The following is a 125933-nucleotide window of genomic DNA, read 5'->3' as shown; positions in this document are numbered from 1 at the left end:
AATCCCCTTGCTCCCCTTCAGGTGAATGAAGCAATGTTTGCCCTTATTCTTTAATGAAGAATAGGCCAAACTGCTGGGAGGGGTCTGGCAAGAGCTCTGATCCATGCTCTCTTGCATGAGCAGTCACCGCAGCTTGCAATCTGCCTAGCAGTTGTCTGCATGAAGCTTACATTGGGCATTCACAGCCCTGGAGCAGTGGGCAATCATGTTAAGGCAACAGGCATGACTTCCAGGCTCTTTGGGCCTGAAGGTCACCAAGAGGAAATCAGCAATTATTTCATTGTACTGGGAGGGAAATAAGATGGCATGTGCTTGCACAATGCTGTCACCAGCTGTGGCCAGCGTAGAGCCCTGTGCAATACACAGCTGTGCTATATTAGGGAATATGTCCTGCCTTGAAGTTTCTTGGCTCGACTAGGTTGAAGCCGGTGCAGAGACTCAGCATAAACATCACAGTCTGGGAGCTCATTCAGTGTAATGGAAAGGTGACTGGCAGGTCCTGAAAGAAAGACATTTCTGTTTGTTGGGCTCCTGAGTAGCAGTTTGCATTTTCACTTGCTTGTTACCATTCTAGCTCATGTGTTTTTGAGGCCCCCTGTGTGCTGAGTTGTCTCTGAAGTCAGTGCTGGGAATAGGGTGAGGACAGTATTAAATCTGAGCCAGCGCAGGGAGGTTATTTTGCTCTTCATGCTGGAATAACACAGATCTGTGATTGTGCTTGTATTTCTACCTAGCCAATTTATGGTTTGCTTTCAAAGAACATATTCCTGTTAATTGCTATTAAAATATTTTGTCATATATTTACAATTACTGTGTGTTCCTCTGATTTTCCACCTTGATGAAAGCTGAAAGAAGAAAAAATTTTAAATTCTCTCATGGGGTGAAACATAAAGGGGAGTGGGATTTGCATGCATGTGCTTTGTACCAGGAGGGATTAAATGTGGCTGTCCTTGAAGAAAGCTCTTTTTAACAAGACAATGAAAAACTCAACAAATTTTAGCAGTAAACCATAGTCAAATGGAGATCAAAGGCATTATGTGAATTATAGAGATGAAAAAGGAGTAAGAATGGTACTGCTTTTGAAATGAAGAGTTTTTGTGGGGAGATGGTGCTTTGCACAGCACATACTTTGCTATGATTCTGATTCAAGTAACGTGGTAATGCTCATAAATGTGGTAGGTAAGTTACTTTGCTTATCTGTCTTCTCTTAGCCTGTCCTAGCATGTCTTCAGGAAGACCACAGGGTTCATCATCAGGCATTCCATGATCTAAAGGTTCAACCTCAGGATCAAAAGAGATAGGGGACCCTGAGAAGACCCTTGTATGTAAGGCTGTGGAAAATCTGAAGTCCTGAGCAAGGTTATCTTCAGTAGTTTCTGAGAGCTATTTTTTTTCTTTAAAAAAAAAAAAAAAAAAGCAAGGTCAAAGATCTTTGTAATATTCCCTTTGTAATATGTCTCTCTTCTGAGTCTGGTGGTGGAAAACTCCCAAGAGTTCACTTCAGATTCTTTCAGTATTATTTCAGTTGTGTAAAGGTTGAAAAAATGCTGAGGGTCTTGTTTTGAGGTAGAAGAAACAAAATGATAATTTTTGTGCTGTACCCTTTCACAGTGTAAGAGTAGCCCATATTCCAGTAATTTGTATATGTGTGTAGATGTCAGGGAAATGAAACTGGTCAGATAGTTTCAGATATCTACTTCTGTTTGCTAAAAAAAATTATAAATTTCTGCTTCTTTAAAATTTATAGATGACTTCTGGTTGAATTAGGTGAAAAACATACCTGGAAATAATTCAGAGAAAAAAAATTGAGATATCAAAACATTTTCCCTAGTACTTTGGAAACCAGAATTTTTATATTTAAAATAAAACCAAATAACTTCTTTTGTTTTTTTGGTTTTTTTTTTTTTTGTTTTTTTTGTTTTTTTTTTCGGTTGAATGAATCATTACTTTTGATTTAAGTTTTCTTAGGGACAGTTTTCATTTTTTCAGAAAAAGGAAATTTTTTTGGTCTGACACCAAATTATTAAAAATGTGCAAGAGGAAAAAAAAAAGGATGCAGTCAGAATAAAAAAAAAAACAACTTTTTTTGCACACTTGGTAAGGTCACAGATATTTTCACATTTGGATCTGAAGGCAGCCCCTGGTGGGAGCTGGGTGGAGTATTACATTTTAGCCCAGGATGTTTTCACTTGTGAACAATTTTCATTTAAAAAAGGATAAAAATTTGCCCAATAATGGCTTGTAGAAAATACTTCAATTAATTCATATCTTCATCTATAAGCAAGGAAATTTTCAAATCTTCTCAGAGGCCAGAACACTCTGAAAAACTCCGATTTTATACTCTATCTTTGTAGAAATAGGAAATTTTTTAAGACAGACCGATGAAGTGATTGTCTAGTAGTTTTCAGAGGCTGAAAGATAACAAATCATTTTGGGGAAGACAGCACTGAATAGCTGACTTCTTCAAGTGGGCCTTCTAGCTGATGAGTCATTTTCTTGCACTGATATGGCTTTGCTAACTAAAGATCATAGTCTTGACTTGACCTCCATTTCCCAAGTGCCTTCCTCATTTTTGAAAAAGAGATTTGGCTTGCAAGTCATCCTCCCAAGACATCCACTTATCTGATTGTCATCGAATAACATAAAAGCACCCTGTAGGTGGAGAAAAGTTGTTGCATCAGGGAACTTCTCCTGACTGCTGTACAGTCTTCCCTGCGCTTCTGGGAAGGAAGAGAGGAGGAAGAGCAGAAATAGTTCTGGGTTTTTATTATTATCTCCTCAGCTTTCCTCATGGGGAAGAGCGCTTGAGCTTTTGGAGATGAGAGATGGTACTGAGGACCATGTAGGAAGGAAAGGGGTGGAGGTATTGGCTTGGACATTTGGAAAGGGGGTGGGGGAAATATGGGTGCACAGTCTGGAGCTTGGGGGAAGGGAAGGAGTGTACCTTAGTCTGGAGAGGTGGAGAGAGGGATGTGCCTGGCTGGGTAGGAAGTGATGAAGGTGCAAATAAATCAGATGTCAAAGCATGTCTGGTTTGGGGAGGCAGAGTGGGGAAGAAAACTTTGGGATTCTCAGTTCTAGCACATGAGGTGTCAGCCTAACAGTCAGCTCTTTATATTTGAAATCCTTGATCGTGACTGTACTCCACAGACTAAATGCTACTGTCTGGTGCAGTCTTGGTTCCTGCAGACACAGTCATCTGCCCTCTGTGCACAGAAACCCAGCATGCTGCTTCAAACTTGCTCTCTGTAGTGTGCCATTCTTCCTTTGATCCTCATCTCCCAGCCAGGGGGAACCACATCAGTCCTGCAAATCATTGGCCCTCTAGCAAAGGAACTGAGGCAGGATTTAGCTGCACATGTAGGCTGAGATTAAAACACTTCTTGGGATAAAATGGCAGATTTGCTGTTCTGTGTTCTTCAAGCTGTACAGTGGTAAGAGTAAACAAACTCAGGATTTGAAAAAACGTCTTCTTACAACTTGCTTTTTATATATATTGTGTAACAGTGCATTATGTATATATATATATATATAAAAAAGCAGCAGCAATTGCATAGTCACTATTAGATTAGCAAAATTAACATTCCTTTTGAACCTTCGCACAAACAACCTCAGCCAGCCAAACAAGAAGAAATTCACAACAACAGCAAAACTTAAAATCCCCCAATGCAGGAACAAATCAGAAAGAAAAACACCCCCAGGAAAAGTAAACTAATAAAATAACCTTCATAAACCCCCCTGCCCTCAGCAATGTTTTAATCCAAAAAAGGGGGCAGAAAAAAACACGGATTCCCTTAAGTCATGAGAGGCTTTGCTATTGCCAGTGATTTTATGGGGAGAGCGCTTGGACGCTGCGCTGGCGGGCAGGAATATAAAGTGGCAAGACAGATCTACAGCTGCAAACAGAGCATTTCAACTAATTTACAAATGCACCTTGGCTTTGTTTCCCTTAAACTACAAGCTGTTCATGAGCCACCTTCGAAAATTTCAGTCTGCATCTGCACGCTCCCTTTCTCTGCAGCATAAATGGCTTGTCTTGTATGAACGGGCTGGAAAATGTTTTTTGGGGGGGACGTGGGGGGTGGAAATCCTCTGAGTGCAGCGCCTAGGCTAGGATTGCAGAGGAAGCTGAGGCCTCCAGCCCTGCACAGGAAGCAATCTTAGAGCAGGCCTTAAATGCCAGATTCCAGGCAGAGTTTAACTAACCACTGACAGCTCTGTAAACAAAGCAGGGACAAAAAGAGAACAGCTTTCCCTGTTCTGGTAGTCATTTTTGGTTTGGGGGCTGCAGGGGAATTCTGTAATACTCCGCTTGATGGGATATAAACCAAGGCTGGAAAGGCTTTGTATATGAAGAACTGTAAAGGGGAAAATATTTCATGGACTAAATCATAAAGAAGAAGGTAGGGCACGGGGAAAACGTGTGGATTAAACTACAAAAAAAATATTGCTACTTCTGGTTCTTTGAGCAGGATTTATACATAGTTTGGCTCCTCCTGGGTGGTATTTAAAAGCTGCAGCTTATTTTCCTTCTCCTCTTTTTTCCTTTTTTCTTTCTTTCATTTTTCATTTTCTCTGCTCTTTTTTCCCTTTCTTTTCCCTTTTTTTTTTTGGAAGGGGGGGTGGGAACGAACAGACGGGGACTACTTTTGCAAAACTTTTAATTATCCGTGCAACTAAAGAAAATAAGAAATCTCTTGTGCAGGCTTTTTACTGCTTCCAGTAAAAATTGGAAGCTTAAAGTTAAAATTCTGAGGAATTGTTGCTTTTGTTTGTAGGAAAGACCTGTGATGTTACAAATAGCTAGTCTGCAGCTAGCAGATGTATACAGTCCTTATTTAAATCATGTTGATTTAATTTTAACTAGGAAACTAAATGCAGGCATGGACTATGTTTATCCTACACAGCATTTAATTAATCTTGTTTATCTCAACAATACTGAAGAAGTTATTTTTTTTGATAGAAAAAGAAAATAGTTACAGTAAAGTTAAGAAAGCAAAACAAAACTAAATGGGCTCAGTTGGTTAAACGCATCCATTGTGTTTTCTCTCTTATCTAAGTGTTAATCTCCCTTTTAGATTTGGACCTTTCCAGAGCTCTGAACACTTGAACACCCACCATGGATGACTTTGAACGCCGCAGAGAACTCAGGAGGCAAAAGCGTGAGGAAATGCGCCTTGAAGCAGAGAGGTGAGGTATTACGTATGGAAAATGGTGCCGGTGGCTTGCCTTTGATTAGCAGTGGCTTTGACAATTTCTGTCTTAAATGCCAAAGTATGCTATAGCTAACCAAAGAATCCTTGCTAACAATATGTGCTGTAAAATAGATTTAGTTAATATTGTGGGGGAGGCTGCAAGTCAGAGTTGTCTAGCATCTCTTAGGCTGTTGTAAATCCCCTGGCTTCCAGTTATTTTGTTATATGGATAAATGTAAACAGTGAAGGTGGACTATGGCCACATGAAATTTTTGATAGGAAAACTCACACTCAGATGCCATGTGAGTGAATGTTGTGCAGAAGGGATTGTGTGTCTTTTCAGTCACAGAGCTAAAATTATATCAATTGAAAGCTGAGATACACTTGGTGCATGTAGTATAGCATACCTGTGAATTGTCTGCATTACCGTGCAATTGCTGTTGTGTCTATACTGCCTGTCACTTTTTATTAATTTACAGCCACCTTATGTGGGTGACAAGGGCAGCATTTGCTATCAGTTATTACAGATTTACTTTGGTGAAAATGAACAGAACTTGATGTGGCTACAATGATGTCAATTTGTGAAAGAAGCAGCATGAAAATACAGGGAATGACATTTCATTAACAAACCCCATTTTACACCTGTACAGTTCCGTTTGCTTTAACGGAATTTCCCATGATTTACACTGGAGTAAGTAGGGAGAAAGGAAGGCTCTGTTTATTTTTGTAATGTTTTCTCCAATATAAAGATTTGATTTAGTTTATTAACACAATAGCGATTAAAAAAAAAAAAAAGGAGGAATTTAGGTTTAAGCACATTTTGTTCTCCTTTTGCATTTAATTTTTAATATGGACTTCATTTTCATGTCAGGTCTTCCCCATGTACTGACAAAACCATGGTGTTTTGGGTTCTGAATGCTGTAGGAGAAAATACATTTTCAGAGCAGTTTTAAAATCTAGTCAGCAGAATGCAATACCAAATATCTTTTGTATCCTTGCTTTGAGCTTTTTAATAAGGCCATGCAACATAAGCAGGGCTCTCTGATGGAGGTTTTGATACTTGGGGGGGAAATCCCAGGTAGATGAGATGCAATAGCCGCCTTTCTTTCCGAAGGAAGCGTTACCATGCAGAGCTGAGTATGTGGGCTCTCATCAGGCTGTAAGCTGAACCTGTGAGCTCTGGAAAGCAGCAGCATTGCCTGCAGATAAATAAACTCATGTGAAGCGTGGTGGCCAAAGGGAAATGAGGCAGCAGCCTCCCTTTGCAAAATGCAGCCATCACCTGGTTGGTGACCTCCCCAAAAGGCAGAGGAGCAAATGTGCCATGGCACTAAACTGCTTTTTCATTCTAGAAGGTTTTCCCCCAGACCTGGAGCAGTATGTTTTTGTTGGGCAGCATGGGAGGGATTGCAGAGCCCATGTTAATGTATGGTATAGCACATGGTATTTATACGTTTCTAGTGTACTTCTGTTTTAAGAAAATCTTTTTAAGGAAAGGCCTGAGTCTTTAGGTTTTGTTGCTAATATAGGCCCTTTGTTGGCCTGTGGAGGATGCTAGGGGGTGTAGTCTGGGAGGTGTTTTCTACTCTGGAAAAATGTCAGTTGAACTTCCAAGCTCTTGCATGAGTGTGCAGAGACTGTGGGGTGGTCTGGGCATCAGTGGTGTGGTGTGGCCGGCTTGGGGGGAAGTGACAGCTGCAGGGGGTAGGGGAAAAAGGGCTCTGCCCTCCTCACCAAGGAATCCAAATCCAGGAATTCAGGTGCACCCATAAGTCACCATGCGGCCTGCAATTTTACGCATGGGCCCGATTCCAGTTCCCTGAGCACGCATGAGGAAACTGGAGCCCTGGGGGAGGCAAAAGCGGCAGCCAGCGTCTCACCAGTGTCTCTCAAAGAATCCCTCCCTGGGGAGCCCTGCAGGCCCATGGTGATACCTGCCCCTACCCCTGCGTGACGGGGAAGCCAAGCGTTGAGCCAGGGAGTGATGGCCACTGACATGAGAAACAGCCTCCTCCCACCCCACCCACGGATGCTTTTGGGAAGCGTTTCTCCCACATCTGGGGTGGCTTTTCTGGGATTGTATGCGGTAACCTTTGTGGAGGAGGTGAGCTCGGTGGCAGCCTGGCTGGAGGAGAAGGGCTTGGGCCTGTGTCCCTGTTTTCTGCCAAATCGCTACAGAAGAGCTCTGTGCCCTTTCCCACACATTTGAAGGCTTTTAGCAATAAAATGCTGTACGCTAAATACTCCCTCTGCTGCTGCTGCAGCTTCAAGCATTCAAGTATCATGAGTCAGACCCCTTAAAAGTCACAAGACTGCTTTAAAAATCTTGAGATCTTAAAAATAATTTAGTCTGGACTTTTTATTTTTGGTTTGCCTTAACAATAACAGAGCCTGGTTCTCAAGTTCAAATGTGACTCTGGGAGCTAGGACCTCCCGAAACCTGCCCCAGCAGGGGCAACGCCAGGGAGGAGCTGAGCATCCACCCCTGTTGCATTGCACTGCTTGTGTAGAGCTAAGGATAGCAGCATTCGGGCAGTTATTAACAAACGGATATGTCACGGTGGATTGTTTTGGTGAATTCATATTTTTAGGGATTTGGGGATCATCTTCACCTTCAAAAATATGTCAACAACGTGTTTGTGTACACATCTTAAGCCACAGCAATCTGCTTGTCAGACTTTTCTCTGTCTGAATGCTTTCAGGTGTTTTATAAAGTGCATGGTGCAGTCCTAAAGAGCAGCATGGAGGCTGAAAATGTGCTATCAGCTCTGAGCACTGCTACCTGCTGTTCAGGCACTCCCTGCACCCTCCCATCAATGGGCTGTAGCCTTGCTATGGGGAAACCACTGCTGATTGTAAGCATTTCTGCTGGGAGATGGACAGATGGATGATGATGTGTAGGCTGTAACACCTTTGCTAGGTCTCCCAGACACTGTTTAGGCTTCTTTGAGTTGAAGAGTAAACCCAGAAGTGCAAGCAGCCGTATCAAACAGCAGTATTTGTAACTCACCCAGCTACAGTGATGCATTTTGCTATTTCCTGGGATAAAAGCACACAGAAAGCCTGTCTTTCCAGCCTGATGCCCATGCTCACAAGAGATCAAGGGGTGAAAATGCCTTGTAGCAGCATGGACTCTTGTACCACATGCCCAAGAGGGAATGGCTTGACCTTATTTTGTCTCCCCAGGATCCAGAGGTCGTGTGAGGTCTGGTCAGGATATGTGCCGTCAGCTTCTCAAGTGTCTGCCATGCTGGATGGCACTGATGTCCAGCCGCATATGTCTGATCTTTGGAGATGCTTAATGCAAGTTTGATTCTTGAGGGCTGATGTTAGGCTTTGCTTTTTTTTTTTTTTTTTTTTTTTTCCCCATTAGAAAGCTGTTGGAAATGATGCTTTGTTGTGCTGTGTAGCCCTGTCAATCTGGGTTGATATGCTTCAGATTGATCGTGAGTATAGTTTGGCTTTGGCTTTTAAAGACCAACAGTGCAGTTTGCCCCTGGCATGCACTTTGGCTAGTAGTTCATACTGTGGCAACTCAGATCTAGTTTTCTACCAACTCAGAAAGCTAGTATTTTTTTTGACATTTTAAGCTCTTATCATTTGAGAGTATCCCACACATCCTGGATTCCCCACACGGGCTCTCTGCACCTACCCATAAATTTTGTCCAGCCAGAATTTTTTGACTATTTGTATTTGGGATCTCTTGAGGCCTATCAGTGTGTGTGGAGTAGGAGTGCAGACCTGTCTAGGAGGCATATGGCCAACAGCAGGCATATGGTGCTTTGTCCAGCTTTATCCCAGGCTGTCAGATTTATTGCACGCACTCAGGCTGGCGGGGACCCAGCAGCTCTTGTACCTCATGGGGGAACAAGGCTTTCCAGACATAGGCTGGGAAACCTGGGGTAAAGTATGGTAGTGTTAACTTTGCCAGTCTGGTAGCATTTTGCAGGTGGTTTGTACTGCTCAGGTGCAAGGTCAGGGAAAAGAGAGCCCTACCAGCCATTGGGATGATGAGATATGCTATGTCTCTAGCTGCTCTTGCAGCAAAGACAAGGCTTTATCCTGCTCCTCAGAGGCAGAGGGAGTCCTGCACCTGGATCGGTGGTTGTATAAAGCCCTGAGGTCCCAGTCCAGAGCTGGCTGAAGTCAGTGGGAAGCTTTCCACCAATTTCAATGGGCTTTGGATTAAGCCCTACCTGAGTTATTCCAGCCAGATGATTTATGACAGTCTCAGTGGCAGCCTTGAAGGAGCTGGACAAAGGCTTTGCCTTCCCAGCCACAGGGTACATTCTGTGCTAGAGTGTCGGGGCTGTTGCAGAAATGGGTTGCACTTAACTGACGGGAAAAAATCCTGTATGTAATTGAAGCACAGGGGATTGACTTCTTTCAATGAGGGGAAAAAAACAAATGCCACCTGCTGCTTTGTGCCTCTTCCTAGGCAGTAAAAGATGTTCTCTTGAACAAAACCATCGGGTTTTGTCATTTTGATGTTGTAATTGACACTGGAAGAATTTAGCCTGGAGCTGGGTAGAGTGTGTGTGTGTATGTGTGTCTGGAGGGGTAGTGCTTTGTGAATATCTTGCTGATGCACTTTGGTCTGTCACAGCTGCATGCAGCTGCAGTGAAAAATTGATGTGAAATACTTCTTGAAGTGACAATAGACCTACTTTTTTGACTTCAGCATAATTGAGAGCAAAAATTGGCCCCTTGAACTCTCTAAAGAATAGCTCTCAGGTTAATCAGTTTAGCACTTAAGCCACAATTTTACAACTGGCTGACTTGCCATTGCCCCAGCAATGTATTTTCACCTCTCCCTGGTGTTGGGGCTCCTAAAAACCATGCTAGGAAGCTGATCCACTTTACTTCATTGCCATACTACCACTACTGCAGACTTCAGGAAGGTCTTTAGGGTCACTGTCAGACTATTCTCTATGTAGCTGAAGCTTAACTTTGAATCTGAACCACAACTGTGCCTTGCATAATGCTTTTTCCTAAGGGATTGCAGGTCATTTCATGGAGAAGGAGAGGTGTTGGTCATCTTGCAAAAATACAACAAAGATAAGTGGCTATCTAGCATCAAATCACAAGTCACTAAAAAGACTCTCTACAACCACCATACTACTTTGTGGTCTGTATAGGATCTCCTGACAGGGGTCACAGCTGCCCTGGCTAAAGGGCTCATCTTCTTGCAGACCAATCAGGTATTACTAAACATACTTTAATGAGGTATGTGGGTAGGGCATACAGAAAAATACTGACATTAAGCTTTATGGTTCCCAATAGCATTAATTACTAAAGGCAGTAAGTAAAGATTCTTTTTCTTGAAAAAACATCCAACAGTTCCAGTTCCATCACAAACTCTCTCCAGCTTCTCATTTAAAGTTTTATAAGGCAGTGTGGTTCACGCTTATGGACATAGGTTGGGGAGTGCTCATAGGAATAACCCAGTCTGCAGTTTGGGGATGGCAGCAGCCTGCAGTGGGCTGAAAGTCTCCTGGTTGGTAACTTGCTCAATGCAATTTCAGTTAAAAGAGGGCACATGGTTAACCCCCAAATTTATCTTGGTACAACTGAAAAAGAAGTCAAGTGAATTTCAGTCTAGACTTGTGAAGATAAGTAGAGAACCAGCAAGGCATTTAACATGTCTTTTACTGTTCTAGTGCTCCTGCTGGGGCTGGTGTAGCTCAGGTAAACATAAAAAGGGCTGATTTGCCAAGTTAGGAAGGTAAAACCAGCAGGATCAGACAGGGTGCATCTTTGCAGGACTTAATGAGAAGCACATTGATTATCTTCTGGACAAGTAAGACAGGACATGTTTGTTGCCACAGCATCTTAATGCTTCTGGAGAGCAAGGAAAGGTCATCCCTGTCAGCCACAGAAAGTGGGACAATTTTAATTCTCCTGTCCAGGATAGTGAGGATAAGTGAGTGTTCGTGTTAGATCATTATGATTTGACATGAATGAGCACAAATAGCTTTTGGAGTTGCTTTTTGTTCCTGCAGTGGAGTTACTTATGGTATAGAGTGTACATTAGTGACAAATGTTAAACAATGTTGAGTGAGAGTTTAGGAAAGAATATAGATGGTTCATTTTTAATTATTCCCTACTTCCTGAAACACTAGGACTTGCCCATGTTTTGTTCTCAAATGTCTGGTTACATTTTTATTAAGTTTTCAGAGACCATGCTTCAGTTTAGGCTTGTGTAACAGAATGAAGAATATGATCTTAATACAGGTTTTCAGTGATTGCATGTTTAAACATAGGAGAGTCTGGCTGCATATGCCTAATGTAATTTCTCAGTGTCCATGATTTATTTCAGGACAGTACTTCCAAAAATGTTCGGCCTCTGTCTTCTTGAGGAGGGCTGAGCCCTTGTCCGGTCCAAGCCTCTTTTGCTACTAGAATATGAGCTACAGTGGTTTTATCTCTTCATGATCTTCATATATCCTGCAGTTCCAAATACTTTGAAGGTTTCTACTTGTCATTCTGTAAAATACCTTCTGGTAGAGCTCAGACATGACATCTTCTACCCAGGAGTTAAATATTATGACAATGAATAAACAAGATTAGAAGTGCGTGAGGGTTGAGAACACATTGAGGCAAAGTGCTCCAGCTGTTAACCTGCCTTCACAGCTACCTTGAATTCCAGGACTGACAGGACATATTTGGATTGTTGAGGTGAGTCTGGCCCTTCACATTACATTGATTGCTGTTCCTGCAGTTCTTGAAGCTCATCCTTAACCCAGACAGAAAAGCATGACCCAGTGGCATGCTCTACTGCTGTCACTCTCAAGTGAGGGTGGATCCTAGACAAATCTTTGCCATTGAAGCATCTCAGATGCTCTGGAGGAAATAATCAAACATATGCAAAGCTGAGTAGAACCTCCCACTTAGTTTTACAGCCATTGTGAGTTTTGCAGATTATATTTTCTTTTAAATCCTGATGGAGAAATGCTTTATAAAAGAAGCTTTGTTCTTCCAAATAGCTAGACATACAGAATTCAAACTTTACTGAGCTAACTCCACTGCAATTCCTAAGCAGACAACAAAATCAGCTCCTTAGTACTTCAGTTACTAATCCTATATGTATGTTAAGATAATTCTGTAATCTCTGTACTACATCTACTATACCAGCCAAGCTTTTAGGAGGACAGCACAAATCCAGCACCCAGACAGCTGGCAAAATGCCACGTCTTTCACCTCTTTCAACAGAGCGGCAGGTTTGCTTTGGAAGCACCAAGGAGTTTAGAAAATTCTTGGGTGAAAAGTGCTCCCTCCAAGCCTATAACCAGATAAGCCACCTACCACCAAAGGAAAGTCTGTCCTTCTGTTCCCTAGTATATTTTTATTTGTTTTAACTAGACCTAAGTTCTTGATGAACTGGATCTTATTTAAATGCCCAATAAATATGGGCATCGAGGCACAGCTTTTGGTGCTTGTTATTGACAATTTTATCATGCGTATTTAAAAGGGCACCATATCAAGAGTAATACAACATGGTATTTTATCATGATTTTCAGAATTAGACTGAAGCATGGGCACTGCACAAAGAAAATCATGAGACTGAAGGAATGTAGCTGGTATAGTACAAGTAAGTGTCAGTGGCTGTCCTGTCACATGTATGTTGAAAAATAAGATCTCTTTAATATCTTATGTGCAAATTGGCATAATATGGTCAATTAAGGTAGGGTAGCCTGCAGTGCTCTTGCAGCTCTGTGCATGTGTCATTGTACCTTCAAATGGTGTAAATAATACCTGCCATCAGAATTTTCTCATACAAGAGACTTCAGAAACTTGAAATGCAAAAAGCTGCATTAACTGAATATTGGCCTAAGGTTTGTGAAGGCATAGAGCCTTCATACTTTCTGTACCAGCCACAGAGGAGCAGTGTGGTGCCTGTGACTGTAGGTATTTATGACCCCTGGAGGCAGACATGGCACCTTAGTTTCCCCAGCAGCATTTTCTGTCCCTTGGCAAGGAGTACATCAACCCTTTGTGTAGGTTACCTTCAGTTAACTCTGTATAGCAGAGACCAAAGACACTGTCCTAAACCAAACCAGAATAAAGGAGGCTTAGTTCTTAGTCCCTGGGTCTACTTTTGTCAGACTCTTAGGCAGGGCAATCCATCTTCAGTCAGTGTCAGTTGTCAGAAAAACCTTCATGAACCATTGCTAAGTCTTATTAGATTCCTAATCCAGTCTCTCTTTATAAATAAAACCAGTTGATCTGTATTTCTTTCTAGATAGTAAATATGATTGAGCTCTCAGCTGCTTAGCCACTTTCCATGTGTCTGAGATCCGCAACTAGCACAAGAGGCAGGGTTAATTTAGTCCATTGCATAAAGCCTTCTCAGGCTGTAAGTTTGTGCATACCTCATCACTCAAGTGTATATGCTTGCAAATGAGTTGGCTGGAAAATTCTACATTAACCCTTCTCTTGATTAAAGAAAGACCTTATTATTAATAGTAATGTTCTGCAATAAATTTCATGTAGTTTAAAGAAAAGCCAAAGAAATACTGCGTTGCTCCCATACAAAAGAAGGTCATGGTTTAATATCCCTGTATCTTAAAAAAAGTTTTTAAAAAAATGTTTTCAGGCAAATACGGGTAAATATACAAATGCACAGTGTAATAATATATTCTAGCCTGCATGTGCTTGTTGCAAGTGGCTGATGGCATACATCCTGGTGGTCCAGCCTGCCCACTGAGATGGGTCATATGGGTTCTTGATGCATTTTTGAGCTGAGGGTCAAGTGTTGCTCAGACAGCTGGTAACTTCTTGCAGGCCCTGCCACACCCATTGATTGCTAGTGCAGCCCTCATTGCTGTTGCCAAAGAGGGAAGGAAGGGGCAAAGTGAGCAGGGCTGCCCTCCGCCCATACCCTGGCTCCGGAGGCTGAGCAGCTACTTGTGGGTGGTGTGTCTGGGGCTGGATTTTGGCTGGGGGTCCTGAGCCCAGATGCAGAGTTGTCAGCTGCCCCACACAGGTGGTGACACAACACTCTGTCTGGAGAAGTTGTTGTTGTGGTTTGAGCTCAGAGGGCAACTGAGCACCACGCAGCCACTCACTCCTCCCTTCTCTCTCAGCGATGAGAAGGGACAAATAAGCCAGGTTTGGGCTTTGAGATAGGACAAGGAGGGGCAAATCACCCATTATGGTCATGGGCAAAAGGCAGACTTGTTAGGGGAAGAAAAAACCCACAGACTTATTACAGATGCTAAAACCAACACTGAACAGAGGAGGACAGTGAGAAGCATTACCACATCTTGAGAACACCTTCCCCCCACCCCTCCCTTCTTCCTGGGCTCAGCTCTGCTCCTGATATCTCTACCTCCTCTCCCCAGCAGTGCAGGGGCAGGGAATGGGGGGTGCAGTCAGTGCTGCCACTTCTTCCATCTTCAGTGGGGGGCTTTTGGAACTTGTTCCTCTTGCTCCAGTGTGGTCCCCCTCTCACAGAAGACAATCCTCCACAAACTTTCTCTGACATGAGTCCCTCCCACGAGCTGCAGCATTTCCTTACACTGCTCCTGTGTGGGTCGCCAACCTCCTCCAACTGGAGTCCCTCCCATGGCTGCAGCCCTTCCCGAGCTGCTCCGGCTTGGGACACCCCACATGCTGCAATCCTCCTGGCGCTGAATTACAACAGCGGGGCTACCTTTTCCCATGAGACCCCGGCCTTCTTCGGGCACAGCACCTTGGTCATCCAGGCAAAAATCACAGGCCATAAATCAGTGTCTGCTCCACCGTAGATCTTCATGGGTGGCAGGGAGGGCCACCCTGCCATCTCACCACAGGATACAGGGGGGGGTCTCTGCTCCAGCACACCTCCCCCCTCCTTTTTCTTCCGTTCCTCCACTGACCTTGGTGTTCACGCAGCTGCAGCAACTCTTCCTCACCACGTCCCTTCTTAAATACTTTATCACAGAGGCGCAGCTGATTGGCTCAGGTTTGGTGCAGAGGTGGAGCTGACTTGGAGCTGGGGCAGCTTCAAGAAGCTTCTCACTGAGGGCCACCCCTATAGCCCCCTCCCCTGCCACCAAAAAAACCCCACAACTCACTCAAACTCAGGACAGGTGTTGAGTACAGGCTGCTTCAGAAAGAGAGCATTGGTGGTGTTTAATTTGCTCATTTGCTCTAAAGAGAGGAAAGTAACTAAAAACTGCCTCTAAAATCTCAAGTTTGCAGACTTGGACGTGTATGTTCTCTTAGCTTTTACACTGCAGTGCCTTCTTTTTAGTGAATAGGAACATTGTTGAACTCGTTGCTTAATTGTGTCACTATTCTTCAGGGTATTCTGGGCTCAGAATGGTAGAAGTTATTTGACATGATAGAAACTGCAGTTACTACCCCACTGTGAGGCTCTTTAAAGGAGTGACATGAAAATGCATTTAGCCAGTGAGTTTCTCGGAGCATCTGTTTCTCAGTGTGAGTTTGCATTTTAACATCTTTATCATCTTATATCTGAAATTAAACTAGATAATCAGAAGATTAGATTTCCCTTTAAAAAGCTGATGCCAATTTGTTTGCAGTGAGAGTAGATTAAATGAAGTCAAATGCTAACAAGTTTTACACACAAATAAGCATAGTATGTAAACACTACCAAATTGCTGGCAGGCTGGGCAAAGTTACCCTCTCACAGCTTAGTTCAAAGAACTATAGAAGGAAAATGTGATTTGCAAATGAAACTCCAAACTGATTTCAACTTGCAGAAGCATCTCATTTGGTCAATTAGCTCCTGCATTTTTGGCTTTGTGCCTTTAAACAAAGTTTTAATTACTGAAGATAAATGTTTATAAGCAGCTTTATTTCTCTCATCATAACCTACTTATTAGCTCGTGCTAAACAGAAAATTCCCCTTGCCACCAGATTGTGCTTGTGTGATCAAGGTCTTCCATAGAATGAAGGGAGGCATTAGGTGGCTGTGCTTCCTGAACAACTTAATTCATCAGCACACAACTCAAGAAATATTCCTGGCCAGAAATAAGGTCAGTGGGCAACTGCTCCTTAGAAAAGAAGTCTAGTGATGGCACAGTCCCCAGGGGTGCTGGCATGCAGCCTGATCAGAGGATTGGGTTAATAGAAGTGATACAGCTACAGATTACAAGAAGTACCAGTTGGCCAGCCTTGCAGCTGAGCCTTTCTCTTCCTGGGGATCACTGAGGGTGATGGTAAGTGGCAAAGTAAGCAGGATGCTTTTCTTTTCGTTTATTGGAAAGAATAAACCAGTGGGTAGTGTATTTGACAGTTACAGGTTAGCCTCATCTTGGTTGACATTAAGAAATGTAAATACATGTTGTTTTTCTCCCCTTTATGTCAAAACTTGGTTGAACTAAATAAACTTGCTTATTAATAGTCCTTGCTGGATAGTCTGTTGAAAAAGGCCAGCAAGTTTGTCATGCTGACATAGAAAATCAAGGGAAGACTATAACTCAACATCTAGTTGTGAATCTTTTTTTTTTTTTTTTTTTAAATAAAATATATACAGGCTTTTTTCCTCCTCTGACTTTCACTGATAACATGCCTCTGTTTCCTTTAAGGTAGCTTGTGACCCATTTTCAATGAGGACATTATTTAAGCCAACAACAAGGACTGCTCTATCAAGAGGTTATCTTCTAGGCAGACTGTGTTCTTCTTGTGCTGAGGCCATAAGAGACGTGCTGAAAACTAGTACTCAAAAGCAGAGCTTCTTCAAAGATTTTGTTAAGTTACTTCTCTATACTAGTACTTCCCTCTTCTGCCAGCACAAGAAAAACATCTTGTGTACTGGTGTTTAAACAGATTCATTTCAACAAGTGCTCCCTTCTTTGTAAGCCCTCTTTGTATGATTTAAACCTGATGTATATCATGGTAAATTTTTAAGTCAATTAAATGCACACAGTGGAAAGTAACCAAATTACTATGACTCGATTTACTGTTTGTCAGCGGAGCCTCTTGCAAGGGAGGTGTCTTACTGTGAAACAGCACGGGATGTTAAATCCCTTTATGTTTGGACTGGGAGGTTTGCATAGATTTAATACACTTGGTTTCAAACCAGGTTTGAGGTAAAGTTCTGAAACTTCTGTGTACAGCCAAGGACTTTGTGACTGTGGTGAGGTGCACTGGTGCTGGAGTCCCTGGTGAGGAATCTTTGTTAATCTTCACTTTCTATGCAAATCCTGCCCTTCTTACAGCTGCTTGTTTCTGCTCTTAATGTGGCTCTGAGGAGAGATGGGAGGCACAGGTGATAACAGACAGGGAAAGCTCAGACACTGACCTACCTCCAACCCCTTCATGTTACATGTTGTATGAGGTCGGGTACAGATCAGGGGAAGGCTGGTATGAGATGAGTGAATCAGATGTTATGCACATCCACCAACTGCTGCTGACCACATGTCAAGAAATGAAGAGCTTAGGGACTCACTGCAAGCCACTGTGGAGTCAGCAAATGGCTACAGCTGTTTCTGGGCCTGGCAGCTGGATTCCTGCAATAGCTTGGACTTTTAAATTTAGCTGTTTCAAAGGAGTATCCTGCAAAGATGAATAGAGATAGGCTAGAAAGAAACATCTGAGTAACATCACTTTTAAAGTGAGAAAAGCGCTGCAGAACTGGCTGAGAACATACACAGTTACTTGTTCACAAGACATACAGCTTACCACAAGAGGGGTTCTTGTGTGTCATAGCATAATTCTCAGAAATATATCTTTATGAGTTGGGGCAGGGGAGAGGTTTTTGTTGAATAAAATTCCAACAAGTAGACAGTGCTTACAAGAGAAAACTGGTTTCATTTATAGAATTGCCATCCTCCTAGTGATAAGGAGAAAATCAGATACTCTCTGTATCAATCCTGGGTATTTCTGAAAGGCGTCATTGTAATACAGTGGTGAGAAAGATACAGGAGTGAAGTTGGCCCCACAGCAGAATCCTTCCTTAATATAAAGAATAAAACTTTTCTATCAATATTTTTGAGCAGAGAAAAATAAGGTGGTTTTATAAATGACTTTTAGTGAAATTGACCTTTCGGTGAAAAAAAAAAACAGATCCAAACCTCACATTTGTTTGTGGCTTTCGTGTGAATTTGGAAACTTTTCAGCAAACACCTAGCAATCACATTTTCACAAACACGTTTACAGCTGGAAAGTCAACAACCACAAAAGACTGTCTATACACCTCCCACTTAGAGCTTATCATCTTGTGAGAGGACTAGAGCACAGTGGAAACTGGAGAGGAAAGCCCTTCTGATGATCCATATACAGATGATTTTTTGTCCTTATGCCCCCTCATGAGATGATTACACCATTGCATTCATATGCCATATCATGCCATCCCTTGAGATGAAATTCTCAACATCCAGTCTGTTTTCTCCCTTTTTCACATGCAGAAAAGGTTTATGACTGGATTGAAAGGAAAAAAATCATATGTATTTCCACAGGAATAACATGACTGTAGTTTCTTTAAAATAGGTTTCTTTTACTAGCCTGCAACTTCTAAGCTGAACAATCCTCACAGCTTTTTCAAGTTCATCTTCAGCCCATACAAAATAACGAGCTTTTTCTGGGTGCTGTTGCTCAGAACATTCCCAAGATTCTCCAGCGGCTACCACTTCGGTGTCTTAATAAGGCAGCACCATAGCTGGGAAAGACATGGAGATGGCTTTTCTAAACACTGGCTACACATGGATTCCTTTTATGGTCCAGCTTGCACAGTGGGGTATTCCTCTGAAGGTCAGAGACACAGATAACAAAGTGCTTCCCACTGCAGCTTACTTTTTGAGCACAGGCACAATGTGTCTCATGCCACATGTTCAGCCTCCTCCGAGAAGGAGAAAGAAATAGTTGAGAACGGAAATGAAGAAAGAGGGAGTAAAAGCAGAGCGTCAAATGCTGTGTATTTTGTATTGATGCTATTGCTGTGCTCACTGTGGCTGCAGGATGTAGTTATGAATACCATGTAGAAAATATGAGTGCATGTGCTGGGCTGATATTCATAAAAAATGCCCCTAAGAAACTCCTCAGTAGGGTTTCAGGGTTCAGGTCATCCCACAGTAATACCAAGGTCAAATTTTCATGTCATGCCTATGAATTTGGCTTTTCATTCTCCCACAAAATGGGATAGAGTGCTAATGACCTTTTCAAACCAATGAGTTATGATGGCTGGAGGGGTTGTCTGTGCTGGAATGACACAAGATTAATTTGTTTAAGGAAAAGGTTTAATTCATCTCCCCTTCCCACCCCTTTCTCTCTTATACAAGCTAGTGAGTCTTTTCTCTTATTAGCATGTAATTGTCATCTTATACTGGAGGGTTGCATTAGTTCTTTCAGGGCTATTGTCTTATTTCTCACCAAAATTTTTGATGGAATGGATGAGTCATTTCAATATTCTAAAGAGAAGGAATATATTTGTGATTAATTTAATATGAGAAAACCCCCTACTAAGTAATGAAAATCTCATCATGTTTTGTCAGGCCTGAATATATGTACAGGATATACATAAACCGAATTAAGAAAATATATCTTTAAGTCAAACCAGAAATGTTTAGGTATATTCAATGGGTCTGTAATCTAATATTTCATTTACTGATTAATGTCAGATGGACTAATACAGTACCTAGTAAACCGTGAAGACAGTGAAAGACTGTGTCACCAGCTCTGACACCGAGAAGAGAGAAGTGCTTGAAGGTGTTGTTTCGGTGGCTTACATCTTTAAAGTCTAACTTTCTCTGATGCACTGACTTTGATATAACTATAGGTCTTGCATGCTTGTGATATGCTGGCTTTGAAGGGAATGTGACTTCTCAATCTGTTGGTTGCACGGTTTTGCTGGATATAATACCTTGCTTTGAGGATACAAGGGCATAAATACACAAAAGTGAAGCAAAGATCACAAAACATGCAGTTTGGCCGATGGAAGCTTTTAAACCTCCTGTCAGTTCCTGCTGATAACAGAAGAATTCTGAAATAGAAACAATTATCAATTAATATGTTTTAAAGCAGGATAGATCTAGCAGGAAATGGTTGGCCCCCAGTTAAACTCAGAGGACCAATTTAACAGGCTGTGACATATCTTCTTAGCTGTTCCATGTTATGTTGCATTTAGTGTTTTAAGGCTTGCTTTCACTTATTTCAGTCTGAACTCTGTTTTCAGTGATTGTGCACGTTTAGCAATTACTCTGGATTTAAGGGATTGGTATAACTGAGAGCAGAGATCATCTGTCCTGTCCTCATTATACTGCTGGAAGAAAGTATTGGTAAGATATCATGGTGACTAGGAATGACTTTTCCGTCACCAACCCATCTTCCTTTATTTATTGGTTGTTCTTCCCTCAACTCGGGCTGTACCCTGTCATCAGTTTTTAAGCCAAATTCTTTATGGGAGTCAATAGGGAGTCCTGCGCAAAGGGAAATGACATAATGTTGCCCTTTAGTTCTACCTACAGAGAAGCAGACTTGGGAAACATGCACATTTTCCTAATTACCAAGCACTGAATTTACAGCATGTGTTCATTTTCTATCGACATCCGGCAGCTACCCAACATACTGTAAATTAGGCCATTTGTATACAAGACAATTGTTTTTAATAAAATATTCTGAACGGTGTCTTTATTTGGATAACATATGGTAAATTTTGGGTCTTCACTGCTTTGAGATAAAGAATATGCCATTTTTATGGGCAAAGTTGAGCGTTCTTAGCTAAAATGTCTCCTTGTCCCACTGGAGTGCATGATTTTGTAGGCTGCCCACCTTTTACTCAAGCAGTAACAGCATTTTGCTAGAGATGTGTGTGTCTCTAGTTTGTAAAACACTTTTGATATGAAAGACGCTTCTGTAAATGTATGCTATTATCATGTAAACTGTCAGCTTTTACAGTGGACAGGTTGAAGGTTCATGGACCACTTCTGTAGTGCTTTCAAGTTGTTCTGCAGGGCAGGATAAGCAGAGTCGCAGAAAGGGTTTAAAATTAAGACTTTTTAAATAGGATAATCTCTTTGCTAGTTAGAATTCAGACTCTTTAAACCTTAAATACTTTATTAGATGAAGTAAGGATGTAAGCATAACAGCATAAACATAAAGAAATTTTGCCAAATGAGATTGCTGGAAAGGTAGCTGAAACTGGTTCCTTCTGTTTGGAATAGTAATGCCATTTTAACTATTTTCACTCCCTCCTTTAGCATGGTAGTGCCTCTCTACAGGCTCCTTTGTACATCACCATAACTAGAGCATCTGAGATCTTGTCAATTATTTGCTAAATGTATATATCCCTGCATCATCCTTGTGACGTGGTAGTGTTGTTCCTTTAGCTTTGCTAATAGGTAGTGAAGACACACTCAGTGGCACAGCCAAAAACCTATCAGAGGGGATGTATGAATCCTTTTGCTTGCCTATTTGTTTATTAGATCTTTTCCAAGATGCAGCTGCAGAATTTAGAGAATGATGTAGAAATCACCCAGGCCCACAGTTTTTAGCACCATCACTGGTGCTAAATGGTACAGGCCGTTTTTAGGAGAAGCCATGAAAAGCAGCTTTGGTGATAGGCCTCAGGAATTCTCCTCCATAAATTTTAAGGTCTTTATATTGGAGGTTGGCTCACCTCTGTTGATTACATTTAATAAGAACTCCACATATATTTTATTGCATGGAAAACTGGATGTGGAGCCTTTGTTTGCCTCTGCCACTCATTCACTGCTGACTCTTGGATGTTGATATGGAGATACTGCAATTCGTGTGCTGATGATTTCCCCAGCAAGGGAGGATGATTAGGTTGACAGCCTGATAATGCTGGACTTGTTAGCTGCTGGGGGTGGCTGGCACTGAGGTGGCATGAGCTGATTTGCATAGCCTATAGGGTTTTGGCGGAGCAGCTCTGTTCTTAATTCAATAAACACTTCCAGAAACTGGAGAGGAGTAACAGCACCTCCTTATAGCCCTTTTTCCACTAGTTTTTGTGGGATTTTACCTGGTATGGCTTTTGTTTAAGAGTAGGCTGAAGTGTCTTTCAAATGCCTGTGAAAGCTTTGGAGTCACATCTTGAATGGTCAGTGGATAGGGCACTTTAATGCGCTGTGTGAGAGAAGGACGTGGAAGACATCTGGAGACTTGTTCTGGCCAAAACTAACAAACATGATGCTGATTTTTTTGAGAAAGCAATCAGAAAATAGGGCAGGAGCAATACCAGACCCTTTGACTGAAGGTACTTTTCTGCCATTTGTGAACTGGATTCACCATCTGGGATAGTAGCTATGGCCATATCAGATTATTATTTTTTCCCTGGTTTTGCCTTGCTTTTTTTTTTTTTATTTTTTTTTTTTTTTTCCTTAAACCAGAACCATGTTCCTGTTTCTTGTAAATGTGCCTTTGTCATCACGGGTTTAGGCTGTCATAACACATTTTACCTCAAGCTCCATCTTTAATCACTTAGTGGCAGACCTGGGAATAGAAGCCATGTCTCTGCCACAGGACTTCATCATCTCTAAGGCAGAGAACAGCTGGGAGCTCTCCTACAGAGCTGCTTGCTCTGCAGTTTGCTTTCAAGCTGTATTTTGGGCATCTCATAAAGTAGGGCAAATGCAACTTCACCTTTTAATAAAGAGCGGTATGAGTTTCAAAAGAGACAGAACTGCCTGCAACCTTGTTTGTGCAAGGGAGGGAATGTGGCAGTTGAGCCTGTATATTTAGTGAACACTGTGAACAGATAATAAATTAGGACTTCTGGGAAAAAAAAGAAAATGTTGCTTATGTAACTCAACTCCATTTGCTAGACTTCCTCATCCCTAGCCCCACTCCCCATTATTTATCAATTAAATATGCTAGGAGTAGTGAGCTGCTGACCACAGAATTGGGAAGGGGGTGGGATAATAGTTATTATCCTGTTCCAAAAGCCGTAATACTGGATACCAGAAAGAATGAGAGTCAGATGCTGTTGAGTTGCCATTGGTAGAACAGAATGTACTGTACTCTCCAGCTATGGTTGTTGCTGTGTCTAAAACCATATACTATGACTGAAATGTGGATGTCAGTCTGTAGCACTTGTGTGGTTTATAGACTCCTCATTACGTCGCTGAACTGTGTGCAATAGATTAAACTACCATTAAAATTCCATGTCTCAAAATGGCTTATTTTGCTGCACTAACTTTCCTTTGTTTCTATGGAGAGTTGCATGCAAGTGAAGAGAGTTTTATAATTCAGGCAGTCAAAGGTTCCTGTTATTCCTTCTGTGGGCAAAATTCTTATTGATTTCATCCTTACAAAAAATGGATGAAATGCTTGTATGCTTGCTTTTTGTAAAAAGCTGTGTTGGTAGAAGCTTTCAGTGACAGGGAGCTAGAAAAGAGTGCTGAAAACCAGGAAAGTTTATCCCAAATCCTTTTTTACAAATGGAATTTGGGAGGAGGGAAAGTTCTACATTTCCTGCAAGGCGACAATGAGCAGCTCTGGTTTTCTCCAGATGGAGAACACTCTCTGAATTGGTAAATTGTTCCATTAAGAAATAAGGATAGAGGCCTTGCATCCTAGTGCTGAGCTGTGAACCATGTGTCCTGAGAGGGCTGGGGAGCAGGGCAAAATGCTCTCTGTGGTGGAGGGTGATGTTATCACTGTAAAACATGTGCTGTGGCAACGTGAATTGCTTTGCTGCTTGGCTTCTCTCCTCTGCATGAGCTAAATGGTGCCTAGCAACTCCTCTTTTGCTGCTAGGTGTACTTCAAATTAGCGGTGCTTCTGTACTATCTGGAGTCGCAAGTTAGAAACCAGCACCAAAGATTTAAACCGAATATGAGCTTGAAACTAGTTTAAGCTGTTTTTCTTTTCTTGAACTGCAACTCAGTCCAAATCACTACTTTAAAAAGTGTCTTTTTAATTGAAATCTTAACTTGAACCGAAGGAGCCAAATTGAAGCCAAACCAAAGCTGAGCTGAAAAATATACATTAGTTGAACTTTATGATCAGAACTGTACTGCAGAGTCCCTTGCACATAAGCAGTGCAGTGAAGACAAAGGCCTCTGCTCTGAAATTTTTGCAGTCTTAATTAACATAGAGTGTGCACGGCTGATTGACAAAGAAGTGGCAGAACATAGAGTCAGGCAATTACACATAACACAAACTGTGGTCACAGTGCAGCTTATTAACTGTGGAGTCATTAGCAAATGTGACCCAGGCACAGTGATTGCGCTGAAAGACAAGCTTTATAGGGAGATCTGAAACGGGACAAAGCAGGCTCTCTCACCTGCCTTTGCACCCCAAGAGACAACTGCTTACCTGAGACCACAAGATGAAACGAAAGCATATAGTTCCTGGGAGCAAGTTAAAGTGGACTCTTGGTCACCCTGTTAGACTCATCTAATTGGACACATGCACTTTATCATGTACAGGTGGTAGAGGTACAGGCCCCTTCCCCCTTTCATATCACAGATGTACCCTGTCCTAGAAAAACATACCAGCAGTACCTGCAATCTGATATCATGAGTCATTTTAGCAAAGCCTTCCATGGATTTCAAAAGTATATTCACAAACAAATTGCATTAAATTTTATTTTATTTTTTGCCTAGTTCAAAGCTGAAGGCAACCAAAACAGTAAGAATGTATGCTGGTGAGTACTGGGAGTGATGAGCCCACTCTTTCTTTCAAGATCTACATGTGATCCTTGTCCTCCCCTTCCTCTCTGTTCCCAATCTGTTTTGAACATCAAAAACACTCGGAACTTGCAGGACTGGGGTCAAAGCCCTCCATGTGAGCTGGTCACTGCTTACTTTTACATGGTCGTCTTCGCTTTTCTGAAGATGTATGGTATTTTGGGTTTTGTTTTCTTCTAAATTAAACATGTTCCACATATTTTCAGCCCTACCCCCAAAGACCAGCACTAGTGAAAAGATTTAAAAGTGGAAGAACAGACTAGGAAAAATAATGAATTTGTAAACATCTCCCACGAGATGGGTTGCTGGCAAACAGTGCCACATGACTCTGCCCCACGTGGTTTCCCAGTGGCACAGGATCATACCGATGGTGCCTGGCTTGTGTGGGGACCCCGGTACAGTCCCTCCCTGGATTGTCCCATGCAATCCTGGCTCTGGGTTCTTGCTGTGTGGGAGCCCCTGGGCACCCATGGAGGTGCTGAGCAACTTGCACGCTCATTTAGGTGCTCAGGTGTTGGCCTTTATGACGATGGGTATTTGGCTTGTGGTAAAGGTACCAGGGGTTTTTTTCCTTCCCTCCCTTTAGTACTTAATGCTTGATTGTCAGCGTCCAGGAAAGCTGTGTTTAGACTGCATTGGAACAGGTACCAATATGGCTAGCTGACGCAAGAGTGGTTTATTTTCCATTTTAACAGTTCTTTCAACAGGTCCTGCATTCGTGTACAGCTCCTTTGTTGGAATAAAAATCTTTGTCGTAGGCTACCAGACAGCTATAAATAGCTGTTGTGAGTATTTATGCCGAGGATAATATCAGGAGAAGGTATTTTTAACTTTGCACATTGTTTAGAATAGGAAATTCTTTTAATGCCCACATTTTCCATTCCTGGTGCCATTAGCTTTTCTCCAACCCCTCTTATGATGTGTGCCTTGCTCTTTCTTTCTCCCTCTCATTTCCTTTAAGGTTCAAGGTTACAGCCAATCTGCTCCGGAGGCAGACTTGAGTTTATTATTTTTTTTAAAGGAAAATGCTAACTCCGGCCTTTTGCGACTGTGTGGGAATGCAGTTCATTTCATGAGGCTCTCAGAATGTAAACGAGATATCTCACTAGGCTGTCACCGCAAATTGGGTAATGAATGAGCACTTTATTTCTCTTGCACAGGGAACTAATGTGCTTGTTAGAATAACAGTGGCCAATCTATTTTATACTCCCACAGAAAGTATTCTACTTTTTTTGGCAAGTTGGTGAGAGCTGCTACTTGTACCAATACTCAAGTTAATGCTGGACAAAAAAAAAAAAAGAGTAAAAAAAAGTATTATGCTGAACCATACTCGTAAGTTAAAATTATGATCCCCAGCAAAGTCTGTTCTCACACAAGTCAATAAATAATTGCATTCTACAACATCATCAAATATTCTGTTAACTTGAGAGAAAGTGCTGTGCATACTGTGGGCTGAATTCAAAGCCAGGTATAAGCTGATGCAATTTAAAGCGCTGCCTTTGAGAGAAGTTCACAGTTGACCCGTGAACAGATGTGCAATCTCGCTGCCTTTGAGAGAAGTTCACAGTTGACCCGTGAACAGATGTGCAATCTAGTCAGGCCTTTTTTTCTTTTCTTTTTTTTTTTTTTTTTTTTTTTTTTTTAAGATTGCTTTAAATCTTAAAAGAGGCTGACACATGCAAAGCCTTACAATTAATGGGAATTAGGTAACTTCTAGACAGAGAAAGCCTAGATCATCAGTAAGAAGATTTAGCTAATTATTTGACAGCTAAAATTAGGTGAGATATGTCATGTACAGAGAGTAAAATTTTGAAAGGTATATCAATACCCTGTGAGATTGTCTTGAAATCTCTGCTGATCTCTGATGGGCTCTGCAGAAGCCAATCTGTGCGTGCTTTTGGAAATGTCACCCAAGCTCCCTGACACTACCAGCAGCCCCAGAGCATCCTTTTAGCCCCTGTGAGAGGGGATGGTGTTTTTGGAGGGGAAAGATGAATGTTTCAAGCCTCCCTTTCTCCACAGTTGGTAAGGATAGGATTTGTGGCCTGTAAACCACACACTCCATTTATAAAACAGTGCCGTTGTCTTCATGCGAATTGTGTTTGTTTTTTTGACAGCTTGTGTTACTGTTAATTTGGCTATTATATTAATGTTTGACACATAAATATGTAGGTAAATGTGTACGCATACCTTGCAGTTTTGAAATGCTGCTCTGTTTGAGGCAAGGGCTGGCGGCCACAGAGCCCACTTGCTGTGCTAAAGATTAGAGAGAAGAAATTGGGAGGACAGTAAAACGCACACAAACACTTTTTGGTGCAGATTGCAGCTTGATTTGACCTGCCGAGTGAGCAATGTAATGTTCACAAAGATCAGAGCTTAATTTCCCATCTATAATGTTTGTCATGAAGATCACAGGTTAGTAAACCTCACTATTAAACAGAAGATTTGACCTTCAAGACTATGTAAATATTAGGGAAACACGCTTGCTGCTTGGTGACTGGAGAGAGAGCCTGTGCACTTCGATATGCCTCCATAGAGAAAATATGGTATGTGCCAAGTAGACAGGCAAAGGGCTGGGATCTTTCACCTAAAGGCAGCTGATGACCTACCCCTAGAAGATTTTTGTAGTCTTGGACGGTATTTGCTGAAAACCATCAATGATCCACCTGTGGAAGAGCCTTGGGAGGTACAATAATGAGCGGGCAGTAAGCTCAGCTACCCTGGGGGAGGACTCTTGCCCTTTGCACGCAAAACCCAGGGGAACAGCAGCAGCCAGATGGATGCAGGACTCTGTTTCATGCCTTACACCAGGATCAGTACTGGCCATGCTATTCCAGCAGGGAGGCCAGAAACCATTGGAGGTCAGCAAGAAGGGTGATGGATTGCAGCCACATCGACATCTCCACTCCCAAGCCCAAGATGGTGGGGTGTGTCATGAGTGGAAGTTTTCTGCATGTGCTGAAGCCTTGACTGAGAAGCGGCTTTGCTGAGTTAGCCTGTAAGGGTGCCCAGTGTTATGTGTCCACTAAAACCTGGCTGCAGACCATCAAGTTTCTCACATTCTCAATTTATGAGATTTAGTCAAATGATTTCTTTCGCAGTTACCTTGCGTTTCTTATCTGCTGAAACCATGGTTTTATTGAATCTTAATATTTTTCTCCTTTCTCTGTTGTCTAGAATGTGACTAGATCAAATTTCCCCCTTCTGTCATGAACATTAGGAGCTTTTTTTTTTACATGAAATTTTTTTCAACAATAAAATCTCTCCCAGACTGCAGTTACATAATAGTCAAGGTCACAGTAATCATAACAGAATCCATCTCACTTTAGTAGGACTGCGCTCATGGAAATGAAAATGCCCCAGAAGGACTTTTTGCAGGATTTTGCTACTGCACACATAATTTGTGAGACTTGATCTGTGAAAGATGATGCCATTTTTAGGCCCATTGCATTGAGTTGTTCTGTATCTTAAATTTTTAGCTGTGAGGTAGAAGTAAAAGGCATTTGGGCTGCTCTCTCAGAGCATAAGGGACAACATTGTAATTGCAGAATTTCTTTGATATTGCTTTTCTACACATATGCTAAAGGGCTTTGAATCCAAAGTGGCATGAAATTAAAAATTAGCATATCTATAGCAGTAAAGGGTCTTCTCAGACATGTTTTGTGTTTTCATTCCTTGTGTTCCCTCTGTTTTCTCCCCACTGTCTTCTCAGCACCATAGTCCTCCATCTCTAGTTCACAGTCATCCACCCATGAATTAGTGATGTCAGAGAAAAAGCTTTAATGGCTTCAATGTGGGTGGAGGAACGGGGATCTAGAGGAAAGCTAACCAGCTATAAAACTCATGGTGTTTCCTTCATTCATATTTTTATCTATCTGATGTTCTTTTTCTTCTATCCAGGACACTGGGAACGTATTTTGTATTTAAAAATTTTGAAGCCATATGTGACTATTTCAGAGACTGTCAGGACAACAAATTTGGTGCAGTTTCACTGGAAAAAGAACCTGTTGCTAAAGGCACCTCCTATTCAAGTGAGACATGGCCCTTTGGACTTGAAAATATAACTAAGTCCTCAGTATTGAAAAGTATATTGTAAACAAAGAGCCGTGTCCAATCACTTGCTGCTTTTGGCCTCCCCTCCATGAAGCAAATTCAGGACGTGATTTGGCTTGATCTTTGTCAGGAAGTCTTGCATATCTCCTTGCTCACAAAATATCGCCACTGCTTGATCAAACCTTTTGTTTAGAATCTTCAAGAGCAATTAGGGCTGGTAATGGTTGATGTAACACTTGTGGGTAAGAATTTATGCTACAGATATTATTCTGTGCCTGGTCTGTATGGGGATGGGGAAGGAAAAATCCTTTACTTGGTTACTGTTATCTCTCTAGGATGAGCTGTAATAGCTGGTGTGGTTATCCCTGCAATCCTTTGTGTTCCCACTGCCAACATGGCAGTGGTCCCTTCAGCACAGTCTAGAAGTCTGTTAGAAGTCTTCCACTGCTGTTGCTAATCCAGATTGAGCCTTTTCCTCTTGTAAAAACACCAGCACTTCAATAGCAGAAGTAGATGCGTGCATCTTTGGATTTCATTGTTACGTGGAATGTCAGTATTGTTACCACATTTTCCCTGGGTAAGGATGCCTTCAAAATTTAGGTGGTGGCTTCTAATCAATATATGTGGCTACTATACTTGGACATGTACACACTCGTTGCTGTGAGCAGGATTTAAGGAAGTTTTGAAGAACTTTGCTGTGTTGGGGCCTGATGAAATGCCCCCTTGCATTTCTGCAGGAAATCTGCACAAGATTAAAGTTTTAGTCTGTTTTGATCAAAACAGGAACTAATTAATTCCACTGGTGAAAGTATGGAAGGCACATGATTTCTGGCACTGCACAGGTGTGCTAGAAGAGGTGTAAGGGAGTCTTCTTTCCCATAACACAGCAAAGTGACAGCATATTATGCAGTGGATAGAAATTGCTAGAAAAAATGCCAGAACAAAAGAAATTTTGCTGACTGGTCTGCGTTGAAGGTGATGTCTGACTGTGTCATTCTAGACCATTGGTGAGACACTGCAAATTTCTTAAATTTCTGGGTTAAATTCTGAAAATACAATCTCGGTCATTACATTTGTTTACAATATTCAGTGTAATTTGATGGTAATTTAAAAATTATTTTAAAAATTTATTTGATATCAGAAAAATTGCTTGATTTTATTCTCCCTTCAAATCTTACGGGTAGCTGAACATCAAAATTAAATGCAGGATCTTGTAAATATGGACAAAGATAAAGGCACGGTAGAGTATCACAGTAACAGAGTCAAGACTGTGCCAACAGTGGTTAATTTCGAAGGAAACATTAATTTCCTTTTCCTGTTTTTCAAGAATTTTTATGTGTAGAAGAAATGCCTCTGCTGCATAAACATTTTTTAAAATAATGGCTTTAAAGGGCATGAACGACAGCCTGAATCCAAATGTTTTGCTAGTACTTAAAGAATCTTTGTTTAACTCTTGCTTCCTATTTTTTTTCATGATGTAGTATGGCTGGAGCCAAGATCAGTATAGGGCAGATGTGGGCAAAAAACAGTGATGAAATAATAATAATATTAATATCTGCCTTTCCATCATAACCGGTTCTTTTTGTCTGGCTGATACTTTATCCAAAAAAAGAGCCAAAGCAACAAGAGGAAGAATGATTTTATCTTTCTGCTGCAGATACGAAGTGAATGAACACAACTAGCTGTTGGAGATCCCGGGTTTCACTTCTTAGAATATTTACTCTGGCTATATTTGTCATCCAGCTTCAGTGGGACTAGAGACAGCAGATGGTATTTGTTTCTGAGAATACCATTTGGAGGTAGCAATCACATGTGCTGGGCATGTGGACTGCATCTAGTGGCCTGAATAAATAGTTAGAGGAGCACAGTTGGTCTAAACTGGATCTAAAATAGACCCATACACAAGATCTGGAGCACCTGATTACGCAAGGTGATTTGACACCACTGGGTGTGGAATATAAACCAAACTGGAGTAACTTTCTTCACTGTTGCTCTTCACCATATATAATACCTTCTTAAAACAGACTCAGAGAAATTGCTGTATTTGCTGGAATACAGGAAAGTTACAGAATTAATAAAGTCATTTGCATACTCTTTCAGGCTGGCTGTTGGGGAGGTGATAAAATTTATCACCCAAACCAGAAGAACTTGATCTACCTGAGACTGCACTCAGCCATACCACTGATGCCGCATTTGAGCTGATGTGCATATTTGTGGGTGATGAGGCCATCCCTCTGCTTTCTTTTTGCTGCAGCTGGCAACATTGCTCTTCTTGCCACGAATGCAAAGAGAAGGACAGGCTCAGTTGCTATTCTTAGGTCTTAGTCTGAGTCTGCAGAGTGGGTAGTGGACTCTAAACATGAGCTCTGGGACTGGACTGGGACAAAATCTGTGTGTGTGGGTATGCTAACTTTTCAGTGTCATGCATTTATTCAGCTGGTAAATAGTCCAAACAGTATGTATCAGTTTTCTTTTTTTCCTGCACTAGGTTTGCTGTTCTTGAAGGGGGCTGTTGTCAGATACAGTAGTGCACACATGTAGAAATAAGCATAGCATCTGACTGATGATCATGGCTTTGTGGAGACGTGAATTGGAAATGCCATTACCCAGCCTACCTTCTAGGGAAGAACTATACCACATGGAAGGGGATAGCTGGTAATTTGTTTTGATTTACTCAAGCAGTCTCTCTTTTCCAACTTGTATTTGTGAGTAAGCTGTTCACAAATGAAGAAAGGTAAATCACAATTTGGAGGAATGAAATGTTTAACCTCATTTTAAATAATGGACATTTTCTGAATTTATATGGCATGTTTAAGTCTTTCATGAGAAAGCAGTTGGAATGGCTCTTAACATAAGGTAGCGAAGATTATACTTACTGCTTAGATTTTGGTCCTGTCTCCTTTAATCCTGATTCAGTGGTGCAATTCCCACAGCTGAAGACACTTAAATAAGTAAAGATTAAGTGTCCTCTTCATTTCAGGCAGTTCACTTAGAGTCCTCTACTTGGCTGTGACCATATGCAGCCAAGACCTTGGTGTTAAGATGCATTCAAAAGATGGGAACAATCAGGTTTTTTCCATGCGGAGTTCCTAGTTTCCTTACCAGAAGTTTAATTATATCATTAAAGAATTCAATAGGCTTTCCCCATTTGGTTTAAGATCTGTCTGCCACTGTTTAGAATGCATTATTTTCTGATCCCAGTGTTGTATTAAAGACTATAGGAAAAAAGTTGTTGCTTTGAGGTAACTTCTGTGAAAGAACTGCCCTAAATGACACTGCCATAGAAAGACAATGGATAGAGGAACTATGTCTGTGGCTGTGACTTTCCCTTATTATTGATTCTTCCAATCCATCATGTTGCATACGTCTGGGTTCATCAGGTAACAAAGGACTGTAATGCCTAGGGCCAAGACTGAAGAATTAAGGATGCTTTAGCAATCCAATTTTGGTATGTTGAAGGTATGTTCTTACCATAACAGGCTTTTCTCCTTTGCTCTGTGCTTCGTTTTTTGTAGACAGGCATGTACAACGACATATGCCAGATTGACACAAAATATCGCTTTTATGTGCAGGGGCTACTATTATAAGCATGAATCGTGTATATGTACATGGAAAGAGCTTGTTATATCTCTAGCCAGCAACACTGTACAATTATTTCTGATCTGTCTGATAGTTGCACATGCAAAGTACAGTTTAGCTTTGCGTGTTTCATTTCTGGATGAAAGCCACTCTTCTTTATTCAGTATTATCAGGCTCTAAATTACTAGCCTGTGCTTGTTTTTGTTTTGGTTGTTTTGTTGGGCGGGGACTTTTTATAGCTTTCAGAATTTTTGCCTGTAGAAATTTTTGAACAGAAAACCTTTTTATAAGGTTCTAACTCCTACTTTTGAAACAGTGTTTCATTTCTAAGTGAGGTAAGTGCTTTTGGAGAATTTCATATAAGTAATTATCCTATTATATATTAAAGATTATAGGAGAGAAAGCTGGAAATAACTTGTTGGAAGTGGTGTAGGTAGAGCATGCTGTAGGTTGAAGTAAGCCACAGTCCTCTCTCTAGGCCCTTCAGGTGCTGTTTACTTTTTAAAATAATGTTTGTTTTTCCTTTCATAGTGATATTTTGGCACATCACACAGATGGGGACCACAATAATTACTACTTAATTTAGGTTTAGGTTATAAACTGTAGTTTATAAGGTGATGGTGTAGAAACAGTAGTCCTTTGGCCCTCTCTTCACTGGAGCAGGGAACTCCTGCAAATAAGGGAAGAGACCATTGCCAGTTTGATGCCAAACATATGACTGGGATGCTGCCTGGTCTTTACATAGACTGTGCAAGACTGGACAAGGCTCTGAACATGTGCTCCTTTAACTGTGCTTTTAAGGAAGGATCGTGAAGCATCTGTCCCTCAGCTAGAAAGTCAGAACGCAGGAAATGCCTCTGCTCGTAGCATTTGCCAACTGTGGTTTCTGGTATGTTGGTGGGTGGGTTCTGAACGTGGCCATCTTGATAAGAAAATGCCTAAAGCTAGACCATGTTCATGTTCATCAAAGGATCTTTTTCTTTATCTCTCATTTCAATTAAATGTAGAGTTTTAAAAACCAAAACACACGGTACTCTTGTCAGAACCACATTTAACCTCTTAGGCCTTGTCATGTGCATCAGCAGTAGCTAGGTCACAAGTTAAGGATCAGGTTTATCTGCCCAGCTGAATCAATATCCCTTGACTTTCTCCAAATAATTTTGTGTCCTCTGAAATTTTGCATGTCATGTATTATCATAGATGAGATTTTTTTCTGGCAAGATTTTAGAGGGAAAAACTAAAACCAAAAAAGGTTATAATGTTTCAAAAAGTGTTCTTATTTTGATTTTATAAATTATAAAAATGTAAATATAAAAATATTCTCCTGTCTAGGGATCATTATTATTCATATTTTTCCTCCTAAGGAAGAATGTAGAAAGAAAACATCCCATAATCTGATTGGGTTATTTGAGAGGTATATTGTCTAGATTTTGTTTTTTTGAGAAGTACACTTTTAAAAAAATGTATTTGGGATTCAGATAGAAGGCTGTGGACAAAGTTGGGTTTTGGAAAGGGTTCTTTAAGAAGAATGCATGTTTAGATAATACTGATAGGAATAAAATGCCAGTGAAGGATCACACCATGGTTGTTTCTTTTCTGTTCAGTTTCTTACACTCCCAAAGTGTCTGCTATCTACTATTCTTTGGGTCCAGAACTGGTCTGGGCCAGCTCTTTTTGTATGAGATCCCAAGTGTTGCAGATGTTAATTTAAACCCCATGAAGTGATGAAGAAGGAATTTTGTTCATGATGATGTTTGGAGAGCAGGACCTGCTGTTGGTCCCTTCCCCATTGCGAGGGGTGGGATCTCCACTGGGGCTTGCTTGAGGCCCCTGGAGCCACAGCGCAGGGTGAAGCTCACGCAACCAGAGGTTTTCTCCCAGCTGTGTATTTCCCGTCTGCCTCAGTTGCATAAACACCCAAGCTCCCACCGTGTGAGGTCAGGGTGCTGTTTTCCTGCCCCACAGGCTGCACACATCACGGGCGGCTGGCACAAGTGAGCGAGGAGGAAGCGAGCAGGATGTCCTGCGGGCAGCATCCCCTTGGGATTGCCACCTCAGTGACACCGTTGCCCTCAGGCAGGCTGCCCAACCTGGCTCTGCGGAGGGAGCCTGCTCGCCTGTCATGAATCCTGTGCTCTCAGTGCTTGACGTGAATCAATGAAGCAGCCACCCAAGATCTGTTTGGCCTTGATTATGCAGTTTACTTTGCACAAGCGTCAGTGTCCTTGGTGGTTTCAATGAGCAAATCAGAAGTATGAATCTTGGCTCCCTTTCCCCTTTATAAATACACTGGGAAAGCCCAAAGATCCTTGATTAATTTCAGAACTCTTTGGTGGCGTTAGAAACCCTTGCTGAGATAGCATCTGGCTTATCAGAGCCTGAAACAGTCTCTTCAAGAGCTCCAACATTAAAAAAAGAACTAAGTTTTTTACAGAACATCTCATCAATAGTTAGTTTACTTGTTGGCAGACTGAGATGAATTCAGTTTAATGCTTCCATTCTGCTTTTAGGCTCTACCTTGGCATTTGGGGCTGATGGGATTTTGCTGCTTTCTACAGGGCCAAATTCTGAACTCCTTGCTTAGTTTTAAGCTCAGAATTTCACAGCAGTTTCAGTATGAATGAATGAATGCTGATGAAAAAGCTGCAAATCTTTTTTGAAAGAAAAAAAAAAAGATTGTTCTCAAATATTAGAAGTGTTTGAAACTCTGCCAAGTTTCTGAAAATGCTTCTCATTTCTCTCTCTCATACTTTTCTGAAATGTTTATTGGAAACATGATTTTTGTAGTTTTGAAGAATTTTAGTGAATTAAAATTTCTAGTGGCAGTTTTAGTGAGATGTTGCTAATTATTACTATGAAAACCTTGAAATGTTGCTCAGAAGCTCTCTAAGTGCAAAGATAGTGCTCTACGAATGGGTTTGTCTCCATTTACCTGTGCTTTGGAGTGATAGAAAATGCCCACTTTCTGAACATAAGTTGTTTAGATTGGAAGTTCCTGTTATAATGACTTATTTTAGGAGGAAGGTTGTAATACTGCGTATGCATTAATCTCTCCAGAACCTCTAAATCCTACAAGAGACCATGGAGGAGGAGCTCCTGGAATCCTTCCCATCCCATGAAGTTTATTCATAAAACGTGATGCTCTGAAGCCTTCCCTCAGGGCACAAAACATCTTTATGAAACTATAGCCACAGCTCTAGAACTCAGGCTGCAGATTTTGGCAGATCTGGCAGGGAGGTTTGCCATTTGAAAATGAAAATGATTTTTCTTTGTAGCCAGTGGTCGATATTTCTCTATGCAAGTTGGAGTGCTACTGCCTCTTTTGATAGATGTATTATTTAAATATCCTTGAAGACAAGTCTGTCAGCTGTTGTTGGGAAAAGGTTACATTTTTTTAACCACTTATTGACAGTTTTTCCATCTGAATATGAGGAATTGAATGGAAAAGGGAGACTATTGGTTAGTGGCAGATTGCAGAGGATGCAAGACCATCTCAGCTGGTGACAGCTGATAAGGGCTTCTTTCATGTTCATTAGTGGCAAAGGGAATTTGCCTGTTCTTTGACCTAGTGAAAGAACAGTCAAAGTTCAGGCCCTTTCTTCACCATCATGTAACAAGCCAAAAAACTTTACTGGCTAGTGCAAGTTTGAGGAAGATGAATTTTTGTACTCAAATCAAGTTCCAAAGAACACTGTGCAGTGATACGGGAGATCCAGGAAAACTTTACAGGGGTGTTGATCCTTGTGAGAATGGTCCAGTAACTGGACTTTAAGGATTGTGGGAAGGAAATAAATCCGTATTTATCAGTTTCCCTTAAACACAGATGAACACTTACATTTGCTTTTCCTACTATTAGATCTACGAGGATTTTCTCATTTTGTCACCCAGCTGGCTGACAGACTGCTTGGATGCTTACCTAGGCACATGGTTAAAGTCCTCATGCAAGCTCCTGTGTTATACCCATGGAAAAGAAGAGGTGGGGAATGCATGCTACCCCATCCCTCCTCAGGGGTCTCTGAGGTTGCCCTCATGGTATGACCCATCTCTCCAATCAGTGTTAAGAAATCTTTAGGGTGTTGTGATGATGGGTAGGTACTGAAGCAGGGATGTGATCCTCCTGTAACAGGGAAGTTGCAGCTTGGGGACTTCACCTGTCACTCACATGGTACTGCTTCATCCCCCCAGTCACCAGCTGCTGGCCTAATGGGGAAGCTTTCCTAAGTCCATGAACAATGGTGAAGAGTTGAGACAGACTGTCTTCAAATGGAGAGCACCGCACAGATGTTTGTTTATAAATGCATTTCTTCATGGATACCTTAAAGTTTAAGATGTTTAAAAATGAAAACCACAACAGACCTAGAAAAATAACAGAACAACCCATGTACAGTGTAAGGGGTTGCAGCTGCCATTCTTCTTTCCCATGGGTCTTCTTCCTGAGTGGCTCATGACTTTTTGCTGACAGAGGGGTTCCAAGGCTATGCATAGGTGCTGGGGGCTCCAGCGTGATCAGCAGATCAGAGCTGAGGGGCTTTCCTCGTGTGCTGCTACCTCTCTGGTTAACAGTTCAGATGCTGAAGTGTTTGGGCCTGTGGTCCAAGGCTTCCCATCCATGGTGCCTGCTGCTGGCCACTCTGGGCTGTGCTCGGGAGGCACTGAGCTGGGGTGGTCATTCCTAACGGTGCTTGCACTTGTCTCCGCCCAGGGCATCTGGGTAGCATGGATGAGGTCTGGAGCCCTGAGCACTCTGGAGTGTCCTTCTGCAGACAGGTCCAGCCCCTTAATGTGGGTTTGAGGGTGTACAGTGTAGATGTGAAGAAATCATGATCTTGAGAGTTTGCTCAGACCTGGCCCATTCTGATAGTATAAGCTGTCATCGGAGAGCTATTTTCCAGTAGAAGCTAGGAAGTAGATACACAGTGCCTTAAAGAGTTGTTCATATGCTGTTGTTACTAAATTACAATAAATTTAATCTACTTCAGTGCAGAAATAGGTATTAGCACTTGGTTTATCCAGAGAAATAACAAAGAAAAAATATAGTTGGGTCTTTTATTACACTGGAGTAACTTAAGTCCCCAGACTATTATGTCTTGATGATGCACATGCTGTGATGCAAATATGGAACATTTATGGTGATTTCATTTTAACTCTCTGATACCCTCTTATGTGTATTTCCTTGGAATACTTTTTTTTTTTTATTATTATTATTTATTTTATTTTATTTTATTTGTTTTTTTTTGTTTTTTTGTTTTTAAAGACCCTGCAATGCAGACTGTGCCTGTGCCTGGCAGAGCCCCAGCTGCCTGCCTGCAGGGGGCAGAGAGGAATTATGCTGTGCAGTGAGAGTTTTGCTCAATGGACCAGGTGCAGTGTGGTTTGCCTTTTTTCTTTTCCCATTGCTTTCCTCTAAAACATTAGGCATGAGCCATGGCTGGAGGCAAGAATCCAGCCTTGATGGAGTGCCGTCCTGATCTGATATGACAGGCCTTGTGGAAATGTTCAGCCTTGACCCTTTGTTGCTTTCAAGAGGGAAATCCCATTAGATAACAACTGTACTGATGAGACTGGAAGATTTTGTGTTTCGAGTTCCCTAAGACATGAAGAAAGTGAAAAAAAAAATAATATTTTTTTTATATGTATCCTGTTTTTTGAGTAGTCCACAAAGTGTTACACTTCTAACACTGTTCAATTTCCTATTTGGTTCCTTCCTGGAAGAATCTGGAAAGGCTTGTTTCACAGGGAGAATAAGTTTCATGGGTTGCTAGGTCATCTAGGAAAGTGAAAATGGATTGGGACAGGAGTGCTAAGGAGATTTATCAGACAGCAGGAGTTGTGAGTGACTCTAAAAGTTAAGATAGAGATTAGCGTGCTGAAGAAACCTCTGTTTTGAACCACAGAAGGGAAGGGATAACAAGGATGGTTTAGATCCACTCCTTGCCAGTTTGCTAAAGTGAATGTGAATGAAACTGAATGTATAACTAGCCTCTAATTTCTAAAGCATTTTTGTGTGGGTTTAGCAATCTGATTCCTGTCAAACCCAATGACTGTCATATTGACGCAAATACCAGGCAATATTTAGAAATTTTGGGAAAGGTATTTTGCCAAGCAAAGGAAAAAAAAAATCCCCACTCTCTTAACATGCATTCCTATAGGAGTCAGAAATACAGAAGAAGGGGAAAAACATACCAACGTGTTGACCATTCTAACAAAAATCATACTGTACTGGTCTTTTTTTGGAATGTTTTTTGAAGTTTTCCACTGGCTGAAGGCTTTTGAAGGAAAGAAAAGAAAAGACTCATCTTCTGTCTTGAATTAACTTTGTTAATGATTAACAGAGCAGTGCAGTATGTGTGGTGTATTTTAATTAAATCAGGGGAGACATGATTTGGATGAGATTTTAGTTTCACTTTGAAAGTTATTAAATAAACTGACACTGTTTGCTCTCTGAAAGTTCCTGGGAGCATCCGGTTAGTTGGTAATCCCTGTGCAGCTAGTGAAATAAAGCCCCTTCCAAAACACCTAAGGGCCATTACCTGAAATTAAAAATGAGCAGTCCAGTCAGACAGGGGTATAACTGATAATTAACCTGAACGAGGCAGGGTCCTGGTCTGAGGCTCCAATTTCATATTTTAAGCTTAGTTCATGGATAAGAAAGGCCCAGACTGAGTATTTCTAGTCTAGGTTTGTGTTTTGAATACCTCTGAGCTGTTCAAGTGGCATAAGCTGTTGAACAGTTTCTGCCTTCAGTGGAATTCGGATGGCTTTTGCTAGCTGAGTTTATTGGGTTGTTTGTGAAGTCAGGATCCCAACCAGTGCTTGGATGTTGTTCACCAGTAAAATTCAGAGTATCATAAGATATGAGTGTTTGGTACAGGAACGTCTCCATAAATTGGCCCAGCAGGAAATGCTCTTCTCTTTCCAGAGCTGCATGTGTGTGTGCCTGTGCACACATTTATATAAACTCTTCCAGCAGAGAGGGATCAAGCCTGAAGCCTGGACTCTGACCACGGATGGCCTTCAGACAGGGGCTGCTCTTGCTGATATGTGGTAGCACACAAGGGTAAATAGATCCCATGCTTCACACTTCATGAGTTTACTGTGTGTCTGTTAAGGAGCTTTGGCTTAGGTTTCCACCCATGCCCCTCAAGCAGTAGAATAAAGACATAACCTGTTTTGGCTAGAGATGCATCTGTCCTCTATGTTTGTATCACAGCTACCGCATTGTGGCTCTTTCTGGCTTTTGTGGCTAGGTTTGGAGTGAATAGTAATATTTGGAATGTGCCTGTTAATATATTAATTTATATAATAATTTAATATAAACCATTTTCAGAAACAGTTGGGTCGGAAAGAACTTGCGTCTACACTACTGGCATCTTATTCAGCTTTCTGTTTTGTGGCCTCTGCAAGTATTATCCTACATGGCTATAAGCAGAAGTCCTACAAGTCCAATCACAGGTTTCTGGGCTTTGAGTAGTATCCTTCCCACTGCTAAAGCTGACATTTATTAATAGCAGTTATTGCTCCAAGCAAGCTACAGTTCAGGTATAAATGAGAGACAGCAAGTTTTTAAATTTGCCAGCCAAATAATAGATTACTTTTATTGCTGTGAGAACTAGCATGTGTCCCTGCATAAAGCACAAAAAAATGGGTGCAAAAGTGAATGGGGAAACAGCGGCCCTTCCCTCTGCTGCTGGTGGCTGGAGAGAAACGGCTCTGCTCAGAGCAGGAGGGGACCAGAGTCTGTCCCTCACAAGTGACAGTGCCAGGGCATAGAGCGGGCGGTAAAGATAGTCTTTGTGAATGCTTCCCTCATATGGTTTCCTCCATTTCAGCTGTTCAAATGACCAGAAGGTAGCTATATCCTGGCTGTTATATGGAGACTACTGTTTAGATCTTAGTGTTTATTTGAAAGCAGTGAAAACATGACATAAAACAAAAGCTACGCTTTGGTGGAAATAGTTCATCACACCCGTGAAGTATTATCCTTCTTTATTTCTGGATTGTTCATTTCCCCATAAGTAACTGATAGAGAATGCAAACACCAGCAAATATGTTTTTCTAATCAAGTTTCAATTTACAGTGGAAGTTCTCCTTGGGATATCATTGTAACACTTGTCTTGGAGTTTGTTTTGTTTACTGCTACAGACATACATGCAGTCAGTAACTTTTCCATGTGGGAAGCCGGATAATATTAATACCTCAAGAACTGGAGACAGTCAGAAAAAATAAAATTCTCTTCCCTGCAGAGGACGAAACTCCTGCCTGTGATATCCAAGGCCAGTCTGTCCCAGCAAAGCAGGCATCAGATAGGTTTGAGTGCTTCATGGGCTGTATATGGGTCTTCAGTATCTGGAAGTACATTATTGCAAGTGTTTACAGTTTCAGACTTCAGGCTTTTGTGTTTTGATGTACAGGGTTGTGTTCCCAATCCTGAAGAACTTGTCTATACAAATAGTTCTATCGTCTGCTAAGGCATTAGCTACATGATACTGTGTCCATGTCAGCATGCAAACTGTTTGCATGTGATTCCATGATTTGCACATGCATATGTCTAAACCCAAACCTACATATCCCTATTTGAGTATATATTTTAATACATATATCCACTTACATCACTGGGTAAGTATTACTCATAGGTTTCACTGAACGTGTTTATAGGCATCCAGGTAGATATAATCACAGGTTATAGTTAAAAAATAAGGGGAGGAATAGATACCATAGCTATAGGATGGCTTCTTAGTACTGATCCCTGTAAGAGCACAGAAGACTTACCACTGGGAACCATCAGAATCTCCGTTACCTGAGATATTTAAAACTGGACTGGGAAAAAAAATACATAGTAAAGAGACAGTTTAGCATTATTTGATGATGAAGTACATAGCTTTGTTTTTATGAGTACTCAGGAGATTTACTCCAAGACCTTATGTGTGGGTTGCCAGACTTTACCTACTGCATATGATTTAATATGCCAAGTGTTGTTCATCTGTGAAATGAAGTCCCTGCTCACATGCCAGTGTCCTAGAATGAAATCTCATAGCAGGGTGAATGCAGATGGTTTTTGCCCTGTGAGATGCATACACTGAGTTCCCTGCAGTGGAACTGTATTGGGGCATTTCAGAACAGACCTTAAAAAAACCAACATAGTTTGTCTACTCTGTGAGAACATGAAAGAGACTGTGGCATCTTTCATTTTCCCAGGGAGGTAACAGTTAAAAATATTCTTCAAACCAGGAGCAGATGTTAATGTCATTAAAATGGATTTTCATAAAAAACAGAGTTCTGGTTCTCTTGCATAATGCCAGTAGCTTCGCAAAGTTCTCTAAAAGTCTGCCTACTTATTTCAGACTAGTGGCACAGGGGAGAGGTGGTGCAGGGTGAGCTATTCACTGTCTCTGAAATGAATCAGAGACATTTCTGTAAGTTATTTGCCTGCCCATTTTAAAACTGCCTCAATTGGTAAGGGACTAAGCAAAGAACTAAAGAAACATGAAGGTATTTGAATAACAGGATAAGAACAGTGAGCAGTAGAGCAAATCCACTGTTGAAAAACTGTTACAGAAAGTAATAGGCTACATATGGAAAGGCTTGGTCTGGATGGTGCATGTGCCTCTGTCAGGTTCTAAATACACTATAATCTCAAAATGGATTCACAGGGTGTTGTGATCAGCTCACTGAAAAGTCTGCCGTGCATGCAGGAATAGTTAGAGTAAAAATAACAAAGAAAATATTAAGTGGCTCTCTGGATGACCTCTGGACATTCCTATTGTTAGTATGAGTAGACATTGGAACCTCCCAGTAACAATTTCCTTTTGGAAAGGTTTCATGTCTCCTTCCTCCTCCTCATTTTGCTGCTTTTAATGTTGAGAAGCTAGGAAAGGCCCTGTAGTTCCTTTCATTGTTGCAGTAGATGAGCCTACACTCTTATAGAGCCATTTGACTTGAGTTCATTGGCATGAATGAAACCTCTCAAGTGCTCTAGTTTAGTTTGTGTTTGTTTACTTAGGTGTTTTTTTCTTTCTAGTGTCTTCCTTAGGGGTTTTGGTGTCCTAGAGCCAAGTCCTAACCTCTGAAGCACCAGAATATACAAGGAAAGCAGGCTGAGGCATGCATCCCTTGGCTCCATCATTTTTCATGCTTTAGATGTCCATGTGAATTTTTGAAACAATCTAGGGGAAGGTGATTTGCCTCCTCCCACTCCATATACAAGATCTTCACCTCAGGGCCACAGTGTACCGAGACTATCCTTCTCAGTTAAGTTACTGAAGAAAGTAAAGAACGTTTGGATTTTAAATAATAAAGGCCTTATTAAGTGCAAGGATCTATAACTGACTCAGATCCTCCTCCCACTTCTTTTTAAAGGAATTGCAAGCATGGCAAAATTTTGGCTGCGTCAGCCTCTTTCAGGTGAACCAGTTCTGTATTGCTGTAAACTTATGGAGCTTCTGGATCCGCACCCAACTGGATGCGAATGCTTGGAATTGGACACATTGGCCTTGGTGGAGCCCTCCTTTGTGTTGCAGACTGAATCACAAAATGTCCCTGTAGCTCTAGCTAGAAGAGTGATGTTCCTCAGCTGAATGGGCCTTATGACTTAAATGATGGGCACAGCTCCGAGGACAGCTGAAGGTGAAGCCTTCTGGGCACTCACCAGTGCAACTGCACGCTCCTCCTATGGGCTGGCCCAAGTCCACTTGGCAGTATGCTCGTTGCCTCTACACAGTGGGTTAATGTGCCTGTGTCCAAAATTGCACATTTTCTTCCAGCTTTACAAGTGTGACAAAACATGGTTGTAAAAATTTCTGGATGGAAAAAAAAAAAAAAAATCAACAGTATTGCTGTCAAAAATTAATATGTGAGACACCAACCTGCAGAGCATTTTGAGCAGTTTTTGACAAGGATACCTCTCACAGATTAATACTACAGCCAGTTGAGCAGAGAGGCTGATACTGTCTGGAAGTGGGACTTGCTCACCTAATTTATCTTCAGTTCTTCATTTGCAGGCAAAAATGGCATGTGTAGAGGATAGACTTGCATGGCCAGCATTGCTTATCCCTCAATCAGTTGGGAAATGACATCTATTCTCAGTACTGCTATAGAGGTATGGGCAAGAAGATGCAAGTTGGTGTTAGAAGTCTTGTTCCAAGTGAAAAATAGGCTGACAATGTGAATCATCATGCTTCCTCTAGAGTGAAGTTCTCCAGACTTTTATAATTAAAAACATTATTTGGAAAAGCAAAGAAAAAGAAATTCTTATGGGATTCTTATGACTGTCCTAGTCTAAGTGGGATGTTTAAAAATGGTTCTGAGGTCTACTACAAGTGCAAGAGGCTTTCCCTGTTCCCAGTGACCCAACAAATAGGTCAGATTTGCATCTGGAGCCAGAATCCTCATGACAGTAGGGGCAGATTTTTGAAAAATCTGTAGCTGTTATTTGAAGATGTAGAGTGTAATGTTTTAGAGGATTTGCTCTTATTTTATACTGCGTGGAAGCAGTTTTGTTTGTGAGCACTGCAATAACCTAACTATTCCAGGATGGATTGAAAAGAGTGTAGAACTTGTTCAACTAGAAAAAAAAAAATGTTTCTGTGACACAGTAGTAAATACACACCTGTATTACAAATATGTAGGGCTGCATTGGAACACAGTTTGTAGTTTCATAAACATCAGCTCTTACATCTGGCATCTGATTAAAATGTGTATTTTTTCAGAACAGGGATACAATCTCTGTTTAGTTAATGCTCTTCCAGAGGGAAGAATTCTGCTTCTGTAATTCCTTACTAGTAGAAATGTCTTTTCCAGGAAGAGTAAATATGACTTCCTTCTCACCAGCATTTTTGAAGTACTGTAGGCATTCACACTGCCTTATATGCCCTCTTTCCCTTGAGGTCAGAGTAAAAGAAACAGAGATGGCGTGCCTGCTACACCCTCATCTCCTTTGCAGATCTCTATGTAATCACAGAAATGGAATCCATGTTTTTCACCCTTTTCAATAAATACTATTGGCCTTTCCTTGCTCCAGACCAGAATTCCAGTATATTTTATACACTAAATGGTGGGGGTTTTGCATGTGCTTTAGAACAAGGGGCTCGGTCTGCAGAAGGTGCATGTGAAGAAACAGGAACTTCTGAGGGTACTGCAAACCTGTTTCTGAGTGTGCAAAATACCCTGAGTTTGTATGTTCTTGCATGGGAATCACTCACCTATCTATAAAGCAGAGTTACCTTTTCACAAAAAATTTATCTCCTTGAAACTGTGAAGAGAGTTTGGGGAAGGAAAAAAATGCAGTTATTGACTGAAGGATTTGAGCAGAATGTAAATGAGTATCAGTGCCCCAAGCAAAGTGCAGTCGCTGGTTTCTTGCAAGCTCTGAGAAGAAGCTGTCAAGGTTCAAGGATGATGCCTCCTTGGACACCCAGCATCCTCCATGGCTTCGTGCAGAGAGCATTGCCTCCGTGATCGCTTCAAGGTAAGAGTGCCACCTGCTGATCCCACGCACTCCTTCCCACAGAAGGGCGAGCTTGCAGTAGAGATTTCCCTTCTGAGTACTAATCCATCCACACCCACCCTCGTAATTTATGAGGTTTAACAAGATCAGAGCCTGGGGTGGAATGACTGCAGGACTGCGCAGTAAGCTGTTTCAGTTTACTCACATATGCAGGCTCAAAGGGGTATGAGAGCCAAGCATGTGAAATCATGGTAACTGATGATGCCTCCATTTAAATCACTTTGTTTGCATTTCTGTTTCCTGCCTCACTCACTGGATTAGGTGGAAGAACATTGAGGAGAGTCTGTTAGGTTGGATTTATCTCCAGCGCTGTTTTTAATCCCTTTGCTAAACACGAGATGGTCTTACCTTGACTGCAGTTGAGCTTGCAGTTACCTCCTACCTCCCCGGATTTGTTTCTGTTTGGCAATCACACTCCAGTCTTTTGAGCTATCTGATCCAGCTTGACCTTTCACAAGTTAGACTGGATGCAAGTGCCTGCAAAATGCTTAGGCAATGATTTACGATCAAAAGGGAGGACTGTTTCCTGGACTATTGTTTTATATTTGGGTCCTCTCCTCTCATCATCTCTGGGCAGGCTGGAATGTGACTTTCCTACAAGCAAATACTTGTGAAGGCACCTCCGCAGTGCTCAGGCTGCTCCGTGCTCAGACAAGCTTGCTGAACAGAGGCGCTTCTTGTGAAAGCTGAATGGGAAACAAGCGCTTGTTGGTCAAGTTGAGCAGCTGAGAAATATGCAGGAATTTTTGTAACTGGGAGCCCAGACATAGCAAAGAGGATCTATTAGAGAGAATACAGTAAAAAAAAAAAAAAAAAAAAAAAACATACGATCACAGAGCAGAGGGGGGCGAAGGGGAGGGGAGGAGGATACAAGATAGATAATGAGTTTGACAATAGGCAACTAGAGAGTGTCATTACGGGAGCTACAGGACCAACCAAATGGTTAACCTGTGGGGTGGAAAGACCATCCAATGAGTCTTGCATGCCTGAAAGGATAATGGCATTTTTATTATCTCATTCCACGCCCTGATCATCCGTCCATTTGCTCCCTGGAGCTGGCAGCAGTTTGCACTGATTCATACACTGCAGACATGATCAGCAGATCATACTGCAGGCAGAACTTGTCAAGCCTTTCCAAGTGAGTTGCCGATTTATTATGATATCTGTATGGAATTAGCCTTTTGGTGTTGTGTAGGAAGTGCTGGATGGTGGTGATGGGAAGGGGGAACAGAATGGTGTAACAAGTGGGGAAGCTGGTTGAACTGGGGAATAAGCATTGGATGCAGACTGGGTTATTTTGCTCCTCTTTCTACTGTATTGTGCTCTGTTGTCTAAAGGAAAAAGTCCTTCTGTCTATGCATTTCTCTTACCTGAATTGCAGAATTTAAATTGCTTTGTTCAGTGGCAGAATCTGTTGGAAGGACTGATTGCTAATCAGAGTTTTGTTAACAGGAAGTTTGCAGAAGTTTCAGTTTGTGTGAAAGATTTCACATAACTCACATTGCTTAATTCACTGAGCAAATAAAGTCCTCATGGCACATTCATCCTTGAATGTGAGAGGGTAGCAAGAGAAGAAAATCAATTAGCCTGTGTAATATCACCAAAGAAATTATCTGCTTTATTTGCATCCTGTGTTGTTGCTCTATTTGCCTACTTTATATGTTGAGGGGTGGGAAATAGGACACTACTATATTTCTAAAATACTGTGATTTATATCAGGGTTTTGTTAAAAATTTGGGCGAGGTTTTGAAAAACTAGTGGGATTTTGGGGTGCTTGTTTTTGGAGTTTCCAGCATGAAATCCTGTGTTCTTGGAGGGAAAGGGAGCTCAGGGATTTCTGAAACTCAGCCCCTCCAAGAAGTCCCTTCCAGGAATCTGAAATACTTCATTATGATTTCAGAAATTGAGCAACAAATAATAATTTAACTAAGAGCGTGTCAAATGGGTTTGTTTTGTGTTGGTCTGTGGTGGAATGCAGCCACAAGCCACTGTAGCCAGCCCTCCCGCACTGTTGTACGGGAATGGGGAGCAGTCGTGGCGGAGCACCAATTTCTCTGCAACCGGTCAGAGGGGAAAGGGCAAAGCAGGTGAGATTTGAGCACTTTAGTGCTGATATAACTGGTGGAAACCTTGAGTCTTGATGCCTACTGCGGGGAGCTGGCCCTGAGTGCAGTTGTTTTCATTGGGGTCGGTTTAACGAGATGTCAGGGTCTGGCTGTTTTGCTTAAAAACCAATAAATCATTGGCTATCCTTGCTCAGTGAGACTCTCCTCCACCCTTTGGGCGAGAGAGGGAACCAGCAGTGTACTAACTTTATTCCTGGTATACCTCTGAAGTGTTGGGGAAGTGCTGGGAGGAATGCCTAGCTTGCGTACACTGTGGCACCTGCAATTATGTTATGTGAAGTGAGTTCAGTGAAGTCAGTGAAATTATATCTGAGTGAAAAAGATTTGATCCTTTTCTCTTGAAGCATGATTAGCTACTATACTGTTGGTTTCCTGTATCTTGGAAGATTTGTGTCCTGTAGCAACTTCTAAACAAGAGCAGACACACCTTGAAAACCAGATTTGGGATTTCTTTTGTCAAGACTCACAGTAGCATATTTGGGGAAGAAAAGCAAAGCTGTTTTTGGCGAGGACTCTTAAGAGAAATCAAATGTATGGCCAAAATTTGAAAACCAATTTATTCCCTTTTAACAAACATCTCTGTGACCTCAGGCCAAAAGCGGGCAAGACACCTTTAGCATTACCCACAGAAGCTTCTTCAAAGCATTGTTCAGTGAAATACATGATGAAATACTGCCCTTCCCAGGCTGAGGCATAACGTAATCATTCCAAATGCTCATGTCTTCTCAGGAGATTGCAATGGAAAAGAAAATGAGTATTAAAATCCTTATAAGTTAACTCTCTGGAGACTTTCCAGGGAAAAGGAGGAGGCAGTTATTGCACTGTTTTGAATGAGGCAAAATGTGATTTTTAACTTCTTGCAAATGTCCTCTAATGGCCCTTTATATGTTAATTTCAGCTGCATCGTTTAAAGATACTCTATGTTCTCAGTGTACTTGTAGTATTTGTAGAAAATGTTGTAATTGCTAAATAGCTGAATATAATCCTGTTAGCATTTTGATACACTAGAAATTAAAAGCAGAAGCTCTCATCGTAGCCAAGAAATCATTCTGGTTGGCCTGAAAATATAAAGACTGCTTAATAAATGTATAGGGATTGAATTGGCTCACTTCGCTGGACACTAAAGTGTTTACTGTGCAAGTTCCTAGGGAAAGCAGAAGTTGTCTTTGCCAATAGGTAGAATGTTTTCTTCCAGCAAATTATAACTTTTGTTCAGACTTCACAGATCGTTTGTGGGCAGTTTGGTTGTTGGAAGTTTACTCTTTCACAGCATTTTCTTCATATTGTAGATTATCTTTTCTGTTTCTTGGCTGAATGTTCAAGGCAGATAATCAGCTAGTTTTGTTAGGAGAAGAGAAGGGTTGAAGACAACACTTCACCACAGACAGCAGCAGTGTTGGGGCACTATGTTATCTGGTTAATTCTGCTTCAAAAATGCTGTTAATTTTCACTTGAAGCCATCTATTTCCTTCTTTTTGGTCTTCTTTGTTGGCCATGCTTTTCATTACTGTTCCCCAGTGGGCAGTGGCCTGAATCCTTAATTTGTAAAAGCCTTTTTATATTACTGAGGTAAAATAATATGCACATAATGTAACTAAAGACCAGATGGACAAAGGTGTTAGCCTGTAGTGAGCCTGTTTGTCTCCATTTAGAGAGCAAAAAATTCCAGTCAATTACTGAAAGTGGCTCTTCCCCAACAGTGACTAGTGTACCATGGGCCAAGAAACAGGCACTTTTCTTACGATGTCTTGTCCATTTGTGAGCTGCCATGTTTGTATCCAAGCTGCACTTCAGTGCCTGATGTCTAGGAATAAAGTCCAAAACACTTGGGATGTGAAGTGAGTGTTTTTGAGGCAAATATGTTTATCTGTAGGTGGACTCACATATTTATGTTGAACACTGTGGTAACAATGCTCCATGTATGTGAAGCATTCTTGCCTGAATGAAATACATGTGCTTTGGTGTCTGGTTTACACATCAGCAGGGACAGTGGCCACTGAAGACTGAATGTTCAGCTCAAGATTTTGTTGCTAGATTTAGGAACTTTTCCCATAGTGAGTCAGATGAAATTTACTGGAAGAGCTGACATTTTTCAGTGAGATTATCCTTGGTAGAAGAATCGTTATGACAGAGAAAGGATTGGTCTATAAGGAAACATCTCTGAGATTTCACATCCTTCTTTCCTCAGTGAAAGTTGCGTTTCTTTTTCCATCATAAGCAAGGCATTGGGTGTTGGGAACACAAAGCTGAATGAATCTGTGTGGAGTTTTGGGCATCCACCCGAGTTTAAAGCCATGACTCTGTAAGAACCAAATTTCTAAGATTTTGACAGAGAACAAGTGACTCCAGAGAGTTTCATGAAAAACCTGAGTTGAACTCTCCACCCTGTCCAAGCCTGGGTTAAAGCCAGGGCAGTGGTAAGAGATATCAGGCTCAAAATGGTACTGCTCTCAGTGAATCCAAATGCTTGAAATGAACTGTGAGAATTGTTTCTGCGCTCATCTCAGGTTTCTGAGATTAGCTTTGTCTAAATAAAAACAAGAGGAAATACTTTTTAAAATTAAAATGACTTTTTTGTCATTTTCTAAATAAGAAATTACTGAGCTGCATCTTTGCAATATTTTTTGAAGTAAAACATTCTGATGTTTTTTTGAATCTTTTGATTCAAATTGACCTACATTTTACAGAAAAAAAGTTAAAAGAAAAAAACTTAGTTGAAGGATTTGCCTTCTTGTTTCAGGCTGAATTAAAATAAAGCAGCTCTGAGCATTTTCCGTATCACTTCACTCTGTCAAGGGTTTTTTCTTCTGCTTCAGCAAAACTAGAAAATTCATTGTTAGTGCAGATCTTAAATCCAGATAGCTCCTTCACAGCCACACTGTTGGCATAGGTGTTCAACCAGCGTAGGATAGGGGTGGCAGAAATTCATCCTGCTTCTTCATACCCCTGCCTTTCCCTTTCCTGCCAAACCTGCAGTCCCAGGCCTCCCCATCCCCCTTGTTCCCAATTCAAAGTAAAACAAGAAGGTTCAAAAGAACCAGAAAAATTCTCTGGTGATTATTTTAGGCCCCCTGTGTTCTTCTGTCTATATATATGCATATATGTCCATGTAATGCAGATGCAGTAAACTAGATAATCCAAAACTATACATTTAGAAATCCAACCAAGAAAATTACTTCCATCAATTGTTGAAATAATTGAAACATGGAGACGCGACTGTAACTTTTCGCTACTTTTGCATTTCATTTTGTTAAACATTGAAAACCCTTTGCTTTGCACTATTTTCATGTACTGACATTTGATTTATGTTTTGAGCCAACTAAGCACTTAAGGTTAGCAAAAAAGTCTCGTTGATTCAGTAAGGCCGCTTACATGTATAACTAGCCGCAGGGCCAAGTTTATAATTATATATCTTTATAATGTTAGCCTTCATATGTTTATACATTCCAATTTTAATTCTCCATTTCACGAAATCTATGATCAAATTTTGGAGCCCGAACGAAGCTGATGTCGTCCCTTTTAATTTAAGACTCAGCCCTTTTATTCTCCTCCTGTGTTTTATTTTTATTAGTTAGTTTCTTTTTGTGCTGATGTGCAGCACATATTGTTAAAGCCACTTATTAGAGCCAGAATTTTACAGCATGGAGACTGTCCTAATAAGGGAAAAAACCCTAGCCCTTTATTGGTGAGGTAAGAGAAATCAGGCAGTGGATAATTTTTTTGCTGATTGAGAAGGATAAGGTGCGGTTTGGCAGGTATTGTGCTGGTTTGGCATTTGCTGACATGGTTCCTCTTTTCTGCAGTTCAAATCCTTTGCAAAGTAGACAGTCAGGGAGGGCTTCCCCCACACCCCCCTTTGCCTTTCCCTCCTTTCTTCCTTCTCTTTTTCACAAGTGTTCAGCATTGCCATGAAATCTCCCTCTGACACACAAACTGGATGTGGTAATGAGAAGTTTTTGCAAGTCTAACAGTGCCATATTGTAATCAACTTTGTAGGGAACAGCGGGCACGTTGGAACACAGTTTTCCATGTGGGTTGTTCTACATCTAAAGCATTTAAACAGTTTGTGAAGCTGTCAGAAAAATCACACTTTAGTCCAAGGTATTACGATCCAATTTCTCTCTTCTCAAAAATCCATCATTGAAGGAAAGTACTAACTACAAGGTTTAGTTGATGCTTTAAATTGCTCAGCTGTTTTTCTTTCAAATTGCTTTGAAGGCTCGTATTGAATTCCAGAGATGAGTAACGCATGCCAGGCTTAAATACAGGGTTCAGATCTGAAGTCAGTATAGTTCCTCGGGTTTTAAACTGAGTTACGATGAGCAAAGTTTCAAGGGAAGGCAGAAGCTGGTATTTAAATTCTTTCCTTCCTCAGTCTTTGTCTCTTGGTAACTGAATTATCAAGCCAAGTATCGGCTCTGCTTAATTTAATTCTGTGATGTACTGGAAGACCAAAAGTGACGTAAAGTGCCTGCCCCCTTCCCACCCAGTGCTCTGGTGCGGTTCTTTGACTGTAGCGGGAATAACAGTTAACCTAGTCACTAAAAGCCCACTTCTCTCCGTCACTCATTGATTTTCTTCTGAGTATTGTGAGTTTAATTGTGTCACTTGTGAAGCAATTTTTTCCTCTTTTTTTACTCCCATCATAGTAATTCTAGAGTACATATCCTGTTATTGTTAAGGTTAGCTTACTGTAGGCAAAGGATGTGAAAGATAAACTCGGATGATAATAAAGCAGAAAAGAAAAATAAACGGCATTAGTAGCAGAGATTGGATGTACAAGTTCACATTAAACAGAACATACAGATGCACCATTACAATCAGGCTACTCCCAAAATCTTGCTGCACAACCTCTTTTTTGGGGTTTGGTAGGGTTTTTTTTTGGTGCCTATTCGTATTCAGACCCTTCTTCCTCAAAGTCAGAATCTCTCTTGAAGATCAAGTCCCTGATCTCTATGTAAATCAATATAACTTTGTTGCTTCTTCTTTAATTTCCATCCGCCACTTTTTCATATACCTTGACTAAGCAACAGTGAGAAATATTCAGATTCTTATGAATAAGAGTAACTCCAGCAGAAACTGCCGTGGCCACCGGGGAGGATTAACTCTGTGCAAGCAGTTTTATTCTGATCTCTGAATCTTTTTCAGATCACTTTCAATCTGCTTTATACCTCTGCTTAGGAAGATCTGATCCTACTGTGGGTCCTCTTGGTAAAGGTTGCTGTATTACAGAACAAAAAAAAGATGATTCTTGTTCCAGACAGCTTAAAACCTTATTCAGAAAGTATCTTCTAACTGGCATGCTATGCATTTAAAAATTTTGAGAAAGCAGCCACTGTGGAACCAGTCCATGTGCACTTGTTTTCCTTCCCCCAGTACTGTTAAGAAATGTGGAAGCCTGTCCTAGAGGTGTGTCTTTGAGACCAATGCACTTGTCACTACAGGATGTGAGATTCTGGCTTCTGTTCAGTTTGTCGTAGCTAAATTGCCTGCAGATTTTTTAACCATAAAAATATATTACATGTTTCTGAACAGGAGATTTTTGGCTTGCCAAATTCCATCTGCAACACATTCAACCCTGGAGTTGCTTCAGTGTAATTACAGAATTACCTTCTAGCATTACAACTGTTGTTTTCCTGGCATGATCCATACTACAGGTTTTTGTTGTTTGCTTATTCGTGCTGTTTTTTGTTTGGTTGGTTGGTTTTAGTGGGTTTTGGTTTTAGTGGCTTTTGTAACTTAGCAGTAGGATAATAGGATGGGTGAGCCTTCACAAGGCTCAATACACTGTAGGTTTCGGCATCCCCAAATTATGTGGACCATCATCACACACTGACATAGCTATGGTGGAACCTTTACAGTCTCTGTTCATTTTCAGGTTGTTCCTGGCTTTCCACCTCCCATGAACTACAGTGGCATCTTCTTTGCCATGTGCTTCCTTTCCTTCTTTCTTTTGTTCTTCCCTTTCAGCTCTTTCTACTGTGTTACACAATATTTTGTAAAGCCCGAATGAAATGTGTTTCAACCATATCGTGTTGTCTTGTATACTAATTTCTACAGAAGTAGCCTCCCATTTTAAAACTAGTGTTGAATGCTAGCCTTGTCTGTTTTGTGTAACACCCATCTTTCATCTGTGAAGCAGGAGATTTTTAGCGTTGTGCTTCTTCCGCAGAAGGGAAATCACTGGCATGGATTCTGGGTGTGTGTGGTGGTGGTGGTGTGCATCTTGGCCTTAGTCATCTGCCTCCTTCTGGAACAGGAGTGGTCAGACATAACGTGTCAGCAGTTTTCTTTCTCAAGATTTTAAAAAGCCTCAAAGCCTAATTAGCAGAGATCACATCTGCTTCCAAAGCTGGCTAGACTTTTACTTTAGTTAGAAAGATTAAGGCTGAGGACTAATTTTCTTATAGTTCCTCTGTTACATTTGCCATAAAGGCTGTAGAAAAGCAGTTTTTAAGTTCTGTGCAAATGCAGCTTTTCCTCAAGACTTAACAAAATGCTAAAAAGCTCTCTTAACACTGTAGCAATGTAGCAATTTTGAGCAAACTTTGGGCAAGGGTCCAGAAAAAGTGTTTCTATATGCTTTTCTATATGCTTATAGCTATGCACCAACACTGACAGTTACTCTGTCTCATACTCCTCTTGACCTGGCAGAAGCACCTATAAGTATGTCCAAGATCACCTCATTGGTGGAGGATTGCTAGTGTCTGAGTTAAGTTTTATGCCTGTGTTTGCATTAGACAAATTGGTGTTGTAATATATTATTGATGTAGGTAACACCCATTGTGCTAGCCTCTAGGTCCCCCAAATGGATGATTTTTTTTTACTAAACATTCCTGTGTGTTGGTCAGATGGGAACTGAAGCACAAGGGAGTTAGAGCATTTCATGCAGGAACCTGTACAAGGTAGGGGCCAAACAAAGCCTTCTAAATCCCGTATTTAGCATCTTAACTACCAGCATGTTAGTTTGAGTTAAAAGCAGGCTTAACTTATTTTTCCAGTTTGGAGGGCTGATGATCCCCAGACCCTTTTGTTGCCTCATAACTGCTAAAGTTTATCTTCTTCAGGCAGATGATTACCATATTTTTATTTACTCAGTAACCTCAGTCAATTGAGTTGTGGTAACAGGTTGGGCCACACGTTTTGTGAGCAGGATTTCAAATTATTTTATGTGTGTCCTAATTCTTTTTTGTGCCAAATATTCTGCAATTTGCATTGCCAAATCCTTGCTTGCCAAATGTTATATTTTCAAAAAAGTATATTAAATGTAGACTTGCTATCCAGTGCTTGTTTTTTGGCCATTTCCAATGCCTTTCAGGATGCATAACTTAAATTCAGTGAGAAGTTTCATAAAAGGGTAAATTGAATTGCATCTCCCTTGCAATGGGCTTGGTGTGCATATATGAATAGTTATTATGAATTGCTGGGAAAAGGATACTTGTATGAACTGTGGCATGTTTGGATCAAATCTAAGGTCTGTTCACTGGTGGTGTTATTTCTAAGGATCCATCCGCTGTGCACATGCCCTATTATAGGAGTCTCAGTGGCTTCCTAAAACACTTCTGTCTTGCAGTGCAGGTGAGACAGGAAATGTTTTGACTTTGAATCAAGATGAAGTCCTGAAAGATCCAGTGTTGGAAGGTTTAGCTGACATTCAGTTCACTCCCATCTAACCTGTGGGACTGAAGAGGGTGCAGCGAGAGCCACGGTGTGCAGAAACCTTCCCCTGTGATGCCTTCTACAGTTTCTGAAGGACTACAATCTTTCTGGTGTACAGCTGGTGTTTTCTCACTCAGTCACCTTCTGGGAGTCCTACCTAACAAAGTTGGCTTTCTGCACCTGTTGGAGCTTGAGAAGCACAAGGGTTTGGCAGCAAGCTAACTCCCTGTTTCCCAATGGTGAGGACCCTGTACCCCATTTTCCATACTTTCAGGCACTTAAGCATATCTCAGTTCATAGCCCAGTGCTTCAGAAAGGTGCCAGGCTGTGTTGAAGCATGCGGACCCCTGCTCGAAGCCTGAGGTACTTTTGCAGTGACAGGGCCACAAGATCCCCTGGGCTAAGCTAGCTTTTCAGCCTTCCTTTCCCATTTCCCAGCAGGCACAACTCTTTAAAATGTAAACTACTGATTTGGAAATACCTAGCAACAGAAGGCACAATGCGGAGGAGAGGCAGGCTATCACTTGCTCAGAGAGAGCTCAGGGGAGGATGTCTCTTTGTTCAGTATGCCAGCAAAAAAACGGCCCAGGATAATCAATTCCGCCAGTGGCTTTCACACGCTTCCAGTCACAGCGATGGAAGTCAGCACGGTGCAGCTGTTAGAGATGGGCCTGGGAGGAAGGAGTCCATGTACCCGCAACAACCCTTTTTGTTAGTTGCTAGAAAAGCTCCTGGTATCTTCAACAGGTTTTGGAGCAGGTGTGTAGTGCAGCCAAAGCAAGAATCTTACCTGCTGGGTGGTTTAGGAAAAGTAGTAAATTCTTCTATGTTTTTGTTTTTCCATTCCATTAACTGGTATTATAGTAGTAATAATACCCACCATGCGGAAGTAAGAAGGAATTACAAGGATTAATTAATATTTGTAAAGCACTCTGAGATTTGATGGAAAGAAGTTAACAAGTGCCAAGTACTAATATAACAACAAGGAGAAAATAGCTATCAGTCTGTATTCACTCCTGAAATGTAATGGATTATACCAGAAGCCTTGGCTTAAACATTTGTGTGTTCATTTAATCATGAATTTTTCAGTTACCTTTTCTTTAAAAATTTCAGTTGAATCCGTAAAAAGGCTTTGCTTCTTGGTGATAGAAACTTATCATTGCTTGTCTCCTCTCACACTTGGAATTAGATTCTCTTTTGCCTGCACTTGCAGTCTGTTCCCATGAGCCGTACCACTTTCTTACCATGGCAGACTTTCGCTATCCACCCCACCTTGTTGCCCATCTCCTTTCGCTTTCCTTCTACTGTTGGTCATACTCCTCTCTTCTACAGTCCCAACTGTTTTGCTATTTCACCTTTTCTGCCCTGGACTCACCTGCCATTTCTTTTAGCAGTATGATGAAACGCAGATAAAAGAAAGCGTATGTTGTGTGGCATCAAACGGGTGCTTTGTGGGCCAGTGCTTTGGTTGTGTGCAGAGGCAAGGCCAATCACAACACAAGGTAATACCATGCTCTCCAACAAGGGTACACTCATCACTATCTGGAAGCAACTGAAAGCTCATGGATCATAGCCCAGGTTAGTGCTGCTCACCCTCTCCTGCAACCCAGGATCCTGCCAGTGCAGGAGGGGTGTGAATGTATTTTGCCTGTTGGACAGGCTGGAGCTGGGACAAGGACTGAAAGCTTGAGGCAGGGGTTTGTATCTGATGAACTTGAAGCACAGAAGGGGCATTGGGGAAGGCTGACCAGTTAGGGCAGAGAATGGCTGTTTGACAGTGGAAGATTTGCCAAAAACTCAACAGAACCTGATCAATAACTTGCTGTGAATGTACAACTAGCACTACCACTCAGCTCCTTGTGTCAATGCAGAGCTCATCTGTGTGGGGATGCTACAGTATAAAGCATTTTGCATCAGCTATTACAGACTGGTTCCCTATATGGAACTGCTATTCCAGAACGAAATAAAAACAAACACACACAAACAAACAAAACCCAGAGATGCACCATAATAATCTCTGTGATTTGGAAACATATTGTACATTGCAGAAGAGTCCCTTACACTGGCACAGTATCTCCATGGGGCAGTTTCTCTGTATTAGGAGTCTTATGCCTCTAATAGCTGCGTATGTCCCATTGGAAGTCCACAGTCCATGGGGACTTCTAGGGCAAGTAAATTGTTATTTTCTTCCATTTCCTAGTTTTTATCTGGGTATTTTCTGTGAATAGCTTATAATTTGCAGATAATTTGTTAGTGAATCTTTGAAATGGGAGAGGTTTTTTTGGACGCTAGATTTATGTGAAAATGTTTTTTTTTTTTACCCTTTTTAAAGAACAGTGGCTTTTAGATTTGTATTTTCAGTGTGATTGATCAGCTTTCATGAACTCAGTTTTTCACAGGCTTTCTCCAATAGTTTGCACTGACTTGTAGTTTCTTATGAGTAACTTCACCTGGAATAAGGATCACATTGGAGCAATGTAAGGGGAACAGGCACATCTAAGGGAAAACTAATTGAAAAGGTGAAACCAGGGTATTTTATTGTGTTTATGTGGGCATAGTTGCAATGCCTGTGTTTCAAACTTCCAGCTGTTTAAATTGCAGTGCTGTTATACGATGTCTGCAAATCATTGTAACATTAGTCTGCTGTTCAAAGTGCTATATGTGACCTTGCATATCTGTACAGGCCTGTTTTATGGAAAGGTTTTTACCCTTCATGAAGGTGAAAGACACATTGGGATTAGTTTTTGGAGAGATGCATGGAGTGTATCTGCCCCTAATCCTGTTAGCAAATGACAGGATCTGCACTCGTAATTTCTCTGCTGTCTCACTGAAAATATCTCCTAATCACCTTGGCTGTTGACAGTAGGCTTTTTAAACACCTGAGAGAGAGACAGATGCTCGTCCATGTTAAAAGTGAACAACCATGAATTTCCCTTGAAACCAAATCTGCACCTGCACAGCATCCGTGAGTTGTGTGCATGGGGAATCGGTACCAGAGAACTTTGAGACATCTGATTTTCATTATTTTTTTTTCCGATTCACCATATGTTGTAGCACTGAATGTATTTGTAATGCCATATCCCCCTAAAGTGGTTTATTTCAGTTAGCATAAGGCTTCACAGTCCACTGTCTTGGTGCATGTTCTGCTCTTACATTTCAGCTGCTTTCCTGTTTGCAGCATTTATTTCAATATTTAGTCTGCTGTGGTATGTTAAGGCTGTGTCCTTCTCTTGCATATTTTGTGTCGGAAAGAGTGGATGAAAAAAAGATTATTCTATGATTATCTGAATGATTATCTGGTAAAATTATTTTTCCAGGCTCTATGTGTGCAAATACTTGCCTTGTACTTTGTTCATGCAGCATAGTCTTTGCTGTATTTCTGAAAGCTCCAGCAGACATCTTCAGGGACCTGTCTGGCTCTGAGCAATAGTCATTTAATTACAGTCTCTAATCCCTGGGAAATACTGAGGAGTTTTGATGCTTCACAGAGCCCAAGCTAATGCTAACACCCATACTTTTGATGAATTGAGCAATAAAAATAGCAGGTTCTGACAGCGTGTAGGCATTTCAGATCACATACCATTTCAGGCAAGGTTGAAGGAGTTACTGTAGTGATGTGTAGTCTGGGTAATCATGACCCGCTATCTTGCAGTTTCCATTCTGTCAGTCATGGTGGGTTTACGCTTTCCAGCCCTGGACAGCCGTGTGAACCTGGCTTGATGCTGGATACCCAGCCATATACCCAGTTCTGGTGCTTTTGCTGTCCTTGCTGATCCCCAACGGATCTCTTTCCCTCTTCCTTGTCCTTCCCCATCAACCTCTCTCCATTCCCCATCTCGTGCCCTGCAGGGACGGAGGTTCCTCATTGCTGCAGTCTCTCCCTCCTCTCTCCCCCTCCCCAGCCCAGGGAGATGTCTTGTTCCAGGCCCCTTCCTACAGTCCCTGTTTGATCCCTGCTTCCACATTCCTCCTTCCTGCCCCACTGGTTCTTTGTCTCAGTCTTGTTCAAATCCATAATCAATTTCAATGTCAGTCCTAAATCAGAGACTGATGTTTCAGTTATGGAGCCATAGCTGTAGCTACATACTGCTCCACCCTAGACACGGCTCCATTTCAGTGACAGATGAAATAACTCATTTCAAGATGGGTCCAGCACTATTGGTGGATGCTGTCCCTGATACCAATCAACATGATGCTGTGAACTTTCTTCCTTACAGGATTCACCACTGTAGAGTCATGGCCCCTGGTTCCTCATTATACCCTGTAAAACCTGGCAGGCAAGTGGAGAAAAAACATGAGTGCAAAAGGGGATTCTGCTCATAGAGATTTGTCATCTTTGAAAACCAAAGACATGTTTCATCTCAAATTTCTCATCTTGTTTTGGCAGGGTGGGTGGTGAATAGATAAATGCTGGAAGTTGACTGTGAGTAGATTGGGCATGATGATGGAGGATTATACTGTGTGACCGAGATTGGCTTGGATGTTAATGAATCCAGTGATTCTCTGAGTTAACTTTTTTAGTGTTTGTCCTTATATCATATTCAGTAGAGCAAGTACAGGTTGAAACTAAAGCAGCTTTCCACGTGTGAAACCTGTCCTCATGGTCCTGCATTTTCTTTGAAAATACAGTGCTCTTAAAATGCATCAATATTAATCTTTGTGGAGGGAATGAAATGTCGGTGTTGGTTTGTTAAGAGTGCTACATTAAACAATCCTTCAAAGCAGGCAACCCAGGGTGAAAGTAGAGAAGCAGATGAAATTGAATGCTGGGTTTTCAGGTCAGCAATTCATACATAATTTATTATAGTTCAGTTTGCGCTTTCCTGAAATCATAACTTTGTTCTTGTTTGCTAATTTGGGGAGGATGCAGCATACTGTTTTGGAAGAAAAAAAATAACACCAGAAAAAAAAAAAAAAAAAGTTTAAACTCTTTTCTTCAGAAAACATTACCTGCCGCAGTTACAGGGTTAAACAGGACACTGAGCTGAGAAGAGTGAAAGCCAATTCTCCTTCTATCCAGTCTCCTTGCCTTTGTCTCTACAGAAAAACCTTGCTAAAGTATCCCTTGTTTCTACCACTGCTGTAGCTATGCTAGGGTGGAGGCAGTCTGTACTCTGAGCACCACATTCTGCAAGTCTGGTTTTAGCTCACCTAGCTGAGGTGGTGCTCACAGTAGCAAGGCTTGTCTGGAATGTCTTCTTTTGCCATTGCTGCCCTCAGAATTGAACTGTTAGGAAGAAGCACTAGGATGCTGTGAAGATCCTGGCATAAAAAATGCTGCAGTTGCTATTGCATCCTAATCCCAAATATAAGAAACCCAAAAGTGCAATTCCCCTGGAAGGTACTTGTATCAGTCTAAAAAATGAGCTGAATCTGTTGTATCTTATCTCCTCTTTATTAATTGGTTTACCCTTCTCAAAGTATATGCTCCAGGTACAGGACTTAGACAGACCCTTTTCTGATTAATCTGCAATTTTGAGTTGCATTTTGGGAGTTCAATCTGGAGAGATACCGATTTATTCAATAATACCATTCTCTTGCATTTAAAGGGGGGTGGTTACATCAGAAAACTTAGCAAAACCAGACCATTGCTATAGGTATAGGGAATGTGAACAATAGTAATCGGGAATCCTCTTGAAATTAATTGTAATTATTTTGCTTGAATAAAAAGAAAAACTCCACTTCCTAATGACAACATAATTTCCACTCCAGCCTCTGGTGGAAAAATCATATTGCATGTGACGTGAGTTTTTTATTTTTAAATAGAAAAATAACTGTTTCTTATAATAATTGCTGAGAAAATATTTAATTTTTATATGTATGCATATAAAATATATATAGAGAAAAATTACTGTTGAGCCATGAACAATGGTCCTGTGCTCCTGTTTGGGTTCCTCTCCATAAGGCTGGAGAGTTCATTGTGTGCTTTTGCTCCAGATTCCCTACAGGCTGGCTGATGGGGTGTCCATCCCTGACTATGCCTACCTCAGCATCACAGTTTAATGAAGTGACTACATAGGATGAGAAAATGGCCCAATAACAAAAGTCCTCCTCATGCCTTCCTTCCCTCCCTTGCCTTCATTTAAACATCTCTGATAAATATTGTAGATGATGACATGAATTTTGTATTAGTTAAAAGATGTTTGTAACACATTGGAGACATCAATTTGCCTAAAGGTGCCTGTGAGAAAATGTAGGTTGCACTCCTCAAATCTTTTGCATATTTTCTAGGAGGACCACAGTTCTCAATATGCAGAGGATCTTTTTTAAATTACAAGTGCATAATGTCTGTCTTAATTTTTAATTAATTCTGTCTTGAGTAAATGTCTTAATCATGTCAGATGGAGTTTTATTTGCAATGAAATATAAAAGAGGAGAAGTTAGATCTTAACTTTGTATGCATTCGGTAAGCTAGCAATTTGAGGTATAAAAGTGCCTTGAAAGCCATATTGAATACAGGGGCCTGAAACCACAAGAAAGAACATTTCTGATTTGGCTTTGCAGCAATGGTGCATTATATATTCTGGGGTGAATCCTGTAAATCTTTACTTATGCCTCAGCTGGGCAAAGTGCCCATTATTCTCAAGTCATATGCTTGAACTATTACTGGGTAAGGCTGTGGCATAAATTATTTTGGATTTTATATGCAATAAAGCACTAGCAACTGGAGGTGGTGGCAGCAAGCAGAAAGCAATTTGCTACGGAGTCTACAAATACCACACCAACCACAGTGGTATGCACAGTGATTGGGTTTTGGTCCCACTTTTTTAAGTTTGAAAAAGTAAGCTTGTTTTATACTGTTTTGCATGTTTGTCATCTGACAGGGAAACAGATTTCTGGGTGAATTCCACTAAGCTTCAAGGAAAGGAGTGAAAAAGTCATAGTTATCACCTAGAAGGCACTTGGCCAATTGTCGTTTTCTACCCAGTTACGTTTTTTCTTTTCATGTGAAACTTCTAAATTAAAACAGGTTAAATATACCACACTGTTCACTGACAGGTCAATGTCAAGTCTATTGTGGATGAAGTAAAACTGCAGAGCATTACAGACTTCACATATTGAGAGAATTACATGCTTTTCCCTGGGACATTTCCAACAAGTGCTTTTATCTAAATATAATGTATGTTGGAGGCAAATTTGACATTGTTTCAGTAGCTGAAGGTTTTTACCCTTCATGCTAGTGGCTCTGCGTGCAATTTATGCTGAGGTATTCAGAGGCGATTTACCAGAGTTATTTGGATGTGGTTGCAGAATCTGCCTGCATTTCATATTATGAAACAGATCATCAGTTTTCAACCATGAGGAAAGAAAAAAAAAAAAAATAGGTGCATGCATGAGTCATTCTGCCTTTGTGCAGAATGATGCAGTGATGTTGCAGACTGGATCTAACTATGTAGTCCAGGTTTTAGGGCTTGAACCTAAAACCAAAGCAACAGTGTTGCTATAAGCAGAAAACTGCAAGAAATGAGAAAAGGCATTGGAAATCCTGGGTGTCGACGCATCTGAAACTTATATTTGCAACAGAAACCGGTACTTTGGGAAGCCAGGATCTGTCCTAGAGGCTTCAGTGCCATCTTCAGAAAAAAAAAAAATTCCTGGCTACTTTTTGGCATGAATTACTTGATACCCAAGTATTTTTGTAGGCAGCATGGAGTCATTTTCCCTTGTGGTTATTAGCTTGCATGTCACTTTGTATACTTCATTCTTTGTTGTGGATTGCTTGCACCTTAGTTTTTTAGAATCAAACTGTTAAACGGATGAGTGTACCTACTCTTTCCTTACCTGTGAAAAAAACTAAGCATCAAAAACATCAAAAGGAAAGAAAGAAACAAGAAAGAAGAATGTACACAAGCTGGATCTCTCAGAAGACCTTTTCTTTCCCATACCTAACTGTTTTGTCATGCAAACAAAATAACAATCTCACAGCCAGATGATGAACCAGTGTAAATAATCTAAAGGTTTTCCACAGCTGAAACAAAAAATTAGATGTTAAAATGCACATTGTTTTATCTTTAGGTATTTTAGATCAAGGTTTAAAGTAGGAGAAAGGATTCTAAAAGTATGGTAGGAAATTAAGGATGCCAGATCTGACAGAAAGAATGTTCTTCTGCCAGCCCATTGAATAAATGGTTACCCAGCAGAAAAATAATAATCCTGTAGCTCTTTGGAGCTATGAAAAATAAGAAAGAGTATTAGAAACACAGTGTGAAAATTATGTAAATGAGAAGGCAATACATTGAAAGGTATTTTTTCCCAGAGAACTGTGTGGATATCTGGGTAATTTGCCCACTAAGGAGTATAGGCTGTGTAGCTCCAGGGAATGTGTGGGTGAAAGGAGTAAAGATATTTGTGAGACAGATATAAATTATGAGCAGAATGAGAAGGCATGTACCCTCTGTAAATGGAAGACTGTAGTGTGTAAATCCAGCAGGTGCCACTGTATAATCTAGTCTAACTTCCATACCTAAGAGATAATGGAATTTCACCAAATTATGTCTGTAATGAGCCCAAGAATTGATATTTTATTGTAGTATAACTTCCAAAAAGGCATCCATGTGGAGATGCAAGAGATGGATGTTCCATCATTTTTTATGTATATAATCACCCCTGCTGTTAAAAATATGTGCTTCATTTCCAGTTTTAAATTGTCTGTGTTTAATTTCCAGCCATTGGTTAATTTTATCAACTTGTCTCTGCTACGTTCAATGTGTAGAAAATGGTGCATGTCAAATTGAGAAATATGTGAAAAATATTGATGTTAATAACAGCATTCATACACAACATCGGACTGAGAACTGTGGTGGCATGTCTGAATGTCTTCAGTGTAATCCCCTGTTTTCACTCACTATATCTTTTTGAAACATGAGCGTTTTGGACTGAAATTCTGCTTGTTCCCTCATAGAAATGAATCTTCTTGAGCAGGTCTGAGCAGAATGCTGACACTCTCATTGAATTATGGAGGAACAATTAGAAGAGTGTTCCCCATAACTTCCCCCCACCATTCACCACATTTTTAGATATGACTTCAACAAAATACAGCTGACATTTGACACACAAATCTTGACAAAAGCATTATCCTCTGGAAGCATGTGCATTTGTTACATTTTTTGGAGGTGAAGATTGATCAGTTGTTTATATCCACATTTTGAAGCGCCCTTATCATAACACAAATTAAATGAACAATAAAAAAAATTAAACCATATGCAATCATAAATAAAACAGGACCAAATATCAACAGTGACACAAAGATCACTCCCTGGTGGGTATTATAACAGAGTCCATTCTCACCCACCCATCCTTTCAGGAAGAGCCTGGATAAATAGAAAGTCTTTCTAAGAGCACAGGCCAAAAAATGCAGCTTCTATAGACTGAGTCTGGCAGTGAAATTTGTCATCAAGGACGTTTTACTGACGTCCTCCATCTGCCATCAGTTTGGAGATATACAAGTCAACAGATGTCACTTCAACTGCTGTGGTGTTAGGTAATGAAGGGTGAAGGTCTTGGAAGTAGGTTAGGTTGCAAGTGGAGGTGCAGCAGTTTGATACTGGATGAATGATCTCATTTCTCGGGTGCACCACAGAGAGATCTGTAATAGATATTAGGGCTTTGAGATAACAAAGTTGTGTGGGAAAGAGCATACTGAATAGGTACAGTTGCATCTAATTGAGGTACATGTTGGGAGGGCAGTGCTATGAATGCAATGTGTTTTTGCAAGCAGGAGAAAGGAGAGACATTATGGCATTTGAGTGAATCATGGAAGAAAGAAGAGTCAGATCTGGGCTGCCTGTTTAAGTTAGAAATCTAGTCTTAAAGGCTTTTGTTGTGTTTGGAAATTTTTCATGTATTTCTGACACCCTTGAGGTGGAGTCAAAGCTCAGATCCACAAGTCTTCTTCTCCCTGCCTCCCCTATAATGGAGCAGTGTGATCCAGCTTAAATTAGGTGTGGTTTTTTTCTACCCCTGTGAAAAATGAAAAAGAATTTAGATTCATCAGATTCATCTTATGACTCACATAGGGCAGATAGTACTACAATTATTAAGTTTCTCTAATCAGAATACACACTGTTTAGAACGGGGAGCAGATCTTCCTCTATCTTTATAAAATGCCTACTGTAGCAAGCCTCTGAGCTTGATCAGGAAATTTCAGTGCTGTCATAATTCAGACAATAATAATAATGTAGTAGCACTGGGCAAGAAACTCTAAAACCAAAGTGCCTTGGATAATGTTTGAACTGATTTGTGGTTTCAAGTTGAAACCAGTTGAAGCTGGATTGTATGAAATGGTTTCAGCCCCATAATCATCCTAGCTACTACCAAGCTTCTTACTGGGTTATAACTTTATTTAAATTCAGTGCTAGATGTAAAATAGAGAGGGTGGCAAATTTCTCTGAAGAAGTTCTGAGTCAGATGGCCTCATCACCTATGTTCCCCATCCAGCAGTTATTTTCCACTCTAGGCTGTAGAGTCCCCCCATTCAGTCTGAGAGTAACATTTTAGACTTACTCAGATAATCAGGAGATTTGTTGTTGACTTCAGCAGGTTTGGGATTTCAGTCCTGGAGATATAAATCTGTTCTACCCACTCAACAGGGCAGCATGTCTGTTGTTACTTGTTATCCCTACCTAGCACGGTAGGAAATGTCCTCTCACAGACATGAGATGCTTGCTCTCCTGTACTTGAGTTGTGCTGGTGGCAAGTATGATAGACTCAACAGTAATGCTTTACTAGAACAACTTATCAATAATGCACAGAGGTTAGACCGCTTTTCCTTATGTCAGAAATATAGAGAAGATTAACAGGAGAAGCAGATAACACTCTGCTATTTTTTTTTTTTTTTTTTAGTTGACAGTTAGACCAAGAGTGTGTTATCTTTGGTGACAAGGTGTAGGATGGTTTCCAAGTTATCATCTTTTCATCTGAATATTTAATCAGAGGTGTTGCGTATCAGAAGGCTTGGCATACCTCTTGGAGATCATGCTGTGCCGTGCTTTCATTGCCTGAGGTAGCTGGAACAGCTAACTGTAGAGAGAGACAGGCCTGCAAAGACTTTAAACAGTTATGTGGAAGGTGGCAAACGGATATAAGGTTAGTTTAGTTTGGTTGTGGGGTGTGTATGCATGCTGGGCAGCAAGGCTGTTCTCCAAGGGTGGAGAAACTACACAGGCCAGTGTGGATCATCAGATTTCCATCTGTCTGATATACAGAGCTGAAATCTTGGAGTCATACTTTTATTATTTGTTTACTCATGGTGTAAAGAATGTCAAAAGATGTAGGCAAGTGGAAGATAAGCTCTGAAGACCTCCCAAATTGATTTTGTTTGTGATGGGTAACTAGGGAGAGGTGCAACAGCAGGTAAGTGAGGGTCAGTCTTCCCACTCCCAGTGGATAGTGCATGAATTCACGTGTCTGCCTGTGGTTTACCCTCTGTGTGAAATTAGTTTGACACCCTAGGCAACAGAAGAGGAGGAGGCTATTCAGATAACTAAGGAAAAGAGAGTGATGTGCCAGCTGAGTTACTGTGAATGAACTCAGTGCATGAGGATTGAGAGAATGGTGAGATGAACCACTGTAGTCAGAGAAGAGTATTTTTCATGGGCAGAAATGGCCTTTGTCTAACTTGCACCATCTTTCCTATGACTGAATTTCTCATGGAAAGTAAATGACAGTTATGCTGACTATGTTGAATGGTTTCATAAATGATCCTGCTGTCATTTTGCTCACAGTGTGGTCATTAGCCTGCTAATTAACATAGCCAACCTGAACCTTCATTTCACCTACTCTACTGTCAGTCTGTGGTGGCTAGTCAGGTCCACTCCAGCAGAGCTGGTATTTTTGAGGCAAGAAAACAGCCTGTAGAAGTACAATCTGGGAAGTAGTGTTAACGTAATTGTAAAGAAAATATAATACAAATCTATAAAATACTGCTGTTAGTTGTTGATACAACTATTTCCGGATTATTTGGGATGTTTCATGCATCTGTGCTGGTGAACAGAATTCAATACTTAAGGTGATCCTTATGGGTGGAGCCCATATCTGGTGTACTTGCTCACTGTAGGAAACTGCTGTGATATGCAGTGAGGCAGTGGATGGACTAAAAAAGATATTTAGAGAGATTGTCAGCTTTCTTAACAGATGATCTATGTGATAAGTGTCCAAGGACCAGAAATACATATCTGTTTTCATTTGACTTATTTAATTGGTACCATTTTGTGAGTTTTTTGCTTAGGGTATTTGTTGCTTCCTTTTCTAGTTTTCTAAGCAACTGGTGGTTTAAAAAAGGCATTTTAAAGAGGCTTTTAAAAGCAGTTGTTCTCCTTGCTGTGTAGGAGTGTTCTGTGTGGGTACAGAGAGTAGGATAAACTACTTCATCCTCCTGTGGTCTCACTGCAAAGACGAATCTTGACCCATAGTTGCTGGGAATTGACTCAGTTGTGGCCATTATCCAGCTACCACAGGCTAAGAGCAGTGTGCCCTCTCCTGTGCCCTTACATTTGGCATTCAGAGCTATAAAGATCATAGGCTTCCTGCAGCCAGAACATCTTACGGACAGAGTAGGCTTTCTGTGGTCAGTTTGCTAATGTAGTTTTATTTCAGTCTGTTTCTTCTGCAAATTAAAGACCCCATTGGTTTATTACTGTATTCATATGTTTCCTGTTCTAGACCTAAATGAAATGTGGATCCCCCTTTAAATTGCTTACAAATAACAGGAAGCGTTTTTCCTTGTCTTCCCTGTGTCACCTCTAGTGCTTTTAATTCACCTTCTTCCTTTCTTCCTCTTCCCTCTACTGTGATCCTTCATGGCTGTGCTGCTCATTGTTTTCACTCTCTTTGAGAAGAGCTGTTTCTACAAAGAAAAAGTTGTAAGCTTTTGAAGTGGAGCATGAAAATAGCAAAACAAATCCTTCAGTGCGCTGAGGATGAAAATGCTGTTCTAGGTCTGACAAGTGACTCAGCCATGTTGCATTTTTAACTTCCATTTTCAATTGTTAAAGCAAAATTGGGATAATTGAATCTTTGCCAATCCAGTACTTTCACCCTTCTTTCAACAAGCGGTAAAGTAGTACCAGAACAAGGTTACGGGAGAGGCTTGAACCCAAAGAGTCTGAGTAATGACTAAATCAAAATGTTTTAGTTGCTTTTAAAGTTAAAATGTTCCTTGAAATGCAAACTTTAACTGTGATTATTTTTACCCTGTGCAGAGCTCTTTATTTCTCTAAGTCCATGGCTGCACAGCTAAATTTAATGTGTGACTACGTAAGGAAGAGTAACTTCTTAGCCATTATGTATCATACCATTGCTAGAAGAAAAGTAAACGAATGTCCTGTCTGGGTCTTGCACTCGTTAGCTTCCTATTTCACTTTCTCTGCACAAAAAGATAAGAGGAATGCAGGCCTTTCCCTTTATCTCTCACAGTAATAATGTACCTCGGCAAAGGTTTGAATGGGCCACAGGATTATTAGGATTGTAATGTCTTGCTTTCCTTTTTGAGTAGGATGAAACTAAATGTAATCATCTGTTGGGTTAGATGAACACAATGGTTTCTCAGCTGTAGGCTTTCATCACAGCAACAATCTTGTATGATTTGGCCTGGCAGGGCTCCAGGCTCACAAAAGTTTTGTAGGTGTCAGATATTTGGCACTCAGAACTGACCACTGAGAGGCGTTGTCATACTTGTGTCTCCCTGCTTTCTAGTCTTTCAACTTTAGAATACTGTCACAATTTTCACCATGTGATATTTAGAGGAGGCTAATGAAAAGCTGCTTGGCTTAGTTCAATTTCAGTTATGTGGGCTTGAGTGATAGTCTGCTCCAACGCTGCTGTGTGCATTCTGGTAGGATCATGGTGCAGACTAGCAAGATATTTGCTCAGCTACAGAGCTGGTCTTTTATGGGGTTGGTATTTTCTAGGAGCAAACTGACAGTGTGGTGCGGCTGCTGCCTTCACTGTGACTATTTTGTCAAGTTCATTTCTGGAAAAGTAAACAAAATCAAGCTTTGAATCTATGCATTTCAACTTACAGCATATTTTCTAAACAGCATATGGAGCAGTCATGCTTACCGTGCTCTGGCCAACTGCTTTTTGTAATTTTTCAGTCATGGTGTCCTGTGTTCTATAGCCCCTTTGTTTCCCTATCCCTAATGCTCTGTTGCAGGCTGTCCTACCAAAGAAATGATGATGATGAGGAAGAAGCTGCCAGAGAACGTCGCCGACGGGCTCGACAGGAGAGACTGCGGCAAAAGGAAGAAGGAGATCTATCAGGAGAAGTAACAGAGAAATCAGAAGTTAATGCCCAAAACAGGTAAATGTCTGACATTGTTTACTGACAAGTCAACAGTAATTTTTGTTCAGAGTAGAGAAGTATCTTGAAGGGGTCTGGTTTGCTACTTCAGTTTTAAGCACCAGATTTGGCCATCCTTGCTCTGAAGAGGTCTTAACACCATGAGGAGCACTACTGGCTGTGTCTACATGGTGGGATGGCAGCAGCATTGAACCTGGGCTTGAGGCTATCTCATGGCCCGTTCCCAGGGTGTCCTCAGGGCTGTCTGTGGGGTAACTCAGCTGAGGCACATGAAGGGAAATACTTCTGATGCCTCCTGCTGTCTGATTGCCTCAGGCATTTTGTTCTGCCTATAGGTGCCATGGTGTCAGGGGGCCAAGGTGCATGGAATTGGTGGGCACCCAGTCCTCAAGCAGCAGCTGAAACATGCCTGCAAGGTGCTGGGTGTGAGTGCTAGACTTCAGCCCTCATCTGGCATTGTCGGGGTCATACGGCTATAAACAACAGAAAGGGTTATGGAGTGAGGTGCCTCTTGTCACAAGCTGAGTGGCAGAACTGTGCATATGACGTGTATGCCTCAGGCCAATCCAAAATAGGCCTTAAAGAAAACTAAGTCTTCCAAGTATTCTGCTGCAGGGTGCAGAGGGGTAGGATGAAGTTTTCAGGGCAGTTCATATTTTAGCCACTCCAAGTGTCACGGACCATTCCAGTGCCTACTGAGGTCAGTAAGTCTCCTGGGGACTTCAGTGGCTGTTAGAGCTGGCCTGGAAGGGAACCTCTCCAGGCTCTGACATTGTGAAACACCACGTTCCTATACATGTAGAAACACCAAAATTAATCCCCAGAACCATTTTGCTAAATTTTGAAGTATGCAACATGTTGTGTTTTCAAACCATGGAATGATGTTACAGCAAGTTCTTTTTCTAGAAACAGCTAAGTGCATACATTGTTAGATTTTTTTTTTTTTTTAATGAAAAATTGTCACTTTTATGTAGTGTTGCAGATGAGGAAACCAAGCGTACTACAACCACGGGGGGAACAGATGATGAAGCTGCGTTGTTGGAGAGACTGGCAAGACGGGAGGAGAGACGCCAAAAACGTCTACAGGAAGCCCTGGAACGTCAAAAGGAATTTGACCCCACGATCACAGATGGGAGCTTGTCACTGCCCAGCAGGAGAGAATTAAACAATGTGGAAGAAAACGAGACCACGGGAAAAGAGGAAAAGGCTGAAACACGCCGAGGACGCTATGAGATTGAGGAAACAGAAACGGTTACCAAATCATACCAAAGGAACAACTGGAGGCAAGATGGGGAGGAAGAAGAAAAAAAAGAAGAAAAAGACAAGGAGGAGGTACAGGAGGAGAAACCAAAGGATGTCCCCACAGAGGAAAATCAGGTAGATGTGACAGCAGAGAAATCCACAGATAAAGAAGAGGTAGTAGAAACAAAAAATTTAGATATAAATGCAGAGGAGCACAAAGCAGAGAATGATACAAATGCTGTGCCAGAAGGGGATCAGAGTATAAGTGATGCTGTAGATGAAGAGAAACGTAGGGATGAGGAAAAGGCTGAGGAAGAAAGGAAGAAAGCAGAAGAAAGGGAGAAACTTGAGGCAGAAGAAAGGGAGAGGTTAAAAGCAGAGGAAGAAAAGAAGGCAGTGGAGGAAAAACAGAAAGCAGAGGAGGAAAAGAGGGCAGCTGAGGAAAGAGAGAGGGCTAAGGCAGAAGAGGAGAAGAGGGCAGCTGAAGAAAGAGAGAGGGCTAAGGCAGAAGAGGAGAAGAGGGCAGCTGAAGAAAGAGAGAGGGCTAAGGCAGAAGAGGAAAAGAGGGCAGCTGAGGAAAGAGCAAGGGCTAAGGCAGAAGAGGAGAAGAGGGCATCTGAGGAAAGAGCAAGGGCTAAGGCAGAAGAGGAAAAGAGGGCAGCTGAAGACAAGGCTAAGCTAGAAGCAGAGAAATTAAAGGAAAAACAAAAGATGGAAGAAAAGAAAATAGAAGATAAACAGGTAAAAGAGAAGAAAGTACAAGAGGAAAAACCTCAAGCAACTTTCCTAAGAAAACAGGTACAGTAAACATTTTGCACCAATATAAGACACCTGTGGTTTCTGAGAAATGTAATGCAAGAAAAAAAGTTTGAATTGGAATTTCCTCACAGATCTATTCCTACAATGACGTGACTAATACTTGTGCTTTCTCTCTTGCTTTCTCTTTTTAAAAATAAAGCTCCTTACTTCTGCTTACCAATAATGCAGTGCACAACATGCCTGACCTCACTCCATCGTTCAAACAAAACCTTGCATGTTCAGACCTCTGCATGTTTTTTTGGCTGCCTTTTTTCTCAGCTGCTATAAACTGGCCGAATGCCGTAACACATGAAGTGGAGGCAGACACATGTTGGCATAAAATATTATGAGCACCTCGTAAACTGTGTGAGGAACGTGTGTGTTAAATGCAATCACAAGAGAGGGGTCTCTGCTGGGACATGTGAGCATGATGCCATGCGAGGGAGAAAGGCCCAGATGGGGGAATTGGAGCATTTGGGAAGGGTGGAAGGAGCACCACTGCACACGGGGATGTGGGCACAGCAGCATATGATGGAGATGTGGCTGCACACAGGATTTGTACATGAACACAGCGTGGAGAAACAAAAATGCAAACAGATGTGATGTTTTCATATTAAAAAAAAATATTAAAAACCCAAAAACAAAGGGGGAAGAAAAAGAGGATAAAGTGGAAGCTAAAAAGGAAAAGTTGCTGGATGAGAAGTTCCGACCTGCTTCCAAAAAAGATCAGGTAACTTGTAAACCATTGATTTAGATGTTGTAGGAAAACTTGAGATAAGAAAATAAATAAGTGAGCTATAACTGGAAGTTGCTTTGCTGAGCAAAGTACTTAAGCATGTGCTTCACTTTAAGAACATGGGTAATCCTGCTGAAATAAATAGGGATGAAGATATTTATGTGCTTAAAATTAAGTAAATGCTTAAGTATTTTGTTCTTTTGGGGCTTTAGAATCAAGTCCTGTTTGTCTTAGAACAAATATTTCAGGAGACTCGGTTTGGTTAACAATGCAAGGATGGTTTGCACCCTAGGGATGAATTTTTCAGGACTGTATCAACTAATCATCCTTCTCTGGTTTCCTCCCACTTTACTGTGAGCTTTTTCCCTGTGACTGAGACCTACTCCAATAATAATAATAATAATAATCATCATCATCATCATCTAGGCCCTTTGGCCACCTGACTGCCTTAACTAATGATTTTCTCCCAAACTGCAAAGCCCCATGATATAAACTGTGCATTCCAAGATTCTTCTTTTGTTTTAAAGAGAAAAACAACAAAATTTATTGCATTGCATTTCCACTGTAAACACAGGAGCTGGTGCCATGGTGTTTTACTGTATGGTAAGTAAATAAGATTTGGGAACCATTTACTCTTCAGGTTATAGCTGTACACAGGGAGCCATGTTCAATGCTGTGTAGCAACTGTGCTTTTGGTTCAGTGAAGCAGGTCTCAAAATACCTCCTGACTCTAATCAGACATTGAGACTGGTCAGGGCCTTGGGGGTTTGGACCCATTTGGTTTCAGCCAGGTCTGTGTGGCTTAAAGGGAGCCACAGCACAGAGATCTAATAACAGGCAGCTTGCTGCCTGTCCAGCTGCTGGGGAGCATTCAGGGTTGTAGAGGGTCTGGTCCAGGGTCCTTAGTTGTTGGATTAATTTGGAACATGCTGTAGATGCTTAGCTCATCTTCAGAGTGTGATGAAGGCAAATCAAGTCACAAGGTTTTATGTCCAGTTGCCTTGCTCGATCATCCAAGGTATCATATTTTGAGTAAGGTACATGTGACATTGAAAAGGCAAATAAAGTGATGAAGATGATTAGAAGAAAAGTTCCTAATGAACAGGGAGAGAGAGATTGGCAATACTAGAATAATTTACTCTAGAAAGGGGAAGTGTTAAATGAGACCTAATGGAGATGCTTCATAATAGTGCACTAGAAAAACTAAACAATTGCTCTAAATTAATCCAATTGCAAAAGCAGAGGAAAGAGCTGTGCAAAAAATAAGGGATGGATTATATTAAGAGTTCTTCATAAGACAGAATTGGCTTGTAATATTCACTGTTGCACACAATCTTTGAATATTACAAGTAAATGTAAAAAGGAGGGTGTAACTGACCACAAATATTGATGGGGGCGGATGGAGGGGGTAGGCAGGGGAGAGGCAGCATGGACTTGAGACACAATTGTCCTGCTTGTGTTTATGTGGAGCTCAGTCAATTCTCACTGGAGCTCTCACCATGCTTCTAAACCATAGCCACAGGGCTAGATTATTCCAGGAAATTGGTAAGACTTTTTAAAAAGTGACTTGTGATTTTAGTACTTCCATTTTTGGATGCTCAAGCTGAGATGATTTCAGATAGCCCCACTTTTAGTGCAATGCCTAATACCCATCCACTGAAAAGTAAATCTTTTGCGTGTGTATCAAGCTGAGCATTCAGAGTGTTTTGCTCAGTTTTGAAAATCACAGTTGTTGCTTCTAGGTTTGCGAAGAGAAATCAACAATCTCAGACTCCAAAACAAGTCAAGATCAGGATCTCCACTCCTCCCTCCACTTCAAGGACATACAAATTCAATGAAGCCTATTTCTGAACCATATATGCAGTTCAGAGGATGGCAGTATATCATGAGCAACATCCTGAAGAAATACAGTGTATCTATATAATCAGATTTTGCTTTTGCAGTTGTGCAACACAAGCACATGTCCTTACTTAATGTGACCAAAATCTGTTCCTCAAAGTTCAGGTTTTGATCAAATTAGCAAGCAAAATCTTGTCTCCTTTTCTGAACTGCCTGACAGTTTTTGGTTCTCAAAAATGGCCTGGAAAGTTCATAAGAACAATGTTTCTCATGATGTGAGACTCTTGGTATTTCCTGCTTCCAGTTTGGCTAGACGTGCTGCAACAGTTGCTTTTCTCATGGTATTTGGGTATGGTAGTTGGCTGGAAATGGAAGTCCTAGAGCCAGATGCCCACAGCTTTTAAGTCACCAAGTAATTGAGCCTAAATAAGGAATCAAATTTGCCAAAAAGGCCCCAGCCTCAGTAACTGATTCTCTGTGGTCTGAAGGTGTTCAAACTACGGATTTAAAAATCTCAACCCTCAAATATTAGCATAACAACCTAGCAGGAAAGAAGCAGTGTAGAGAAAAATTAAAATATAAATAAATAAATCTGGAAATTAGCTAAACATGCTTTTGGTTGTGTTCTATCTTGACTTGATGGTCAAGAGTTGTGACAGCATGTGAGATGTTTTCAGTTCAGGTAATACCACCTGTCTACTCCAACTGGAGTCAGTGTGGTCCTTTCTACTGAATTCTGCAGAAGCTGAATTAGCCTGTAATTTAGGGAACCACTGAGAACAAGGGAAGGTACTTTTTCTGTTGCCTGACTTTGGAATGGGACATAATGGTTTCTGCTTCTGTGCTAATCAATCTCTGTTTTGGCATTAAAATTAGTAGGATAAGGCTTGGGCCCAAAAGGTGTGAAATGTTTCTGTAATATCTTGTTTTATCGTATTTTTGAATAAAGAGGCCAAGCTGTATTAATGGTTTTCTCAAATGCAGACATATTACCATAAAACCTACTGGCTTCTAGAATGCTATTTCCTAACCTATTAATTTTTAAAATATATTGTTTTAATATTAGTTTTCTCAGTGATTTCAATTAAGATGTAAGAGATATGACCCTCCCCAGTGGACTTCAATACATCAGGCAGCTGGAAGTATTGGCTTTTTAATGAGACTTAGAAAGGTCTTGATGAAAATCTCAGCAAAGGAAATCCTATGCTCTCAAAATCCCAACACAGACATCCTGGCATGTGAAATCTTGCAACAGTCACCCTGACTGGGACTAAAGGGTTATAAGATTGCTAACAGGCAGCGGAGATTTTTCCTGTGAACATGATCACTAGCTACAATCTTGCCCAGATTTGGGAGCACCGAAAAGATATTACTGTCTGATGGCATTCATTAGGCTCAATGAATAGCCCTGGTTGTCTCAGCCCAGCTCCTAGAAAACAGAAAACCATCCCTTGAGGCTGCTAGTAATAATGGCCTTGTTCGCTAGCAGTTACAGCATCATGGCCAAAGAATGCATGGTCATGGAAACTGAACTCCCCTCTTGTCCGTGGTCAGGCACTTCTGCCAGGTCGTGGCTAAAGCTTCTTTGGCAGGAGAGGGTGGGGATGGTCTGCACTGCCACTGCCTGCCCTCCGGACAAAACAAATGCCTCTGTGGGTGGTGTCCAACATCCCTCACCAGTGGCAAATCTGCTTGAGTAGTTTAACCAGCCAGTACTCACCTGTAGTGTGTGCCACCTTGGCATTGTCCATCCTATCAGTTTCTGTGAGCAAGCAGACTAGCTTCAGGTTAAGCCAGAGGCTGACTTTGGGAATTCAGTCAGCAGCTTAATTCAGTGCCTTAGGAGGATCTTGATTTTGAAGATTATGGACTCATCCTTTATTGTTAAAGACATTACATCTCCAGAAGTTCTTCTTTGGTGAGGAAGCATAGAAATTTGATTGTATTTGAGGATGTGTATGTGTATTAGATTTTTATTTCAAGGTGCGGCTTGGAAAGCCATAAAAGCAGTTGTGTTGCAGACAGGATGTTAGGCAAGTTTTTTTCTTTCTAGTTAGCAAATGGGATGGCAACAGGCTTCCAAAGTACAAAAGTATTTTTTCCTAAAGGTCTTCATATGAATTTTTCACAGAAAGTGTTTCTTGCTTACCAGCTAGAATCTTCCTCCAGCATGGCAGAACTGGGAAGAAAAAAAAAAAAAAAAAAAAAAAAGGAGGTAAATGTTTCATCTGCTGCTGTTGAAAATCTATTTAGACTCGTAGCCTAACTAACTGAGAGGGAATATTTCTACCTGAGGATAAAGAACTTAAATCAGTCAGTATCTTCCTCCTATTATCAGCATCTAGCCATGACTCAGCAGGTTGGGATCAGGCTGTCTTGTAGTATTGATAAATACTTCAAGCTCATAAATCTGAAGGAATACTGGAGAGTGAAATCCATGCACTAAATATACTTACTTACTGTTAAGAATTATAGGACAAAGCTTTGTAAAGATGGAGGGAATTTTTGCTCTCGTGTTTCTGGAGAGAATATTTGCCTTTTCATAGGATTAAATATTCATGTCTGATAACACTATCCATGACTAGCTCCTGGTAGGATTGTGCTTTTTGTCAGGGTAAATTTTACTCTGATATAAAGATAGCTTTGTGTTTTGGCCATTACTTTTACAATACTGAAGTATCCATCTGCTATGACACTGGAAAGAGCATGAACTTTGTCAGGCAAACTTGACAATTGGTGAAGGTTATGTGCTATTTTTATTGCACCAATGCCCATAACCTTGTACCAAGAATGTATCAACAAGCCTAATCCCAAAGAGTTTGCAACCCAGAATCTTATTAAGCAACAGGTGAATGATGCTGCAGCAGGAGGGAAGAGGGTTGGGGTGCCTCAGTGGAGTGAAGTTGCAGAATAAAGCAAAGTGGTAGCATAGTCCCATGGCCACAAAAATCTTTCACAGAACACTGATAATTTTGCTGAAGATATTCTCATCTTGAATTCGGACCAGGACGGAAGAGTGGTGGTTGGTCACAGTTAGAGTTTTACAGACTACTTCTGCTATAAAGCACATAAATATTTTGAAAATAGTTGCTTAGCTAGTCATTAATACCAAGAAAATTGTGTTCCTCAGCTGTTATTTAGAATGCTTCATTGTGACTTTTTTTTTTGTTTGTTTGTTTGTTTCTTGTTTTTGTTCTATGATTTACGGTTTCTCCTGAGCAGGTAAAAGATGACAAGGACAAAGGAAAAGCACCCAAAGAGGAAATGAAAAGTATCTGGGATCGTAAGAAGGGTGTTCCTGAACAGAAGGCACAGAACGGAGAACGTGAACTCACTGCCCCAAAACTTAAATCTACTGAGAACGCTTTTGGGTAAGTTCCAAGTAAGCACTGGGTTTGCTTACGTTACAGCAGAGCAGGGGGCCATCTCTGGGTCTGCTTAACAGCCTTGTAGCAGCTGAGTAGAAGACTTGGGTTGGCAACATCAGCAGAGGCTCTGCTGTTCATTGGGTTGTAGGTGTGAATTAAAGCTCCTCGCCTATTTAATAATGAACTGCCCCCACATTGTTGCAGTAACAAAACGAAGTACAGAAAGCAGATGTAAATAGCCTTGCTCCCTCAGTAGAGGCAAGTGGCTTATTTTTGCTCTGCTGGGACTTTCCTTCCTAAAGGACATTTATTTCTAATATCTGTACAGAGGCCAATAGTGACAACAGCCTAGGTTTTGTGTTCTCTAATATTTTAAGTCAGAACTCAACCTTTACTGAAGTAGCCTTTTTCCATTTACCCACCTGCTTTTAATCAGACCATGCATATCAGTATGGGGCACAATCCAGTTGGTAACTCTTCAAAGAGCTGCTCTCTTGATTTCAAGGCAAACCTAGATATTAATGGCATCTCTATAAAAGTGATTTTTCGGTTAGGTGAAACCCTCTCCTAGCCAAAATGTTCTATTTTTTTTATCTTTTTACAAGCTGTATCACAGTTTGATTTTTATTTTTCTTCTCAAGGAAATATTGGCCTTATGGCTGTATTGGGAAATTCAATTAAGGTAACAAATTTATAGTGAAAAGTTTATTAAAAAAGGATTCTGCCTGCTAAAAGAAGGGGATACATGAAGCAGAGCAGAATTTTTTCTTTTAGCAGAAACACAGGAATGAGTAGGTTAAAAATCTATTTTTTTGCTTCCTTCTACACCTCTCTTCCTCTTTTACATTCCTCTTTCACAGGCAAAGAAAAGGTTAAGCTCTCCAGGCACTTTGAGAAATCTCTGCATGGCTGATGGGATTTGCTGTTGTATCTCAGCATTCCCCTTGTGATTCTTCCGGGAAAAACAGACTTTCTCAAAATAAAATGCAGTTCAAAAGTCCCTGGAGACACCCTGACCTAAGGCCAAAAGACAGACAGAGATGGAGATGGAATAGCAGGAAATCGGCCTTGCTCAGAACTGTCCTGCTTCATGACTTGGGTCACATCATCAATAACATGAGAATGGTTTTCTAAAAATATTTTTGTTGTGTTTTCATTTGCTTTACTTCCTGTGGGAGACAGGCCTTAGTGGCAACATCTAGATTTGAGTTTCCACTCCTTTTTTTCTTTTTCTGTTTTTCTTCTACTGTTTCCCAAATGTTGGAAGAAGCCTGTTTAATAGCCTTTTATGAGTTGAGGAGAAGACTTGCGTTGGCAACATCAGCAGAGGCTCTAGTGTTTGCTGGGTTGTTAGCTATGAATTAAGGCTCTTGGCCTATTTTCTAACAAACTGCCCCCCACATTGTTGGGCTTTGTTTAGAACTATCTTTCTTCCTGTTTTTACATGAACATACCAGATACTAGTTAGGAAGCATGTAACTTGGCTAACTCTCAGTGGTGAGGATTAAGAATAAAAAAGGGTAGTGTAGGCTAAAGAAAAAATCTTACCTGTGTCACTTGTTTACATCAGTCAATAAGAGAAATACAGAATAAAACTCTATTTTACGGCTTCCTCTTCCCATCTCCCCTCCCACCTGCCTTTCTCCCTATTCTCATACAGGACTGCATAAGTCCTAAATATGATGTAACATGCTTTTTCACATTGTTCTGACATTTTTGGCTCCCACAACCCACTTCTTTCCTTTTCCTCTTTGTCTGAAAGCTGGCAACCAACTTAATTTTTTAGCCCCAAATAGGTGCTTACGAAACTCTTCCTCCACCCAGCATCTCAATACTAATTTCCCAATGTCAACAGCAGGGAACAGAGATTCCCAGAATCTGCTGAAAACAGAGGAGTTTGGGAGGTGGAGGAAAATAAGCAGAATTACTGCCAGTTTATTGTTTGCTATTTTGGATTATGCAGAACCAGTAGGGGAAGTAAGCTGCATGAGAATAAAATAAGCTCGAAACTTTAAATGTCCTTCTTTGTAAGGAGGACAAAATAGTCACCTGAGGTCCCCAAACAAAAATGTTAAGAATAGATTCTACCTTTGGCTCTTATCAGTTGAAAACTGAGAGTAGCTGTTAATTTCATTGAGGCTATCTGCATTGAAGTCACTGAGAACTAACCTCTCTTCTGTGCTGATATAAAACAGAGTGACTATTTATTAAGAGAATCTTGGCAAATGTTATGTTCTTAGTTCTCTTAATTCTGAGAGCTGAGTATTTGCCTTTGCCAGGGATATCATTATGTCTATCAGAAGTGACCTCTTGCATCTTCTTTGAGCCTGAAGCTTGCAGGTCTGGGTGGGCTGGCAACACAGACTTCAGAGACCAAGAAGCAAGAAAAAAATAATAAAAAAATCAGTGATGTTCCTGGGATGTTTGCTATAGAGGCTACAACCTTGAAATGAAGCAGGAAAGCCTTAAAATAGCCAGGGTTTTCTTATGGCCTGTGCAGAATAGATGCACTGAATCCTTAATAAAACTTAGTGCCTTACAGACACTTGTGGAACATTTTGGGTCCTCAGTACCTCTGTGAACTGAATCAGAGGTATTTCAGGCTGGACACCCAAAATAATACCTCATACGTCAGGTATTGGTTCTCACTTTGTTTTTAAATGGGCTAAATGAAATTTCAAATAGAAATTCCCAATGTTGTCTCACAATGCTTTAGTTAATTGCATACATATTTTTCATTAAAAAAGCATGAGTTCTTTTCTTTAATTAGACATCACTACCTGATGCAAGCCCTTATTTGTGATCACTTGCATAACTTGATGCTTGTGGTGGAGGGCAATCTTGTGGTTCTACTTTCATGGTTTAAGTGAATCCACTGCAAAAACACGTTCAGGAATAGAGTCTGGAGCAGAAAAGGATTGTGATAAGGTGATACTAGAGAAATATATATTATGTACTTACAACTCTAGGTTAGAAAATCAGGCGTGAGTATGTACTGGGGGTACATATGTTCACAGACCTCTAGGACATTTTTTTTTCTTTAGCTTTGCTTTGTGATGTTTCGCTCTTGCAGAGAAAAGACTTTATGAAACCAGGTAAACATATTGCAAAGTAAGTGCCAGGTCCTACCACTTTAGTGTTGAACTTGCACAGATGAAGTACAGCAGCTGAATTCACATAATAGCATTGGTTTGGTTATGGTATTTTGCCATGTTTTTAAATGATACAATTCCTAAATCATGCATGCAGTCCTAAAACCAAATTTCATCCAATTCGGTAGGATTATGTGGGGGCAAAGAGCTCTGTGTTAGTAGATTCTATTGTGATATTGGAACAAAAGATAATTCAGCTCTGGTCCTACAGCCTGTTTTATATGGTTAACTCCATCTAGATTAGGCGTTTATCTGACTGAAGAGCACCTATGCGGGATTTGGTATGATTCACTGGATTGCAAATTTATATGATATTTGTTCTTCATGTTGTCATCTCTAATCTGACCATCTCTAACTGTTGCTGTTATTGTTAGAACACTTGATTTGTACCATCTTGTGGTATTATACTCCACAACACTCTGGTTGCATTAATGAAGTCATTAATTTTGAGCTTTTTTAAATGCCAACAGAACTGAGCAGAAAGTTCTTTTAAAAAAAAATCTGTAGGTACATTCCCTTTCTATCTCTCATGAATAGCACACTGATACCTCTTAGGTACTTATCTCCTTGTCAGCAGTAATATTAAACGCGCTCAGGGAGCAGACATTTGTCCAAACACTGGTGTGGTAATTGTTTAACTAGACGATACTATCTGCCCATGTTGAAAATACACGCTTCACCTATACAAAATCTTTGGGGTTTTTTTTGGTATTTTTTCTCATATATTGTCTGTCTCATACGTTACAGTTGGTTGGAAAACTTCTGGTTTTCACCTGTGAAAAGCTGCCATTAATAAATAATTCCCAATTCCTTAATAAAAAAATCATACTTTTCCTGGAAAATGTCAGAAAAAGATCTGATGAACCTTTCTGTTCATACAGGTTGGGAGAGTTAAAGTGATAGGTGTTCTAGATGGGATAGGAACCTTTTTAGGTTTTTCAAGCATTGTTGAAGTTGTAAGATTCTCTCCCCTCTCTTGTCTCCTGTTTTCCCCAAGTCAAGTAATTTGTTCTGTCCCCAAAGATGCTTGTCTTTTTCTAGAGGGTTTATAAAAAATACTTGCTTTGGAAAACAAAGAATGAGTGGATCTTTTGTGACACAGAACATAGCATAATATTTTTGCTTTGAGTTTTTCATATGTAAATTTATCTCATTTAAAATCAGCAGAGAGGAGTCAGTTATAGCTTGCCATAGATTTGTTTTCTTTATGAACTATGATACGCTTTTGGAAGTGTTTCCTCTGTACGTAAACTGCAGAGTAGACATATGAAACTTTGAGTTCACTGTATACCATAGGGATGCTGATGAGATGTGATACCACTTGCTGAAGTTACATGAGATGTTAAGTATTTCAAGCTCAGTTACTGAATTCTTTTAAAAATGGAGGTGGCCTGAGTTCTCAGGCAGGGTGGTGCAGCTCCTGTGCACACAAGCACATGGAGACCCCTTCCTCACTGGCAGCAGAAGGGAGAGGTGCTCCTTTTAGTATCCCAGCCTACTAACTCCTGGTGAAAGTGTTTAGGGCCCGTTGTAGTTTGAAGGACCAAAAGGTCTTATAAGACAATATCTCTGAGCGCCAGGCTCTCATGTTGCTGGTGAGCACATGGCAGCGGGTGGCTCTGGCCAGGAAGGGAAAACCCATGGTGCATCACCTTCCCTTTCATTTCTTTCCCAGCCGCTCCAGTTTGAAAGGGACTGCAAATGCTGAGGAGGTGAAGCTGGGGTCTCAGATCGAGGCTGGAAAGCGGCTAGAAGATCAGCGCCGTCGCCGAGGTGAGAACGAGGAGTTTGAGAAGCTGAAGGAGAAGCAGCAGGAGGCGGCGGCAGAGCTGGATGAACTGAAGAAAAGGCGAGAGGAGCGCCGGAAAATCCTGGAGGAAGAGGAGCAGAAGAAGAAGCAGGAGGAAGCTGAGAGAAAAGCCAGAGAGGAGGTAAGCGTAAAATATGAATTACTGGACTCTGGTTTTATTCCCTTGTTGTTACTACTTCCACTGGCCTTTCATTAGTTAATAACTCTTTACAACAGTGTTTGCACAGGCACTTTTAAGGCAAAGAAGTTGGTGGATGGAGGACAATGAGTCTGTATTTAACAAAAGGGCAGAATGAGGCCACAGGAGACTGGCTCGTAGGTGCTGTAGGAGCATGTCACAAGGAAGACAAGCCCAAACCCAAGTATACAGGCCAAAGTGTAGTGTTCTCCTTTTTGGATCTGATGTTGCTGTGTGGGGAACTGCTGCTGTGAGTTTGCTTCAGATTGCACCCTTTATCTGGCCCCTCTGGACTGCGTGCTCTTCTGGGCATTGATGTTTTTTAGTGTCTGTCAGGAGATGGTCTGTTGCAACAGACCTTGATTTCAAATATGCTACCCAGAATTAAAATCACCCCATTATCTAACCATCAGGTTTAACTGCAAGTATGCTGTATTTGTTATCAAGTGACCACATCACATAGATGCTCAAGTGAGGACATGCAGTCATCCAGGGTGGAAAGAAACATTAAAGTTCTAGCCTCAGGAAAGACAGGGCTCTAATATATGTCTTCACGAGCCATGATTTCATCTCTGATAGTTGCAAATGTCTTATCTTCTTGGGGATGCAAAATGTTGGGGGCAGTGTTATAGCCACAGAACTAATGTATTCAGGGTGTCTTTTTGGCATTACACAAATTGAATTACAAAGCACATGTCAAAATGCATCTGCTGCAGATGAGTTGGAATGTTAATGTTATATATAGTTATGATGGGCTAGATCTCATTAGGAAGATATTCTTGTCTATTTAAGTACTGAGTACCCAAGCACATCTGTTTGCTTGTACTTCTTCTGCCAAGGGACTCTATAAATAGGATTTCCAAATCTCTGGTGCATCGTTTAGAAATCTTAGTTGTTTGGAATACAAATGGTGGATGAATAATAATAATGTTTGGCAGATGAATGCCAATTCCTTTAGCATACTAAGCTCTTCAGAGTAGAACTCAATAGATGCTGAGTTTGTACAATACCTTGCTGGTCAGACCCTGCTGATGAGTGCTCACAGTGAATGTGCTTTGAGGGCTCCTGGTTTGACATGTAGCTTATGAAGTGAAAAATGGTGTTATCTCTCTGGATGGAAAACTGTAATCATTTAATCTTCACTTTTTTGGGCACTGATTATTTTTTCCTTGTAAAGTATTAACCTTGGCACAACAAGTACTAGAGTAGATGGACAGAAGAGCAGTACAGAGATGATACATGAGGATACAGAGAAACTGAATTTGAATATTTTTATAAATGTGCTTTTTTCTTTCTTTAAGTGGCACTATATGGCAATAAATCTGGTGACCTCACTGTGAGGAGACACTAAAGCAGAACAGACTAGTTGTCTCCCCTGCTGCCTTAACACTGTGGTGGATTAGCAGCAATAACTTGCTAGATTTCAGATGAACCTTTTTGATTGGCATAAAAATCTGTTCTTACAAAATTTGGTAAATGTTTGCAGAACTGCAAAGCCCTGTAATGGTGATGTAGTTTCTGAAAGAATAAGTGACCATGTGCATTTTTTTAAGGAGGAAAAGAGGAGGATGAAGGAAGAAATTGAAAGGAGAAGGGCTGAAGCTGCTGAGAAACGTCAAAAAATGCCAGAAGATGGTCTATCTGAAGACAAGAAACCATTTAAATGTTTCAGTCCTAAAGGTTCATCTCTCAAGGTAACATCCCCACTATCATCTATATAGTACATAAAAAGCAATGAGGGTTGCAGTCCAAACCAACACCAAAGCAGTGTAGAAATGCTTGAAATCAGACCTGGGACAATGCTCTGAAATAGACCTTAGCCTGAAACCTTTAGCTGAAAGACTTCATTCATTGGGATGACTGAAAATTAGAGATCCTTTCCAGAAATAGTCTTACCTGTTCTGGTGGATGAAAAATGTCCAAAAAGGGATCTTCACCTTCAAGAGAAAATTATTTTAGAAACTTAGAGCTGTATTACTGTGTTGATTTTCAATGTTAATTTATTATAGAAGTGCTTTGTGAACAGGAGTACCTGAGGATCACAAATGTTCCCCCCTCCCTTCCACATCCACAATTACTTTCTTCCTTGCCAGATTACTTTGTCTTTAAGCGTATTCAGCCTAATCATTATTAACTGAAGCTGCCCCACATGGGAGTTCTAGTTTATGTTTAATCCCCCTAAAAATAACATATAGAAGTACGAGGCTGGATCTCATTTTCTTACATAATAGGAAAAAAAAATCTCTTCTGTTGATGCAGGAATTTCTAAGTGGTCTTCTGTGGCCTGTATTATATTGGAAGTCAGATAAATCAATTAAATGGCCTTTCAGCATGGAAGAGGAATCCTGGCCCCGCTGAAATTATTGAGAACTTTGTTTTGGTATTCAGTCCAGTTGCTTCCTCAGCTCAAGCTCAAACTGCAGAACTATTAATTCTTTTCAACTATCTTTTCCTTTTCTTGTTTTGTGTCATTAGTCATTTAAGAATCCAAAATGTTTGTCAAAAAATGCCCCTTAGTGGGCACTAGGAGAGAAAAGAACCAGGCAGGATGTTATCAGGTAGGAGCACGTTCAACCATGAAGTGGAGGATCTCAGTGGGATTAAGAACTGTATTTGCTGAGTGACAAACTGCATTTGGTCAAAATTACATTTCTGCTCACAGAGAGCTACACTTTGAACCAATTTGGAGGTTCATCTCTATACTGTTTTGGGTCCAGTTCTAGAAAATACAGCATCCAAGTGTTTTTGACTGGATGTGCCTTTGACTTCGCGGACGCATCTGAACCTGAAATACAGGGGTTGAATACACACAGCTGTAAACAAAGATTGCCAAGCTTCATGACTTGCTCCTATTAGATAAACCTGGACTTGCCATTTCGTTTGCAAAAGACTGTCAATAACAGACACTATAAATGTACAGCTTCTTCCTAGCCCTCCTGGGAGGGCTTCCTTTTCTTTATGTTTATTGAGATGCCTTTTATGACATACAGTTGGAGCTTTAGTTCACAGATGACTCAGAAGAGAGGAAATTATACTTGAAAACACATAATAGAAAGATAGAGATCATAATTTTGGGAAGAGTGGGAAAAAACACTGGATTTGGCAGGAGGTTAATAGCTTTCAGAGAACTTTTGGACTGATGCTACACTATTCTACTAAGTGTATTTTTAGAGGAAAGCTGGAATTTTCCAAACGTTATTAAGCATCCAACATCTAACTTTTTTTTTATGATGATAATTGCTGCTAGTTTTTATGGCTTGTTAGGTAGTTGCTTGTTACAAAAACCAATAGATGCAGGTCTGTATACATTTTCTGTCTTTCTCTGTTTCTCTCTGAGAAACTGGTGATACTGTACTTATTCCAGTCTGGTGTCTGTGGGTGACCAGAGTAGATATATATAATGCCGTTGAATTTCGCACATTAAACTGTTTCTTGGCTTTCTGAGGTCAATAGCTGAGGAGAGAATAAACTAATTTTAATAACCTGATGCCAAGCTCCAGTTTTTAGAAGACAGTATATTTTATTACCTTTCATTTGGACAGACTTCTCAAGCTGGTCTAACCTGCTTGTTACATAGCTTTCTCATCGCCTGTTATGCACTGTCCAAAGTTATCTTTTGACTTGTAAAACATCTGGCACATATTTTCTCCCTTGATGAACGTATCATCTGGTTGGATGTGTCATGAGTCATGTGAGAACCCTAAATGCACAATTGTGGGTGGGCAATTGGAATTAATAATGAAAAAAGGGAGGGTCATCATTAAAATACTGTATAATACATGTGCACATTCTGACTTCTTCTAGATCAGAATCTGGCAAAGCATCTTTTTCTCCTTCCTCATCCTTCCTGATGCAATAAGGTTTTGGGAAGAAAAAGCAGTTCCTGAGAGTGACTTAGATGAGGAAAGTAGGTCATGCTATTTACCAGGTGAACTACAAGAATAAAGGAAGGAAGGGAGACAAATTGAAAAGCAGTGTGGCATATTACCATGTTATGGTCACTGCATTTATCCATCAGGCAGGGCATGGACTAGCATGACATTCAGAATTGAGAGACCAAGATGTGCGACTCATCTCCATGTATTACCTGTCTCATGGATGCACATATATAAATGTATGTACACAAACACAGACATAATATACTTACATGCTTATGTTTAGAAAGGACAGCTGTGGTTATCTAGTCTGGCCTCTAATAAATCACAGTCTACACAGTGTTGACAACTCATGTTATTTTAACTGTTAAATACAGTATTTCTCTGAAACCTGAGATACCACTTTAGCAGAACTACTACAGCAGCATGGAGTCCTCCCAGTGACAGCGTGAGGGTTGGTCCTTCCCAAGGGGACATGAAAAGTAAATATAGGCCAAGTTCATCACTAGCTCAGGGACAGAAGCAGCTTGGATTTCTCAGGGCTGGTAGAATCCATGTGGGCAGTAGCAGCACTACCAAGCCTCTGTTCAACCTCTGCTTTCTCTCTTGGTTTTGGTTTGTTTGTTTTTGTTTGTTTTTTAATAAGGACAAAGACTAGAACAACGTCTGCTGCTCTCCCATACTGCTCTAGCTCATGCTTTCTCTAGTTCACACAAACAGAGCTGCAGTAGAAGAATGAGTTTTCCTGCGTAGTCTTTGTTCCTTTTCCTTTTTAAACAAGTTAATTCCTCATGTTTTCTTTGGGAAGGAGTGTTATTGACTTCTTGTATAACTATTATCTAGGTTAATCAGGAGAGAACTGGATATTTCAATACTAAGCCTCCTCTTGGGGGTGAGCTCCACCACTACAGAAATCCAAAAGCAGTTGAGCATTGAAGGAAGCAATGGCAGGAGGCTGAGAGCCTGGGATATCTCCTACCTTTGCAGAAAATGTCTCCTGGGAAACATGGGCTGATGTGGCAGCCCGCGCTCTCTGCAAGGCAATGCTGACATCTAAGCCAGAATATAGGATTTTTCAGGGCTTGATTTTTTTTTTTTTCCTTTCCTTAAAGACCTGTCTTGTCCTATCTCATTATTGCTCTCAATGTCTGACAGCTGGAGCAGTGACTAGAAAGAATTAGACTCCACACAATCAGTTCTTCCTAGATGATCTACTCTTGCAGCACAGGGAATATAGAGTGGTAAGGACAGGATTTGTGACATTTGTTTTTCCCCCATCTTTGATGCTGATGCCAGCACTCTAGTCTGCCAGGTGAACTGGAGTAAATTGGTGCACTCTGCACTGGTGCCGCTGACAGCAGGAAAAGCCTAATTGTGCTTAATGAAGCAAAAGAGCACGTGAGCCTCTCAGGGAGGATAAGGAGAAGCCATTTTACTCCCAGGGACTACCACTCCAAGTGGATTTTGACTAGATGCTTTCACTTGTTGGATATGAGACAAAATTATAATACAGGGATTTGTTTTCTGTGTGCACTTCTTAGTCCCCTTCCTCCTTGACCCAGGTTTTGAGAAGAATTTTTCTATATATCACTTTACAACACTTTCTGTCACATATCTAATACACAGTTTAAAATTCCTAAGAATCATTTAATATCTTTGTATGAAACAAGTTTTACAGGGAATATCTACAAATTTTGAGTTTCCCAAGTCATTGGATCAAATTGTGTGTTAACTCATTCATGTACAGATGGAAGACAGTGCACTTTGACACGCAGACTTTAACTGCATTTTTAATATGCAAGGCATTTCTTGCACAATCAGTGAACAAAAGATGTTTATATAATATTGAATGTGGATAAATGCATACATATATCTCTATATAACATCTTGCTTAATTTATTCCTTGCCACGTGTATGTGCTGACCCCATTGAATAAGGCCCTAATCAGGTGATGAGAACCTGCATGGTTTTAATTTATATCCACTGGTTTAATTTCATCTGATTTTACCAGTAGAAAGTTAATGTGTCCATCTAAACATTTTGTTGTCTAATCTAAGCTTCTTTGGTAGTTAATAGAGCAAGAGCCACCCTCAGTATACAAGCAATCCTACCTTTCCTATGGTGAGGTGAGCTCCTCTACCTCTCCACTGACTCTAGCAGGAACCAAAATGAATAATTTTAACTAAATGCTTAACTTTCAAGCAACTGAGGTTAGGTGGTAGAGATGCAGCCTGAGATCCTGTGTTCTTTCCCTGTGGTCATAATTTAATTAGAGGCCAGCATGTTGACTTTTTGGGGTACATGTGTGTTCTGTATCAGAGTCTTTGGAAAGTGTTCCATGGTGACAAAACATAGTCCAAACTATTTAACAAGATCCCATTAAAATGAGTGCAGTGAAAAGATTATTCTTATTCCCTGGCTTCAAATTGTGGAAATACCTTGTATTTTGTGCTAACCATCTTGCTTTGCCTGTTTCTTTTACAGATCTATTTTGTAATACTGTTTACTGTATGTGCCGAACATTTAAAATTCTTTGCATGGAGTTTGTGTGGTGTGCAGTGGATAAATGGCCTTTAGATGTTGCTGTGCAGTCTAAATGTACTTGACCTATATGTTGAATACATGTGTGTATACAGGTGTGTTTGCTCCAAGTGTATTCAATATATGCTTCTGTTTCATGCATTCAGTGTTTTGAGGAAGATGCTCTAGAACAAATTCCCATATAAATGTGCAGAAAATGTGTTATCCATCCACACAAGGCGCCTACTCCCTCGGGAAGGTGACCATGTTCAGCTCCAGGAGTCACTTCCTAACTCTTTCTTGTTTAACTTATTTTCTGGTTTGCTTCCTCACTCTCCTGTTCTGAACAGTCCCTGACTTATTCCTGATACCACAGCAGGTGCTCTGAGAACTGCCATTGCCAGTGGGTGAAGAATGACCCCATGCCTTTTTACTATATCTCCAAGGATACAGGTCCCTCTTCCCCCCAGCCCATGCCCCTCTTACACCAGTGCCTGCTACAGCCAGGTTTTCCTGCTTTGCAGAAACATCTCCTTCCTGAACGTAAGAAGACTATAAAGAGTCTACTGCTAGCATCTTTAAAAATCTGTCCCTTTTGTAAGATTTTAAGTGGAATCTCAGTTCATCTGAACTAGAAGATGCTATAAATTAATTATTAGATTGTTATGTTGAGTCCTGGTGCTTTGAGATTGTCCATATTGTTTGTTCTTGCTGCCAGCCAGCATTTAATTGATGCAGCTGGGGAATTACTCGTTCATGCAGAGCTGGGGAGAAACCAGTGGCTCTTATTGGTATAACTCATCATTTTGATTCATTCCTGATTATGACCCAGAAATCAGCGTTGTGGGAAACTTTTCCTACTATACCATAGTCGAGGAGAGGTGATGTGTGTTAAATTACCGTTGAAGATCTGTTTAGTTCACTTTTCATCAAATAATCTACTCGCTTGTTTTATGACAATGCCGATTGTATTTCCTCCGGGTGAAACTAAGTCGTGAGCTGTTAAGGCTGGCAGAGGAAGAGCCGCAGCTCCGGACCCGCCTGGGTGTGTGTGTGTCTCTTCAGCTCCTGCCTGGTGAATTGCTGCCACCTTCTGACAGCTGCCCCTTGAAACAGTTGGTACCTACCCGAGCAAAGCCCATCTTTCCACTCAGGACTGTATTCAGAACACATATTGGCAAATAAAACTGTTAATGTAATTTACTCTGTAAATTGTATATATTTATTTTTAGAGCTTTAGAGGTGCCTTTGATCCTAGCTGGAGTTCCTCCAGTGAGCTTGTTTGGGAAATTCTGCACGGAAGTGAACTGCTTGAGTTTTTGCTTGCAGGGGCTTGAGAAGTAAAACATACATGCCCTTTGATGGGATCGCTCTGGGATTTAGTATTCTGGTACAGCCTGGATGCTAAGGGCACCGAGGAGAACCATTTAAAGGAACGGCTGTCGTTGCCTTATTTTAAAGGCATGAATGCCACAGCAATCACTGTTAAAGTAACTTGAAAATGGACAACTCTACTGAGACCAGGGAATCCCCAGGAATCCAGCCAGGCTGATTAATAGTCATTTCTATCCCCTGGAGCTGCTTGTATATGTTTTACTCTTAAGTGAAACTGTAGAGCCTGGGACAAGAAGTGGAATAATGCAATGTGGAAGAGGCTTGAAGAAATTTGATTGAAGTATTTCTTGACCCAGAATGCAAATAGACACACACACACATCATGAAATAGTTTAAAATTTTATTCAAAGATGGATTCATTTTGTTTTCAAATTATCAAGAGATTTGGCATACATCTTATAAGACCTTCATGATTCTTTTTCCCTGAGAACATTACAATATTTTCAGATAAACGGAGTAGAAAATAATGATGAAATCTAAGATACCAGTTTGTATAATAACAGCTGGTAGATATTGACTCAGCAGTGACCCAGCTTGAACATAAGCAGAGTATAGTCGGATTGGTTTTTGCATGAGATAGAATATGTGGCTGAGCTCCAAACCTGGCCTAGTCTGATGTCTCAACTCAGAAAAACTTTATTAAATTTGCTGTCTGTCTCAAGAGATACATACTTGCTCTTATGTGGGAGAAATGAGAAAATTTGACATAGATTTTGTGAATATCAATCCCTTTCATAAGATGAACTTCTCTTTTCTCCTTTCTGTATTGGTGGTTTAATCTCTTGTTACAAATAAGACACTGAAGAAATATGAAGGATGCAAACATTAATACAGAAAATATATCCACCTTTATGAATCTGCAGCATAATAGGCTCCTAACGATAAAACCTGTGTGTGTGACTGTGGTGATTTCTCTTGGAATGCATCTCTTTCAGATTGATCTTTTGACATTTGAAATTACATTTTAGCCTGACCTTGTACAGGGCTGCCTTTTTATTAACTTTAAACTTACAGTTCTTGTTTCTCTCTCTTCTAGATAGAAGAGCGAGCAGAATTTTTGAACAAATCCGCTCAGAAGAGGTAAAGGAGTAAAACAGTAGGTTCAGTCAAAACAGCAGTGTTTACATTGGAGGTAATACTAATTTTTTCCTTCTTACCTCTTACAGTGGTATGAAACCTGCCCACACAACAGCAGTTGTCTCAAAGATCGACAGTAGACTTGAGCAATACACTAGTGCAATTGAGGTAAGTTAATTCCAGGTCATGATTGCCCTAGTTACTAATGGCTTTGGGGACTTAGGCAGCCTATGCTTTACTGTTCAAGAATTGCAGGGATTTTTGGTCACAAACTCTTTTCTAAGGTGACTTCAAGAACAAAATGCTTGAGGGACACATATAACCAACATCTAGGTATATATCTAACGAAAACCTCAGATTCATGTCTTTCCTGTCATGCTGCAATTTACTCTATCTGCTTTTTAAGCTTGGAGTAGCTCCTGAAGGACTCAGTCAGCATCTCTTGAGTGACAGTTGTATCCTCTTCTTGGCTGATGACAGTACTATCAGCAGAGAGCTGATAGTTATCCTATTAGTGGCTTATTTAGGAGAGGAAGGAACTGGGCCTGTGCTGCTGACTGCCACTTCAGAGTGACATTCATTGGAAAAGAAGGACACTTTAGTGAACTAGGAAGTTAAGTAGTGCCAAAGGAAAAATACAATCAAAACAAAATGAAGGATTTGACCCCAAGTGATTTTGACAATTAGTGGCCGATAATGTGTCCTGAAGCCAGAATTGAAGGCTTTTTCTTTTCATAGTCCAAGGAAAAAAACATGCCAAAAAACCCCCGTTCCCCCACTCTTTAAAAAATCACCTCATTCCAAATATACTGCAATGGCTGAAATCTATCCCTAGAATCCCAAGTTGTGAGGTTAAGTTGTCTGGAACAGATGGAGCAGAGTCTGATGCTAAATGACAGAGCAGCCTTTTTCCCCCTCCTTTGCATAAAGATTTCCTTAGCTGTGTCCCTGAAAGAGCCCTGCTTACAAGATGCAGGAGTTAAGACTTAAAAGAGGACAAATTAAAGCCTTGGAGCAGTTGTGTGCATGGTTTACCATGGGCATCAGAAATGTAACAAGTGCAAAAATCAAAGTGATTGTGGTTTTCATTGATCGTTGTGTTGAGGGTACAACTGCAAAGCAGAAGGAGGAGAGTGTCAGTGGCACCCCCTGAGCTGGGTGTTCCTTTCCGTCTTTGCATGACTATCTCTAGAACCACTTACAGCTGCTGCCTTCCCCAGCACTGCCCCAGAGTCAAACCACCCTGGAGCTCCAGCTCTTAATGCCAAACACCAACTGGCCTCAATTCTTCTGCAGGGCACAAAGGCTGCAAGACCGACTAAGCCAGCAGCCTCTGACCTTCCTGTTCCAGCTGAGGGTGTCCGTAACATCAAGAGCATGTGGGAGAAAGGGAATGTTTTTTCATCGCCCTCTGGGACAGGAACACCAAATAAGGTATGTGTTTAGTTTTACAGAGTGATTATAAAGAATTATGTTATGGACCTGACCTTGCTATTCATGTTCATATGAGTAAGGCTGGTTGCTGCTGTTGACATCACTGGTGAAGAATATCCCAAAGGATCCTGAGGCCCTCAGAAACCCACAAAATTGTGTGGCTGCAATACTGAGTATAACGGAAGAATTTAGTGACATACTGAGCTAAGTTATGAGACATTCCAGAGCTACATCAGATATCTTAGACAAATATATCTGGGTAGCTCAAGCGGAGTACAAAGAAATTCTTTGTGTTGAGAAAGATTGTTTTTGGGGGCAGAGTTTGATTAAATAGACAAGATAATGATGATGTTTTATAGATAATGCATACAATCATTTGTGAAACCTTTATTTTTTTCTACATAAATCCTTAAGGCATCATTTCCTTTCTATAAATTGATGTGAACTGATGAGCATTCATCATAGTCCAAAAACTGAGCCATGGACTGAAGGGGGTTATTACAGATAGGCATGAAATTTCAATAATTTGTTCTAACATTTTAAAGATTTATTTTAATGATTTAAATTTTAGGGCACTTAACTCCTCTCTGATGTGCTTTTTTGAAAAACTTTTATTTAATAAAATGAAAATGTAGACTTAGACTGGTCTTTTCTTCTTTTAAGCTGAAGATTTTTTCTCCTTGGAGTTTGAGGTTATGTCAGAAACAGCAGGTTTATGTCTAACATGGATTCCTGGGTTAGCACTAAAGTGGAAATGATTTTGTCAGCCCACATTTATCAGTACAGAAAACTAGAGAGTAGTAGTATTGTGTAGTTCATAGAGATAATATCCTCAGAGCACACAGGATGAGTCTTAGTTAGCCATAGTCTCAGTGAGGACCTCTACATTAAACTCCATGGTTTAGATTTAAAAGCAAAGCTATTCTGAAAGTCTTTGATTAGATTTTATTATTTTGCAGGAAACTGCTGGACTGAAGGTTGGTGTCTCCAGTCGTATCAACGAGTGGTTAACCAAGACCCCAGAGAGCAACAAATCACCTGCTCCAAAACCTTCTGTAAGTAAACTTACAACAACCATCTCTTCAGTAGGTGGGTTCTCTCCTGGGGCAGAGGTGGTGACAGTGCTTCCTCAACGAGCTGATGGTCTTTGGAGGAACCTTGCTGCGTGTCCTCTCTTGGAAGCTCACAGAGGCCCTCTGGCTGCTGATTCCCAGGTAGTCAGAAAAAGGGGAGATGAAGCAGGGCAGTTCTCACCTTAAAGCTTAGGGGTGCTCTAAAAAGACAGTGCTCAGAGAAGCACTTCTCTGGTAGAGAAAGACATTAAATTTCCACCTGTGAAAGGCCTACCATTAATTTAGAAATTACCAGCCATAGACCTTGGATGAACAAATCTTCCAAGTATATTTCTAAACACAACTGAAGTACTTTAGTCCTTTAACAGCCTAAATGTAATTTCTAATGAAGGTTCTTTAGCATGCCCATTACTTCAGCAAGAATCAGAGTAAAAAATACTATAAAAGTAATAAGCTGGGAGTGTGGGAAGCAGTGGTATGGATGTGGGAAGGAGCAGAAACAGGTAATTGTGGGTTTGGGAAGGGTATGAATGAGGAACTGGTGCTGTAGGTGTCCATACTGGACAATGGCAGGGCATCACTCGTGGTGTCAGTGTTTCAGCTTTGGGATTTTATTAAAGAACTGATTTCTTTCCATACCCTTGTGTAGCATTTTTCTGCCAGTCCACTTGCCCTTTATAAAAGGTGCAGCCTGAAAAACGCTTTCTCAAGGTGCACTCCTACTTGTCCCAAAGAGGAGCTTGAAATTTGCAACGTTGTCCCTAATGTCAGTATTTACTGGTAGCTACATGGAGACTGTGTCCTATGGCCATGAATGTAAAAACAAAAGAAGTTATTGTGGTTGCTGTGTTTAATCACAGTCACTGAAAACCAGCACAGAGTCTGCCTCCAGATTTTCCTCTTTCTTTTAAGTTGCATCTTTTAGATAATGTAAAACTAACCTCTTGTTTTCCCCTCAGTGAACTGTTTCTATCTATGTCTTCATTTTCATCTTTCTCAATAGATGGTTCTTTCTTCTTTCAATATCTCTGCTTGAAGGAACCTGCCCTCCTCCTATTCTTCTTCTTTGGGGGTCTGTTTGCTAAGTTGGTCAGGTAAATCTGTTTATAATTGACTATGAAGAATGATATACATCTGTAATGTGCAATTTTTACTTTTTTTTTTTTTTTTTTTTTTACCAGGATAAATCAAAGGAAAACCTAAAATTTCTTAGTTAGCAAATAAATTCTTACCTCCCTCACATTCCCCCAAAATAAAGAATTGTTTGAAGCTTTCGTGACCATTGATTCTTGTGGTTTTTGGACAACATTCAATTAAAAGTAGCGGGAGCAAAGATTCAGTTAGTTTTATGGTGAACCTAAATCACAGGTTCCCAATGATTTCAGGATTATGGAAGTGGTTTTGTGATAATGTCTACTGCAAGTGGTTTTGTGATAAAGTCCACTGTAATTTTGCTGTTTTCTTCCTTCCTTTGTTACTGCTAAACTTGCTTTTTGAATTACAGAATTGGCTTAAAGTCTTAATCATCAGCAACCCTCTTTGTCTGTAAATTATGATCAGTTCTAGAGCATCTCTGTTGAGTGCAAATACCTCTTGGAGAAATCTCATTTCCATTCATCGCTGGGCATTTTTCAATCCCAAGTTAGAAATTCTCATGTGCAGAAAACTACCTGTCTATGGCTGGCAAGAACAAGATTCTGGAAACCATGCAGGACTTGAACACCTTTTGAAAAGGAGAGTATTGTTTACAAAATTGTTTTGAGAGCCTTTTGTTTGCCAGCCACAGAGGTAGATACCAATCTATCTGTCCTTATGCAGGTGCATTGCTACTAGCCCAGCATATGTCATCTTAATTTGTAGCCCTGCTTTTCCCCAAGAAGCAGCTTGGCATTTTTATTGAGTTTTGTTTAAAGTCTCTATATACACTAATTTTCAGAGAATATTATTATTTTTTTAATAACTTTACCTCACCTGTTTTTTTCTGTTGGGCTAGTGATTGGTACATGCTAAGGTTTTAAAGGATGCAATGGAAAATCAAATGGATATGAAGGACTATAGTGTTAAATCCTGAAACCTATATTTAAGAATGCAGAGGAGGGTCTACTTTTCTGTTGTATTAGAAGACCTACTCTATCTTTTTTTTTTACAGGGTTTTTTTGATTAAATATTTTGATTCTGATCTAAAATAACTGAGATGAGCTACTTCTGAATTCCTCCCTAATACAAATACTATTTATGAATAAATGATTTTTCTGCAAAAATGGAATTTGTCCTTTTAAAAAATCTGATGGTGTGGTAACTTTTCACTATAATCCCTAGAATGATTGTAGTAAGTTATGGGCAGTCTGTGCAATACTAATAGATGCAGCAAGATTGGTTTTTGTCATAAAGCGTGTATATGCATAGAGTCATCATGTGAAAGGTCATTCTGAATAGCTTTATAATTGATAGACAATGTAATATTTAGCACTGGTGGATGCTCCTCAACTCTTCTTATGAGGAAGTCGCATTCTAACTTTTCCTCTAACAAATTGAAATAAACCTGAAGTAATGTTGGTTTCTGTTCTCTGACATTAATTTAAAAATACAGGATTTAAAACCAGGAGACGTATCCGGCAAACGTAATCTTTGGGAGAGACAGTCAGTTGAAAAGACAGCTTCTTCTTCTTCTAAGGTAACACTTCAGTGCATTGTTGAAAGGATAACATCTCTGTGAGAGGCTTTCCAGGGGGAAGGTGCCATTCACCTTCATACACTCAGTCAGCTGGAATTAGGCCTCCACTAGCCTGCCTTCTTTTCCATAAAAGAAAGTACATTGAGGTGCAGAAAGCCATAGGCAGTGTGTAACTTTTATATTCCTATTTGGCACAGCTGTGTTATGCATGGAAATCTCCCCTTTGCATGGAGTTGATTTTTTTTTCCTGTTATAAATAGTTATGTTTTCCCATATTCAACTTTAGTAATGGATTATTACTTTTTCAAACAGGTATCAGCTATGGGGAAAAAATCAGAGACTAATGGTAAGTAATTCTAATTATATACCTGCATATGAATTGCCATGTTTTCCCACAGACATATCTGTGCTTTAAAATTCTACAGCAGTTAATGGTGATGTAAAAATACCCTTTTTGCCTTTGCATTTCAAAAGCTCCATTGCAATATCATCTAAACATGAATGTTTGAGAAATAAACCTAAATCATCTTTCTAGGAGGACTGAGGACTAGCGGTGCTCCAGCCGTGTTTGCAAAGCCTTGCTCAAGTGACGTGCGTAGCATGTTTGCTGGAGCCAGAGAGTGTCATTAATCTGTGTGAGGTCCAAGGAATGGGATGGTCATTTAACTAATTACAGCAAATGCAAGGCAAATGAAAGGCTTTTTTAAAGGCTGCAGCAGCAATGGCTATGCCTTTTGCAAGCGGAGAGGGGGATTCCAAAAAGCGAGGCTGTTGCAGCAACATTATTTGAGGAGAAATGGAAGATTTCAGTACTGTTGAGAATGAGCCCTGCATCTGATTTTAAACACTGTCACTGGGTGATGGTGAAGCCTGTTGAAAATTCAGTAGTGTTGATTTTTAAAAATAATTCTTCTGTCTGGTTGTGAGTCTCATGTATTCCTGACTCACACTGGACTGGAGTTCAAACACACTCAACAGCAGCACTGCTTTTGCTGGAGCTGTGCATTGGTGTTTTCTCAAGACAAAGAGTCTTACTACTATTCTTTTGAGGCTATTAGTTTGAGAAACAAAACATGGTTTTACAGAAAGAAATAAGCAAAATTACCCTCCTAGCTTTTTAAATTTTTATTTTAATCTAAACCACTACAAATAAAACCAGCTAAAGGAATTATGTGCCCAAGGACCAATAGGGAAGACTGGGCAGTTTAATAGCTTTAAAGGTACCTTGCAGCATCTCTCTACACTTCACTAGGAATTAAATGATCAAATACAGAAAAACTTACGGTTTTCTACACATTAATAAGTGCACACATTTTTCTCCACATTTGCATGTGAAGCCAGAGGTACGATATGCCTGTGAACTTTTCTTACCAGTTCAGAGTCATGCGAAATGGAATGGTCTTCCTCCTCCTCTTCTTTCATAAACCGAGCTGTTAGGAGAGGCTTTCAGGCTCGCTCAGCGTTAGCACAGACACCCCCCCATGCGTGGCCGGGGGGAGCCTTGGCTGCAGCACCCCCCACGTTCCCGAGTGGGAACCTCTCCCTCAGCTCCCCCTGAGCTGCCGCCCCGGGGTGTCGGAGGCAAGAGAGGTGAAATCCTGCTTGTCCTCTTGGAGACCACCTCTGAGCAGCCCCAGGATGCCAGCACAGCAGCATCCAGCTTCTGTCCTGCCTTCTTACATGCTGGGTGTTAATCTAGAGCCATGCCTTCTCTATTTTAGAGGTACATTTGGGTTATTTCAAGCCATTTTTAATCTTTCTCTTTCTCAGCAGGTTTGAGACAATTTGAGAAAGAACCATAGAAGGCCACTAAAGACGCTGGACCAATCAGTTGGGGAAAAAAAAAGAAAAAAAAAAAAAGGAATAAGTGCTAAATTGTTCTTTTTATATTTATGTTTATTTACCAAAATGTCTTTTTTGCATTATCCCAGTTAAAACCATGTATATTAGCACTGTATTTAATAATCAGTCTAGACATTCATCATAATAGTACTGCCTTTGCACAAGAGCCTTTATTCCTAAAGAAACCCATGCTGTGAAATATATAGACTCTCCTACTGATAGTCATAACTAACTATGTATCTGAACAGTGATTTCAACTGGCATAAGAAGTCAACCCAAAATGCATGTAAAGTGAAGTTGCTTGAGAAAGGTGTGCAGTAAACCTATAAAAACAATGGTTACTTTTGTAATACAGAAGTCTTTCTTTCTGCACTTTAGACTAAGGCATGGAAGAAATATCTTTAGTTGACAATGTAATATTTTCTGTAAGTTGCCCATGTCATGAGAAATACTGCATCAATAACGTGTTTTAATTTTTTTGTTTTATACTTTTTTTTTTAAGTATCAATTTTTCCATTCTAGTTTAAGTTAATACCTGAATTTGGATGACTATGTTAGCTGACAGCGGTACTGATATTTCTTTTTGTTGTTAGTGACTAGTAATTGAATGCAATTTAGAATATATACACACATAGCTTTACAAAGTTTAGCCTAAAGGCACTACTAATGGTAGAATGCTTTAATACGTGCTAGAGTACTATATTTAGTAATAAACATACATAATTAGCCAATATCACAGCTTAAAAAAATAAAGACAAAATCACACACTTTTCTATAGTAAGATTTCATAATTGCTATTAGAGGTATGGTGAGATAAGTATTAAAAAATTTTAAATGTCAGTTGCCCAGTAACGGGTAATTAAAAAGAAAGTATAGTTTTTAAAAGAGGAAAAGGTAAAGGTATAGAGGGTCAAAAATAGGACACTTGTATAAAACATTGTAGTTTAATTTATATAAAACTACCATAATTAAAAAGAAAAAAAAAAACTAAACACAGTTGGAGCTTGTTTCAAATGACTGTACACTAAATCTTGCCATCCATCATTGCTGTACACTAAGTCCACCTAATATGAAGTAAACCTCTATCTTTATAGTGCTTCTTTTTAACTCTCTCCCGAATATCTTATTTACAGATGTTTTCATTTGTATATAGTAAACACATGGCTATAAGACGTCAGCTTGGTTTGAATTTATATGCCATACAGTTTAGCATTTACATCCTACAGTGTATGGGTGGCATAAACTGAGCAACTGAAGTAGCCCCTGAGCATGTTTTTAACAGCTTTGTTGTGCGTCAGAACTACCAGGTTCTCCCTTTTCACCACTTCCATCTCTTCCAGCATCTGACTTCTTCCTAAAGAAGAATAATGTTTTATTTCAATCCAAAGATGAGCTCTCCTGCTTGGCTGAAACATCTTGTTTACATGTAGAGATGCACATAGTTATCTGTAGGGGGTGAAACTGTGCCTGACATTGTCTGTGACTTGTCATGTTTTTTGTTTGGGGGTTTTGTAAACACTCCTCTGAGTCTTTCAAATACATCCGATAGCTGCAATAAAAATGATTTGTTCAAACAATGTATTCTGAAACTGCATCCACAATAAATGGAATATTTCCATCAGCAGCCCCGTTTGTTAATGAGTAGGAATGAGCCAGTTGTTACAACTGGGGTAGGAATTGTGCTAAGGCCATGTAAGATGAGGTATCGTTGCAAAGAAGCTTGAAGGAAGTTGCTCCTGATGTACTATCCTTCAACGTACAGCCAAGTCATAAAATCAGCAGCTTTAACCTACGTACTCTTAAGGGGGATGTGGGAATGGGGGGTGGAAATCTTATTTGTCCCTATCAGTACAAGACAGGAGCTGTGCATCATCCAGAAGTCAGCGTGCTCAGCAAAGTAGGTTCTGACCTGGTGGTACAGCCATCTGCTTCTCTGTTTTGAAAAATGTTTTCTGTGTGAGAGCTGTCATGTTTCTTTGGTCTACCTTGGTGGGATGAGCTTCCAGGCTTGGATGATCACAGGGACCAAGACCGGGGAGCTGCTGGCTCTCCTATCATCCTCCCATCTCCGCATTTTTGTTCTAATGGCAGAACAGCACATAATGCCCTGCTCTAACCAGGTCATGGTCATCTGAAAGAAGCCCCCGCAAGCTGCTGCCAGTTCCACGGGAAGCAATGGGAAGGCTGTAGCAAACACAGCTTTCTGAACTACTGGGGGGAAAGTAATTGGATGCTGCCTAATTTAACCTGAAAAGAGCTTGTATGCTTGAAAGTGTGCCTGGTCTCCTGCCTCACACTGACTGACTACGTTGCTACGTTTCTCTGAAAGCTTTGCTGAAGTGATGCTTTTACTTGTTGATGTGAATATGTTTCTTTTGCTCGTGGTTTTTGTCTTTTCTGAGAGTATGGAAGCGTGCTGGGCAGAGTCTTACTTTTAGGAAATACTGTAAAGTGGTGCTGTCACGGTTTGTTCCCACCAGCTGGCACCACCTCCTGGCAGAATTCACCAAAGACATGTCCCAGTGGCTGACTCAGCAATGATGCAAGTTTTTTTTTGGTGTCTTGATACCATTATGAGGTGATGATTTTTTAGACAATACCAAGTTGTCTCCTTAGTTTCTGGTCATGCTTTCCTGCAGCTCACTCAGCATCCTAGCCAGACTTTCTCGTCAGTGTGCAGAACGCCCCAAAACAGCCTCTCTCAAGCCTGCCTTTGCTTTGGCCTAGGATTATCTACCCGGAAATAGTTTAAAGCAATTTTGAGTATACCTCACGGTTTGATTTAGTGTTTTTAAAGAGAAGTTTTTCTATGTTTTCCTTAGATAAAGCCAGCCCTTGTCTCGATATAGTGTTATGAATGATGCCAGCAGAGTTGCAAATATCTAATTTTGTTTGAAACTTCCAGAGTAAGTCAATCTGATTTTGCAGGTAGCCCTTCTGTTTGGCTGTGTGGATTTTTATGTGTTTTCACTGCATATGATCCCATCTTCAACTTTTCACCACTAATCACACCAGTTCAATTTCTAGGTGTTCAGAGGGAGGGCTGCATGAGGTAATAGGTACAACTTTGTTCTTTAAGTTCTAGCTACAGCACGATCCTGTTTGATGCATAAGCCACAAAGCAGTCTCTCTCTATTGTCCTTTTACAGGAATTATAAAAGCTCATTTCTATCTGTATTAAAAAACAAAACAAAACAGACTTCAGCCATGTTTTTATAACTAATTGCATGAAGTGATATAAGCACTACACTGGTTTTGTTGTTATTCAAACTTTATTAATATAAAATTTTAAAGCATTAGAGATTTACACTATAAAAATCACAACTATGTAAAAAGCAAGGTAATTAAAGACAGCATTCCTTGACAGCAACTCATGAGCCAGTATGACTGACTACACTGGAAATAACATACAAAGAATCATGTAAGTAACCAGAGTTTTCTGTTAAACATGTCTTTAATTAAGGAAGACAAGGAAAAAAGAAAATGAAGAGACATTGTCTTTTTACTATTAATCAAAACCAGATTTCTGCTAACCATCTTTACAAAACTCACTCCTACTGATGCATTCTTATAGCAGCTAGTGATCTCCTCCTGAAACAGGAGGACAAGTAACTGCTTGTAATGATTGTCTAGTACAGAAGAAGAAATCAAGACCGAGCTACATCTTCTAATCTGGAAGGCGTTATACAGAGGCCTTGCAGAAGCCACTGGCATTAATATTCTGCTTTGAATGGGTAGTCCTTGTGATTAACGGCTCTGAGAAGAGAAAGACCTGGTTATTTAATTATTGTAGAAAATATCTTCAGCAGCATTTCCCTACTGCAGTCTCCCTCCCCCACAGCCACTGTACTCAAGTTTTGCTGTTGTCGTCAATTTGAACACAGGCTTGTGAACAAGCATATGCAACACCAAGATGCTGAAGGGAATGCCTTTAAATGAATCTCCCTCCCAGTATCAGTTCCAGGATATCTCGTTACCTGGGGTCCAGGGTTTAAGATTTGACCTCTCCCTGGTTTTGGTCATATATGTTTTCAAGATACGGGGGATGAAAATACAGCTAGAGATAGGCCTACTGGAGAATAAGGATAATAAGGAACATACTGGAGCACTGGAACTGCCCTCCAGTTCTTGTTAAAGCTGAGGATGACATCCATCTCCTTTTTAGACAGTTCAAAGTCAAACACCTAGAGGGAAATAAAAAATAAATACAATGGGCTTTCTTCTTAGGTTCATGAGTATTTAACTACTAAGTGTGCTTCGTGCATTTACAACCTGAGGTAGGAACATACTGCATCCACACTAAGCATAGTTAAGAAATCCTCTTACTTCTCAGCCAATTTACCCTTGAAGTAATCAAGATAGTCCTTTTGTCTCTGAGGTGCTGTTCATAGCAATGTCTTACAGTTCTGGGTGGTTGAATGCAAATCTCACTGCAGCTTGTGTTGTAACACACAGACAAAAAACTTATGGTGCTAAGGATGGATTACTCGATGGGTCACAAATACTGGAACTAGCAGTAAATATTTCTGCTACAAGAGAGAACTAGGGGGTACCAACTGAAATACTTGTCTCACAGTTAATCAGTCATCTAAGAATTCTTGCTGGTGGTTCAGGGCAGAAATAAGTCCAAAATGTAGCAGCATGAATTGAACATAACACAGAGATGCTGTCTAAGTTGCCAGGCCTTATGAGCAAACATCCAGCTGAATCTCCCTGCCAAGGGAACCGCAGCCTCAAAGTGAGATGTGAATCATAACAGGTCTGGTGTTTACAGTTTGTTCCTTTACACCCGAAAGAGGGGCTCACTAAGCATTTCCCAGAGGGCAAGTCCAAAACTGGGGTTCCCTTTCCAAGGCAGCAGAGCTTGGACCACCCTGGTGTAACCCATTCCTCTCCTGTCAGGAAAAAAATGCTTTTCCCCAGAGAACAAGTGCAGATGGTTAGGTAGTGCTGAGCCCTAGCCTTTATATCTCTGCACTCCCCTTCCAGTGCTTCTTAGGTCCTGCTTGGAAACATGGGGGAGATAAAGGTGTGGGTGCCTGGCCTGTGTAAAAAGGTAGCAGCAGTACCAATGGAAATTTCACCTTGATATTTTCCTCAACACGCTGTAGTTTGTCAGACTTGGGAATGACAATCACTTCTCTTTGGATAAGAAACCGGATCAGAACCTAGGAAAGGACAAGGAGGAGTGTGAACACAGGGGTACCAGGAAATCTGTTAAATGCATTTTGTGGGGTTTTGTTTGTTTGTTTGTTTGTTTGTTTTTCCCTCCATGCACAGACCAATTTCTTTTCCTACAATGATGTTAACTCTCTGGAAAACTTTAGCAGTTTTCACGCAGGAGTTTGATGTGCCAGCATTTGCTCGCAGTCTACTGACAAACTATAATTGTTTCTGGCCCATGTTGTTTCTACATCCTGGCTTCTCCAGGATTTGTTTTGTTTTCATTTAGCATAGGAGGGCAGGAGAAAAATGATGCTTCTTGCTTGCATTATACGGGTGCTCAGACCAAATAAGCATAATGATACTGCAGATTATTTTGGGCTCACGGGTAAGTACCTCACCTAGGTTAAGCTTTTTGAAGTCTTTAAAAGGAAAATCATTATTTATATATTTTCAAAGTTTCATCCCTTCAAAAGAGGACTGTTACATACAATTTTTTGTCCTGCTCTACCCATCTTAAACCATCTTAAAATATGACTGCGGTTGGTATCTTGTGAATGTGGGGTTTGTTTGAAGTGCGGTTTCTGCACACCCTGGCCAAGAACTCATTTGTGTGACTAGCAACTAATAGAGAAAAAACTTCATCTTGAGTAATCAAGCAACTCTCAGTGATTCTTTGTGAAAACAAGCAATCGGGGAGCAATCAAATAAGTCTGCAAATTACAGGACTTCTCTGAAGAATAATTTAGCTAACTTGTCTGGAGAGAAGAATAACAAATTGGCTTGGTGATTTGTAAATAACCCTCAGAGCAAAGGAGTTCTCCAGGGGCAAGCACTTCTTTCCAGGAGCAGAAGAAATCTCCCTAGGAAGGGGAACACCTGAGGAAAGCACGTACCAGTGCTTATCGGCCCCCACCCACCCCAAACCCTGCACTCAAGACCTCTTAGAAAATACCTGTTAATTCGTATGAATGCTGGTAAGAACTGGGGCAGTATGAAGAGTCAAGTGTCAGTTCATCCCCATTATACTGTATCTCTAGAGAAGGCAGCATCTGCTAAGACTGGCCAACAGCCTACAAAAATGTCTGAGGAGGAGGAATAGCTTGCCCTGATAACCCCACTTACCTGGGCAGGGGTTTTATGATGTCTAACTGCAATCTCTTTAATCCGGGGATCATCCAGCAGCACAGGTTCCCCTGGCTTGGCCCTATTAGAAAGAAAAGCCAGGATATTGATGGTAGAAAGATATTAGCCTGCCTGCAGGAAGCCTGACATTTTGTGTGAAATAATCTGCAACAAAGCAACAGCACTTTTCTCATGATACCTGCATTATTTATACCATTTGCCTCAAAGAATCAAGTTGCAAATGCACTGTTTTGAGTACAGAGAGACTGCGATGCTTTCTTACCATGGGCGGTTAGGAGAGCCAAGGGGGCTGTATGCAGTCACAGCAATCCCTTTGGATTTACAATACTTGATCAACTTTTCCTGGGTTAGGTATGGATGACATTCGATCTGCAAGCATGGAAACATAGTGGTTGACACAGGGGCAGACTGCACTGGGCTCCAGAGCACAACATTTTAATTTCTCTTGGGTCACAGAAAATGTGAAGAAGACTCCAAATATCATGATTAAAATCTCTTATAAAAAAAGTTATTCATGTCACATCAATATCTAGAGCCCTGGCACAGAGAACATGGTTTCTTCTTGCTACATATTACACAAAGAGAGTAAGAAATAGGTAAGAAGAGTGAAAGTGCTATTTATGTCAGGAATGGGGGAGATCAGTTTTCCTGGACTACTGCAGAGCAGGATTGCATCTCAGAGGGGCAGCTCAGAATACCTGAAGTTTATCTTCTGCTCTGAGTCACCCAAGCTCTGCTCTCCTCTCCTCAGGGAGTCTCTCCAATTCCTGAAGAATCCTGGGGAGATGAGCTTCCCTAGGTTAGCTCAGATCATGTTGGGACCAGACATTCGGGCAAGATGTCCTTTAACTGGAAACAACGGGAGCCTACACAGCAATGCTGCTCAGCTGGCCACCAGCCATAGTCCGACCACAGGGCTATGGCTATGCTGCATAACGTGGCACCACACAGCTACCCAGCTGTTTCTAAATGCTATAGCTTTGCTACCAGGCATGGTGACATGAAATCCATGTACAGCAGTTTATTCAGGTCTGAGCTAGATTAGGCAGCTACTTAACAACAGTGAACTGCACAGGCACACCCATGGAGAAGCAAACTGGAGTCAAAGCCTGAAGTTCTTTAAATTGTTGAATTTGGTGCAGCTTTTAACACAGGGTAGTTGGGTCCATCCCCACCAGAAATTTATAACACTCGATAAAATCTTTCCAAGTCCTACGTCCCCCTTGTGCTAAGCCTGGCTGGTGCAAACACTAGTCCCTAACCTGGCACTGCAGCACAGGGCCTGCACAGGACCCAGTGTGGGGATTTCCATGGATATTCCCCAACCAGCAGAGATGGGCATTAAGCACCCTCAGCTGAGTGCAAAGAAGTCACATGTAGAAGAACGTCAGAAGTTCCTGATGCCCCGGTGTCCTGTGATTTTGTTCATGAGGTATGTGGTGAGAATTTGTTATATAACTAAACTTCAACTCTCCTTTTTTAATGAAGCCCAGTGAAATGGTTTATTTTACATTGAAAAATAAGTAAATCCATTGAATGAGTTAGAGTGTTTCTGTACATACCCATGCCTGTGCAGTAGTTTGCAGTGGGGATTTGCTGGTTATCCCAGGGCTGGAAGAAATGGGTCTGCGGCAACTTGGGCTGTGATAGTAGTGGTAGTAGTAGTGGTAGTACTTGGGAGTGTGAAAGAGGACGTAGCAGAAAGTCGCAAGGACTTATACAAGGTAATTGATATTTTCACTATTTTCCACTGTCTAAAAATTAAATATTCTCATCTGTTTCATATTACTCTGATATGCATAATCCATACTGTTTTGTATGATATTTCTCTCAAATCTCCACTGCATTATATATACACAAATCTACCAAAAATTTTTCTTTTGAGATCCTTGTCAGCTAAAAACCATCAGGACTGACACCATACTGAAGCCTTGCATATCACAGGCAGAACTGACTTGAAGGGGTTTTCAGATGATCAGAGATACCTTGGGCTTTGCAAGATCTTTCCATGGCACCAAAACTATTTAAAGGTCATGGCAGAAGTCAGTTTTAGAGCTGAAGTGTAGCATGAATATATTTAGGCATATTTCAAGGTTAGTTGACATCAATTGAAATGAAGAGCTTACCTGGTTATTTACTGGCTTGTATTTCAATGTCGGCTTGTTCAAGATTCTTTCAACCTGCTCATGGTTAAAGTTGGAAATACCAATGGCTTTTACCAGACCGCAGTCCACCAGTTCTTCCATGGCCTAATGAGTAAGGTCAACCAATACATGTTTATGAGTGGTATTACTGACAACTACACTATTTTATTTTCCTAAAGTCAGTGACAAACCAACAAACAACTCACATTTCGTTTAAATAACAGTATCTCAAATCATACAAAGAAATAATCTTTGCAACTTGTATTACCTGTATGCTTTAGGTCCCACTGCAGATGGGAAAGTAATATAAGAATGGCTTAGCAAACACTTCTGTAGTGGGAAGTGAAATTCTTTTGCTTTGGCTTCTTTGGGGGTCATTTTACCAGAGCTAAAAAAACAAGGGAGACCCAGCCACTTCCTCCCCTGCCTGCACAATACCTCTGAGTTTGCAGAACACAGCAGGAAGGATGTTAGCTTAAACTTAGTTACCTCAAAATATTTTCTTGCAACTGTAATCTGCTATTATGGAGAAAACTATTAATTCCCAGAGCTGCAACATCACAGAGGTGCAGGTAGCAGGAGCAGACCTTGAATCTTTTCAGTCCATGAAGAAAGGAAGATTGAAGAACAGCCTGAGATGCTGATGCCCAACGCTGAAAAGTGTGAGAATTCCCTATCTGCATGAAGCACCCAGTAAATTAACAGGCACACCTGGATTAATCTATGCTTTGGTTCTACTGTTGTGTGTATTCAGATATTACTTTAGTGACAGCATCTCCTCTTTAGTCTTAGTAAAGACATAACACTCTTGCTCCCCAAAACAAGAGGCAGCAGCAGCAGCTCTGCTCATTCCGGTCACGAAATACGATTTTGTGTGATTACCCTCCATACCCAAACCTATCCTTTAATTTCACCATGAATGAAGATCTCTGCTCCATCTTTAGTGCTGACACTTGTTCTAAAAATCAAACATTTACTTACCTCCCAAGTGTCCAGAAAATCTGTATCACTGGGAATACTCATACCCTTGTCATCCACAGGATGCAATTCTTCACCAGCCTGTTATTTCAAGGCAGATAATACACAGACTTTTTTTAAGAGTTGAATTTCCTACTGTTTACTAGCACTTCTGACTAGATTTATAGGCAGGAAGTTAGCATGTTGTTTAAATATATTACATAACTAAAAATTATGCATATTCATCAGTATTCTCTTTTGGACGAGGGCCATGTTTCTACAAATTAATCCCTGCATACATAGAATGGGGATTAGTAGTAATTATGTAATTTAGGCAGATCTCGAGAGAAGGGAACAGACATTCCCCTGCCTTTATTCTCGAGTTTCAATCTATTTTACACAGGTGTAGACTGGAGGAAAAAAGAAACATGTTTTTTCTGCGCTGTGCTTCATTTTTCACTGTTGGTTACGCCAGATCAAGCCAACATCTCCAAGACCTGGTATGTTCACACAGTTCTGGCCCAGCAGAAGGCCACGATCCCAAACTGGTCCATTTTACACCATCCTGTGTTGGTTACAGTTCCCCTGAAGACCCAAAGGGACCATTAGCAGCACTCCTACCTATGGCTATCTCACTCCAACAGGCGTGGAAAGCCAGACCCACATGCTAAAACATGTCACCCCCTAGTTAGTGACTGAATGCTTGCTGCCATGAGGTTCAGGGAGGAGCCAAACGAACCGTAGCATATCCCAGCTGCATAATGAAGATGGTCACAGCATAGGTGAGAGACTGCACCATGTTTCTAGCCAGGTAAGGAGAAGAGGGATATAGAGCAGGACTACCTTGAATCCCATAGGGAAGTGTATCAGGTAGAGGTCAAGGTACTCCAGTTGCAGTGCAGCGAGGCTCTTCTTACAAGCTACCTTAACCAAGGACCTCTCGTGAAATGTGTTCCACAACTGTGGGAAGAAATCAAGTCCGACCGTGACTCCACAGCTTCCAGAGGACAGAAGCTTCTCTGGTCTGGGAGGACAGATTCCTCCCCACCTACTCAGTGTACACTGAAGACAAGGATGCTAATATTTTAATGGTAAGGTAGGACAAACATACCACAAATAAGGGAGTCAGTAGGGAAGGTAGACAGTCGGTATTCCTACTTATGAAAAGAGATTCTCAAAAATAAATGTAACACTGCCAGATATATCTGACACAGAAAAGCTGTGTTAGAACTTATTTTTTCTTCCAGGCTAAATTTTGAGTCTTGAGAGGCTCACAGCTACCCTCCTTCTCCCTTTTAACTGAACACAGTGAGAACTGCTGTCAACTTTACTTTATTTTTGAACTGAAAATTCAAGTCATTTAAATAGAAGAACCTGCAAGTATTACTCAAATTAAACCTGTTCTTCAAGAAAAATAAAAAATATGTGGAAAAGCTTAGTTATATTCATTGTTTTCTGGTTTTACTGGTGAAAACCCCAAGTCATAAGGTTTTTTTTAGTTGAAGTGGTTTAACTTTTTGGCAAAGAGCATTGCTGAGACAAGTGGATGAGATGAAGGAGTGAAGTAAATACATGTAAAATACTTCAGACTGAATTCCCATACTTTAATTTCTATTCCCTTTCTGGCTTACATTTTGTACATGACACCATTTTAAAATGTCTTGCACACCAATAAATAAGTAGCACAGCACCTTTAAATTCAGACTTCTGTCTTGCCTTTTTTTTTTTTTTCCTGGTCTTCTGAGGATGCGTGCAAATGAACCTTCAGTATAATTAAGTGATTTAATAGATGCAAGGAAATGATTAGATCATCAACAACCATGGTACCTTTCCTAAACTGTCAGTGGTTCCTGATAAAGCTCAGTCCAAATTGCAAATAAAGGATAGAATTTATAGTGTATAACAAGACAACCGTGAAGTGACTGTCTGAGAAGGGAATAGGTCCTTATCTTACCTTACAGATGGAACAAGGGTTTCTCTCTAAGAAAAGCTAAATGCCCTAATAACCCTGCATCCTTGTACCTTAGTGACAATAAAGAGGTCTTCTCGTTGCACAGCCCCCTCCTTGATCTTCTGCTGGATTGCATTCCCTATTTCCTTTTCATTCTGGTAGAAATAGGCACAGTCAAAGAGGCGATAGCCTGCATCAATAGCAAACCTCACCACCTCTTCCACTTTTCCCGGAGGAGCCTGAAAACAAACACAATCAAACCATGAGTATTTCCAGGGCCTTCTGCCCGTGCCTGCTGCTGTGACAGCTCCGCAAACTCCCTGTTCCCTTGTCCCCTACATCTAAACTGTTTCAATCTTCCAGGGAAACAGCATTTTTACAGGGAAAGGAAACAGAGCAGAAAGCAGTTAGTTTCTGTGAGACATTTTAACTCAGACATTTCCAGCAGCATAGTGTCCAGCATCCTTTCCCCTTACTTGCTCTCAGCGTTGCCCAAGAATTTTCACCAGTTTACCTTCCCCACGAAAGCAGTTTCGTGGCTCAGGGCTCCCATCAGCCCGCCGTGACCCCCCACCAGGGCTGCGAGCAGCAACTGCCGGGCCCGCAGTCTGCTTTTGTTTCTGTTTGTTGTTTTTTTCTTCTGCTTCCCTGCCCCCTTTTTTTTATTTTATTTTATTTTTTTCCCACGCCCCCCTCCCCCCCCCCCCCCCCCCTTGTTCAGCCCCTAACTTTTGGTTTTTTTCCCTTTTTTCCTTTTTTCTTTGCTTTTCGCTCCCTGATTCCTCCTCCACCCCCCCACCCCCCCACCCCCCCCCCCCCGCCTCCCCGGCCTGGCAGCCCGCCCGGTTACACAAGCGGCCGCGATCGCGGGCGCTGCAAAGCGGCCGAACCCCCGCACGGGCTCCCACGCAGGGACGTGGCTTCCGCAGCAGCCTGCGCCTCACCGCGGGAACCCCGGTTGTGGTCGCGATTCTTTTTTTTTTTTTTTTTTTTTTTTTTCCTGCCCGGCGTCCCCGTGCCCGCCCCGGTACCTGCCAAGTGCCCAGCCCCAGGGTAGGCATCTTCATCTTGTTGCTCAGCTCCACGCAAGGACTCGCCATGGTGCCCGCAGGTGTCCGTCTGTCTGTCGGCGCGTACCCACCACGGCCTTAAGGCGCGCGGCCGCCCCCCCTCGGCCCACGCCCGCCGCCCCGACGGGGCCGGCCGTCCCGTGTCCGTCTCCCCCCGCTCTCCCCCCCCCCCCCCCCCCCCCCCCCCCCGCGCCTCCGCTGGGGTTTCGTTTAGACGTGAGACCCAAAATGCCCGTGATTCTGAGATTGTGGTTGGCTGCAGAAGCCTGATGCTAAGAGGAATCGGTTGTTCGGTTTTGCACCGGAGGCACTAAAAGCAAATGCCCCAGTGATGAACTTGGCACTTCGCCCCCGTTCTCCTGCAGCGGAGAGAGCCTGGTGGGGCCAGGAGAATCACGGGGGGGAGGCAACGGGTGTCTGGGCCGCTGGAGGATTTTCCGTTACTCTCAAGTGGTGACAAAAGGACTGAAATGTCCGTCTTTTATCCTAGAAAATATGAGCCTCACTTGCTGTTCGCAGAATTCATTAAAAGGGATTGTGGTCTTACCTTGACATAGATTCTGGGCTCTGTGTCTTTGCTGAAGGGTGGGCTCCGGTCGCGCTCCCGGCAGGGCCCCCGCGGCAGCCCGTGTGACGGCGTCGGTTCCCCGTGCTCACTTAAAGTGTCAGCCAGCATCAGTGGGGTGCTGGGGGGCTGCGAGAAGGATTTGTGATCGCAGCTTGTCTGCAGGTACTCCTTAGTTCGAATAAACCCCCCTGCTTTTTATGTAGGGTCAAAATGCATTCAGAGGGCTGACATTTAAACGCCGCGGGAAACTTTGTACAAACAGTGTGCTGCAGAAATCATGAGCCCTGGGCCTGGAAGGGCTCGGCTACTTAGTGACAGCTGGCTTGAGAAAAAGGTGCTTCACGTTAGGAAGCTGCTCTAATTTCAACACCCTACCTTAGGTATCATGCAAGTCACAAAGCCTAGTCTTTGTGGTTTTCAGAATAGGGATTCTCTGCTTCTTGCGTCTTCTTTTTTCTTTTGCTTATATTGCTATAAAGTCCTCCTTGCTCACTGTTCACTCCTGACTACCAGTTTACTTGTCGTGCAAGTTCCACTGGTGTCTTCTTGTGAGTTGTACAGTGTGAGTGAATGAGAATCAAATATTTTATGCTTGGACCAATAACGTTTGCCTATCAAAACAGGGAGGCAACTGTGAATTATTGCGCCATTAGTGCATTTTAAGCACGAAGTTTGATGTGATTTGTTAAAATTTCTGTGGATTTGCATTATTTAAATTGCTTTTGCAGGACAGTATTTTCAGTTGCTTGGCAGATTCATATTCTGGGTTTGTATTTGAAAAAAATTTCTTCTGGCTCTCCTTGGCCTGGTTTCTAAGCCATTTGCTTAACCAAGCCTTATTGTCATCTTTCCGCTGCCTTGGATGTCATCACACTTTGCAGAATGAAAAGGATACCAATACCAAATTGATATGAAGCAGAGAGAGGGAAACCAAATGTAGGCAGGGAAACAAAATTTTCAAACTGACGTAACAACTCCAGTATGCTCAAACTAGAGCAGTGGGAGGAGTTCTCTTCTATTGAAAACAAATATGAAAAAACCCCATCAAACCAACCCCCCAAAAAAAGAAAAAGACAAAGCTACTGCAAGAGATGTGAAGAATCTAACAGAAAAGAGAGAGCAAGAAAAAAGACAGAAACTAATCTGTAGAGATTTTATAAAATCAATAATGGTACATGGATTTTAAGGCCAAAGGACCACGCTACTGCACTGACCTCTGATTACATTGACAAACCTTTACACCAAGCTTATGACATATAGCTACTGCTTAATCTATTATTAAAGACACTTGGGTACTACAGCAATAGGAGCTGACTAAAATCATGGAAAGAACAGACAAGTAAATATTGAGATTGAACTACAATTTGCCTTTAATTACATCAAATAATGATCTGAAAGGTATAAGAACCAACCATAATTGGCTCTATCTATTTTTTTTTTTAAACCAGGTACCTAGACAGAGTCTTCAACACTTTTCTTCCCTCTAAACCTTTCTTCTAAGATGTTAAAGATTTTGGAATTAACTTATTGGGGGCCAGGGAGGAGCAGTGAGAGATTTTGGCAGCTCAGCCGGAGGATGGGCTGGCAGGGTAGATCTGCTGGAATGACACAGTTACGTGTACAGACTTTTCTGTTCAAGCATTTCTGTTCTGCTTTTCCTTATTGCTTTACCTGCATGGAGAAAGACAGCTATCATCATTTATAGCCACATAAAACCTGAATTTATGGGAGTTTTAAAACCTTATTTTTTTTTTGTTTGTTTTGTTTTGTTTTGACTGGATACAGTATGAGTGATGACTGAGGCTCATCCACCTCAACGTTTTAGCTGAGGCACAGTGTTTTTACTCCCTGGAAAGCCTAGCAGCTTCCTGGAGCAATCTGTGTGCAGATACATGAGGTGACTTGTCTATAACCTTGTTAATAGTTTTCAAGGCATTGCTGTCACCTCACTGGATGTTTACTAGTATCTGCTTTTGAGTTGTTCTTTTTTCAGAGTGACTCTTCCAGAGAGTAACTGTGTTCCTTTGTGGTCAGCCTTTGCTAAAATACTGCCATGCAAAAAGAAAATCTCTTCTGTGGCTAGTCCAATGTTATTGGGAATGGTTTTGTTCAGATGAAAGCACTTAGAAAGTCCCAACATGAGGCAGCCTTGTTGTTAGTGTTCTTTGGGGAAGCAATGCGCATTATTTTCCTGAACTAACACTAAGGAGCCTGTCACAAATGTCTCCTTCTGCAGAGCTGATGAGTAGCCATATGCTACTGAGAAGGGGACAGAAAATGTCCAGGATGTGGTTTTAAGTTATATTTCGAAGAATGATGTGGAGAGTCAGTCACAAATATGAAATAATGAATAGTAGGAAGGTAAGTATTGTCATTTATATCTTAATAAAACTTTTTTTTTTTTTTTTTTTTTTTTTTTTCTGTGAGTCTAAAAGCCTACTGAACATCTTTGTAGAATTCAGTATGGGTGAAGATTGAGACTTATCCACAGAATCAGAGAAGGGTGAAGTTGGAAGGGATCTCTAGCAGTCATCTTGTCCAACTTCCCTGCTCAGGCAGGACCACCTAGATCAGGACGCCCAGAACTGTGTTCAGATGGCTTCTGAATATCTCCAATGAGGGAGACACCACAACCTCTCTGGGCAACCTGTGCCAGTGCTCGGTCACTCACATAGTAAAGTATTTCCTGATGTTCAGAGGGACCTTCCTCTGTTTCAGTTCATGCCCACTGCCTCTCCTCCCATCACTGGCCACCACTGAAAAGAGCCTGGTTCCATCCTCTTTGCACCTTCCCTTCAGGTATTTATGTACCTTGATAAGGTCCTCCTGAACCTTCTCTTCTCCAGGCTAAAGAGCCTTAGCTCTCTCAACCTCTCTTAACACCAGTCATGTCCCCGTGACACCCTGGGCAGCCTGACACCAGTTTTACCAACACTGAAGTGAAACTTTTCACCAAAACACTAAGACCACGGTTAGAAATTCATCTGACTTCAATCACCAGAGCTCCAATGAATCCCAAGCCAAGTATGTTGTGTTTCTCCAGAAGCATGTAGTTTAACTGTACACAGAAGAGCCTTGAGTTAAATCCTGTGAAGGCTTTCTTCAATTCAACTATTGCACAGTCTGATTGCTGTTTATTCCTTGCTTTTAGGGCTCGTCCTCTCTTCCTTTTCTCCTTTAAATTTTGGAGCTCTTCCATTGCGGTTCACTTTAGAAATGAGCTGACACAGCATCTTTGATCCAGGTAAATACCCCGACAGCTCTGACTGCCTGAGCAAAGCAGTATGAAGGGAATGACAGCAGCTGGTCACAGAGGAGAGTGTAGGAAAGTTGCTGTCTGTGACGAAACATACTGGTGTGGCTGTGTGTTGGGTTCCTCTGTGTGTGGGGGGGTTGGTAGCAGGGGAGGGGCCACAGGCAGGGCTCCTGTGAGAAGCTGCTAGAAGGTTCCTCAGCTCCAAGTTGGACCCGCTTCTGGCTGAGACTAAGCCAGCTAGTGATGGTGCTAGTGCCTCTGCGAGAACATATTTAGAAAGGGGAGCTTGCAGCAGAGGAGGAGGAGTAAGGGAAATACCTGTGCAAACATCAAGATCAGCTGAAGAAGAAAAAGAAGAAGGGGTGAGGAGAGGGGAGGTGTGCCAGAGCAGATGCCCGCCTGCAGCCCATGGAGGACTGCACTCTGGAGCAGGCGCCTGTGCCCAAGGAAGGCCGGGACTCTGAGGGAAACCCATGCTGGAGAAGTCTGTGCCTGAAGGACTGCAGCCCTTGGGATGGACCCACCCTGGAGCAGTTCATGAAGAGCTGTAGCCTGTGGGAAAGACTCATGTTGGAGAAGTTTGTGGAGGACTGTCTCCCGTGGGAGGGACCCCACGCTGTAGCAGGGGAAGAGTGCGAGGAGCCCTCCCCCTGAGGAGGGAGGGGCAGCAGAAACAATGGCTGATGAACAGACCACAACCCCCATTCCCTGCCTCCTGTGTGGCTGGTGGGGAGGAGGTAGAGAAATTGGGAGCAAAGCTGAGCCTGGGAAGAAGGGAGGGGTGAGGGGAAGGTGTTTTTAAGATGTGCTTGGATTTTCTCACTGTCCTACTCTGATTTGATTGGTAAATTAGTGGTGGTGGTGGTATTCAAATTAAAATTATGCTCTTTTTTTCCCAAATGGAGTCTGTCTTTTGCCTGTGACCATAATGGGTGAGTCATCCCTCTCTGTTATTGTTTCCCGAGCAGTTTGTTGTATTTTCTCCTCATCCCAGAGGGCTGGCATGGGGGGGAGTGGTAATGAGGGGGTGGTGGTGGGTGGGTGTTGGAGTTGGAGAAGGAGAGAGGGAGCAGCCGCATGGTACTCAGTTGTCCTCTGGGCTTAAACCACGATGGGCAGCGATCCAGCTCTTCTCACTCTGAAGCATTGATAGATTGTCAGATACCTGTCAGCATAACCTCATGCAGTTATTTCTGAATATGAACAATCAGATATGCCTGGGTGGCGTCCAGTAAATTACCTGAGAAGATATTTACTTTTAGTAGCTGAAAATAATTTATTTTTAAATGGCTTGGATGATGTCTTATTGCTGTCATTGCTGCTACAAGAGAGTTGACAGTCTTTTAGTTAAAGGCCTTATTAAGATAGATGCACTTGTGTCAAGAAGGAGCTATACTTATAAAATTTGAGTTAACCATGTTTATGTAAACAGAATTGTTTGTCTTTATTACACTGTTACACTCTATTTACATTTTTGTTTTCTTGTTCATCAACAGACTTCTTTAGATCAGACTTTTCTAAAGTCTTAAACACAGTGTTTACAGGTACAGAGGAGGGGTCCTGTGACTCTCTGCAGATCAGCTTCCAACTGCAGTTTTACAACCTCGTTTGGCAAGAGAAGACAACCATGTGCTGGAATCAATTCAGGGTAGGTATTATGACAACTTTATTTTCATTTATTTAATAAATCAAATTATTAGCAAAAATGGACTCTGTTAACAAACCCATTACACAGAATCCACATTTTCAATAGACTTAGGAAGAACAGCCAACTTAACTATGTTTTAAGTAAAGAGAGAAAAATTGGGGTTTTTTTTCGTAAAGAAATTATTTTACTTGGTCGCTTTGAGTGGCTTTGTGCTTCTTTTATACGCTTGAAGTATAAGGAAGCTTGAATAACTCTGTTATGAAGGAATGAAGATCACAGGCCTAACTTTCCCTAGATTGTTGGCAGGAGATTCTGCCATTCTTCCTTCAATTTTGGTATAATTTATTCTTGATCTTAAAGCTATTTCTTTAGCTAGATATATGTTCAAACCTCCTAATGTATTTATGTGGCCCCTATAGCATATTAGGATTACCTGGATGTCAGCTGTGAACTTTTAAAAAGAAAGTTTTACACTTCTAGGTCTTTTGGTTGTGAAAATTGAATTGCAATATTTACACTTAGTCCATATTCTCTTCTAAGTTTTCTGTACCTGAAAGGCATAAATAACGAATTCTTCCTTAGCCTGACAATCTATAAAGCCTGATAACAATGCTTTAAGAGAATGACTTTATTGCTGATCTGTAGTAAATTGGGAAGAAAGTGGAAGCCTAACCGGTGGAGAAACCAGGCGAGGACTTTGGAATAGATTCTGTGTAGGAAATGAAAGGTATGAGATAAGACATGCGAAATGAGAGCTGCAGAGAGAAAGGAGAGAGGTAGGGAAAGTAGGGTGGTCATACTCTTAAATGTAAATATGTTTTTCATCTGAGTCCCACTGAAGACAACAAAGTACTTTAAAAATAAATAATCAAAAGCGTGGTTGCTCTTATAGCTAATCATATTTTATTGTAGATCTTTTGCTGACATTGTTTTCTTATTGACGTCAGTGGAGGTTTCAAAATCAATTGAAAGCAGCTGTCTGGTTTAAATACACATTGAAGTCATCAGGAGAAGTGGTATACAGTCTTTCCCTGGAATACACTTGATACTAGTCCAACATGTCTTTTCATCACAAATTTTTATCGTCAATCACTGACTATGTTTATATTTGCTGCAGTGTAACATGTAGTAGGGCAGATGTATCAGATAAGGATGCATGGTAATATATATTCTGGTTTTACCAAATCCATCAAGCTCACTGTCATCTTAAATACAATGTAATTTATTTTGCTCTTTTGTCAGCCACTGTCAAGATTTTTCTCTCTTAATATTTTAGAGGATGACTGTCTTTTGAGGAAATAAAGTTCCAACTCGATTTAATTTCTTTTATCTACCTGTATTGATTTTTGTGCTACTCTATTTGGTTGAATGATTTTTACACAGTGAATTTTCATTGCATGATTACACCGATATATCTGTTAACTTCCAATATTGACCACTTTCTTTTAGAATACAGAATATCTTTTTGTTGACTCGTTCCAAAATAAAACTGGGAAAAGATGTGTTTTGCCTGAAATCATCTTACCTCTACAAAAAATTGTACGATTGCTGCTGTTTTTTCAGTCTTCCCATGTGTGGTCAAAAGTGCCTCATGCAGAGAAGTACAAAGAATATGAACTAGTATATGAAGAAGAAAAACTTTTTAATTTACTATATAGTGAAGTACAAGGTGATTATGTTTAGGTGAGGCTAAAAACGTTGTAGTTTCTGGTCATTTTAAACCCTTTTCTTCTAATATTTCCAAGTAGCGAATAAAGAACTTTGTCTAAAGAAGACTTGTGGTCACTGCAGGTGCCCTCAACCCAGATAACAGGGTAGTGCTCTGTACTCAGTCAGTGTAAAGGGAAAAATAAATATCACATATGGCTTGTTTCTTGAAGGAGAGCACTTGGAAAGGGGGAAAACCGGCATTCCCCCATAAATACAGCACCCATAAATACCCCATTCAAAGACACCACAAAATCCTCTGTTGCTGGAACTCAAAATTATGCCTATGGTTATTGTATTTTGTTACAGGATGGGTATATTTGTAGATTCTTTATATCTTCCTGGACCTGCAGAGGGTGCAAAATCTCCATGTAACATGGCTTAGAAGAAGCTGAATTACTCCTTCATTCTCCTTGTATGTTTTACTTCTCTGGTTACTTGCAGGAACAATTCAGCAGCAGCAAGATCCTTGCTAGAAACTTAGTGGTAGAAGAAATTGAGATAAAAACATTTATTGTTTCAATCAGAGCTGCTGCCATTTCATTTGCAGAAGTCTTTTATTCTTTGATATCTAAGCCTAGTGCCTGAGCCGTTCTCTCTAGCTTAGTGTCATTCAGTCCCTTGTCATCCTATCTCTTTCCCTAATAATATAATTTCCTCTACATCTTCTCTAATCTTCTTCTTTCTCTCCAGCCTTTTATTTTAATCTTTGTACTTCGGCTGGCTAACTGCTTCTGCTTGAATGCTTGCTTCCAGCTCTAAGCTGTTTTATTCACATCATGAATGCAATGGAGGTAAATGGCCAACTACATGGTGTTGGCTACAAATTCTCTTTTCACATGATCACAACAGTCCATAGAATAGCAGAATAAAACATCTGAGACATTATTATGTTTTCACTTCATTGATTTTCATTGATTAAACAGAGGTCTTCAATATGAGAAAGTGTGAAGCCAATGATTAGGGGAAATACTTATTTTAAAGTATTGGGGTTTCTGGGATAAAGTTTATCTGTTATCAGAAAAATCCATTCTCTTCTGCAAACTGAAGCACATACTTAGCTACCATTCAATTAGACCAGTATTATTAGGAAAAAATCCTCAAACCTAAAATACCTGGCAAGGGAGGTGCAGGAGATTTTAGAGTATGGTGGTAAAACTCATCTAACTTGTCTAAATTTGTTTTCATAATAAGGTGTTCTTTTTTTGTTTTGTTTTGGCTTTTTTGTTTGTTTGTTTGTTTTCCTTTTTGTTTGTTTTTTTTTGTTTGTTTGTTTGGTTGGTTGTTTTTTTTACTTTATAGTTGGCTTCATTCCAGCTTATAAAGGGTTGAGTTACAACAGGGTTGGATATACAGCAGCCTTTCAGATTGGTAAGATTTATATGATGAGCCTTTGTATGGGAATGAATGGGCACTTAAATTTGTCTCTCTGGTCAAGGAGAAACTTCTGTGGGATTTTTTTTTAAACAAGTCACATTAGTTTCCTGACAGTAACAAAACTTCTTTTGCAATGACCTGCTTGTAAGTCATTTTTGGGTTGATGGAAAAAATCAACATGGATGTCAAGACGCAACACGGGTATCATTAGGCTAAGGCCCAGCACAGTTCCTCATGTTCAGTGTGGCTGTGGATGATGGTGATACTAGAGAGAATAGGAGCTCGCTGGGGTTAGTCCTGATCCCACTGAAAAGCAGTAGAAGCTGAGCCACTGCAGTCAAAGGATGGAGCTGCACAAACTGATTTTAATACCAAAATGTTGGGAGAAGGGGATAGACTTTTTTGTGTCTTTTATACAATATACTCAGTTAACAGTTGTTTGATGTCTCTGTCTTGTGAAGAGCAGTTAAGAGGTGTTTTAGAGCTTTACTGTGTAAGGGTGAACACACACTGATGGTGTGCTTCAGCTTCTTTTTCAAGGACTGTGAAAAAATTCGTTACATGTAAAGGATTTTTTACTTGTCTAAGATCTAACAAAATTGTTTCTTATTAAACTATGAGTTGATGTGAGAATAGTAAACTAGCAGGAAAATTTCATCTCACCTCTGATACTTATCCAAAGTGAGTCATTTTGGTCAGAGGTTTCCAAAGTAGTCGCTTAGCATAGTATAATTTGTATCTGAAGATTTTTAATAATTTTGACTAAGTGTGCACATGCAGATTTCTGAGATGAAAATGATTGCTTGTAAATAAGTTGTTTGATTTAAAGATATTATTAGGATAACATCATATTAGCTGCCTTAACATCATAACGACAATCTTCTTCTATTATTTGTATCCAAGAAGCACAAGATTTATATCTGCTAGAAAAAAAACAGCTTCAGTGATATAATTTGGTAGTGAAGAGGAGTACTACTCTTCACAAATGAGAGATTAAGGGCTTGGGGCCTACTATGTAACCATCTGCAGCTTTCTAATAAACCAATGATATTTATATTGGAGTAATTTAGAGAAATATCTATGAGTAGCTGCCTAGCCTTTGTGCAGTATGGTGGCCTTCTCCGAGGATCAGAAAGCTGGGGGCTCCCAGTCGTAATAATGTACAGTTGTTCAAAGGGGCATGCAATGCAAAGTATTGTCACGGAGGAAACACTAATGATACAGCTTATTGCAATTCGTAGCACATTAGATAATAGAGGCCTTAGGATCAGGGAATTATTTTGCAGACTTCCTTGTTCATTAGTCATAGATACAGAGGAGTATATGAGAGAGCCTATGGACAAAGCTACAAATGATGAAGAATAAAATAGGGCCTTTATGTTTATTTATGTGCTAGGCTGAGACTGTGGGAGGATCACCCCCCTGAGCAGCAGAGCGTTCCTTTCGGTTTGCGTCCCGAATGCGGGTGGCAGGGATGGCGGGCGGGAAGGGACGCGCAGCGCAGCAGCCTGGTGTGGACCCACTCACAGCGGGGCGTGAGGCACGCGGGGGCAGCAGGACGCTGATACCTGAGCCGGGTGCAAGCTCCAGCATGTTATCTTAAGGACAGCCTGGCCTGAGTGGAGAAGTTTAATGGGTGGGTATTTCAACAGTGTATTAACTAATAGCTTATTAAGCTCAGAGTGGTAAGAAAGAAGCCATAGGGATTATCTTCCCCCCTGGGAAACTTTTCTCTGTATGTAGGACAATTTATTGTTTCTAAATATTATCGCAATGTCCTTTATTATCAGCTGACATTTTTAGAAATCTGGCTGCAGCATTAATTTTATTTTCCTTGTATCCTAGGGCATGAGAATTGATGGAAGGCCTTGCCAGGAGAAAAAAAACACATTAATTTTAGTCCTTTTTGCTGATGTCTTTGATTCTTTAATTCTGTATTAAAAACTTATTTTAATAAAGAGACTGATAGAGCTTCATATAAATTTGGCAACCTGACATCCATCAAAAGTGGAATTAGTAACAGGGATAAATAAGAATTTTTAAATAAAAATAGATGTATGGGGGATTGCTGAAGAAAGGCAGAGGAAAATAAAGGTCTTAATTTGCAATCCATTTCAAGCATGCTGCCTTCAAGGGACTTAATTATCTAAGCAACAAAACTCTTATTACAAGAAATAATTTATAAAAGCAGAAAGGTTTCTGGTACTTCGAGTGGTGTTCCTGCAGTGAATTTACCATTTGAGAAAACAGCCATTGTTTCATACTTACTTGTGTTTATGAGGGAGAATAGATGGGGAAGGGCCCTGCAAAGACAACCTTATGGTAAAACAGGTGCTGCTGCCACTGGAGCCCCAGTGTTATTAATGGCAGCTGTAAGCACAGACTCGTAGCAATGTGGGTCGTTAAACTTATTTTTTAAACCCCGTTGACTAAAATGGGAGTATGATGGGGCTCCTTTGTTACAATATTTTTAACAGATTTCTTGCCTATACAGTTTGTAATGACACTGAGAAACCCCTAAGTTGTGAAGTTCATTTCCAGAACCAGATTAGGGCACAAACTTTTGGACTCATGGAGGGCAGTACCTCTGGGACTCAGTTTGGTAGGTGCAAGGCACAAGATCTGGGCAGGGTTTTAAACACTGCTTTTCTCTGACAATTAGCATTGTTAAGAGCTTTTTAGCCTTTGTGTTTTTTGTCCTCTATAAGCTACTCAGCACTGCATATGGGCTCTTTTGTATATGCAGATAATGTCAATTCTTACAAGGCAGTAGAATTCAGTGAAAAGCAGTTTTTGTCCCATATGCAACTGCTGCATGCAAACTGCTGGCTCTGTAAAGAGAACACAATTTCACACTGGCTCCATGCTCAGGAGTAGCTGGTTTAGAAGAAAAAGTGTGGCTCTGTTTCTGGCAAGAGCCTGTGCAATCTGCCATGACCACTGGTTAAACTGAAAGGATTAAATGGCTGAGGGGATGCATTTTAAAAATGACATTTTTCTGAATGAGAAGTGAAAGAAGCTCTGATATTTTATAATTAGACAAAACCAGGCAAGATTCCAACCAGGACCGTTCATTCTGCAAAATCAATATATGGGCAGAGTGAGAGAAGGAAGATTTTTCTTTTACGTTCCATTGGTTTCTCACTTAATTTTTATTAGCAAACAGGATGCTATTAGTGTCTTAAACAGTAGGAAGCAAATACTCCCCTCTCCTTTCTAGACAGTTGTCTTCCTTATGATCATTAATTTTGGCCACCTTTTATTTTCTGTAATGATCTAATATCTATTAGGGCAAATGACATTATATCAGTCATTTAACCTTTTCTCAAAGAAGTTGTGTTGTGTTTTGAAGACTTTTAGGTGCATGTACAGCCTCCACATTAGAGAGTGGAACAGGGGATCATCATTTCCAGGCTTTGACCACACGCTCCAGGGGGCAGGCACACACAGCGATCCTTGTCTTGCAAGGCAGAGCTGATAGAAAGAGGTCAGCTTCTCTCCATCCATAGCTCAGACTTTTGATACAGCCCAAGTGTAGATGGAGTACAGAGGTGTGTTTAGGAATCTCCAGTTTCCCACTATGGATCTGGAGCTTCATTCCTTTTGCCTGTCTGTCTTGTTTTGCCACTGCCATCTCCTCATAATTTCACAAGGAAAAGGAGATCAGCTGATGTATTTTATTGTCCAATTCAAAGCAGGATTGTCTATTCTCTTTGGTGTAGCTGCTGTGATTACCTTCTTGCTTACAAATGGTACTGGTAAGTCACCATGTTTCTAGAAGCCTTTAGTTTCATTATCTTTTAATATTAAAGAAACAGAAGTCTGGAATTCTGGGAAGTCTGCTATGTCCCTTTTTTTTTTTTTTTTTTTTAAACAGCTTTTATTGTTTGTGAAAGAAATTATATCGAAAGCTCTAGAAACCTGAAATCCTTTCATCAACTTCAGATTAGATACATCCAGTCATCCACAGTGTAAGCTTCCAGTTCAATCTGGGATAAGATTTCTACAATGACCTGACTAAGTAGAGGTTAAGTGTATTCCCCAGCCTGGTTTTGTTTGGGAACTCAACACACCTGTCATAAAATAAAGCATTTTGGGGGAACCTTTTATGCTGTTTTTCTGATAATGATTCTATCATTATCTTTTTGCAGTTTTTTTGCAAATACAGGTGAAAGCTTTAGTCAAATTCTTATTCAAGAACGCATTGTCATAAATTGAAATATATTGGTTCTTTCTGCAGGAAAGAACTGAGTGTAGAGAAGGACCAAACTCCTGATTTATCTCTAGAGACAGAGAGAGAAAGAAGGAGGAGATTGTCTTCTCTAAATGCAGAATGCTTCTCTGGCTATGTTTCTTAAGTGAACTAATAACTCCTTACAAAGAGAATCTGAAATCCTTGTACGGTGTTTCTTACACACAGCAAGCCTATGAATTTTAATAATATCAGGATATACAAATCTTCACCAAATAAAAAAAGGACTTAAGTGGGGTTTCTTATCAGAGCTACAATAATATTTTTCAAAACTTTTTTTTTTTTTTAACTTCAGAATCCCTATGTTCTTTGAAATTCTTCTTGAAAAACAGATTCACAGGTACCTGAAGCTGAAACGTGACAGCTCCCAAACACCTGCATTGCATTTGTTATAGGGCTTATCTGAGGCTGAGTTTTAGTTCTTCCTGGGCCTGATTGAAACCCTATGAGAATCAGGGCAAATGTTTTCACTGTATTGAGTATGCTTTGGATCAGGCCCAGAAATTTCATTTGCTTACTGACTGTAGCATCAAAGATGGCTCAAACCCAGGATGCTGCGTTGCATCAACAAGGGCAACTGCAGCTGGGATAAGTCGTTATCTCACTCTACTCAGCACTTGTCATGCCACACCTGTGTCCAGTTTTGGTCCCCGTTATACAAAATACATGCAGACAGGATGTAGAAGGTCCAGAGGAGGGACACAAAGATGATCAAGGGACTGGGAAGCCTGCCATGTGAGGAAAGGCTGAGAGAACTAGGTTTGTTCAGCCTTGAAAAGAGAAGGCTCAGGGGAGACCTTTTCACCATGTTCCAGTATTTAAAGGGTGACTACACAGAAGATGGAGACTCCCTTTTTACAGGGAATCACATGGAAAAGACCAGAGGTGATGGGCACAAGTTATTTCTGGGGAGATTCTGATTGGGCACAAGAGGAAAATTTTTCCCAATGAGAACAATCAGCCACTGGAACAATTTTCCCCAGGGAAGTGGTGGATTCCCCAACATTAGACACTTTTAATATTTAGCTGGACAGGGTGCTGGACCATCTTGTCTAGACGGTGCTTTTGCCAAGAAAGGTTGGATCAGATGATACTTGATGTCCCATCCAACCTGGTATTCTATGAAACCATAATGTGACAAACCCATCTAGTGCATTTTGACCTTTTCCTAGCATTATGGTTTCAGCTCAGAGGGCAACTGAGCACCACATAGCTGATCACTGCCCCCTTCCCCCTCAGCACTGAGGAGAAGATTAAAAAAGGCTTGGGATTTGAGATAGGACAGGGAGGGATGAATCACCCATTATGGTCATGGACAAAAGACAGACTTGTTAGGGGAAGAAAAAACCATAAATTTAATACAGACACTAACAACAACAACACTTAACAGAGTAGGACAGTGTGAAACATTACTACAACTTGAAAACACCTCCCTCCTCCTTTTTCCTGGGCTCAGCTCTGCTCCCGGTATCTCTACCTCCTCCCCTGGCGGTGCAGGAGCAGGGGATGGGGAGTGCAGTCAGTGCTGCCGCTTCTCCCATCTTTGGTGGTGGGAACTTCTGGAACTTCTTCCCTCTGCTCCAGTGTGGTACCCTTCTCACAGGAGACAGTCCTCCACAAACTTTTTCCGATGTGAGTCCCTCCCATGGACCGCAGTGTTTCTCTCACTGGTCTGGCATGGGACGCCAACTTTCTCCAACTGGAGTCCCTCCCACAGGCTGCAGCCCTTCCCGAGCTGCTCCAGTGTAGGACATCCCCGCATGCTGCAATCCTCCCAGCGCTGAACTACAACAGCGGGGGCTACTTCTTCCTGCAGGATCCCAGCTGCCTCCAGGCGCAGCCACCTTAATTGTTCATGTGGGGCCCCCCACAGACAATACTTATATCAGTGTCTGCTGCACAGTAGACATCCATGGGTGGCCGCTCTGCGGTCTACACCACAGGATACATGAGGGTCTCTGCTCCGACACACCTCCCCCCCGCCTTTCCTTCTCCATTCTTCCACTGACCTTGGTGTTCACATGCATATTGCAACTCCTCCTCTCATGTCCAACTCCTCCTCACATGTCCCTTCTTAAAACACCTTATCACAGAGATGCAGCTGATTGGCTCAGCCTTGGTGCGGAGCTGGGTCTGACTTGGAGCTGGGGGAGCTTTGAGAAGTTTCTTACAGGGGGTCACCGCTGTAGCCCCCTTCCTGGCTACCCAAAACCCCCACCACTCACTCAAACCTAGGACACCTAGGAAAACTTTGGAAGGAATAGTCTCAAAAATAAAGATTGGATTATGCTCGGTGCCTTTTCTCTAAATGTAAAAGTGCTTCAAAGAAGAATTTCAATCTTTACTATCTCAAATGCCTGCTAATTTGGTGACCTCTTGCTGGCCTTCTGCTGTATGGTCTATGCTCACTGATACATTTTGGCTTTAAGTAAAAGCTGTAATGTTTTGGGTGAAGTGTTTTCATTAAATTTGAGGGAATATTAATGCCATTAAAAAACACAGCAAGCCCTTATCTGAAACACTACGTACACATTTAGTCACTTGTGTTTAGAAAGATGAAGTCCAAGAGGAATCAAGGTAAAGCAGATACGGGGAAGCATGCCTTGTACTACTAGAGGAGGTTACAAGAGCCTGTCTTTGAAACAATCAAAAGAGAGAGAAATAAAA

The 125933-nt window shown here is 40.9% G+C and overlaps 2 protein-coding genes across 10 annotated transcripts; one reads left to right on the top strand and one right to left on the bottom strand.

Moving 5' to 3' along the window:
• Positions 1 to 4241: 4241 nt before the first annotated feature.
• CALD1 (caldesmon 1) lies at positions 4242 to 99651 on the top strand. 6 transcript variants are annotated; one of them, XM_042795451.1, is made up of 15 exons: positions 4243 to 4403; positions 5079 to 5190; positions 68868 to 69014; positions 69989 to 71054; positions 71701 to 71784; positions 76852 to 77000; positions 81825 to 82080; positions 83691 to 83831; positions 90964 to 91007; positions 91094 to 91172; positions 92301 to 92438; positions 93398 to 93493; positions 96102 to 96185; positions 96498 to 96531; positions 97959 to 99651. In XM_042795451.1, exons 2-15 carry the CDS (start codon positions 5120 to 5122, stop codon positions 97985 to 97987), a joined length of 2418 nt encoding a protein of 805 aa, XP_042651385.1. In that variant the 5' UTR covers positions 4243 to 4403; positions 5079 to 5119; the 3' UTR covers positions 97988 to 99651. The 6 variants fall into 6 exon arrangements, with proteins under 6 accessions (XP_042651387.1, XP_042651385.1, XP_042651384.1 ...); XM_042795450.1 differs by having other exon boundaries at positions 97956 to 99651; XM_042795455.1 differs by lacking the exon at positions 71701 to 71784 and having other exon boundaries at positions 4258 to 4403; positions 69989 to 70391.
• Positions 99652 to 101280: 1629 nt separating this feature from the next.
• On the bottom strand, positions 101281 to 111347 carry LOC122153699 (aldo-keto reductase family 1 member B10-like). 4 transcript variants are annotated; one of them, XM_042795552.1, is made up of 10 exons: positions 111006 to 111346; positions 109460 to 109627; positions 108281 to 108397; positions 107462 to 107539; positions 106463 to 106585; positions 104599 to 104705; positions 104316 to 104397; positions 103112 to 103195; positions 102129 to 102211; positions 101281 to 101783 (listed from the first exon to the last, which is right to left on the bottom strand). In XM_042795552.1, the coding sequence occupies exons 1-10, from the start codon at positions 111132 to 111134 to the stop codon at positions 101741 to 101743; spliced, it is 1014 nt and encodes a 337-aa protein (XP_042651486.1). In that variant the 5' UTR covers positions 111135 to 111346; the 3' UTR covers positions 101281 to 101740. The 4 variants fall into 4 exon arrangements, with proteins under 4 accessions (XP_042651486.1, XP_042651488.1, XP_042651485.1 ...); XM_042795554.1 differs by lacking the exon at positions 111006 to 111346 and adding an exon at positions 110420 to 110593; XM_042795551.1 differs by having other exon boundaries at positions 101281 to 102211; positions 111006 to 111347.
• Between the last annotated feature and the right edge of the window lie 14586 nt (positions 111348 to 125933).

This window comes from Tyto alba, unplaced genomic scaffold (genome assembly GCF_018691265.1).
Source record: "Tyto alba isolate M040663 unplaced genomic scaffold, T.alba_DEE_v4.0 Super-Scaffold_21, whole genome shotgun sequence".
Lineage (NCBI taxonomy): Eukaryota > Metazoa > Chordata > Aves > Strigiformes > Tytonidae > Tyto > Tyto alba.
Note: the sequence above shows the minus strand (reverse complement) of the source record. Positions and strands in the feature narration are given on the sequence as shown.

Bases quoted from the DNA above. Each gene is read 5' to 3' on its own strand.
- CALD1 (XM_042795450.1), top strand. From the start codon at position 5,120: ATGGATGACTTTGAACGCCGCAGAGAACTCAGGAGGCAAAAGCGTGAG. The intron at 69,015-69,988 runs GTAAATGTCTGA...ACTTTTATGTAG, and splicing joins GAAGTTAATGCCCAAAACAG to TGTTGCAGATGAGGAAACCA. The intron at 77,001-81,824 runs GTAAGTTCCAAG...TTTCTTTCCCAG, and splicing joins TCTACTGAGAACGCTTTTGG to CCGCTCCAGTTTGAAAGGGA.
- LOC122153699 (XM_042795551.1), bottom strand. From the start codon at position 111,134: ATGCTGGCTGACACTTTAAGTGAGCACGGGGAACCGACGCCGTCACAC. The intron at 108,398-109,459 runs GTACAAGGATGC...TTCTTCCCACAG, and splicing joins ACCTCTTTATTGTCACTAAG to TTGTGGAACACATTTCACGA. The intron at 107,540-108,280 runs GTAGTCCTGCTC...TTGAAATAACAG, and splicing joins ACTTCCCTATGGGATTCAAG to GCTGGTGAAGAATTGCATCC.